General features: G+C 38.5%; 7 protein-coding genes and 2 pseudogenes across 9 annotated transcripts; 5 read left to right on the top strand and 4 right to left on the bottom strand.

Annotated features, from left to right (window-relative positions):
• Positions 1–7581: 7581 nt before the first annotated feature.
• On the top strand, positions 7582–12195 carry LOC145482557 (uncharacterized; the record flags this gene model as incomplete). The annotated part of the gene is made up of 5 exons (XM_081461146.1): positions 7582–7759; positions 8820–8954; positions 9262–9375; positions 9769–9900; positions 11278–12195. Coding segments are annotated over 5 exons (795 nt in total), but the record flags the coding sequence as incomplete, so codon positions are not given.
• Positions 12196–27409: 15214 nt separating this feature from the next.
• On the top strand, positions 27410–48197 carry LOC145482555 (uncharacterized). The gene is made up of 23 exons (XM_081461145.1): positions 27410–27428; positions 27519–27767; positions 28538–28711; positions 28987–29324; positions 31546–31777; positions 31945–32331; positions 33333–33527; positions 33919–34128; positions 34307–34486; positions 34982–35059; positions 35503–35726; positions 35975–36005; positions 36377–36562; positions 36831–36956; positions 37261–37414; positions 38953–39038; positions 43140–43259; positions 44130–44261; positions 45088–45270; positions 45717–45867; positions 46453–46489; positions 46940–47153; positions 47528–48197. The coding sequence occupies exons 1-23, from the start codon at positions 27410–27412 to the stop codon at positions 47743–47745; spliced, it is 3924 nt and encodes a 1307-aa protein (XP_081317271.1). The 3' UTR covers positions 47746–48197.
• A 1280-nt stretch (positions 48198–49477) lies between these two features.
• Positions 49478–53346, top strand: LOC145482554 (uncharacterized; annotated as a pseudogene).
• Positions 53347–54372: 1026 nt separating this feature from the next.
• LOC145482246 (uncharacterized) lies at positions 54373–75083 on the bottom strand. 3 transcript variants are annotated; one of them, XM_081460896.1, is made up of 10 exons: positions 74638–75083; positions 73299–73331; positions 72012–72095; positions 71328–71381; positions 64291–64533; positions 63783–63979; positions 62626–62688; positions 61203–61265; positions 57814–58824; positions 54375–55553 (listed from the first exon to the last, which is right to left on the bottom strand). In XM_081460896.1, the coding sequence occupies exons 4-10, from the start codon at positions 71332–71334 to the stop codon at positions 55353–55355; spliced, it is 1785 nt and encodes a 594-aa protein (XP_081317022.1). In that variant the 5' UTR covers positions 71335–71381; positions 72012–72095; positions 73299–73331; positions 74638–75083; the 3' UTR covers positions 54375–55352. The 3 variants fall into 3 exon arrangements, with proteins under 3 accessions (XP_081317020.1, XP_081317022.1, XP_081317021.1); XM_081460895.1 differs by lacking the exon at positions 74638–75083 and having other exon boundaries at positions 72012–74613; XM_081460894.1 differs by lacking the exons at positions 71328–71381; positions 72012–72095; positions 73299–73331; positions 74638–75083 and having other exon boundaries at positions 54373–55553; positions 64291–68571.
• A 7549-nt stretch (positions 75084–82632) lies between these two features.
• Positions 82633–95110, bottom strand: LOC145482251 (uncharacterized). Its single transcript, XM_081460903.1, has 13 exons — positions 94495–95110; positions 93212–93261; positions 91584–92485; positions 90619–90660; positions 88339–88410; positions 88102–88146; positions 87795–87866; positions 87161–87202; positions 86446–86529; positions 85760–85963; positions 85461–85577; positions 84697–84757; positions 82633–84544 (listed from the first exon to the last, which is right to left on the bottom strand). Exons 2-13 carry the CDS (start codon positions 93216–93218, stop codon positions 84480–84482), a joined length of 1713 nt encoding a protein of 570 aa, XP_081317029.1. The 5' UTR covers positions 93219–93261; positions 94495–95110; the 3' UTR covers positions 82633–84479.
• Positions 95111–96690: 1580 nt separating this feature from the next.
• LOC145482259 (uncharacterized) lies at positions 96691–100079 on the bottom strand. The gene has a single exon (XM_081460919.1). The coding sequence runs from the start codon at positions 99113–99115 to the stop codon at positions 98048–98050; it is 1068 nt and encodes a 355-aa protein (XP_081317045.1). The 5' UTR covers positions 99116–100079; the 3' UTR covers positions 96691–98047.
• Positions 100080–100776: 697 nt separating this feature from the next.
• Positions 100777–101556, bottom strand: LOC145482279 (uncharacterized; annotated as a pseudogene).
• Positions 101557–104767: 3211 nt separating this feature from the next.
• LOC145482257 (uncharacterized) lies at positions 104768–106921 on the top strand. Its single transcript, XM_081460908.1, has 2 exons — positions 104768–104956; positions 105171–106921. Exon 2 carries the CDS (start codon positions 105171–105173, stop codon positions 106287–106289), a length of 1119 nt encoding a protein of 372 aa, XP_081317034.1. The 5' UTR covers positions 104768–104956; the 3' UTR covers positions 106290–106921.
• A 154-nt stretch (positions 106922–107075) lies between these two features.
• Positions 107076–119475, top strand: LOC145482244 (mitofusin-2-like). The gene is made up of 19 exons (XM_081460892.1): positions 107076–107411; positions 108034–108276; positions 110547–110629; positions 110762–110800; positions 111186–111294; positions 111548–111655; positions 111997–112104; positions 112560–112605; positions 112843–112913; positions 113055–113176; positions 113633–113759; positions 114218–114322; positions 114400–114502; positions 114596–114659; positions 114916–115072; positions 115457–115669; positions 115772–115968; positions 116690–116824; positions 117466–119475. The coding sequence occupies exons 1-19, from the start codon at positions 107187–107189 to the stop codon at positions 117539–117541; spliced, it is 2331 nt and encodes a 776-aa protein (XP_081317018.1). The 5' UTR covers positions 107076–107186; the 3' UTR covers positions 117542–119475.
• The last annotated feature ends 5712 nt before the right edge of the window (positions 119476–125187 follow it).

Raw genomic sequence — 125187 nt, 5'->3', positions numbered from 1 at the left:
ACAGCTGTGCTGAACCAATGCTTGGCAAATATGTGTACGTCATAGAGAAGGGAAAAGCAACAGTACTGACTCTCTGTGAAGTAGAAGTCTATGTAAATAGTAAGTTCTTTACACTCGCTTAGTCGAAACAATTGCGAACGAATGGTGATGAGGGAACCACATAAACAGAAAGTACTAAAAGATAACACAAAAAGGATCCGCCTTGCTCTTTTCTTCTAAACATTACGCTTGCCCAATTGATCGCCAACAAAATGTTAGCCAGTACAAACCAGTTACATTATATGAATTAAATTTTTCTTGTTTGCCATAATAAACATCTTATTGACCGAGCTTAGTCGGTCTGTATGGGAAAATCTTGACCCGGTCGTGTGTACAGACCTCACTGCGTTCGGTATGTACTCAAGAAGTCGGTCAGGATTCGCCCATACAGACCTCCTGCTCGGTTAATCAGAGATAAATAATACTTACAATACACTAGAATACAACAAAAGAAAAGAAGAATTCAGTTACATTCACTACTATAACTTGCAAAAAGTTGCGTTATATCCTACAAGGTACAAAGAAAAGTAATATACAGCTCTAAGTTACAAACTTCTTGTCAATTGAAGGTTTTTATTGTAGTAGCGTTCAGTTGAATTAGTCCTTGTTGATATTTGTTTTTCGATTTCGGCCTTGTTCGTCACTATTGTTAGATAACATAAAGCTATAAAGCTTTATGTAGGGCTATTTTATGATCCGATTTCATGACTTTTTATTTTTACTTCAGGTGAGGCAATAGACAAGAACGTCAAGTATCTTGTCCCACGTACAAATGGAAAAGATCTCAAGCTCGAGAAAGCAGCTTATTCTAAATATGCGGGAAATGAACACTTTTACTTCAGTATGACATTGAATCGTCACCCTAAGATTTCTAGAAGCGACATTGTTATAGATCTCTCGCCAAGAATAGGATCAAGCTTGAGGCATAAAGATGATGTATTGATGCCTGTTGAGTACCCTGATGGCAAAGAAGCGAATGCTAAGTGTGGACCGAAAAACCACGATATGTATCTAAATGGAACATTCCAAGATACTCTGGCCAAGTCTTTATGGGTGGTAGATATTTTTTACACACGTACGTACATTCTTTTAAACTTTATCCATCGGCTCCGCGTCTACAAAATTTCCTGTGGGTACAGAACATTAGAACATGAGATGATGGCAGTGAGTTGATACCCCATGTTGGTCAGTGCATTAGGGGGAGGGAAGTTACTGGCGTTGTCGGTGGGGTGTGTTAATCTCGTATGTTGTTGGTAGCTTAATGGCAGCGATTTAACGTTGTTAAAGGAATGAATGCGATTAACTACTTAGGATCAGACTGAATATTATTGACCCGGAGCGAATCTCAGTGAGTTTTATTTCATCAACCTCCCTTCCCTCCCCCCTGTTCCTCCAGGTGATAGCAAATCAATTAATTTGCCGATCAATTCACTCCCATAGCTAATCGTGTTGCCATTATACATTTTACATTTGTTGCCGTTTTTCAAACACGTTCAATGTTCTTCTACGAGAGAATTCACAATTACACACATTTACAGACGCCTTCTGTTCATGAATTCAGGAAGAATTAAGTGACAGTTCACTTACCCTTACCTGTACCTAATTCCTGACCATCCGTGGCCAAACTGTGCCAGCAAAGGCGCCATATTCGAAAACCCTGCTAGCAAGCTAGTAATATATTGCGGAGTATCTTTTTGCTGCTATATACACAGAAAAGTTGTCAAGTTGTGGACATAATCTTTGAATCTAGGAACATAAATCTTGGCATGATTTGACAAAACTGCGAGCAGTGTGATGTGTTACTTTAATGAGCACAATGCGTGAAAGCCTTCCCTTACCGCCAAACAAAGAGGAACTAGTTTACTTATCTAATGCAATCCTCTATGAGGAAATTGGAAAGCTAATTGTTTTTTGTTTTCATACATGATCAGCTTCAGGAGAAAAGAAAGAGAAACCACAACGTTTCTACTGCAGGTGGCAAGATCTTCGAATTAAAGGTGAAGAAATTTTAAATTAGATTCAGTGTTTTAAAAATCCACATGTTACCGTTTTAACCTCAAAATCTGTTTCCAAAAGCATAAGACGAAAAATTTTAACTCAGTGAACGTAATTACTAAACCTATCAATGTAAATTCTAATCTTGGCAAAGAAACATCAGTCGTCTCGCTTTTAAATCTTAAATATTCCCCGCAGTGGAGACCTGTATACAGAACCAATACAGGAACTAAGCAATGGAAAAACATGAAAACTATACAGGAGTAGTGGTTATTTGATAGACCACCATCCCATGTAAGGATAGCTGTGTTCAATCAGCTACATGCTTTAGAAATTAGACGCAGCTGAGCAGCCTAATAGCAGACTTATGTACATTACAATGATGAAATTGTTCCTTTAACAGGTGGTATTTGTCAGCTGGAAAACAAGTGCAGCGCATCGCTGGGAACTCACTGCGATACAAAATACATCAGCTCGTCATTCCCGCCTGGCGCTTATCACTGCGCGTGTGATGTTGGCTTTGTTCCTGATTCAAAACCACTTCCTGGAAATGTTCTATCTCCTGGAGGGAAATGCACTAAGAAGCAACGCCCAGGTAAATTAGGTCACGTGTTTGTTTTCTTGATACCTGCTTGCTTGGTTGTATAATGTGAAATTTTGTCAATTTCCAATATTAAATCTAGAAGAGATATAAAAGTAGGCTAAGTGTCGCCATGTTTTCTTTATTATCCACAAACATGACTTAAAAGTTCTTATCGATTAAACGAAAACAGGGAGATGACGCTCGCTTGCCGTTTCCTCAAGGGAGAGAGTAATATGTTGTTGTGGACTACAGAGTGATTTGGTTTTGTGTATATCACTCTCGAAAACTGTTAACGTATTCTATCCTTCCCTAGCACCGCTAATAAGACACAGCAAGCAGAACGTTGCAACAAATTACACAACCGCGTCCTCAACTGATAACTATGCTGGATGCAAGACAGAGGACTGCAAAGAAGTTATCGCCATTGGACGCTTTGTGGTTGATGGTGATAGCAAAACCTGTTTCCGATCCCTGACTGAATACAAACCATGGCTGATGGTAAAACTTGACGGTTATCATCCTATCTCTTTGGTTCGTATTATGACCTCAAAGATTTCCCTGAAACGAGTCAAGATGTCTGTAGGTAACTATAGCGTACTACAGTAAAGATCGACGCATCTTGTAAATATTGGCTGAAATATTTTTCATGTTTGTTTTTCTGATTATAAGTTTCAATCCTCCTCGCTCGTAGCTATATCATGGTTTATCCTCGAATAATATAATAAAAATTTTAGAGGAAGAGTGATCAGAGTTGATGAACTTGTTGTCCTAAGCTAAACTAACAATAACAACATAAGTATTCTGACAAAAGTTATTCTTAACTGTAGTGTGGCCGTCATAAAGAAACGGCAAATAAAATCGACACACAGCAGCCTTTTAACAACACGGAACTCATTTTATAAAAAGAGGGCCACAAACAAGCGCCCTGGAAGCGTACACACATTATTACATTACTTAGGGCTTTGCATTCTTTTCCTCGAGGAAAGCAATTATTATATAAGTGATTGTCTCCAGAGACTAGTTGAGTGGTTAAGCATGATATTACAGAATATAACACCAACGTTAAGTCTATTTTTATTTTTATTTTTAATAATCAGGCGACATAAATACCCGAGCAAGACGAGAAAATTTTACGTTGTGCGGCTTTAAAGAAAAGATAGAGAAAAACCGCCTGCTGAGCTTCGGTTGCAACGAGCTTTATGTGTATGGAAATGTCGTCAAAATATCGACTGACTCACACGCACACTCCATACTCAGTCTGTGTGAGGTTGAAGTTTACGCCGACGCATACGGTAAGAGTCAAAGAAATAAACCTTTGGTGTCTTACTTTGTCAAGCACAGCACTTAACACTTTATCGCAAATGATCAACGGGGTATCTCAAGGATCCCAAATGGAGTAGGTAATGTTAAGAAATAAACTGCATAATACAGAAGGACATAAAGTTATCCAAAAAGGCTTCTGGAACAGATCGCTGAATTAATTCAATTTTAGCACTGCGCACTTGTCAAAAAATAAAGGAATCAAAGTTTTGGAAACGGCTATTGCTCAAGACATTAATAAGAACTTAATAGGAGTAGCCTTAACGGTTTATGAGCCGTGTCTCAGCGCTAATGGTCCCTACTGCTAGAGGCATTTATGCTACAAAAATATTTATTGTTGAATATTTCGTACCTCGGTAATCAAATTTCCATTAAGTACATATAAATGTGAAGGCGAATTAATGGACATGACACAGGCGTGGAGCAAAGGAAAATTCTGAGTCCCCGACAGGAATCGAACCCATGACCTCCCGAACACCGGGCGGGCGCTCTATCCATTGAGCTACGAGAACTCAGGGAGAGCAAGACCATTTTAACTGAGTTCATATATGACAGGTGTCCTGCATACTGCTAGGATCAACGCTATCGAAGGATCAACGTTATTGACTTCGATAGCGTTGCTCCTAGCAGTGTGCAGGACACCTGTCATATATGATTTCAGTTAAATGGCCTTGCTCTCCATGAGTTCTTGTAGCTCAATGGATAGAGCGCCCGCCCGGTGTTCGGGAGGTCATGGGTTCAATTCCTGTCGGGGACTCAGAATTTTTCTTTGTTCCACGCTCGTGTCATGTTGATTAATTCACCTTCACATTTCATTACCGAGCTTAAAATTCACCATCTTTATTAACTTATCAAAGTACATATATTTATCATGCACACTTTCTTTCATGCAGCAAACATCGCATTGAAACAGTTCTCTAAGGGTAGATCCTCGCAGCCTAGTCGCTGGGCTAATGACGGAGACTTTCACACATGTTTTTTGACAACAGAACAGCATTCATGGTGGCATCTAGAGTTAGGAGCTAACGTGCGCGTATCAATGGTGTTTATGCAACACTACAACTTTGAGAACTTAGAAGGCTATGCCATTTTAGTTGGTGAGTGTGTTCTTTCAAAGGCTTCCTGTATCTTCTGTTTATTTACACTATGGTTCGTTGTTATCATAGATCAGTATCATGTATTTAGGATACATTAGTTCCCGTGTGTTCTTTGAAAATGTTCCATATTGTGTGTTCTATTCACATATGATATCACCTTAGGAATTAATTTCATTTTTATATAGGGAAAGAAGACGACAGGAAGGAGACAGATCTTTGCACAACTATTCCTAAATATTCTTATGAAGCAAATTACTTTGAATGTAAGAAGCCTCTTGTGGGGAGCTTCCTGGAAATAACGTGGGTACGAGGGCCCAAACGCCAGTTGCAATTATGCGAGGTGGAGGTGTTCCAGACAAAGATAGGTGAGCATGTCCTACCATCTTAACCGACTGGTTTTCTGACCAAATGAAAGACTGAATGACTCACCAACCGACTGACTGGCCGCCCGACTCACTGACTACTGAGACAGCTGTCGCGAAGAGAATTTGAACCAGGAACCTCCAGATTTCAACTGACAGACAGACTGGCTGAAGGACTGACGGACTGACGGACTGACTGACTGACTGACTGACTAACCTATGTATAGGGTAATTGAAACCCAATAAAGCTTTTATTGCTCAATTACTGGATGGCTGTGCCACTGACTTGCCGACTTGCCGACTGACTGACTAACTGGCCGTCTGAGTCGTCTGACTGACTGTCGAACTGACTAGCGGACTGACTGACTGACTGACTGGCCATCTGACGGATTGACAAAACAATCAATTGATTTGAAGTTGACTGGATATTTATTTAATTTATTTTGTTGTTAGTAAACCTCGCTGCTCAGCGCAAAACAAGATCCTTAATAAATGAACAGAATTCCTATAAAGGATGTGATCAAAATCTAGGTAAGGAAATATTATCAACAGTGTCAGGTATGTATACTGATATGAAAAGGAAAATAATCAACGACTTGGAAAATACCGAAGCAAACTATTAAGCTTAAGACAACATGAAGAAGAAGAAGACATCAGATTCGCATAAAAGGCTCTCTTTCTACCAAAATTAGATATAATTTTATATAATCCATAATTAGTATTTACTGGACCCTCGATTTTGTCCCGGCAGGAATCATTGCGTTGCGCTCTTGAGCAAAACCCCTGCACACCTGTGTTGCTGCCAACGAATTTCGCGCAGGTGGGGGGGGGGGGGGGGTGACCCAACGATGGACTAGCGTCTCATCCAGAAGTGATTAGAAATAAACCAGTAAGTTACTGAAATCCGGTTGGTAGGGAGTACTTTGAAACGTTTTGTTGAGTTTGTTGTTAGAATGCAATAAAGAGTCGGAGGTCAATTTATATTTCTTCTAGGCTACGGCTTTTCAACAAAGCAATGGTGGCAGGTGGACTTAAAGGCCAGATGTAAAGTTCATCTGGTGCGTGTGGTGACTGATGTGAATTACAAACCAGACGACCTCAAGAATTTGGAGATCAGAGTAGGTGAGGTGACAACACCTGAAACTACTCTGAATTTCATTCCATCCGTGTAGCCTTTGTAAAATGGGCTACTTAACTACAGGTATCAATCTTTGTGAGATGCAGGCCGCGGTCCGTTGGAGCGCTGGCAGGGGTCACTGTGTTGTAAGGCAATACACTTTACCCTCACAGTGCCTCTCTTTAGCCGTGCAAGTATTGTTGGTTTAAAGAAACAATTTTTAACTTTCCCTCGTGTTATTTGATCAAGAGAAGCGTCTTGTCTATTAGTATTGATTGATTTCGTCATGACTTAATTCTAAGTTGTTAATAAGTATTTTGAGGAGGTGTGGAGGCAAGCGTTTGACTCTAGTCAGAGGAGGGTAATTGCTAGTTTTATATAACACGATACATGAATCTGTCGAAAAAGGATGTTATCTTTTATTCTACAGGACTGCCCCTTCCCCTTTCATCTTGTTACAGATCACCGATTATAGTACAGTTCTCCTTCCGCCCTCCCCCCCCCCTCCGACCCCGCCCTGGAAAGTAAAGCCATAATTCATTTGTCACCGGAAACTTAATGAGAACTTAAAAGGCAAACCAGTCTGTTCGCGCATGCTTGCTTAGTTAGCTAAATCTCCGAAAAATTGTATTGAGAGGCTTGAATGTAACTTTTTACATGCTTATCGTTGACAGATGTTTCTAGGAGAGGCTTTGCCAAAGGCGAAACTGTCGGAAGTCTGCATAATCCAACTAAAGACTCTGTTCAAACAATAACGTTACGTAAAGACACCAAAGCCAGATTTGTCACCCTTGACTTGAAAAGGAGAAATGCCATTCTTAAATTTCGCGAAGTAGAAATCTACAATGGACCGTTACTAGGTAACAGTCGAAATTAATGTACTTATTGTATTATTATTATTTTTTTTTTTTTTTGGTCTCTTGTGATATCCATAGGTGTGATAAAATACGGCGTGGTTGTTATATGTTAATATCATGAATTGTTTTAGAGAGAATTTCTTCAAGTAAAAACATAATTTCCTTGAGTTAGCAGAAACAAGAGAAACAACACCCATAAATATGGTGGTGAAAAGAACCGTTGTCAAGAGCTGTTATATTTTCTTTATTTCTGTTTCATGTAGATGTGGATGAATGTAAAAAGCCCGATGTATGTCCCGAAAACTACAGGTGTGAGAATCTTCCTGATTCATATTCCTGTAAGTGTGACGGTGGCTACAAACTGACAGGACCGAGAAAGGAATGCAAAGGTAAATGTATAATGGTGTCACGGAACAGACCTGAAAATTAAGTGTAAAGTTAAGCTGCACTCTTTGTTTGAGTCCTTCATTCACTCAACAATTACAGTTAACTACCCAGCTAGTTAGAGCATGCGCAGTAACATACACTAGCAGAAGCTACCTCAGAAGCGACGTCACTAGTTCAACGACCGCTTTCAGGCGCCATAAGACATGTTACTGTAAAAGCTTGCAGACTCATTTCACACGGTGTGTGCTTTTTCCGCTGTTTTTTAAGGCCGAGTTTTACCATGCAATTTATCGCAGACGTCTACGTCACTAATTACAGTGCAACTAGGCCGCCCGACATAATTTTCTACAAATTTAACGAATAAAAATCGTGGAGGTTAACAATAGTTTTCCAACAAATTATCGATGTAATCAAGCTGTACATTACAAATGCAACAGATTTGTGGTCATTTTGATTAATAGCTATTTTAAAATTTAAAATGCCAGTGCTCAATTGGCAAAGAATTTGCTGAGTGGCTTTGGTCGGAGTAGTCGCACTGTGAGTGCCAGACTTCCACGTTCAATAGTAACGTTAAATGGCTGGGAAGTCAGTCATTTTATTTTTGAACAATGGCTTGTATAAATGCTCAATACGATACAATAAATACAATGCAATGCACTGTAATGCAATACAATACAATGCAATGCAATGTAATGCAATGCAATACAAGTTTATTATGTCATACGCTTAGTTATTCAGGTGTGACATTATACAAAATGGAATGACACACCAGCTAATTTACAGGTATTCCACATACTCGCTAAATTTGTTATGGCTTCATAACAATATTTACAACTTTCAGCTGCGAACTCTGATAAAGTGCAAAAAGATAAGGAATTTGTTCAAAAAAAATAGCCACTACACAAGTAAATCTTGGGAAAACGAAGGCTCTAATTCTACTCGCACCACTAATAACAGTAACCGAGGAGAAACCGTTTCAACGTTTTCCTCTGGGGGCTGTGTAACATAATTAAATGATGACGGGTATTTTAACGACAGATTTCTCGTTATGTTATTCATCAGATATTGATGAATGCTCAAGTAATAGCAAGGCGTGTCACGAGAAAGCCTCTTGCTCCAACACAATTGGTTCTTACAAGTGTGTGTGTAACCATGGATACGGTGGAGATGGTCTGACATTTTGCTTACGTAAGTTAAGTTCACTGTTCTTTAGGAGGTGAATTAGACAAAAGCTACATAGTCAATGCAGTTTATAAAATAGTTTGTGATTGATTCCCCATTTCTTTGTACGCTACTGAGTGGAGCTTTGTATAGATTCCGTTCTCCAGCTTGAGCAAGTAATCTATATATTGCCTTTGGCGTACTTGCTCTTTAATTTGATGATGTATGATTTCTAGTGGAATAAAAGTAAAAAAAGTAAAATTCTCTAGTTAACCTCAAAACGTAAAACGGGTCTGGGCAATATGCTAAAGCTTATTTTTTTCTGGTGTTAAAAAACCTTTAGAGACATGCTCAGATGACAAAGACTGCAAGCGGAACCAATTTTGCAAAAACTTTCAAGGTACACATCTGTGTGACTGTAAGGACGGATATCATTTCCAGGCCAAACAATGTGTCGGTAAGTAGGCTTTGGCTATCTTTATTATATTGATGGAAAAGTTAACGGTAAAATCATGCCTATACAAGCCCAAGAAAAAGCTAGGACTAGAAAATAAATTCCGCTTAAGAGTATAAAATGTCAAATTTGTCAATGTTGTTAAGTATTGACAGATTATTAAGGGGGTTTTCGTATCGCTATGAAAGCGATCGGAAAATTATTATCTACGGAGTGGTAACGTTACACACTGCGAATTCACAGTGTCAATGACGTAATAGCATTCAAAAGCTGCCGTCCTGGAGTAACGTCAGCAAATGGCCACAACTGATTTAATAAGATAAGAAAAATAACACAGGATTTAAAAATTCTCACCATGAATTTATTAACTAAAGCATCGGCTTTGTTTCGATACAGAGAAGGATGTGTGCAAATTAAAGAAAAATATCTGCGGTTTAAACTCTGCGTGCACCAATGAGCTCGGATCATTCAAGTGCAACTGTCGTGATGGTTACGAGAGTAAAGATAAAGATGGAAAGAACTGCTATGGTGAGTGGCTGTGTTGTTGGATTTAGTAGATATTTAACTAAGTTCATGTTTTGTTTTAATTTCTAAAGATTAGACTATGTTGATGTTAATAAACAGTCGCTCAAGCTCCAAACCCTGAGTTGTTACCCTGAGGAGTTTTAAAGTCCAGTTAGTCTTGGTGAAAATGTCTTTGTTCAGTTCCTGGAATAAGACAATCCACAATGCATTTGTAACCATTAGCTTACTTTTGCGAGAGTTATTTTCTTACCTAAAACATTTCTATATATAGTCTCAGCCTCGTAATCCCTGATTGTGCTAGAGATATCCCAGGTACGGACTCCCATACGAAAAGGACGGGGGCGCTCGTCGTTCCTTTTTGGTGGCTAAAAACGCGGCTCTGGTATCTGTTAGTGTGTTCAGCCTCAAAAGATCCACAGCGGGAGCTTTTGCTGTACCTGTCAGGGTATTGAGTCGAAAAAATATGACAGGAGATAATGTGTTGTTTAGAATTGGTACCCCCTAGGGGTGAAAAACATTTCAAGCCGCGCCCACAAAGCTTAGTGTTGGGGCTAGGTACCTCTTAGGAGTTCTTTTCAAAATTTCGCACGAGCACCTCGTCCTTTAATTTTGAAGTGGGAATTCCCACCTCACGTAGGGGCCAAACCACCCCCCAAATGTTTCGTCAGTTCTTGGGCATTTCATATTATTTCGCATTGCTTAAAAATTATTGACTCTTTCTACGCCAAACTTGGCAGATGAGCAGGAGACCTATTACCAATTATATTTACGTGAAAAATGTCAGTAAATGTCAAATTTGTGACGTCGCAGTGATGACGTCATGTTTTTAACCACTTTTGAAGTTTTGAATATGAATATTTTTTACAATGGGCTCGAAAGAGCACATCAAGGGGAGTTGAAACCTGAAAAATTTTTGTCCATATCACAAAAATTAAATGAAATATGGCATTTTTAATCATGAAAAATAACTCTGCAAAATATGGGGGTCCCCCCTTGAGAAAAATCCCCAAATTTGAGCCGTAATTTTGTTCCAGCAAATGCAGCTATGTTACAAATGTGATGTGCCAGATGACTAAAGCAAAAATAAAGAAGAAAATCGGAATAAAAAAATATCCCTCTAGTGTTATTGCCTTAAAATTAGTTTTGTTACGTCATAACCTTTGACGTCAGCCGTGTTTTCACTGTTAATACAATCTTAACAAAGCCGAAAATCAAATTTCTAAAACCATACGATTTTTGACAACATCAAGCTTTCTATATTATATATAGAAAATGCCAACGTATTCAGACCATTCTAGAGTGTTAATGTCATGGAAACAGACACTTTGTCAGCTAACCAATCATAGAGTGTGTTACATTAAGATCAATTTATTTCTACAGATACTGATGAATGCACCACAAAGAGGCAGCGTTGTGGAGACGTGGCAGTGTGTAGAAATACCGTGGGATCGTTCCGGTGCATTTGCCCGAAAGGTTTTAGCTTTGATGCCAAACAAAGCAAATGTTATGGCAAGTGTAACAGTTGTAAAAAACTAGTCTATACAAAATTGTGGAGGTCAAATTCTGAAATTATTACAATCATAGTTAATCGTACTAATTTTTGTACCAAGTCTTAAAATTCTGGATATTTTGTCATATAAAGAGCGCGGTCACATAGCTACAACGTTTCTCGTGTCGATCGCATTTCCGATCAAAGAAAAATGGTCAGCGGAGAAGCGAAATAGAAAGGAACCCATGGAAGTGCCAAAGGAAGGTGGTGCAAGAAAATCTGAGCGCAAAGTTCTTGTAACGAAATGACGCCTCCATGACGGAACTAAAATTGCGGATTATCAGTTATATCGTCTTTACAACAATTTGCAAAGATATACTATTTCAGAATAATCACAGTTGCCAAGGTGTTATCAGCTTCATCCTTCTGCTCCAGCTGCTAACACTAACATCCTTAGTCATCCAAGGCTGATGGTTTCTTATTCTTATCTCTAACATTTCTTTTTTTTTTTTTAATGCAGATATTGACGAGTGTGCGGTCAACGGTTCATGTGACCAGAACATGCTCTGTGTGAACTCAGTGGGATCGTATTCGTGCAGTTGTCGCCAAGGATACCGCGCAAAAAAAAACCAACTGATCTGCATCGGTAATTATAAAGACATTTTCATTATGTGAAAGAAAAAAAGCTAAACTGAGTAGAAAAGTAAGCATCGGAGAGGGCTTATTTCCGTCATTGTTTTTATATTATTGACTCTGTTGTCCTGGATAAATCATGTGACAGTGTTAATTCACTTAAAAAACCTGTCAAACCGGTTAGACTAACCAGGATAAACAACGAACATGATATCATTGACAAACATGTCAAAGTTGTTGTACATTACAATCCACAACATTTCATACGTGAGAACAAAGCCTATGAGTTCTATGACGTCTCCCGTCATCGTATTCCACACAGAAATGATAAAATCCACAATAAATACCTGTGTGAAGCTTATTATAATTGAGCTCCGGCGAGCGAGCGAGGCCCCATAGCTTAGAAAATTTGGTAACCCATCGATCTCAAAAATCTTGGTTGTCACGTGACTGTCCGTACGTACGTCCGTCCGTCCGTGCATCCGCACGCCAAGACCCATACATTAAAAATAAGAGAATACAACCATTACCATAGGTAAGTCTGATAATGGACCTCGATGTTATAATTAATTGACAGCTTTCAAAATAAGGTATCCGCTGACCAGAATCACGTGATCAAAACTGCGGGCTCAGGTCAAGAGCTCATCGAGGTCACGTGTTTCTCGAAGTTGACCGCTGACCAGCTAATGTGTTTTCAATTGGATCGCGAGATCTAGCCAGGTTATTACTTTGGGGAGAGGAAGGGAGTACATGTAAATGCAAAACTTCGGCGCGAATTAAACCCTGCGTGTTGTTGACTTTTCCTCCGAAATATTCCTTGCACAATCTTTTCTTGGAAAGTCCCTGATATATTGCGTGCATAATTTCCGTAATCTTGGGTACACTCATTAGGTATGGTTTGTTAAAATGTAACTGAAAAAAATAGTGAAACCACACACTGAACAATCATTTGCTCACAATTGATTATTATTTGAGTTTCTAATCCAGGGAAAAATATCCTCTTTTCATTTATGGTTAATTATTTAATTACGAGCTTCGCTTTTAGGCTTGGTTAAATCTATAGATTACTACTAAACTGTATTCCAGGTACTTTTCAGCTGCTCCACGTATGTTTTTAAAAACTGTGAAAACGAGACACACCTCGGGAGGAGTCTACTGGCTTGGCATGCAGTAGTAGCTTTTCATTACGGTTTGTGTTGCATTCATGATGTTTTTTTTTCTTTTACCTTAGATATTGACGAATGCGAGGAAGAAACGTATTCCTGTCCGAAGTTCTCAAGGTGTAAAAACAAGAATGGTGGTTATGATTGCCCATGTAAAGATGGATTTGAAAAGACAGCGCAAGGAACATGTTCAGGTAAACATTATACTTCATTTTACTTTGCTTGAACCTAAGCTAAGCCTAAGGAGTTAGACAGAACATTAGTTCCAGTGGCGGCGACCGGCTGGATGGTTTGATGACCAACTGTCTGTTTTATTCCGCTTCGGCAAATAACATGTCAAATGCAACTCGCTTTAATGCGAACCCATTTTCAAATAAAGGCACGGTTGTCGTAATCTAGTTTCAAATCTCAATAGCAATCAGATGGTCTTGGCATAGCTTGTGAATAAGTTGATGGGCTCCAGTCTGAGATGAAAAGAAAAGAGTTTTCTTAACGGTTATGAAATCTTCGTTGGGTCAGTCTACACTATGCATAAATTTCTATAAATTATATTTTCTATTCTCTCTAGAAATTTGCACTCCGGAGTGTGATGAGAACTCTTATTGTGAAAACGGAAAGTGCCTGTGCCGAAGAGGATTCTCTATGGGGTTGGACTATACGTGTCAACCAAGTGAAGGTGAGACAAGCACAGATATAAGAGTTGCTATGAGGGTTCTGTTGCAAAATTTAGCTGTCAAAATAGTCGAATATTATCGAAACAACGAGTGGCAAAAAAGAATGAGATAGAGGAATAGATATCCGTTAAGATTATTGTTTGCTCATGCACAGGATAATTGAGCACTGAGAGCTAGATAGGCTCACTTATCTTAAAGTTATTTTCTGTGTTTTATATATTTATGTATAAATTATACAACGCATAACTGTTATTACATCATTGCAGGTCTCCTAGGATCAGGAATGTCGCTCCAGTCTCCAGCTATACTCCTCACGGCTGCACTGCTTTGGTGCCTGGCCTTGATATAACATGTGACTTGTTTTGTTTTTTTTTTTTTACCTTTCTGTAACTTCCTTATTTGCATTTTTCTGATTCCTTACTTTTATTATGTACGTTTTACAAGGAAAACGCCCCAAATATACTGATCCATTGCTTGGCTGATGTAATTTGTGAGACAATGTTTTGATTTGATATATATTACACTGATTTTTCCGGGATTTGCTCTATAACCAAGGACGGATCGAAAGAAAAGAGTGTTTCAAGCTATTTATTGAGAAAGATTTTGTTTGCTTTACATAACATAACTATCACCTTATCATTAGCTTAACAAAGGAAACCTTTATATATGTAGTCATGTCTATCTGTCATTGGTTACAAGCGAATAATACTAAGGTTTTTTCTGTATAAATCTTGTTTTTTTTTTTCACTTGTCAGTTTATTTTTGCCATGCATGTAATGTTTCCCATTTAGATGATGTGACCATCTTCTTCGGTGCCCAGTTTGTTTAAACTGTCAGTCTGAACTTTATTAAAATTCGGATAGTTTGGATTCATTAAGCTATTTTGATACATGTTTGTCTTTGCCAGTTCCATTATCTCTGTTTTGGTGTGGTAACTTATTAAAAACAAAGGACGTTCAAATTTTTTGATTTTTTTACATCCTAGTCAAGACAATAGACCAATTTCGATATATTAAAATTCAGCCTAAAACGATAGACCTCAGTGCGAGGCTCTGGGGAATAACTACAGAGTTTGTGGGGTTTATTCCCCAGAGCCTCGTGCTGAGGTCTATTGTGCTAGGCTGAATTTTAATACATCGAAATTGGTCTATATTATAACCTGATTCTTAATTAAATATGTTTATTAAAATCTGACCTCGGATATATTTCAGATGCTGAGGAAAGAGATCTTTTTATCAAGGGATACTAAATGTTGAATAGAACAAAACTATAATTTATATATACTTCTTACTAACCGAGTTCGAGGGCCGTACTGTGAGTTACGGACCGAGTTTTTTCCCCGTTTTTTCCCCGTCACAGATTAAGTTTTTTCGTTAGCCCAGCAACAGTACTCAAGTTTCAAGGTCCAATTAGTCTGTATCAGGACGCAACGTTTTCCAATATTCCAAACAGATGGATCCAGCCTTTCAAGCCGAACTCGACCGGCAGCAGTCTAGCATGCTTGAAAAGCTCTCATCAATCATCGACAACAAATTAGACACCATGAAAAGACAGCTGGACGAAGCCTCTACCACCCAAATGAGTGAATTAAAAGAGATCCGCCTTACGGAACCACATACATTCAAAAAGAAAGGACACGAACAACAGTATAAACACAGAGGTGAAGTCCGTAGTCAGTGAAGCCAAAGACGCCGCCACCAGCGGAAAACAGGACGCATGCATCGCTAAGCAGAATGAAGGTATTGAGCTTATTCATCAACGCCAGAAGCTCATTCTAATAGCGGACAAGTGCGAGTATGGCTGGAAAACCGTCGGTAAATACCTAGACAACGAACTCGCTGATAACGACCAGGACGCCAGGAAAATGAAAAAGGCGGAAAAAGAAGGTCAGAGAAAACTTGCCGAAACGCGCGCCTCTAAGGCTGCGAGGGCTCGCTCCTGGTCATTCAAGTCTACGAGAGCAGTGGGAAGTACAAGCGTTTTGCCATTACAAAGCTCGTTCGCTTTCCCATCAGGAAATCACACATCCCGTTTTTCCCCGTCCGTGGGTGGCACAAGAAATATTGGTCCATTTGTAGGCGGTACTCCCCAGAAACGTAGCACGTGTTTCAGCTGTGGTAAACCAGGCCATTGGCAAAATGAATGTCCTTTGTTGGTCGTTGCATAGGCGCAACCAGATGGAAAGAAGTTAAGTAATCATTTTATTGATTTATGTGATAGTGAATCCATATCGGAGAGCAATGATGCCTTTGAGCATGTTTCTGAAATAGATAATAGACCCGTTGAGAAGGGAGATTTTCTAGAGCGAGAATGCCGTCCAGACATTCGAGGCGTTCGAGGGAGGCTTAAAACACATATTTTAGCGTGGAAAGAACAAGAGCCCACTGAAGCGGTTCTGAGTGTAATCAAAGAGGGTTACAAATTACCATTACAAACTATTCCGGAATCCTGCGCGCGTTTTGCGGAATAATAAATCCGCCTTAGATAATAACGACTTCGTCACGGAGGCCTTAAATGATCTCTTAGCCACCCAGTGTATTTCTGTCGTTGAAAGCCAGTCATGGGTAGTGAACCCTCTCACCGTGTCAACCCGGGATGATGGGAAAAGACGTTTGGTACTCGATTTACGGCATGTTAACCCCCATTTTTTCAAGTATAAATTTAAATGTGAAGACATTATTACAGCCCAGTATCTACTAGGGAAGGTTATTACCTGTATACATTTGATATCAAGAGTGCTTATCATCACGTTGAAATTTTCCAAAGCCATCGAACTTCTATTAGGGTAAAGCGACTTCTTTCGTTTTTAACGTGTTACCGTTTGGTTTGTCCACCGCGCCTTACATATTCACCAAAGACCTCTTAAAACCTGTGATAAGTCATTGGAGGGGTTCAGGTAAAAGAATTTGCATGTTTTTAGTCGATGGTTTAAGCGGCAACTCTTCCAAAGAGTCCACTACTGTTGACGCCAAGGCAGTCAAGGAAGATCTCGGTCAACTGGGCTTTGTTCTCAGTGAAAACAGGTGTTTTTGGGAACCATCCCTCACCCAGACCTGGTTGGGTCACGTTTTCAATATGTCAGAAAACTGTTTGTACGTAACTGAAACCAGGTTGTGAAAACTAAAGGAATTTCTTTCATCAGCTCTGGAAAGAACTGACAATGTTTCAGCCAAACTCCTAGCCCAGGTTACCGGTCGCATTATATCCATGTCAAAAGCCTTTGGTTCGGCCGTTTACTTGTACACCAGACACATGTATTTCGCGATAGAAACTAGGCAATCGTGGGACGCCATTATTCCTTGCTTTTCAAAGGTCAGAGAAGAACTACAATTCTGGGATAAAAATGTGGGCCAGTTAAATGGCAAGAAACTGTTCGACTAGCCTCATGTTTTTGATCCGTGGTTTATTCAGATGCATCTGAGCAGGGCTTTGGTGGTTAAGTAGTTTCCGCAAAACACAATCTGGTCTGTCAGGGACAACGGGCAGCTAACGAAAAGGAAAGAGCTCTACTTGGCGAGAGCTTAAAGCCGTACGCAATATGCTATTATCCGTTGGACATAGCCTGAGGGGGCATAAAGTACAATGGCATACTGACAATCAAAACATTGTTCGTGTTATCGACAGAGGGAGCACGAAACCTGATCTTCAATAATTGGTTGAAGACATTGTCTATTTGTGTGCTGAAAATCACGTTGTGGTTGTCCCCGTTTGGGTACCCCGGGAGCAGAACCAGTTGCCTGATTACCTCAGCAAACTTACAGACATTGATGATTGGAGTACAAATCCAGATATTTTTCTGTGGTTCAGCACTCTACGGGACCCTTTTACGGTCGACAGATTCGCAATTTGGTATAACAACAAATGTCTTAGATTTACTTCCCGCTTCTGGAATCCCGGCTGTGAGGGCGTGGACGCTTTCACCCAAAACTGGCAGAAGGAAAACAACTGGCTGGTACCCCCGTCAAGCCAGATAATTAGGGTATGGCGACACCTTAAGCTTTGCAAAGCAAAAGGGACTTTAATAATGCCCCTGTGGAAAGGCGCTCTGTTTTGGCCCTGTGTATGTCCAGATGGAGTTCATTTAGCTAAATGTGTTTTGGACTAGGTTGGAGTCCCAAAATTCAGCTCGGCCGCCACGACAAGGGGCAGGACTTACAATTGCATATTCCATGGTGAACGTCTCGAGTTCAAACTTATAGCTTTGTACATAAACTGGCAGTCTATTTGCCAGGGAAGCAGTGACAGAGGTTTCCGCTTGTCAGCAAAAGGTTTGTGTGAACATTGCATTCGAGGTTAAACAAACCCTTACCTTACGGCATTAGTAAATCGCAGCCCACAGGTGGCAAGAAAACGAGGAACCCGCAGGTGGTTTATTAAGGAACCCACAGGTGGTTTTGAACATCAGGCACTTAAATATTGCTCACTACACTCACAGGTGGTGTTATAATATTCATAGTGGGGAAATGTTTGTAGTCTAATATTAGCATTGGAGATGTCTTTAATCTCATACTTGTCTTTATCACGCACAGTCTCTCTGTCTCTCACAGGTTTAAACCTCTTGGATCAAGGCCCGTGGAAGGAGCTTCAAGACCGAACAAGATCCGGCCACGGAAACAATGATCTCACCCGCTTGTTTGAAGCGTTAGAGCAAACGACCTTTTCTTCAAAAGCTTGTGGAACAGTTTTAACTACACTAGTTCTTTAAACCGTTGGATTAAGTTCGCTCGCGACAATAATTTAGTCGTTTTTCCAGTTACTGTTGTTGATGTCGCTTTGTATTTTAGCTATTTGTCCACTTCTTAAGTTTCTGCCTCCGTGATAGAAAATAATTTTTGCGCTTTAAAATGGATTCACGACATTGTTGGGGTCCACAACCCTATGGTTAGCCCTTTCGTTAGAAATGTAGGAGAGAGGGCTAAACGTCAAAATGCCAGACCTGTGACAAAGAAATCACCTATTTCTCCTGAAGCACTTACAGCATGTTGTGCTGAATACGAGCATTCTAGGAAACTACCAATACGTAGAGATATTTCTATGGCCTTACTGTTGTTCGCAGGGTTCTTCGATTTAATGAACTTGCGGCTCTTGCAATCCAAGACATCAGTATTAGTGAAACCCACTTAACTGTCAAAGTGACCAAGAGTAAGACCGATCAATATAGAAAAGGCAATGAAGTAGTGATCGGCAGATCTGGCAAAGTGTCTTGTCCTTTTCATAATTTGGAAAGATACATGGCTTTAGCAGGCATTAATACATCTCTTAAGACATCAGATTTTTAAGCCCTTAGTTAAGGTCAGTTCTGGATATAAAGTTATTGAGAAAGTGTAACTGCTTAGCTATACTCGTGCAAGAGAATCCATAGTCGGCCTTCTAAGCAAGTTTGTACCCACTACGGATATCATTAGTTTGCATTCATTTAGAGCGGGAGGGGCAATGCAACTTCAGCGGCTAACGCTCAAGTTCCCGATAGATACTGGAAACGACATGGCAGGTGGCAGTCGGAGACCGCTAAGGATGGCTACGTCGATGATTCCCTCGACAATCGTTTACTTGTTTCCCAGTCCCTGGGGATTTGATTTGATTTTACTGACATTCTCATTCCCATTCTTTGTATTTCTATCTAGTGCAGCAGTCAGTTCCCCTGTTTAACAAGAGACAAGTTGTGTTTTATTTGTTGTCGTTTAGAGGGAATATCAAGCTATCACCTCTCTTTATTGATGACACATATTTGTTTTCATGAGGGCGGAACACATACTGGTATATCACACATACTAATATATATAAATAAACGGCACGCAATGCATGCAGAACCGATGACGTTTAAAAATTGTTCCTAGAAGATTGGAACATGAGCAGACAAACTGATTCTTAAACTTTTGGGTTAGAAGTTTTAGGGGTTTACATTTAGGGTAGTCCATTGGTGGTTCATTCAAGTAGTTCATGTACCAGGTCCATCTTGTTAGTCCATGTGCTAGGGGTCAGCGAAATTTACCAACCCAAATAAAAAGCACTCCGCTGAAAAGTTCCTCTCTCTGAAATCAACACCTTATTATCTTTAAAGATATTTGGAAAGCTAATTACCTCACCGGAAATTAATTTGTTGTTTTAATCATATACTTATCCAAGAGAAAACCATTTTCTCTAGACTTGTCATATCGCGTGTGCGACCCGCTTGTCTATCTAAAATTGTATGTATCGAAGATATGTTATTATGAGTTTGCCCGTGAGCGCAAATTTATCCGACACTGTATAAACCAAAATCCACCCCCAAATCCTCGTTTAAAAGCTGAAATTAAAAGCACTCCGCTGATCCTACAAACAGCAAAGGAAAGCCGCAAAGTACACGTTTCTCTCTCTGAAATCGACACCTTATTATCTTTAAAGATATTTGGCAACGCTAATTACCTCACAGAAAATTAAGTTGTTGTTAACCGTATACTTGTCATCAATGAACATTCGTATTGTCTTTACCCTGACAAAACGATTATCGATTGTTTAATCACAACCACTCTTTCGTTGACAGAAAATATAAAACAGCACACTTCCAAAACTTCATAAAAAAACTGAAAACTGCAAATAAATCGTACCCTGACTTCATTATCACCACTGTAAACTGTATATTTTAGTGCTCATACAATGCTCATTCAATTCACTTCAAGACTGGCAAAAGTAAAACGGCGCTACCAATCCGTAAATTTTATGTACACCCTTCAGCTATCGCGTGTGCGACTTGCTTGTCTATCTAAATTTGTATGTACGGACGATATGTTCTTATTACGAGTTTGCCAGTGAGCGCAAAGTTATCCGACACTGTATAAATCAAAATCAACCCCCAAATCTTCGTTTAAAAGCTGAAATTGAAAGGACTCCGCTGATCCTACAAACAGCAAAGAATAGCTGCAAAGGAAACCCGCAAAGGAACGTTACTCTCTCTGAAATCGACACCTTATTATCTTTAAAAATATTTGGCAACACTAATTACCTCACCGGAAATTAATTTGTTGTTTTAACTGTATACTTGTCATATCGATTAAAGGCAGTCTGCTGATCCTACAAACAGCAAAGGAAAGCCGCAAAGCCTTCACCTATCGCCTGTGTGACTTACTTGTCTGTCTAAACTTGTATGTATGGAGGATATGTTCTTATTATGAATTTGCCCGTGAACGCAAATTTATCCGATACTGTTTAAACCAAAATCCACCCCTAAATCTTCTTTCAAAAGCTCCAATTAAAAGCACTCCCCTGAACCTACAAACAGCAAAGGAAAGCAGCAAAGGAACTCCCAGAGTGCATTTTGCTTCCACAGGGGATAAAAAGTGCACGACAAAAGCGCACGGACATAAGCGCGACAAACTATGCGAACTCACTATCCAAAGGAATGCATGCATGCCAGCATAAAGCGATTACGTCATCGCTTAAAAAACATACTTCTGAACTTGGTTTTCACACATTTCACCAGCATGGCATGCGTAATTTTTCAGTTTGTAAAATTCATCTGTGTCAAAAATTGATATGGTGTATCTTGCTAACATATAAATACCACTTACAAAACTCCGTAATTTTTTCCAAAATTTAAGAATAGTTTTTCAATCATAGTATCTGATTCTGAAGAGAGCAATGTTTACTAAATACACAGATATCACGGGCACAGCCTCAATAACCCTCAAATTTCAATTTTTCTAAAGACAATTGTTTTAAAGGAATGCAACTACATTATTTGGGCTCTTCAATAAACTTCTAAATGAAAACTCTTAGATGCCAGCTCTTTCTGAACACGCGATCCTAACAGGGAATGTGCGCTGTGATTGGTTAGGTTGACGTAAATAATCCATTAATTATGACGTAAAGCATATAAGTTAATTTCGCACATTTTTCGGTACAGTGATGGCAATACTTACGGGGACTGTATGAAAGGGAAGACTGGATTCAAAATTTCTCTGAAAATGGAACCTACTACAAGACAGATTCTCATTTGCGTGGTGATCAGTTTCTTCATTGCTGGACTTCACTGTTCTGTTTTGAAAAATGGTAAGTTTTGTAAACATATATGGATTTCCTTCGGGTTTTTTTAGAGACCTTTCGAGTTTTCCCAGACTAGGTTTTGTTTTTGCTGTTCTTGATGCAGCCAAAATACTGCTAAGAAACTTTTCTTACACCGATCTGGTTTTTTTTTTTTAATACTAATTTTTCGGTGGCTTCTCCACCTTTATCACAGCTACCGATCTAAACAAGTTCGTTACTGCTCGCGCACAAGCCCGTGTGCTGTCGTTTTTCAGGATGATAACGCGCAAAATGTGCCCTCAGACAGATTTTGTTAAAGCTTACCATGAAGCAAAGTAAAGATCAACTTTTGCTAAAAGGCCCCAAGAATGGGGGGTCACCGTTCCCGTTTTCGAGATAAGGCGCACTGAAGGTCATCCATCCGTTTTCAGAGATTTCGTTATTTTAAGGCGATGTTAGCTTACAACCATTGGTCATAAAAAAGGTACTTTGTGAAATTTAGATCAGGTAAACGTACTCAATTCAACACAACTAAGTATATTAGGTAACCTTTTGGAGCTGATGTCGTTTCTTCAGGTAGACATAGGCCTAGAAAAGTAACACATATCAGCCTTGCCAATCCACATTCGAAGAAAACTTCGCTCACACGAGAGCACAAAAAGCGAAATATTTGCAACTTCTCAAGGGCAGATATTTCCTATTTTTTGTTAAAATAAATAAAATCGGGACAGTAATTGATCTACGAAAAGAAAAATAGGAGTCACCGAGCAACCATGAGAATAAATTACAGGCGAAGTTAGCGCACCCGATGCCAGCCCTATACTTGTTTATATTTCTTTCTTAGCGCGCGCGCTTGATGTATGACGTGGCGCGACTATGCAACATGAATATCGTGCGCAGAAAGGATGGCCAGTAACAATGGATGTTTTGATGGATTATACAAGCCCAACTTCTAACTCCTTTGAAAAATGTTTCAAGATGTTTTTGCTTTCCCTATTTACTGTTTGGTTAAGTCTTTACCATTTTAGGTGAAACTTGAACAATTTAAACGTCGACAAATGGCCAAAATGAATGACCGAGTACATGTACCTAAGGAGAGACTGGGTACTAGCAGGTTAAATGACGTTTTTCTCAAAATCCACCCGTATGACCACACCTCAAAATTTCAGGAATAAGAAATTTGCTCTAATTTAATATTCATGCGAAGTGAAATAAAATTCTGTAAGACAGATATTTCGCAAATTAAGAAAATGTGAAATCAAAAATAGCTCAAAATCTGTCTTACAGATTTTTTTAAAGAAATTTGGCTTTAAACACAATTCATCCCTAAAAATCAACTGTGAAAATTTCATCATGAGTTGTACGGTAGGTTTTCGAGCAATCCTCGATCAAAGACTGGCTTTCACAGCCTTGGACGAGAATTGAACTGCGCATGCCTTTTATTTATGCGCGCGCTCATGTGACGCCATGTATCGCGTGCGAGAAAGCAAGAGTAAATTAAAGTGCACCTAGCCCCGTGCACCTAAAACGCGTCTACATGTTATTTGAAATAATTCTGCGAAAAAATTTTTGAATTCGGTTAAAACCTCGATTTTCTGTGCCCCGACGAAATCTCGAAAATGGCCCCAAAACACGGCCATTTTGTTACACGACCGAGTTTGAGGAGAATGGGTCCAGCGGCTTTTGTGACGTCTACCCAGGAAGGTCAAATATCTCACGTCCTCTCATTTCCTTCAGGATGGTGCAATACACATTCGAAAAGTGCGCAGAAGTGCCTTCCAGAAGTGCTATCGGCTGTTGCAGCAATGTCCCAGATCTAAAAAATGATATACTGTACAATTTATTGGCCATGAGCGGTCAATGGTACAATAAATAATGGTAATTGAACTAAGTGGAGTGCAATTTGGTCTGAAATCATACGCGTGATTTCAAAATTGAACGAGCGCGCAGCACGAGCTCGATTTGAAATCACAAGTATGATTTCAGACCAAAATTGCACGACACGAAGTTCAATTGCCACTTTATTAAATCCAGTTTGAAATCGCACAATTTTATCGCGTTAAGTTTTAGATTCAGTAGCCAGTGTTAAAATAGCGGAACAGGAAACGGCTTGACATCTCATTTAGTATGCAAAACGATGTCATGTGACGAAAACTCATTCGAGCATAACAAAGAAACGAGCAGTTCTGAAGTCAAAACGAAAACAGTGTACATCATGCATCAAAGTTCAATTATCGTCTCCTTAATCAATGATGGAAGACCTTCCTTTCCTTCTGTGGATGAGGCTGAGACTTCTAGTTGTCTTTAGAGAATGAATTTAAAGGTGCAGCTAGTGTAATTCTGCGATGGATTACTTTTGAGTTGTGAAACTGCCTCGGGTGCACGATGCCCAGTGGATAGTTTTTCTCTTTTAATTACCGTTCAATGGCACTCTGCATGATTTTAAGGGATTCCAGCTCGTTATCATCTCCGTTTCTTTTTGTGACCTCGGCGTAGAACTTAATACTCAAGAACTTTTCAAGTTCTTGCGGCGTCGTTTGTTTCAAGATATTTTCAAGATGGCGGGGCACCAGCTTCGGAAGACGTTCGTTTATCATTCACTGTTTTGTAGAGCGGGGCGTATTTTGACTACGTATGTTTATTCACATCGACAGAGTTGAGCTCTTGTATTGCTTCGTTTAATTTGAAACTACCGGAAACCAGGAAACATCTACCTTCTTGAGATGGCCCCAAATTTGTTGTGTGGTTTTCGTTTGTTTATGTTTTGTTGGACGGATCTTGAGCAGATGCTGAAGAAAAATCGCCAAAATATTCATCAAAATGAACACTGAATGTTAGAAACTTCCTGTAAAGTAGGTCTTCAGCCTGAAGGAGCTCATAATCGTCATTCAGAAACTGTAATTAATTAAATTCGTCAAAAGTTTTGAAAAACAACAACAAAGTTTTAGCGATAATTGTTATCAAATTTGCCACACAATGGCTTTTTGTCTTTTATTTTCCTGAAATTTTATTGCCTACTTTAAACTAACCTTGAAATCTGATTGGTTGTTTTGTTTTACTGTCCCATTCTCATTGGCTGAGAAAAAGATGCGATTTACAGCAAAAAATAGTGCGATTCGTGAAAAAATCGCACTGCTGAAAGCCAGTCAGATTGCAAGGATAACCAGTGATTTCAAAATGGATTTAATAAAGACATAAACGATGGTTGGTTTTGTCGAACCGAAACAAGCGAACTGAGTCTGTGGGAACCATTGAAGAACTCTCGCTGGAATTTGTTCCGCAGACTTTCAAACGCTATTTTCAAAATTTCTGCTCAAAGCCAACCAGCAATTTGTCGAAATACTAACGACAACCTATATTTTCCAGTCCCACAGTATTTATAACATAGCCGGCAAAGTTGTGTGATCAATCAAGAAGCGTTACGAACAAATATACTGATGTGTAAATAGGTCACAACTGTACGCCGCCAACCAGCGCTTATTTCTCTTTCGATTTAAATAAAAGTGGAAGATTAATCCGTTAGAATTACATGATAACAGAATTGTTACACTCTCAGAGTTTTTTTTTCGAAGGTTTGGAAATGAGCAGTGCGACAAACATTTTATACATTAGTGTCGAAAATATGACCGCGTAAACATTATCTGCGGACCGCTTAGGGAACTCATCCTTTTCGCTTATCCGACGAATTTCACTGCAAACTTTGAAAGAAAATTACACTGGTTATTTGGAGTTACGACTTAAAACGTGTGGCAATGTGAAATCGGTAATTGTATGAAATGTTTCCTTCCGCCTTGCTTCCCTTAGCTTCAAAAAATCAGTTCCAATCAATACGATTTTCAATCGATCGAAGCCAGTGTTTTGGAGGTTATCAAGTCTCGAAAACTGTAACACTTACGTCGCTCTTATAAACATGAAGCATTCCAAAAAGTAAAACACAACCTGGTTTTAATAGAACAACCAACCGAATCGAAACCTAACTCTGACTCCAGTGACGAAGACGAAATGATTCTGAAACAAAACTTGGACGTTTTAGTCCCAAAATATATTGGATCGATTAGTTTTGTTTTCCATTTTCTCGAGCAAATACAGAGAGCTGACTGAGGCGCCATTGTGTTTGGTTCCTGCTAGACCGTCCCGCCGCCCCAGACTCCCTGAAATGCGGGGAACGAGGTTGGTCGTGTAACACTTCAGGCGCGACTTTGAAAGGGCATAGAAAATCGAGGATTCAACTAAATTCAAAAATTCTTTCGCCTAAATGCTTCAAATAACAAGTGGATTCGTTTTAGCAAAAAAATTTGGGGGTTAGGTGCACTTTAAAGCTCTTTTACCGGTTGTTTATGGATCTTTCCTGTCATATTTCATTGGCTTTAGGCTTAAACACATGTTTGAAAGCAGTTTCTAGCTATTGCTACGTATACCGAAGTGATTTAACGCCTTTTACGTCCTGAAGTTATTTTCGTTTTTCTTAGGGTTACTTATGTCATTTTTGCACGCGCGACTAATACTAACGTCTGGTAAGTAATCGTAGCGCGCGCTACTGAGTCTCGGAAAAACTGTAGTAAGCCACCTTAATTTTGAATTAAAGGCACGTAAGCGCCAGGGCACGAGGTGAGTGCCACGGCTCCAAGAAAACCCTCTTGCGGCAGTTAATCGCACTCTGTTGGAGGATCCGGGCGTCTCTGAATAAATGAATGAATCAACGAACGAACGAACGAACGAACGAACGAAAGAACGAACGAACGAAAGAACGAACGAACGAACGGACAAACGAACGAACGAACGAACGAACGAACGAACGAATGAATGAATGAATGAATGAATGAATGAAATGAAATGAAATAAATGAAGCTGAATAACAAAACACGTGTAAACATTATGATTGCCATTTGTCAATTACAGTGAAGACACCCGAACCATGAACACTTGACATTTTTTTAAGTGAAGAAAGAATAAAGGCCCTGTATATTATCAGAAGTGTTCGGCTTGTTTACACTGTAAAAGCACTAATCTTGTAGTAAGCGCATCTGACAAAGACTGTTTAAGCGGGCAACTTATAGATACATCATAATGCAGGTGATGCAGCTTACATGAAGTATTAACTGAGAGGAATTTTGAAAATTTTGAATGAATGGATTCGTTTTTGAATTAGCATCGTAAACCAAAACCAGAGTAACTACGCAGACAATCCATTGAGCCAATCAAAACTCCAGAAAAATACATGTAGCTGATGTGAGGCACGGGAAAATACGTGCCAGCGAGGGCGTTTAGAGCCACCTGAAATGTTCGAAAATTTAAGATTGCTCTGAATCCTCTTCACAGACTTTTTTTTAAACTTTACAAAAACGTTTCGTTTTATCATGCTGACTAGAATTCGATAATATAAAAATGGAGGGAACTGGGCTAAGCGCTTAAAGCTAAAATTAAAGGTGTTTTTAGCAGGTCATATTGTTGCAATGATAAACTATCGTGCCACAAAATTGACAGTAACATGTTTATCAATGATTGGGCAGTTTTTTGATTCCATGATTTTAGCATTAACCGACATAGTTATAATGACTCATCGAAATCTAAGTATTGGAAAGTACTGGAAACTGTTTCGAGCCACCTTAAATAACGAGGATTTTTGACTTATATTATCATTATTTTTCTCTTCATTTGCAGACTTGGTGAATGTCGCTCGTAACAGAAATGCATCTCAAATCAGTACATCGGAATTTTTTTCCGCTGAAAATGCAGTAGACGGAAAAAAAAAAAGCTTATTGAGAGAACACAGCTGTGCTCAGACCAAGAAGGAAACGGATCCGTGGTGGAGAGTTGATTTAGGAAAGAGTGTCTGGGTAGAGAGCGTTCTCATTGCAAGCAGAACAGACCCTAAATCTAAACAATTATCAAATGTTGAGATCAGAATAGGTAAGACATCTAACCATTGGTTTAAAATGCTCTGCATTGTATGGTTTACACATGTACCACAGACCTCCAGGAGGAGTGAGGGATGAGGTACAGGAAACAGAACTGTTTTGTCAGCTTTCAATTCCCTCTAAGGATCAAAATTAACTCTTCTCAGATTAGGCACGTGCCGGGAGTGGAATGCGTGAAGCTATCGCATGGAAGAACTTTCCACCATCTGATAGTGCTTACTGCATGTGTATGAATTGAAAATAGTCAGAAACGTTTTTTGCTTTTTTTGTTTGTTTGTTTGTTTGTTTGTTTGTTTGTTTTTTTGGTCTATTTTCCTGGGATGTGCTTAGAATTAACGCATTGACATCCATGCTGATTGAGGTAGCAAGGTACAGAAATGAAAATCGTTTATCCTGGAGGGGGGGTACTCCGCGAGAATTTTTGGCGGGCGTGTACAGGCTGTTTGCCTTATTTCAGACCTGTAAAACAGCTAAAACGTTCTTCCATATGACCTGAATTACCCAGGAAACGCTCCGTTTGCGCACGTATTTCACAGACATCAATTTCACCGCATAAAAGGAAAAAGTTGCCTCTAAGCAGCACTCCTAATTCCTAACCAGGGTGCAAAATATATCATATTTCATAACAGTCTGGTCAAAATCTAAAGCCTGTTTGGGACGAGAATGGTTCAGTAGCCAGACCTTTAACACCGCACATAATAATCCACTGAGTGATATCCCAAGTGATGAACAGTCAACACTCTAATATTTTCTTTACTTAAGGTGATAAGAACAGTCGATTTCCTGAACAAAACCCATTGTGTCGTCAAGGTCTCATTGTTCCCAAGAAACCCTTGTCGTACAAGTGTGCTGAACCAATGCTTGGCAAATATGTGTACGTCATAGAGAAGGGAAAAGCAATGCTCACTCTCTGTGAAGTGGAGGTCTATGTAAATGGTAAGTTCTTTACTCTCGCTCATTCGAAACAGTTGCGAACGAATGGTGATGAGGGAGCCACATGAACAGAAAGTACTAAAAAATGACACAAATAGGATCGCGTCTTTCGCTTTTCCTTTGAACATTACGCTTGCTAGCGTTTCCTTTTCTGTATAATCCCGGATGTACTTCTTCCGTGATCACTGTACTGACTGTTAGGTTTAACCCTCCTATTAAATAGAATGCTCTGTATAAAGTTAAATATTACTCTACTAGCACTTATCGTTTTATTTCAGGTGAGGCAAATGACAAGAGCGTGAAGTACCTTATCCCGCGTGAGCATGGGAAATATCTCGAGAAAGCAATTTCTTCTAACGTAACATTTGAAAAAAAGGATCGCTTTTTCTTCCATCTAACGCTGAATCGTCAAGTTTACATTCCTAGCAAAGAAATTGTTATAGATCTTCCGCCAAGAAAAGGAAGCTTGAAGCCTACTGATGCTGTATGGATACCTGTTGACGACTTTGGTGGCATAAGACAGAATTCTAAGTGTGAACCGAAAAACCGCTATAGGTATCTAAATGGAACATTCCTTGCTACTCAGGACCATGTTAAAGGAGAGGCATTGTGGCTGGTAAAAAGTGCGTACATTCTTTTGTACTTTATCCATCGGCTCTGCGTCTGCAAAATTCCCTGTGGGTACAGAACATTACATGTAGGGGCCAAACCACCCCCCAAATGTTTCGTCAGTTCTTGCATATTTCACATTATTTCGCATTACTTAAAAAGTATTGACTCTTTCTACATCAAACTTGGCAGATGAGTAGGAGACCTATTGCCAATTATATTTACGTGAAAAATGTCAGTAAATGTCAAAGTTGTGATGTCACAGTGATGACGTCATGTTTTTTGCCACTTTTGAAGTTTTTAATATGCATATTTTTTACAATGTGTTGGAAAGAGCACATCAAGGGGAGCCAAAACCTGAAAAAATTTTGTCCATATCACAAAAATTAAATGAAATATGGCATTTTTAAATATCAAAAATAACTCTGCAAAATATGGGGTCCCCCCTTGAGAAAAATCCCCAAATTGGAACCGTAATTTTGTTCCAGCAAATGCAGCTATGTTGCACATGTGATGTGCCAGATGACTAAAGCAAAAATAAAGAAGAAAATCGGAATAAAAAAATATCCCTCTAGTGTTATTGCGTTAAAATTAGTTTTGTTATGTCATAACCTGTGACGTCACCCATTTTTTTACTGTTAATACCATCCTAACAAAGCCCAAAATCAAATTTCTAAAACCATACGATTTTTGACAACATCAAGCTTTCTATTTTTCTAGATTATTAGCCTTCCTAGAAAAAAACTGAAAAAAATAAACCAGAGAGACTGACTTAAGAACGACAGTATGGTTAAGCAAATTCCGGGGTGGACAGCAAAAAAATATTTAACTTACCATATCTCAAAAAATAATCATTATAGCAAAAAACGGTTTTCGGTATTTTACTCCTCAAGTCAAGGCCTTTCCAATGACATAATCTTTACATCAGATTTTACAAAAAATTATAGCACGTTTTGGTGACGTCATCAATTATGACGTCATAATCTGACATTTTGTCCCAACTTCTAAATTAAAATAAACTGGAGAATAAAGAAAGCTCATCTGCCAAACTTGGTTCAGAAATATATAAACCAAGCAAATATAGCCTTCATGAAACATTAGGGGGGTGGTTTGACCCCTACGTGTAGAGGATGGGATGATAGGAGTGAGTTGATACCCCATGCTGGTCAGTGTATCGGGGGGAGGGCTGTTACTGGCTGTGTCAGTGGGGTGTGTTAATCTCGTATGTCATTGGTAGCTTATTGGCAGAGATTTAATGTTGTTTTATTTCCTGAGACCCGCTGTTCCCCAAGGTGATGAGAAATCAGTTAATTTACCGATCAATTCACTCCCATAGTCATGTTGCCATTTTCCGTTTTACATTTGATGTCCTTGTCAAACACGTTCAATGTTCTTTTACGGGAGATTTCACAATTACACACATTTAACGACGTCTTCTGTTCATGAAGTCAGGAAGAATCAAATGACAGTTCACCCACCCTTGCCCGTACCTAATTCCAGACCATCCGTGGCCAAACTGTGCCAGCACAGATGCCATATTCGAAAATCTGCTAGCATTGTAATTTATTTTGGAGTATCTTTCTGCTGCTATATACACAGAAAAGTTGTCAAGTTATGGGCATAATCTTTGAATCTAGGAACATAAATTTTGGCATGATTCGACAAAAATGCGCGCAGGGTAATGTGCTATTTTTATGAGCACAATAGGTAAAAGCCTTCCCTTACCGCCAAACAAAGAGGAACTAGTTTACTTATCTAATGCAATCCTCTATGAGGGAATTGGAAAGCTAATTGTGTTTTGCTTTTATACATGATCACCTTCAGGAGAAAAGAAAGAGAAATCACACCGTTTCAAATGCAGGTGGAAAGATCTTCGAATTAAAGGTGCAGGAATTAATGAAATCCAGTGTTTTAAAAATTCTCATGTTACCGTTTTAACCTCGAAATCTTTCCAAATGCATAATACGCGAAATTTAAACTTGAACGTAATTACTAAACTTATCAGTGTAAGTTCTGGTCTTGATAAAGAAAAGTTAGACCGGGATTCAAATCTTGAATATTCCCTGCAGTGGAGACCTGTGTAAAAAAGCAATCGGCAGGAACTAAGCGATGGGAAAACCTGAAAACTATGCAAGAGTAGTGGTTCTTTGATAGACCATCATCTCATGTCAGGAGAGCATCAGCTTCATGCTTTAAAAATAAGACACAGCTGAGCAGCCTAATAGCAGACTTACGTACATTACAATGATGAAATTGTTCCTTTAACAGGTGATATTTGTCAGCTGGAAAACAAGTGCAATGCATCACTGGGAACACACTGCGATACAAAATACATCAGTTCGTCATTCCTGCCAGGCGCTTATCACTGTGCGTGTAATGATGGCTTTGTTCCTGATTCAAAACTACTTCCTGGAAATGTCTTATCTCCTGGCGGGAAATGCACTAAGAAGCAACGCCCAGGTAAATTAGAGCACATGTCTGTTTTTTTTATATCTGCTTGCTTGGTTGTATAATGTGAAATTCAGTCAATTTCCAACATTGAAATCTAGAACAGAGATAAAAGTAGGCTATCAATCACAAACACCACTTAATAGCTCTTATCGATTAAACGAAAACAGGGAGATAACGTTCGCTTGCCATTTCCTTAAGGGAGGGAGCAATATTTGGTTGTGGGCTACAAATGGAGTTGGTTTTGTGTATATTGCGCTCAAAAATCGATAACGTATTCTGTCCTTCGCTAGCACCGCTAATAAGACACAGTAAACAGAACGTTGCAGCAAAAATGTCCACAACCGCATCCTCAACTGATAACTATGCTGGATGCAAGACAGAGGACTGTAAAGAAGTTATCGCCTTTGGACGCTTTGTGGTTGATGGTGATAGCAACACCTGTTTCCGATCCCTGACTGAATACAAACCATGGCTGATGATAAAACTTGACGATTATCATCCTATCTCTTTGGTTCGTATTAAGACCTCAAAGATTTCCCTGAAGCGAGTCAAGATGTCTGTAGGTAACTATAGTGAACTTCATTGAAAATTAAAGCACCTTTAAAATATTGGTTATTTTTTCCACAATAATGATGGTTTCTTCTCGAATAATATAGTGACATAGCCCTTTTAGGAAAGGACTGATAGCAAACGATGTAAACGTTTTAGGAGAGACTGATTTGAGTTGATAAACTTGTTGTCCTAAGTTAAACTAACAACATAAGTATTCTGAGAAAGGTTATTGTTGACCAATAATAAAATCCACATACAGCTGCCATTTGACAACACGGACCTCTTTTTATAAAAAGAGTGCCACAAACAAGCGCCCTGGAAGCGTCCAAAATTAGTTGCAACCCTCCACACGTTACCGGGCTTTAAGGCCTTTTCCTCGAGGAAAGCAATTATTATATAAGTGATCGCCTACGGAGACAAGTTGAGTGGTTAAGCATGATATTACAGAATAGAACACCACGTTGAGCCTATTTTTATTTTAATCCTAAAAATTACAATTTCCTCGATTGTGATTGGTTTAAAAAACTCCTATTTTCGACTAATCCACTTGCCAAGTTGTTATCAGACAGTTTGTTATTTGACAGTTTGTTATCGGACAGTTTTTATCAGACAGATCAATAAGCCAGTCACATTCAAAGTTGTAGTTTAATTCAACCAATCACATTCAAAGTTGTAGTTTAAATCAACCCATCTCAATTTCAGAGCGACATTAAACAAGTCATGCCAATTTTGTCAGTCTTTTAATGCAAATTTTCCCTTTCTTTCATAACTTGGCTATTCTTCTTTTCTCGGAAATTGTAACTTTTACGATTAATTGATAATCAATTAATCATAAAAGCGAGACTTCGTGTCGCCCAGTTCGGTCTGTAATCATGCTCGTGATAAACAAATCGGACTCCCGCTGAGCGGTCGTCCGATTTTGTCATCATTCGTATAATTAATTACAGACCGAATTGAACTCCACTCAGTCCTTTTTCCATTACTTATTTTTATTTTTATTTTTAATAATCAGGCGACATAAATAGCCGACCAAGCCGAGAAAATTTTACTTTGTGCAGCTGTAAAGAAAAGATAGAGAAATACCGCCTGCTGAGCTTCGGTTGTGACGAGCTTTATGTGTATGGAAATGCCGTCAAAATATCAACTGACTCACACGCACACTCCATACTCAGTCTGTGTGAGGTTGAAGTTTACGCCGACGCATACGGTAAGGGTCAGTTGTCTTACTTTGTCAAGCGCAGCACTAAACACGCAAATGATCAAGTTGTTATTTTAAGGGTCCCAGATGGAGTACGAAATGTTAAGAAATAGACTGGATTATGCAATGACGCTATTCAAAAAGACCTACAGATCTCTGAATTAATTAAATTGAAGTGTTACGCACTTGTAGAAATTAACGGAATCAAAGTTTTGAAAAAAGATGCTCACGACATCAGTAAGAATTTAATAAGAGTAGCCTTTTGCGGTATATGAAACGTGTCCGAGAGCTAAAGGTTCCTAACTTATGGCATATCTGGCTACTAAAATATTAATTGCTGAATATTTCGTACTTCGGTAATCACATTTCCATAAAGTAATGCACGCTTTCTTTGCTGCAGCCAACATCGCATTGAAACAGTACTCTTATTATGAGGATGACTCCTTCTTTAGGCCTCAGCACGCTAATGACGGAAACCCGTCCAGGTGTTTTTGGACAAGAGAAAAAACACCATGGTGGAATCTCGAGTTAGGAGCTAACGTGCGCGTATCTATGGTGTTTATATTAAAGAATCCCCGTGATAACTTCGAAGGCTATGAAATGTTAATTGGTGAGTGTGTTCTTTCAAAGGCTTTCTGTATCTTCTGTTTATTACTCTTTGGTTCGTTGTTATCATCGATCAGTATCATGTATTTAGGAAATATTAGTGCGTTCCCGTGAGTTCCATTGAAAATGTTCCATTGTGTGTTCTATTCACATATGATATCATCGTGGGAATTAATTTCATTTTTTAGGGAAAGACGACAAGGAGACAGATCTTTGCACAACTCTTCCTAAAACTTCTCATGAAGCAAATTACTTTGAATGTGAGAAGCCTCTTGTGGGGAGTTTCCTGAAAATAACGTGGGTACGAGGGCCCAAACGCCAGTTGCAATTATGCGAGGTGGAGGTGTTCCAGACAAAGATAGGTGAGCATGTCCTACCATCTTAACCGACTGGTTTTCTGACCAAATGACAGACTGAATGACTCCAACCGACTGACTGGCCGCCCGACTCACTGACTACCGAGACAGCGATAGGGAAGAGGATTTGAACCAGGAACCTCCAGATTTCAACTGACGGACAGACTGGCTGACGGACTAGCTTACTGACTGACTGACTGACTGACTGACTAACTTATGTATAAGGTAATTGAAACCCAATAAGGCTTTTATTGCTTAATTACTGGGCGGCTGTGCCACTGACTTACCGACTCGCCGACTGACTGTCTAACTGGACGACTGCTCGTCTGACTGACTGTCGAACTGACTGACCGCCTGACTGGCAGACTGACTGATTGACGAACTAACTAGCGGAATGACTGACTGACTGACTGACCGACTGGCTGGCCCTCTGACGGATTTACAAAATAATCAATTGATTTGAAATTGACTGGACATTTATTTAATTTATTTTGTTGTTAGTAAACCTCGCTGCTCAGCGCGAAACAACATCCCCAATAAATGCACATTATTCCTATAGAGGATGTGATCAAAATATAGGTAAGGAAATATTGTCAACAGTGTCAAGTATGTATACTGATATGAAAAGGAAAATAATCAACGACTTGGAAAATACCGAAGCAAACTACGAAGCTTAAGACAACATGAAGAAGAAGAAGACATCAGATTCGCATAAAAGGCTCTCTTTCTACCAAAATTATATATAACTTTATATAATCCATAATTAGTATTTACTGGACCCTCGATTTTGCTCCGGCAGGAATCATTGCGTTGCGCTCTTGAGCAAAACCCCTGCACACCTGTGTTGTTGCCAACGAATTTCGCGCAGGTGGGAGGGGGGGGGGGGTTTGACTCAACGATGGACTAGCATCTCATTCAGAAGTGAGTAGAAATGAACTAGTAGGTTACTGAAATCCGGTTGGTAGGGCGTACTTCGAAACGTTTTATTGAGTTTGTTGTCAGAATGCAATAAAGAATCGGAGTTCTGTTTGAGATTCCTTTTCCCGAAAGAGCTCAATTTATATTTCTTCTAGCCGACGCCTTTTCAACAAAACAATGGTGGTCGGTGGACTTACTAGCCATATGTAAAGTTCATCTGGTGCGCGTGGTGACTGACGTGAATTACAAACCAGACGACCTCAAGAATTTGGTGATAAGAGTAGGTGAGGTGACATCACCTGAAACTACTCTGAATTTCATTCCATCCGTGTAGCCTTTGTAAAATGGGCTATTACAGGTATCAATCTTTGTGAGATGCAGGCCGCGGTCCGTTGGAGCGCTGGCAGGGGTCACTGTGTTGTAAGGCAATACACTTTACTCTCACAGTGCCTCTCTTTAGTCATGCAAGTATTGTTGGTTTAAAGAAACATTTTTTAACTTTCCCTCGTGTTGTTTGATCAAGAGAAGCGTCTTGTCTATTAGTATTGATTGATTTCGTCATGATTTAATTCTAAGTTGTTAATCAGTATTTTGAGGAGGTGTGGAGGCAAGCGTTTGACTCTAGTCAAAGGATTGTAATTGCTAGTTTTATATAACATCACATGAATCTGTCGAAATAGGAGGGGAGGGGGAGAGGAGTGTATATTTTATTATGCTGCCCCTCCCCTTTTCATCTTTGTTACAGATCACCGATTATAGTAGAGTCCCCCCCCTCCCCCGCTTCGCCCCCGCCCTGGCAAGTGAAGCCATATTTAATTTGTCACCTGAAATTTAATGAGAACTTAGAAGGCAAACCACTCTGTTCGCGCATCATTTTTCGTTGCTTTGACTCCGTTTTTCTTTGCTTAGTTAGCTAAATCTCTGCAGAATTCTAATAAGAGGCTTGAATGTAACTTTTTGCATGCTTATTGTTGACAGATGTTTTAAAGAACAGACTTGACAAAGGCAAATGTGTCGCCAGACTGGATAATCCAACTAAAGAATCTGTTCAGACAATAACGCTACGTAAAGACACCAAAGCAAGATTTGTCACCCTTGACTTGAAAAGGAGAAATGCCATTCTTAAATTTCGCGAAGTAGAAATCTACAATGGACCGTTACTAGGTAACAGTCGAAATTCATGTGTTTATTGTATCATATTTTTATTTTTTATTTTTTTTTTGGTCTCTTGTGATATCCAAAGGTGTAGTAAAATACAGCGTGGTTTTTATATGTTAATAACATGAATTGTTTTAGAGAGAATTTCTTCAAGTAAAAACATAATTTCCTTGAGTTAGGAGAAACAAGAGAGACAACGCCCATAAATATATGGTGGTAAAAACAAAATCGCTGTCAAGAGCTGTTATATTTTCTTTATTTCTGTTTCATATAGATGTGGATGAATGTAAAAACCCCAATGTATGTCCCGAAAACTACAGGTGTGAGAACCTTCCTGATTCATATTCCTGTAAGTGTGATGGTGGCTACAAACTGACAGGACCAAGAAACAAATGCGAAGGTAAATGTATAATGGTGTCAGCAGAATCCTTGTCATAATATGCGACAAGAAACCCAATCGGTTTACAATCATAGAACAGGAAGGGCAGGAACATATATTTGGGCATTCCACCACATTTTTCTATGCTCTCCTCTCTTATGGATTATAAAAGTAAAGACATGAAATGTTCAAAACGCAAAGAGAACACCAAGGCGTAGGCGAGTGGTTTTACCGCAAAGTTGCAGATATATTTTATGGCGTTGTTTGTAAGGCCTTTAAAGGTATTATTTTGTTTTCCAGTCTTTGTAATAATCTTTCCTCTTTACATTTGTAGATGTCGATGAATGTGCCAACAAGACTCTATGTCCGATAAAGGAATCTTTCTGTAAAAATACCGACGGCGCATTTAAATGTTTATGCAACAAAGGATATAAGCCTGTTCGTGATTCCAAAGGCCATCTTCAACGATGTGAAGGTAAGTCATGGGTCCCCCTTTGAACATTGTTTCACTGATGGGAGATTGGGGGATTTTGATCTTATTTCTACTAACTTTGCCCTTTACTACCTTCTCTCACACCCGGAGCTCTCCTCTTCCACATATTAAACAAAAATACGCAACGGAACCGTCTTCGTTCCCGAGATCACGAAAACTGACAAAACTTTCATGACTTATGCTTGATTTTCTCAGGATATCGAGAATCGGAAGACAGTCGCGAAAAATCGATTTTTCTTTTATTTCGCCAAAACAAACCTTTGGGTGAACTTATTCAAGGAAAAATAGTTTAAAGTTCCCACGATTTATTTTACCGCCAAAATTTAAGAAAGTTCGAAATTTGCATATAATGGTGGTTTCAGGGCGGCTTGAAATGTTAAAAATTTTACTCTTCTTTACGAAAACAGCTGGGACGTTAACATAATCCTATGAAAACGAAACTCCGCACAAATATTATTTCATTCTTATACTTTAAAATCGTGCAATAAGTTTCTTAAAGTTTCGTTTGTAGCTTTTTAACGAAGGGTATTTGCACAGTCGCCATTTGTGTCTCTTGCCAAGGAACAAATAAAGGCTAACTTTCACTAGTATAAATGGCCTCTGTTATATATCATTTGGTCAAAATATCTACATTTTAGGAAACCTTGGTTATTGTTTTTTTTTTTTTTTCATCAGAAAATTTATAGCTCTGAGAATTCATTTGTTCCCCGTCAGTAAAATAAAATGTTACGGGCATGTAAGCGAGTTCAATTTTATGCAAATCACAAGGTTATTCTTTGCAAGTCAACGGTTTAAAACAGGAAACAACGACTCACCATTACTTACGTTCCTTCTGCTGCTATAGAAATGATTTTAACTTCCCAATGTCCTTTTGAGTTGTTCTGTAAAATATTTCCAGTAGAAGAGCGAGCATAAACGGCTATACTGAAATTTCGACGAGGTCGACAATGTTTATATTTGCGATGAGACACTGAGTGGCACACACAGTTGTGGCTGTTTTCATTGTCTTGCTCAGTCGAGAGTCCTTTAAAAATATGATAGAAAATACGCTTCAAACCGTAGCAAATCAGTTTCTCATGTCCATATACTCCATGTCTACTCATGAGTAAATAAATCAGTTCCCGTACGCTGAATAAACAACTCGAATGACTTCGGAGGTTAGGAGGTCACCTGTTTTGTCGTTACGTTACTTTTCCCAGGTTTTGCATTACACGCGTAACGCCGTATTTAACACGGTATTTGTTATATTTATTCAAAATGTTTTTAAAGAAATTTTAACTAAGAAACAAATTAAAAACAACAAATGATTAAATTACGAAATTATGGCGGCTCAGCACAAGTTTTTTTTTTCTGTCACAAGATGAACAAATCTGCTGTATTGGGGCATTTTCACTACTAATCAAATTAAAGTTTATGAACATAAATAAAAAAGCGCTGTTTGCTGGCAGTAAGAGTTCGTTTCTCCGAGTTGCTGTTGTGTTGATGCAAGTAAGAAGTGACTTTTAGGGCATCACCATCCTGCAGTTTTTCCACTCTACTGGATAGCATCACTGCCTGTGGAGTAATGTCCTTGGCAGTGAATGCAAATTCAGTGCTGTTAGTCAGAGCAGGTAAGGCTCCAGCTTGTCTTGATATAATTTCAAAAATTCTCATTCTGTCTCCCGTTTAGCTCGAATATCGGTGAGAGTTCTTGCGTGATTCAGAGCCGGGCACAAAAGGAGCGAGCTAAAAACGCGAATCTCACGCGAAAAAATACGCTTTGCTCTCGCTGCTTATATATCACCAGCCTTTGCTAACTAAAACGGCACAGCCTGTGTTTCTGTGTTTTAATCATTTCAGTCACTTAGAGCGGTTTTCATTTGAGTGTCGAAAGTAATTAGACAATTACTTTGGTTTTGGTTTTGGTTTTACTACGGTTTGAGATTGGCTGAGTAGTCTAATTGGTAAGTTAATGGTTTGGTTTTGGTTTTATGACACTCAATTGAAAACCGCTCTATGACGCTCAATTTTGCTGTTATGATTAGGTTTTGGAAGTAGTTATGATCCACCCCCACCCCAGTCCCAAGAAAAGTAATTTCAAAGGTCGTGACGGCTAATACTCCCGAAAGTAGCATGCAATCTGCCTTTATATTGCATTGAGAGGTACTAGCCTGCGAAGAGACAGAGGGAATAGAAGAGAAAGAGGGAATTAGAGGTGCCACCCAAGTCTGTCCACCGTAAAAGAATCTACCTGGACATACTTGAAAACACCATATTAGTATTAAAACGGATTAACTCTGTGCTGCTGTAACTGAGGATCATGTATTGAATGTTTGTTTAATTTTTCACACAAAATTTCACAATTTACTGTTACAGCATATTTTGTCATGCTGCTCTCTACAGATATTGCAATAACGTTATGAGGAAGTGAACATGTTTAATTTGTAACTAGCTTATCAGAAAGCTATTCAGAGTGCAACTTCAACAAGTAAAAATAAATGTCTAACACTTTTTTGACGCCGTCAACGACACTGGGAAATATTGAACTCAGGATATGTGATTGCAAAGTTTTAGAGTAATTAAATAAAAAATTCGAACTACAAAACTATTGATCTTCCTGAAATTTTACTGAAATGATGTATAAGAGCAGCTGGAAACTAATATTCATACAAATTTTCGCTCCGAATGGGTTCTTGGTTTTGTGATACACTACGCTTGAATTTCTAAGCTTTTGCGTGACGCGGCATTTACATGACGGCCAAGAGAGCTGTCGTGATGGTTAAAAAGGTGACTTATTTCGGGGATCTTGGCTATCTGAACAGTTCATGGCTTAGAAAAAGTGTTATTTTAATGTTTTAGTGTTCCTCGAGGGATAAATTCACACTTTTGTACCAAAACTCAGTGGCAGATGTTTCTGTTGGTTTCCAGCCGCCATGTTAGTGCCCATACGATGGGCACCAGCATGGCGTCTCCATACAAATCTCTATAAATTTGGGTAAAAAATTTCTCCACCTATCTCGCATAAGAAAAATTGCTGTGACCAGAATTTTGGCGGGAGTCTTTGCATATTTGCCTTCTTTCATTCTGGACTTTATTTATTGACCGGGTTTGATTTTTATTTTGATCTATTTTGAATTGCATGACACTGAAAACCAGCAATTGGACGGTAAATTTCGAAAGAAAATCTAAAGCCTATAGCTACAAATTTCAGATTAGACAAATAAAAAAATGAAACAAATGTAACTAAGCCTTTATTTACACAGAGTAAGTTTGTCACTTAATTTACAATTAATAGAAGAAATTTCCTTACTAAGCGACACGAAGCGTTACTGGAAGCAGGTAACTTGCGTTACATTACTATCTTCGGCGGTCCAGCTTTTCCTGCATGTTGAGTATTTACCTTTGCGCACGTTTAGTTGTGCGCCAAATGTTACTAAGCGCAAAACACCATGAATCACGTCGACATCGAAGAGATTCCTCAATCCTGCATCTAATGTTGAAAATAGGCCGGGGTATCATGCAGCTATGAACGATACCTTAGAAGCTAACAATTACGGCAAAATGTTGCTTTTTTAATTTTCTTGTTAAATCGAAATGTCTTCAAAGAGATTTTGAGTAAAATGCCAGGATGTTCAATACGGCGTTACGCGTGTAATTTGAAACCGGGGAAAAGTAGCATAACGACTTAAAGGGTGGCCTCCTAACCTCAGAGGTCATTCGGGTTGTTTATACAGTAAACCGGGACTGATTTGGTAACTCATGAAACGACATGATGTATATGGATATGAGAAACTGATTTGCTACGGTTTGAAGTGTATGTTCTATCACATTTTTAAAGGACTCTCTGAAACATACTAGCAAAAGTATGGCTTGGTGACATAACAACACAAGTTCACGAGGCTTGCTCAACACAACAACTTTATTCTCTAAGCTTCTTGGGTAATACAACAGCTTAACACAACTTCCGGTTACGAATATATTACACTCTCGACTGAGCAAGACGATGAAAACAGCCACAACGGTGTGTGCCACTCCGTGTCTCATCGCAAATGTAAGCATTGTCGACCTTGTCGAAATTTATAGCCGTTTATGTTCGCTCTTCTACTGGAAATATTTTACAGAACAACTCAAAAGGACACTGGAAGTTAAAATCATTTCTATAGCAGCAGAAGGAACGTAAGTAATGGTGAGTCGTTGTTTCCTGTTTTAAACCGTTGACTTGCAAAGAATAGCCTTGTGATTTGCATAAAATTGAACTCGCTTACATGCCCGTAACATTTTATTTTACTGACGGGGAACAACTGAATTCCCAGAGCTATAACTTTTCTGGTAAAAAAAAAAAAACAAACAATAACCAAGGTTTCCTAAAATGTAGATATTTTGACCAAATGATATATACCAGAAGCCATTTATACTAGTGAAAGTTAGCCTTTATTTGTTCCTTGCCAAGAGACACAAATGGCGACTGTGCAAATACCCTTCGTTAAAAAGCTACAAACAAAACTCCAAGAAACTTATTACACGATTATAAAGTATAAGAATGAAATAATATTTGTGACGAGTTTTGTTTTCATAGGATTGTTTTTACGCCCCAGCTGTTTTCGTAAAGAAGACTGAAATTTTGAACATTTTAAGCTGGGAAAACCCCCATTACATGCAAATTTCGAACTTTCTTAAATTTTGGCGGTAAAATAAATCGTGGGAACTTTAAACTATTTTTCCTTGAATAAGTTCACCCAAAGGTACGTTTTGGCGAAATAAAAGAAAAATCGATTTTTCGCGACTGTCTTCCGATTCGCGACATTCTGAGAAAATCACTCTTAAAATACATTTTCAAGGCATTTATTTCTTATCATTTGAAGTAATTTCATTAAAGCAGTGTTCAACTGTTGGCTTATCTACTATGGGCATGTGGTACTTCCAGGAACACAGGAACATCAAGGAACATTCCGGAACACGCAAAATACCCCGAACAACCCCCCGCCCCCCGCCTCCCCTCCCAAAAACGTCAAGCACTATCGAAAGAGGAAGCCACTTTAAAATCATGGGTTGATCCCAAGATGATTATACAAAAAAGTGTCTCAACTTATTAGTGTTTAAATAAAAAACGATGTCAAACAAATTAATTACAGCGTACAAGCGTTACACGAAAAGATTTGCAAGTTATGTTGGAATTCATTTTTATCTTTAGTTAACTTTTATTTTTCACTTTTAACTTATTACCATGCAAAACGTATCTAAAACAAAATATAATAAAGCGAAAGCAGATATAAAATTGAACTTCAACAGCTATATAAACCGGTCAAACAAAGCACAGAAACATGAAAAAACAAAACAAACAAAACAAAACAAAACAATGACATGGATTAAATCTAACAGGTTCTCAGACCGAACTATTTTGTAATGTAGTTTTTGTAGCACTTTGTGAGAGGCAGTCCGTCGGGGATGACCTGCGTATACGTCACAAATGACGGCTAAGCTGCTTATAAAATATTTTGTGATTGATTCCCTCTTTCTTTGTACGCTGCTGAATGGAGTTTTGTATAGATTCCGTTCTCCAGCTTGAGCATGTAATCTATATATTACCTTTGGCGTACTTGCTCTTTGATTTGATGATGTATGATTTCTAGTGGAATAAAAGTAAAAAAAGTAAAATTCTCTAGTTAACCTCAAAACGTAAAACGGGTCTGGGCAATATGCTAAAGTTTTTTTTTTCCTGGTGTTAAAAAAAGACTTAGAACCATGCTCAGATGACAAAGACTGCAAGCGGAACCAATTTTGCAAAAACTTTGAAGGTACACATCTGTGTGACTGTAAGGACGGATATCATTTCAAGGCCAAACAATGTGTCGGTAAGTAGGCTTTAGCTATCTTTATTATATTGATGGAAAAGTTAACGGTAAAATCATGCCTATACAAGGCCGAGAAAAAGCTAGGACTTGAAAATACATTCCGCTTAAGTGTATAAAATGTCAAATTTTTCGATGCTGTTTAGTATTGACAGATTATTATATGGCTGTGTTTCACAAGGACTGGGAACTACCGAATTCACGAATTTGATTGACTGAAATCGATATTGACCGCGGTCTAGATTTTCCCATCTAGGCCGGCATCTAGACCGGTTTCATTTTGCGTTGAAAAAGTGAAACTAAAACTAAAAGACAAAAATGTTCACTATTTTCATTTATTCTCTCGGCTCAATCATTTATGGAAGTGCCAAAATGCCTAATGACAAAAAAAAAAATAATAAATAAAGAGGACGAGTAATTTCGGCAGGTTTAAATTAAGCTCATCGCCGTTCGCAAGCAAAATGTCAGCAAACCAGTTACGAATTAAAGCTTTCTTCTTTTCCATATAATAAACATCTTATTAACCGAACTAAGTCGGTCGGTCTGTATGGGAGAATCTTGACCTCGGTCTGTACTCACGACCTCGGTCAAGATTCTCCCGTATGGCCCTCCTGCTCGGTTAATAAGAGCTAATTATTAAGGGGGATTTCGTATCGCTATGAAAACGATTGGAAAATTATTATCTACGGACTGGTAACGTTGCACACTGCGAATTCACAGTGTCAATGACGTAATAGCATTCAAAAGCTGCCGTCCTGGAATAACGTCAGCAAATGGCCACAACTGATTTAATAAGATAAGAAAAATAGCATAGGATTTAAAAATTCTCACCATGAATTGACTAACTAAAGCATCGGCTTTGTTTCGATACAGAGAAGAAGGTGTGCGAATTAAACAAAAATATCTGCGGTTTATACTCTGCGTGCACCAATACGATCGGATCATTCAAGTGCAACTGTCGTGATGGTTACGAGAGTAAAGATAAAGATGGAAAGAACTGCTATGGTGAGTGTCTGTGTTGTCGGATTTAGTGGATATTTAACTAAGTTCATGTTTTATTTTAATTTCTAAAGATTAGACTATGTTGATGTTAATAAATAGTCGCTAAAGCTCCAAACCCTGAGTTGTTACCCTGAGGTGTTTTAAAGTCCAGTTAGTCTTGGTGAAAATGTCTTTGTTCAGTTCCTGGCATAAGACAATCCACAATGCATTTGTAACCATTAACTTCCTTTTGCGAGAGTTATTTTCTTACCTAAAACATTTCTATATATAGTCTCAGCCTCGTAATCCCTGATTGTGCTAGAGATATCACAGGCACGGACTCCCATATGAAAAGGACGGGGGCGCTCGTCGTTCCTTTTTGGGGACTAAAAACGCGGCTCTGGTATCTGTTAGTGTGTTCAGCGGTGTTCAGCCTCAGAAGATCCACAGCAGGAGCTTTTGCGGTACCTGTCAGGGTATTGAGTCAAAAAAATATGACAGGAGATAATGTGTTGTTTAGAATTGGTACCCCCTAGGGGTGAAAAACATTTCAAGCCGCGCACACAAAGCTTAGGGTTGGGGCTAGGTACCTCTTAGGAGTTCTTTTCAAAATTTCGCCCGAGCACCTCGTCCTTTAATTTTTATATGGGAATTCCCCCCCGCCCCCCAACCCCTATGGGGGAGATTTTCAAGGAGCAGGTACAACAAAAGTAGCTAACTTCTTTCCTTAAGGTCGTGGAAAATGCCAGCGTTTTCAGACTATTCTAGTGTGTTAATGTCATGGAAACAGACACTTTGTCAGCTAACCAATCATGGAGTGTGTTACATTAAGATCAATTTATTTCTACAGATACTGATGAATGCACCACAAAGAGGCAGCGTTGTGGAGACGTGGCAGTGTGTAGAAATACCGTGGGATCATACCGGTGCATTTGCCCGAAAGGTTTTAGCTTTGATGCCAAACAAAGCAAATGTTATGGCAAGTGTAACAGTTGTAACACACTAGTCCATACAAAATGGTGGATATCAAATTCTTAGATTATTACAATCATAGCTAATCGTGCTAATTTTTGTACCAAGTCTTAAAATTCTGGATATTTTGTCATATAAAGAGCGCGGTCACATAGCTACAACGTTTCTCGTGGCGATCGCATTTCCGATCAAAGAAAAATGGTCAGCGGAGAAGCGAAATAGAAAGGAACCCATGGAAGTGCCAAAGGAAGGTGGTGCAAGAAAATCTGAGCGCAAAGTTCTTGTAACGAAATGACGCCTCCATGACGGAACTAAAATTGCGGATTATCAGTTATATCGTCTTTACAACAATTTGCAAAGATATACTATTTCAGAATAATCACAGTCGCCAAGGTGTTATCAGCGTCATCCTTCTACTCCAGCTGATAACACTAACATCCTTAGTTATCCAAGGCTGATGGTTTCTTATTCTTATCTCTAACATTTCTTTTTTTTTTTTTAATGCAGATACTGACGAGTGTGCGGTCAACGGCTCATGTGACCAGAACATGCTCTGTGTGAACTCAGTGGGATCGTATTCGTGCAGTTGTCGCCAAGGATACCGCGCAAAACAAAACCAACTGATCTGCATCGGTAATTATCAAGAGATTTTCATTATGTGAAAGAAAAAAAGCTAAACTGAGTAGAAAAGTAAGCACCAGAGAGGGCTTATTTCCGTCATTGTTTTTATATAATTGACTCTGTTGTCGTGGATAATTCATGTGATAGTGATAATTCACTTGAAAAACCTGTCAAACCGGTTAGACTAACCAGGATAAACAAAGAACATGACATCATTGACAAATATGTCAAACTTGTTGTACACTACAATCCACAGCATTTTATACATGAGAACAAAGCAAAAGCCTATGAGTTGTGAGACGTCTCCCGTACACGTATTCCACACAAAAATGGTAAAATCCACAATAAATGCCTGAGTGATGCTTATCATAGCGGAGCTCCGGCGTGCGTGCGAAGCCCCATAGCTTAGAAAATTTGGTAACCCATTGATCTCAAAAATTTTGGTTGTCACGTGACTGTCTTTACGTATGTCCGTAAGCCAAGCCCCATACCTTAAAAATAAGAGAGTGCCACCATTACCATAGGTAAATCTTTGATAATGGCCTCCACGTTATAATTAACTGACGGCTGTCAAAGTAAGGTATCCGCTGACCAGTATCACGTGATCAAATTGTGGGTTCAGGTCAAGAGCTCATCTTTTTGAGTTAACCGCTGACCAGGTAATGTGTTTTCAATTTGATCGCGGGCTCTAGCCAGGTTATTACTCTGTGGAGAGGAAGGGAGTACATGCAAATGCAAAATTTCAGGGTAAATTAAACCCTGACGTGTTGCTGACTTTTCCTCCGACATATTCCTTGCACAATCGTCTCTTGGAAAGTCCCTGACATATCGCGTGCATAATTTCTATCTTGGGTACACTCATTAGGTATGGTGTTTGTTAAAATATAATTAGAAAATATAGTGAAACCACATACTGAACAATCATTTGGTCACAATTGATTATTTTTTGAGTTTCTAACCCAGGGAAAAATATCCTCTTTTCATTTACGGTTAATTATTTAATCACGAGCTTCGCTTTTAGGCTTAGCTAAATCTATATATTACTACTAAGCTGTTTTCTAGGTACTTTTCAGGGGCTCCACGTATGTTTTTAAAAATTGTGAAAATAGGACACACCTCGGGAGGAGTCTACTGGCTTGGCATGCAGTAGTAGCCCTTCATTACGGTTTCTGTCGCATTTATGTTTTTTTGCCTTAGATATTGACGAATGCAAAGAAGAAACTCATTTCTGTCCGAAGTTCTCAAAGTGTAAAAACAAGAATGGTGGTTATGATTGCCCTTGTAAAGATGGATTTGAAAAGACAGCGAAAGGAACATGTTCAGGTAACACATTATACTTCATTTTACTTTGCTTGAACCTAAGTTAAACTAAGCATTTAGACAGAACATTAGTTGCAGTGGCGGCGGCCGACTGGATGGTTTGATGACCAACTGTCTGTTTTATTCTGCTTCAGCAACTAACATGTCAAATGCAACTCACTTTAATATCAACTCATTTTCAAACGGAGGCGCGGTTGTCGTAATCTAGTTTCAAATTTCAAATCCTAATCAGGTGGTCTTGGCATAGCTTATGAAGAAGTTGATTGGGTCCCGTCTGAGATGAAAAGAAAAGAGTTTTCTTAAAGGTTATGAAAACCTCGTTGGTCACTCTACACTATGCACAAATTCGCATAAATTATATTTTCTATTCTCTCTAGAAATTTGCACTCCGAAGTGCGATGAGAACTCTTATTGTGAAAACGGAAAGTGCCTGTGCCGAAGAGGATTCTCTCTGGGGTTGGACTATGCGTGTCAACCAAGTAAAGGTGAGACAAACACGGATATGAGAGTTGCTATGAGGGGTCTGTTGCAAAAATTAGCTGTCAAAATAGTCGAATATTATGGAAACGACGAATGCCAAAAAAGATTAAGATAGAGGAATAGATATCCGTTAAGATTATTGTTTGCTCATGCAGAGGATAATTGAGCACTGAGAGCTAGATAGGCTCACTTATCTTAAAGTTATTTTCTGCGTTTTATATATTTATTTACTAGATTATACAACGCCTAACAGTTACATCATTGCAGGTCTCCTAGGATCAGGAATGTCGCTCCAGGCTCCAGCTATACTCCTCACGTCTGCTCTGCTATGGTGCCTGGCCTTGATATAACATCTGGATTGTTTTTTCTTACCTTTCTGTAACTTCCTTATTTGCATTTTTGTAACTCCTTACTTTTATTATGTACGTTTTGCAAGGAAAACGCCCCAAATAAACTGATCCATTGGTCTGCTGATTTAATTTGTGAGACAATGTTTTGATTTGATATATACTACACTGAGTTTTCCGGGATTTGCTCTATAACCAAGCACGGATCGAAAAAAAAGAGTGTTTGAAGCCATTTTATGAGAAAGATTTTGTTTGCTTTACATAACATAACTATCACCTTATCATTAGCTTAACAAAGAAAAGCTATATATCTGTAATCATGCCTATCTGTCACTGGTTACAAGCGAACAATACCAAGGTTTTTTCTGTATAAATCTTGTTTTTTTTTTTTTTTTCACTTGTTAGTTTATTTTTACCATGCATGCAATGTTTCCCATTTAGATGATGTGACCATCTTCTTGAGTGCCCAGTTTGTCAGTCTCAACTTTATTGAAACCCGGATAGTCTGGATTCATTAAGCTATTTTGAAACATGTTTGTCTTTGCTAGTTCCATTATCTCTGTTTTGGTGTGATAACTTATTAAAAACAAAGGACGTTCAAATTTTTTGATATTTTTACATCATAGTCAAGACAATTATAAGCTGATTTTTAGTTAAAAATCTTTATTAGAATCTGACCTCGGATATATTTCAGATGTTGAGGAAAGAGATCTTTTTTAATAAGGGATACTAAATATTGAATAGAACAAAACTGTAATTTATATTGTAGAATATCAAAATATGGAAGAAGGTCTATTACATAAAAGAACTTTTGTTTACATTTACTGCTTTCATTCTCCTTGGGAAACATCGACTCTATTCAGCAAATAGAGCTTTTCTAAAAATAATTTAATAACCTTCTCTAGCATCAACACACCAGTTATATTTTGTGAGGTTCTTGCATTTTCAAGAACATTTTTTGAGCCTTTAAACAACTTAAACAGAAGTAAGGCGATTTACTCGACTTGTTACAGATGTTCAAAGATACATTAAGCCCGCCATAGAAACTGGGCAACGTTTCTGTATAATAAAGACAGCGCGGCTTATTTCCTAGCGCTAAAGCGAAACATGGTCAGTTCTGAGAAAACTTTAAGGTATGTCTCTAAGACTTACTTTAATGTTACTGCATTTACGACCACATTTTAGTTTAAACAAACCATTCTCGGTGTTACTTGGACATTTAGGTTTCATTAAGGCTTTCTTCGTATATTATATCCAAGAATGACCGCAATTGAGAATGTCAAAACTCTGCCGAGAGAAAAACTGAAAGGTGATCATTAAATATTCAGCTTGGCTATTTGTTATTTTTACCGAAGTTAAACGCTTGTGCTTTTGTCTTCATGGAAACAACAAACATTTAATTTTTTTTTTCAGTTTCTAACAGTAAATGTCTGTGTAGGATACGCATTCTTTTATGACTGAGGGCTACAAAATTTCTAATTCAACGGTATCAATGAATGAGGTCCGAAAAAAGCCAGTATGAGTGAAACAAATATCTCGAGAAATACAAACGATATCGGCAGTCGATACAGCACTGGGTTCTTGTTTATTTCACCAATCATCTTCGCGATCATTTTGATTGGAAATGTGCTTTTTCTCGTTGCAATCAAGTTGTTTCGAGTCCTGCGTGTTCCTGATCTACCCGTTGGTTCGTTGGCCTGTATAGATCTTCTCAAGGATATATGACCTGTGTTAATGTCCATAATCGTCTTTCAAATCGATCAGAATGGCTTTAAAAGTCTCAACATCATTTACGCCTTCTCTCACTTTTACAATTGGATGTCCTCATTTCTACGCTTGTCATCTTTCTTTGTAGCTACTCTAATGGCTCCTGATTGCGTTTGTGCTACGCTGCATCCAATTTATTATCGGACGAAAGTCACTTGTGTTAGTGTAGCTTAAGTTATCGTTTACGTCATTTTCTCGGCGGGAATCATCATCATTTGTTCCTTTGATTTCGGGGGAAGCTTTGCTCTTCTTATTGCCATATTAGGATATATTCAGCTTGTGGTGGTGCTGACCAGTTTTATCGCTGTGTCGCGGAAAATAAACGAATGTGAAAAAAGATTTGGTCAGCTGCGACGAGGCAGAACGCTGACGTTAGAGAATGGCAAACTTCAGGCTATCGAAATCAAACCAACGTAGGAAATGCGAATGAGAGGTGAAAACGGTAGCAATGACATAAACATGCAGTGCAAGAGGTACAAGTACATTGGTAGAGGAAAAGCAAGGCAATAACCAGTCTAATAACAACAGTTTTACTAGACAAACAACACATCCCAGAAACCATCACTGACCGAGAGTCAGCAGGGATGTAAAGGAAAGGCGTCAGTTTATTAAGATTCTTCGGTCAGCGGTGTTCCTTTTCTATGTAAGCTGGTTGCCAATCATTGTAAGTGTCGTTCAGACCAGTTTGTCTTAAGATAGCAATGTAGGTGTTTATATAAAGTAGTGCAAATGCTAAAGAGACCGAAAAAAAAAAAAAAAAAGAAAAGAAAATAGAAAACCTCTAGCATAAGAGCACTCCAGATTGGGGAAGACTCTTTTCAAGGTTGGTGTTTCCATTTATCTTTTTTTTTTTTTTTTTTTTTTGTTACGCTTTACTAAATATTGAAAGCGATCAAGATATATCTGATTTTTACTGATATCGAGTTCAGATGTACAAAGTAAGTATTAACAAGACGGTGTTATGTTATACTAACAGTCAGTATTACACTGGAGTTAGTAACAAAACAGCATCGTGAGATTCTTCAGTCACTGTCAGCACAGATGTCCATACTAAACACTCAATCCCTGTGTATACTGTGGTCTCTCTCGTCCATACAGGAGAGCGTATATCTCCGTCCTGAGGAGGGTAGGGAGAGTTTGTGGCGTTCCTCAAGCCAGTCATGAAGACACTCTGCATATTGGGGACGTAAGCAGTCGGGTTAGGACTTCCGGTAAGTGCTATAATAGACACATGGTCTTATCCCAAATAACGTGCAATTTAAGTCATTTGGTAATGCCAAGGCTTTTTATGCCAGAGGATGAAGGGGGAAAAGGAGACTGCTCATGCCACCCTTTTGAGGCTGAAAATCATGTCTTCGTAATGCTTAGGACGTTCCATTTTACACCTTTAACTATCCATGCCGTACATGATGTTTCTTTGGACTATTCAAGTCTGGGTTGTTGCTGGTGATCACGCAATGCAATTCATATCCATTATCATTCTATATTGCTACCTCTTCCCCCAGAAATGCACGTTTATGTCTTAAATTGTTTTCTTGCTTCCTTCTTTTCCTAAGGATTGTCCAAGCCATGACTATATGGGGGTTATTTTTATTTTAGTCCCGAGATCAGAATGCTTCACTACTTGTCACAAGTTCGGTGATTTGAATGTTTGAACAATAGCAGATTTGCACGTTTTCGTCATTTGGCTACAACTACCAGAATTCCTTTGGTTTTTTCCTTGTTATTTAAATTTTGAATTCCCAGTGGGGTTTAAATAACAATTGGCCTAATTAACATAAGAAGCATAAACGTGAAGGATTCTGGTAGTTGTAGTCAAATGACGCCACCATGCAAATCGCCTATTATTGAAAAGGCTATCGTTTCCCTGATTGTACTTCATTGTAGTATCATTGTAAGGACTCGTAGGTACTTTTGGAGAATATTTATTCGGTGTAATTACTCTTTATCTCCAATAGCACGTCAGATTTTTCCAGATGCAAGATAAGAGAATCGCAAAGTATCCAAGGATGCTCATTTGCATGAAGCACAAGAGAGTGAAATGAAATACTTGAAATGAGTAAATTTATTATGACTGTCAAAAATTACTTCATTGGGAGTTCGTTGAGAACAGGCAAATTTATTATAATTTTCAATTTGCACTGCAGTGCAAATTAACGCGCCTGCTTTCCTGTTTTCTCAGTCATATGTAATTGTAATTGGACCGATTGGATTACAGTTTGTATAGGTAATCATACGGTTTCGAGTTCAATTTGGAGTTAATTTGCACGAGTGAGTTTTTCAAAAAGTTGAAATTGCATGAGCCGCTTCGGCGAGTGCAATTTCAGCTTTTTGAAAAACTCACATGTGCAAATTAATTCCAAATTGAACTCGAAACCGTATGATTACTTAATAATATAAACATGAAAAAAATTTGCGCGGAGCAAGTGCCGGAAGACCTTTCTTGAAGCCATTTTTTCGCATTCGAGAAATCTTTTTTCAAAGTTTCCACACAAAATTTTAGTCATCATTTTACGCAATATCACTGGCTTGGAAAATTTCCTATTGTCTTTCAGCCAATCATAATCCAGAATTACGATGGGTAATTTGCACTAATGTTACACTTTTGCACTTTGTTACACTTGAACTGCACTGCTCTCAGCCAATCAGAATCGAGTAATTTTTTCATGTATATTATTAAGTGAGTAATCGAGCGAGTAATTTCAAAATCGGACGAGCGCGCAGCGCGAGGCCGATAACGATTACTCTCTGAATTGTACTGTACTTGGTCTGATTACTTATTAATCGTATAAATAACAAATTTCGAGTTTAAGAAGTTTTTAACTGGACTGAAAAGAAAGTAGCGTTTTCCATACGTTTTACAAACACTAGGGAAACCCTAAGGAATTGCCATTCAAGCACGTAATTCATGCGCGAATGGCATAAATGGCACAGGTGACAAATAGGCGCGCACAGGATCAACGACAATCGAGAATCTTGTTATAGACAGGATTTATAATGGTAACAGGACTGAGTGGAGTCCAATTCGGTCTGTAATCATACGAGTGATTGACAAAATCGGACGACCGCGAGGCGGGAGTCTGATTTGTTAATCACGACTATGATTACAGACTGAATTGGACGACACGAAGCCCTGTTACCAATTAATCAAAACTATGACAAAATTCGAGAAACGAAGAAACCATCGATCGAGCACTGAACGATTAAACGTCGTTATGAATGCTGAAAAACACAGCAGTTTATTACTCAACAAAGTGCACTGCAACAGCGCGCGCAAAATGACGCGTACCGTCCAATTAGCCAATCACGTTCGAGAATTTTGTCATAGTTTTGATTAAATGAGCAATCGCATCATTGAGTAATTCGATATTTCAAGTCAACCATAGCTGATGTCGTTAAAAAGTTTAAATTAAATCGAAAACTTCCGACAAAAGGTTCAGATGGTTCTTGATATTCAAAAATTCTTTCAAATTACACTCGTCTAAACGCTCGCGTAACTTTGAGAGACTTTTTAAATACCGCTCGTAGTTATAACCCTAACCCTAAGACAGCACCACAAGGTTATACTGTCGTGTAACTAGTTTACAGATCCCCTCACACCAATACAAGTTCATTCACAAACAAATAACTCAATAAAACTGCAAAAAGCTAGGAAAGATAGACATGTAGTTTAATGTTTTCAACAAAACATACAAAATAACAGCCATCTTTATTGTCTAGCTAGGACAAGTGCAGTTACAAAACAAAAAATATAACCTTATTAAAAATTTCTGATTGGAGTAGGCTTTTACAAAACAAAATCACAATATTTACAGCTGAGTATTCACCAATACCTATTTCATGTAATTTATCATCATGTAATTTATCATTTATAATGAATTAAAGTCAATAAACGATAGAATCAGTGAATCAGTGTTGACTATGTTACGATAACCCCAGTCTTAATCAGCTAAAAAGCGACTGGACTATTTTAAAACTGACTTTAAAAAAAAGCTACCTCAGTGGTCTCTCAACTTCTTATTTTTAATATAACTTTTAAGTTTTATTAAAATAATTTTACCTGACGCATGTATAATTCTACAACGCCCTGTCAACAATTTAACTCTCTGGCTATAGGAATATCTAACATGAAAATAAAATTCATAGCTGGTTTCCATCTGTCTGGCTAAGTCACCAAAACATGGAAATACAAGTAGGGCTATTCTTCTTCACGCACCATGTTGCACGACGATATGACACATTCCGCGACGACTTTACGAGACTTAAGTACTGAAGCCATGCTCCGAATAATCGCCAGCGGTCATATGGAAACTAAGCCAGTCTGATGGCAATATTGCTTATAATTCACTAACTATGTCGCTACTCTACAACAAATTCCTAAATTGAGAAAAGCTACAATTTAAACAATGGCTTTACATGAAACCAGATTGTAAATACAATGGTAATTTAGCAATTACAAGGAGGTATAGTTTAGCATCCAGTGACCAAACAATTACTCATTTGTTCTCTCACTGGCTCTTCAAACCGAGTATGAAAGTGGCGAAAATGAACTATATATCTAATATATATTGATTAAAAGTTAATTCATTATTAAAATGTTTTATGAAGACATACAGTCTTGCAAGATCAAAAAATGCAACAAGCATAACCTGCAAAAAAGCCATGAATTTTACAAGCCAACCTCTATCTTTAAAAATTTCGAACACCCCAAGAATCAAAATGAAGCACACAATTAGAGTAATTTTACATATTTTGCAAATTTTGTAAGACTTTTCTTAACAAACCCACAATTTTCACATGTATTATCTAAAAGGGCAAATTCCCATTTTGATACATATTTTAAAATTTTGTACAGCTGTAAATCTACACATCTTCAAATAGTCTACCTACCAATAATACTACCAGCCGCGTTAAACCCAGAAACTTTTACCCTAAATATACTGATTTAGCAGAAATTCAGAATTTATCAAGAATATCTTATACCAAGAAAGTGACCTACAAATATCTGAAATTGCACCTTTCTCTTGTTTTTAAACCCATATGATTCGCTTTCAACTACTGTTTTGAAGTGTCAAGCAGCTGTTCCACTGTTTGAAATCACGTCGATATATACGAGTAATTTATCTTTCCTTTTTATAACCCAACTCAAATACGTTTTTCAATTGGACGAGAACGTGTCACGTGCAATGGGTCAAAACTCACAAACTCCCTATAGAAACAATAACTTGAACTTTCGACTCGCACGTGATCACGTCGTGCACCTTGAAACCGCAGCAAACTTGTGTGCCAGCCGGCGTCACGAAAGTCATTTTTCACAGTTATTCTACTTTTGAGTTAGGAAGTACAACAAAACACTTACTGAGTGGCCCCACAGGAAACAGTTTTTTTTCTGCACCTTTATAATCTTCATCATACTAATTGACCGCTTCTAAGTAGTTACCGTTTGATATCAACCTAATTAAGTATCTTACAAAGATGAGTGTAAATTGTACTTTTCTATTTCTTTTGTTGTGTCCCCATTGGAGACATTGGTCCTAAATGCACCCCTTATTCCCTTGACAATCAATTGAATGACCTACAATGCGAATAGAAGTGAAAAGTAACATTTTTACTTCATCAGTTGTGTTAAGACCTGGATCACCTCACCCATTCTTGGGCGTCTTTCAGGGACTTGCTCCACACAACGACCTATGAGCCCTTGAAGTCTCGGACAAGGTACGTGTTTTATCTGGTCAGCTATCTGGCCACGTACTGGATACTCTCGGATACACATTTCCAAAACCAGTAAGCCAAAACTGTACACGTCCACCTGGAAAAAAATTATGAAGCAGGACAGCTGAATGTGTCCATACAGTTCATATTTTATTATATGGCGAGTTTCTTCAGTGTCAGGGTGAGTCTAGAATGTAATTTGTGATAATCGGTATTAACATGAATTAATATTTTGCCGACACGGAACAGAGAAGTGGGTGCTAGCGTAGTATGCAAAGGCCCATAATTAGTACGTTTGTAAAAAGAGAAGGTCGAGAAACTTATGGCATTCTACGGTCAGCCTCGCCACTAAAACTTTTGCATAAGGTTTATTTTTATTGTAAAAAAATAACGTTATCTGTTCTCTCTTTCATTCTGTTGTTTATATATCAACCTTAAAACCCCAAAGGTGGTGCCACTGCATTTGGTCTGCCGGGGTACACGGTCCCTATTTTTCCTAATAAGAGGTTTTTGGGGTTTACGTGTCCGGCTTTGCCGCATGTAGGATGTTATTTGATCTCATCCACTTTGTTTTAAGTTTATTGCCACAATTAAAACATATCTTGGGCCTGGCAGACCAACGCGCCCATGCCTCAACCCCCTGACATTTGAGTGTGTTTGGTTGTGTAGTGAAGGCAAAATACGTTTTTTTCCACCACCCCTAGAAAAATCTGGAACACTGAGTACAGGTAATCGTATGAGTTGCAGTTGAGTATTGACACTGATATTTGAAAATTCCCTCATATTTTCACGAGCCTTAAGGTAAATGCTATTTGATAGAATTTTCAAATATTACGAGAGGTGTAAATTCAAATTGCTCGAGCTTTCATATGGTTACTTATTAAACATATGACTAAGAAAATTTCGAAACGAAACACGACGTACTACCGTTTCAATTTGGTCAGGGATTTCTGCCCACCTAAAGACTTAAGATGTTGATGAAACTGAAAGAAGTTCACTAGAATTTCAGTGGGCAGAAAAATTCCTTCATCCAGTAAGATGTAAAGGCAAACAATGAAAAAGATAATGATTTCGAGAGGTTTTATTAAATTTAAGAGAGAATTTGGTTTAGATGGTCTAACTTTATCATCTGAAACTTCAACTGAAATGTCGATAGCCGGCATAAATATATAGTTTTTGGAAAAGATTACATTTCAGACTAAAAGACAATTAAATATATATTTAATACCAGGCCAGAAGTTAATACAATCGAACCTCCACTAGCCGCGCAACTCGCAACAAGTCGGCCACTTTGTTTAGTCACAGCGAACGGTCCATACATTCACTCTTACTTTAACCTCTCTACAACGGCCATTAAAACGCGTCCCAACGACTGACGAACAGTGTATAAAAAAAAACCCATTTCTTTTATTGGAAAAGGTTACAAAACTTGATCTATACGGTGCGTCGTTGGTCTCTGTTTCTGTTTAGTTTCTGTTTTATTGATATATTTTAATTGTGTTACGTATTTACAAGCTACATTAAGCGGCATTTTTTTTAAACATAGAAATGTTGAGCCCCAAGAAAAAAACCGGTGTCATATTACACCCCTACCTCCCCATAACGGCCACCTCTCTACAGCGGCCACTTCCTCTGTCCCCAAGGTGGCCGTTGTGGAGAGGTTCGACTGTGTTAATCTTACAGTTACACCAACAATTTCAATCCCTTCTCCCGCCCCCAGAGTAAGGAAGTACCATTGTTTTCAAGGAGAGTGGCTGTCACTGAACTCCAGTTTTTGTAGTTGTGGCTAACAGGACTTTGGAACTCCTCCATGATGGGATATTCGTCCTTCGCAGATTGTTAGGATGTCCCAATTTGTAATTGCTACATGTGTCGAGTGAGTCACTACGGGGGTAAAAAAGTCTCTCCCAAGAATGCATCAATTGCAACTCAACAACCTGACCTTAAACCATGCATGGACCTCAGGAACTGCTGTCCAATGCTTAAGCAATAGAGCACTTTCCCGTGTTTACATAGCCTCACCTAAACACGAGGAGGGTTGGGAAACTCGAGACAGTTATGCAAACCCGAGACGTAGTCGAGAGTTTGCATAACTTTCGAGAATTCTCCCAACCCTCCGAGTGTTTAGAGGAGGCTATGTAAACACGGAAAAAGTGCTCTATTGCTGTTATAAAATAATTCTCAAAAATACGCGCGAATCTAAAACGTCACAACCGTGTTTACATACTCTCATTTAAACACACCTATCGACCAATGAGAGCGTACGTAGTAGCTCAGTTATTTTATAATTTAAATCTCAGGATAGCTATACCTCCTTACCCAAAAAGAGCATAAAATCTGTAAACGAAAGCACTTACCAGCTCTGAGTATTCTCTAGTGCCTGCTTCTGGAGCAGCGTATAATGGTGTTCCCTGACTAGGAGTCATAACAAGACGACGAAAATTGGCTGCTCCTAAGTCAGACACTTTGGCTATCCACGAATTATCCCACCTCTTAAGAAGTACATTGTCACTTTTAACATCACGATGCACGATGGGAGGTTGATTGCAATGCATATAGTTTAAGCCTCGGGCCACATCTACAGCGAGAGAGACTACCGGTATTTCTTCTCTGTTCAATTGCCTTTGCTTCAGGAGTTGTGTCAAATTACAGTCTAGTAGTTCTGTCACAAGTAAAGGATTTTGATCATCCAATGTTGCGCCCATGAATTGAACAATATTGAAGTGGCGACAGCGGGATGAAATTTCCATTTCACGTTCAAAGAGACTACGATTATGAGATGACAGAATCACCCTGTGAAGCACTTTAACAGCAACTGGGCTACCACGAAATGTTCCTTTTCGAACAATTCCCCAGGACCCCTCACCCAAAACATCGTTGCTTAGGCCAACTTCATTGCGTTGAATGATCCAGGTTCGTGTTTCAGGCTGCTGGAGACGAGCATGGCGCCGCCCCTCTGCTACCCTTTCTACGTGCTGTAAATGTTGCTCAAGATGTTGGAGATGTGCGCTTTGCTGCTGTAATAGTTGTTGAAACTCTCCTCTATCCCGCTGTAATTGTCGTTGAAACTCTTCTCCACACAGTTGTAATTGTTGTTGAAACTCTCCTCTATCCCGCTCTCGGTGGGACCTTTCCAAATCCAGTTGTTGCTCCAGGCTCGTCACTCTATCCAGCAGACGTTTATTCTCCCGTAACTGATTTTTCAATTCTTGACAATTTTTGTCATAACGTTTTTCTTGAGACTCCATTTGTTCTGCAACCCCCTGCAATTTCGCCTCCAACATTCCTCGGGCTTGCTGTGATTCTCTCAACTGCTCAACAACAACACGCATGACCTCGACCTGATTCCGTAATTCACAATCTTTTGCCTTGAAAAAAATAAATATCAGGCCCATATATTAGTAGAGCAGGAAGATACAAAGTAAACACTGATGTCTTTTCTACCAGAAAACTATTTGCAAACAGTTATAACAAGCAATTTCTCACTACATCAGTAAGCTTCACCGGTTAGATTTTTGTCAGACTGATTTATTAGTATTATAAGCACTCCTACTGCGCATACCAAAAAATGTCCAATAAATGAACGAAAAATAAAGAAAGAAAATGCATACTTCATTGACAACGCCTCCAGTGTAGCATCAGTTATATACATATAACTACACCTATGACTATTACTTAGAATTCAAGTTGAAAATTTGGTGCTACTGTCTTGTTTTTCTACTCGGTGTAACAATTCTGCCTTTTCGTGATGCTATGGGTATTTTTACTTAACATTTTTGTAGGTACAAGTGCAGTGCATATTTTTTTTGCCTCACTGGGGCTTACAAATGTAAATTGAAAAGGAGAAACACCAAACGAATTAAAGTTTTAAGTAGTTCCATAACGGATGTTCACGAAGTACAGAAAGAAATCCTTGCCAATGGAAAGAATTTCAAACAAAGCATGAAGTCCTTTCAAATAAACTGTTAAATACGAATCTAGAAATGTAAACAATAACTTTGCACGGATGAACTCAGACTGATTGTTCAAAGTTGGCTTTAGTTCTTTTAGTTTAAACATGCAGCGCTGTAAATGGGCTTTCTGAAGACTGTTGGAAACAAATTTCTTATGCAGTCTTTTTTCCTTTCAATGTGGAAGTCAACGTTTTTGGATGTAGTATTTTACATTCAGAGTTCTTTGTTTACACGTACTTCGTTGCTTTGTCCCAATTGTAGTCTAGGATGACAATGACTAATGTAATGACTTAAGAAAGCTCTTTCTTAGGATACATTTACCTCGACTCAAAAACTTGCCAAACTTGCCAAAGTCTTCGCTTTGCCAAAGTGAAACCGGTTTTATTTGCATGCGGTTATGCAGTAATCAATTTACTCTTTCTTTAAATTGGAATTGGATATTTCAAACTCCTCGCTATCTCAAACTGCTATTTTTTTTACCCCTTCGATACAGTAATATACAATTTTCCTCGTCCTCGACTATTCTGGATTTACTAGATCAGGACATCCGGTCATTACAATGTAATTTTTCAGTGATACAGCGGCCATTTTGAGTTCTACTGTTTCAAATAGCCATAGCTAGCTATTATGGGATGCGTAGAGGGTTACTTAGTATGTATTTGCCCCCTAAGCATCCCATAATAGCTATCTGAAACAACAAAACTCAAAATGGCCGCCGTATCGCCCAAAATATCCATTAAGACATGATTTTGCGGGTCGTGTTGGGTTTGCATTGAAGTCAGGGTTACATGGCAGTTACAATTGGGCATGTATAATTTTTCGATCTGTAGTATGTAATTTAGAGAAGTGCTAGCTGAAGACCATGTGACCAAATAGTGCCCCACTGTGATCACTAGGACTCAAACTAGTGATTTCTACACAGCAGTCAAACGCAAAAATTCAACACACTTTCGGTTTTGTAAGAGTTTGAAGCAAAATTATGCAAGACTTCGAAAAGAAAATGAGGCGATAAACTCTGTGAACAAACATTATTGTTTTTTCTATACATTTGGGGCATACAGACTTAACGTTCTCAGTCATGGCTTGAAAATGTAAGATATTAGACGTTTACATAAGCAGCGGAGGAGTGTGGAGGAGCCAGCGTGGCCGGTGTTGTAATCCGGAGGTCCCAGGCCTCCACACTGCCAATAGCGGGATTTGTTTCTCGGTAGTCCCGAATTCAAATCCCCGGTCACGCTTTGTAAATAGCCAACTGGTCTGCCTCCTGTCAGTTGGGACTTTTAACTATGTTGCGTTTATTTGAAATATTTTGTTCCTTTGTTTCAGTGGCATGCCTGCAAACTAGCTAAGCTTAGTGCTTCTATAGCTAAGTGCATACACCTTATTCCAAAATGGTAGCCAGTTTATTATTCTTTTGTTTACATGGTAATTAGCCCTCTTTGCCTCGTCAACATGTACAAAATACAAAAGAATTTTGAAGTGAAAATGAGGCAAAGAGGGCTAATTAACATGCAAACAAAAGAATAATAAATTGGCCGCCATTTTGGAATAAGGTGTATGAGCACTATAAAAAAGATCTACATTTACATTAGCAGTTTTGGTGGTAAATACGTGCACCCAGTGCGTTTCTATGGAGGTAATTCTTTGATAGTCGATCGTGAGGTTTTTCATAAAATCTCTTTGGATAAAATTTGATGCTTCAAACTCCTGCTCCGTTTCTTGACGTGCTTGAAACAGAATGAGTCTTACGTAAAGTTAAGGTGTTTCTGATTTTACTACTGTAAATTGCATACCACTACTTCTTGTTGCAGAGAGCGAACTTGGCTTTGACAATGAATGTTTACTTCCCTCTCTCGCTGCAAATAAAAGGTAAACTAATGTTTACAACATGTAACATTGGGTGACTTAACACTGGATACTAAAGGCTGGTTTCCATACGATCGCTGCAATCACTACAGAAATGTTGAGCCATCCCTACCACCGCCGGTGTCTAAATGATCCTTACGATAGTCGAGATAGAGCTGAAGTCTATCTCCGCGATCGTTGTCGCAACGATCACTACATACAGACAGACGGACAGACAGACAGACAGACAGACCGACCGATAGACAGATAGACAGATAGACATAAACTTTATTAAATGCGATCGCTACGATATTCTCTGGTTGAAAGAAGCCACCGTGATCGACACAGTTTCTCCACCAGAAGAACTGATATCCATGTTTTTTAAATGGGCCGAACCATCGGACAGCCTCTTACGAGATTAATTCGTAACAACGAAAATCGAGTGGGCAGCAAGCCAGTAAAAACCCATCAGCAGGAATTTCTGTTTCCAAAGTTCAGATCTCCAGTGTAAAGTAGTCTTCCCTGGGGCGGATCCAAGTCTTTAGAGAAGGGGATTCGAGGTACGGTCCGCCAAAGCGGCTCCCCTGAAGGGGATCCAGGCGCATCGTTCCCCGGCAAATTTGTAAAATTAAGCTCCTTGGAAATGGGATTACCGGCATTCTGAGGCCAAATCAGCGTGTTATAATGTCTTATTTTCCTTAAGTTAGGGGGTTGACCCACCCCGCCCCCCCCCCCCCCACCCCCCACCTAGATCCGCTTCAGCTTCCTAGTCTACAGGATCCCGTGCTCAGACTGTTCATGGAGCAGGTAGGAGAAATTGGAAGATGTTTCCAAGCGCAAAAAAGAAACATCAAAGCAGCCTGAAAAACTATACGAAGGGCTCGAACGCTGCCAGCCATGCGTGGCAAGATGATCACTCAACTGATTTTAATAATGCTGGTGTAATCGACAAAGCCAATACCGCGTCCGAAAAACCTTAAAATCCTAGCATACTGCCAAAACTGTCAGCAGGGATAACAGCTCAAAACCGTTGCCCAGGCAATATTCCATCTCATTGTAATTTAGATGCAATTTACATTCTTTTGAGCTTTTTTCACACTTCTGTTGTATTTTAGCTTTTACATTTTTTCGTACTCTTTTCGTATATATTTCCATTCGCGTACAAACATTTCTTATTCACCAAAGGCTATGGACTGATGGCCGAAAGCTCATGTTTTTAATCTTTCAACCAGAGAACGTTTTTACTTCTTAATATTATGTCTTATCCTAGTTACAGCTCCATTTTTACTAATAATACTTTTACCCTAAAATTTATACTCGGTGGTTATTAGATACCTACAAATACCATATACAAGCGTGCATGTAAAGTACCTCTAATGCCTCCTCTAACTGGCGTACTATGATTTTAAGTCGTTCATTTTTTTCCCTCGTATTCTGCAGGAAGAAAGGCATAAGAGTTAAACTGAGAACAAAAACTGCAGATTATAAAATAAGCAAGGTTCTTGTCAAGAGGTAAAGCGAAATTGGTGTAGAGAAACTTAATAGTGACACAGACAGACAACAGGCATCACTTTTTAAAATTCCCTGCCTTTTCCCTGATAAAAAGAAGATTTCCCTGGCCAAATAAATACAAAATGTCATGTCTAGTAGTCCTTTCTACTTTGTTCATTAACACTAATAAGTTTTCAACAAATGGGACTGGTCAAAACGCATAAGGGGGGAGGGGAGGGGGAGAGAGAGGCCGGAGCATTTGAAAATGTGGTAGATAGAAAACACAAGACCCACCCCTTCCATTTGGCACAAAATTGAGTGACCCACCCCTAAATGAAGTTTGAAAATCACATGACCCACCCCCTACTAGACAAGTATAAAACATGACATTTTTGGTTACATAATCCAACAAAATCACATTTTGTTTATGAACTTGTGGCGTTATTTACGTCAAAAGATTTATTTCTCAACAATAACACAAAAGCATCTAAAACACAATATTTCCTTTTCTCTGGCAACTTTCAAGTCTTATCTGTAAACTATATAAAAAAAATGACGTTAACCTTGCACACTCGAGAACCAGGCCCTGGGAAGTGATTCCCAGACCCATGAACATTAGTTCCGTACCCTTGTGTACAAATAGCATGTAGACAGAAGTTTGCCATTTGGTGTTCTTAGATACCAACATGTGGAAAATTTCTCCACTGGGACTCCTTGCTTATTCCGTTTGACTTTTTAGCTTTCGTGTAGGTTCGCATATAATTTGTAAGTTATGTTTTATATAAAGATACAAAAGAGGACTGATAACTTTTTGTTTTTATCTAAAAGTAATTTCGGCTTGACTACAAAACATTTAAAAATGTGTGGCTAACTGTGTTCTATATCTATAGTTGCTGCAGTAAATAAGCATGCCAGAATTTGTTGTTATAATTCAACATCAGTTCAGTTCTTTATGAATACAAAATTTAATCTCTAAATGACTGTGCCACCCTTAAGTAAGAGTCAAAAGTACTTAACAGTCAACAACGATTAGGTACCTGCAACGCCTCTTCCATTGTTCCAGATGTCTTTTCGGGACACCAGTCATGGCTTACCGGCTTGGACGGTAACTTTACTCTCGATCGGTCTAGTCCTGTCACCAGGACCCTTGAGTCAGATGACTGAAAACCTGTTGTGGAAGCCTTAAAGCTTGACCCGTCCAAGGCATTAGCTACACCTTTTCCAAATGTCAAGCCTACAAAGAATAAAGTCAAATCAACTTTTGCCTTAGTCTCCTTAGTAGCCACACCACTGTGTACACCTAACTCCATCACTGCACACAAACACATACCTTTGAAATTTTAGTTACAGTTATAACGAGTCATTAGAAGATTCCTCTTCAAAGCAATATTCACAGGATGGGCTGTCAGATGAAGGTTACTTTGCATCAAAAACATTCTTTTAAAAACAATTAGTTTAAAACACTGCAAAAAATATTTCAAAAGATTGCCAAATGAATAATACTATGCAGTGTGTACATATATACGTGTTTATTTCAAAACTTGCCTGAATTACTGGTAGTAAGGTTCTGAGGAAATACATGGCATGTTATATGCACATATGCTAGATCTCTGAGAAGATCCTTTAATTCATCTGTAGATAGAGGTCCGTGCACAGTTTCATATCTTTCAAAAAGCTTCCTCACTGTTGTTATTCCTGTGGTATCTATTTTGTCCCTCCATAAATCATCAAGTCTTTCAAAGGCATCTTCTTCCTTTTCAAGCGAGTTCAAAACTTTTTCTTTTATCTCTGTAAGATATGCAAAGCTCATCACTTTTGCTCCATTAAGATCGACATTATTCAGGACTGGCTCACAAGTGACGGACCATTAAAGTGCCTATGAAGTAAAAAATTAATTGCTGCTTATTTGAAAGGCTTTTCAAAGTAAAGAAGAATGGCGTTTTCCTTTTTGGAATATCTTTTTTCGTTTTAGAGATATTTACGTTTTCGTACGGAAAGTGATGACGTCATAAGTGGTTCCACAAAAACAGCACAACACTCAATCAAGAATAACTCATTTCATTTTCATTTCATTTTATTTATTTATTCCATTCTAAAATTACAAAGATAAATATAAAGTAGACTAGTAAGAGGAGAAATGGAAAAGGGCAAAAATATAGCAAGCTAATTAGATGCCCTTGTTTAATTGACAAAAATAATTAGGGTAAAAAGTTAACTTAACATAGGAGAGGAAGAGGTATGAATTAATTAATACTGAGCAAAATAATACTAGAAGAGTGCTTTTTTAATACATTTTCTAGTCATTAAGTTACATATAGATACAGGAAGGTCATTCAAATAGTAACATCCAATAACAGTGGGGCAAAATTTCCTTATATTTATTCTGGAGAAACCGGAATTTAAGTGTTGTAGGGATGCACTTAATAACTCTAGAAATATTGAAGCAGTGTTCTTTAAACTTGGCACCAGAAATGTACATCACAAAAGAAACATAATGACATCCATCATGCCATTGCCATGACAACAGTTATGCTGCCAGTTCTGTTTCAATTAAGACTAAAATTCGCAGATTTTATCTTAAACAAGGATCATCCACTCCCACCAATCTAATGGGGAGAGTTAAGACAATATGGGAACCATGTGTGTTCCGAGGAAGACCTTCTGTCCCACTTTAAAAGGTTGCAAATGGGGATATTTGGTTTTTCACAGAAAGAGACTTGAGCTAAGAGTGTTGCCTTGGCAACAACATAGTAGGTGCCATTCTGTTTCTTTTGTGATGTACATTGCTGGTGCCAAGTTTTAAGAACACTGTTTTAATATTTCTAGAGTTATTCTCGATTGATTCTTAAACTTTGTAAATTTTTAAATCTTTAATACTGTAATTAATTTTAGACTCCTTTCCCATTTTGTTTATTCATTTTAATTGACATATTTTTTATCTTTTTTATTCCTTTTGTAACTGAAAAGCCCCTTTGGGGAGTTGCAAATAAAGTATGTATGTATGTATGTATTGAGTGTTGTGCTGTTTTAGAGGAACCACCTATGACCCCATCACTTTCCTGATTTGCATGATACAAAAACGTGAATATCTCTAAAACGAAAAAAGATATCCAAAAAGGAAAACGCCATTCTTCTTTACCTTGAAAAGCCTTTCAAATAAGCAGGAATTATTTTTTACTTCATAGGCACTTTAAGACAACAGTTATCCATCACCAGTTTCGAGCCAGAATTTTTACAAAGAGTGTCTATCAGATGACCAGGAAGGAGGTGATACAGCTCAAATCATAAACAAATTTTGCGCAAACTTGGCTTAAATGTTGGGCTTGGTGAGTGAATAACTATGGCAAAAACAGTAGGTCAAGTTAGGGACACCCTGGCCTGTTGACACATATGGCCTTTTGTATGCATATACAGCCTTACTGTATATGCATACTGTATGCATGTTATTATTTAATTAGTTTTCTCTGTTTTCATACTTCTACAACAAGAAAGAGCCACTGGATTATGCTCTTATCTGGTGCACTTATCAGATTCAAAGTACATGTACTGTAATTCATAACTTCGCCTTACAAAAGGAGCATGTTTAAAAAAATTTAGGTGGCTGAAAACAGTTTCCAGCAGTAAGATTTTGATGGGTCATTATTACCACTCTGTATCACGTGATGCTACAATCATGGTATCAAAAAACTGTCCACTCATCGATGAACACATTCATTTATCATTTTCATGACACAGTAGGTTACCATTATAGCAACAGTATGACCTGCTAAAACCACCCTTAATCAGTGTTTCCGCCAGACTGTGCCATTGCGGGAATCCTGCATTGAAATCAGAGATGGCCCCCAGAAAAACAAGAAAAGGGCCGATTTGGCCCTTTCCTTTCACAAGACTGCAGGCTTAACACTGGCATAGTATTTTAAAAGCCATCCCCTGCTTGATATTGCGGCTGATACAGTTGCCAAAGCAATTACTAAAATTTCATCCTTGGTGACCAAAAATTTGGATTTCTTTGTGTTGATGATCAATAATGGTTATTTCTCACACATCATGTTGTTCTAGAAAATCATATTGAAAGATCTTTGCTTCTAAAACTTTCAACATAAGAAAAGAAGTCAATCTATCCTTTTGCTTTGCTGTATTGATTCTCTCACATTGGAAAATTTCCAAATGGCTGACCGTGTTTGAAATCGCTCTATAATGCATTGCAAACCCTTGATCATTGACTGCATTGTCATGTATGCCTGTGGATTGTTCTCTTGTAATGCACAGATCCTTGGTCCGTGGGTCATTCATCCATTCAATTTTTGTTTAAATTCAGAAATTGAAAATTGCTGTCAATTTTTGATTTTCATGATTTTTTATCATTAAAAATAGGAAAGTGCCAGATCGAAAATATTTTATATTTTTTCTTTCGGTAGAACATTGAAACAAAACTTATATTTTTACTTTAATCCTATCAATAATGAAGAGAAAAATGAAACTGAGCAGCTATTTTGTTTCTCTGACAATGTTGCCGTCAGCTGTGGCATGGCTTAGTTTTTCTGTTTTCGACAGAAGTCTAAAAGTTGAAAATGAAAATTGCAATCAATTTTCAATTTTTGTTTTTGGCCAAAACCTTTCAAGTCGATGACAGAACGACCCCAGAGGGAAGGAGAGGGGTCCATTGCCCATTCCAAAAATGTGAGAGGACTGGGAAAGAGTATGGTTGTTTTCCGTTTGTTTGAAAAACTAAGATACATGTATTCAAATGAAAGATCAACTAAATTTGAGAGTCTTAGGCAAGAATAGAAGTATTTAGAGGAGGAAAATGGCAAAATGATAGCTCTTAAAATATCATCTAAAATAGAGAGTTTGTATGGATTGGGTAGACAGGCCACAAAATTTTAAGGGTTTGTACGGAATTTTGCAACTTTTGCAAGGCTCCCATTTGGACAACTTTCTGCTGAAAACTCTCAAACTTGACTGGGCAGCTTTTCATTCAGTAACATTTCAGATGAAATGTTTAGATTTTCAATCTAATCAATATAAGAAACCCGTCCCAGTCCTCTCACATTTTTGCAATGGGTTATTCGGAAGGTAATTTTTTTACCCCCAACCCCTCCCACAGCCCCACTTCCTTCCCTGCTTAAGTCGCGCTCTCTTTGACTGTCACTTAGTTTTCATAACTTGAGTGGCTGATGTAACCATATCGAGACTTCCTCCTACAGCTTTTTCAGGCATGGCGCCATATTGTAAAACATTGATTGGACTGGACTGGATTTGTTTAAGGAGGGATTGGGCTCGTAAAAGCGAAGACGTGCTTAAAGTTTTAAGAATTTACCTGGGTCTTGGTACATATTAAAGACAAGCTTGGGAGCAGGAAGTTTGGGTCTGTTTATTGGGCAGATTTCAAATTAATGGATGTGCAGTAGACGTGTTGTTTTCAAGAAGTCGAGAAATGAGTGAAACTATACCTAATCCAAGCGACACTTTGAGAAGGGAAATGGAATTCTGAGCAGTGTTAATTAGGCCACAGAGATATCACTGGGTTTCAGAGATTTTGTCTGTTGCCTTATGCCTTCGTGATGGAGTACTCATGTTTTGACTTTTGATGTTTGACTGGTTGGTTTCTCTCTAAAGAGAGACTCTAAAAAGAGATTGAGATGTCCTTTCTCTTGATACCAGTTAATACATCACTTTTCCCGCACTCCCGTGGGCTAAGTATAGACGAAATTCCTACTAGGCTGCCCATCCCTTCAATAATTTAACTGTCATCTCCCAGATTCTGGGAGACAAGTGACCAGACCCAACCAGGGTCTCTCCTCGCTCGCTCCAGGGGGGGGGGGGGGGGGGGTAAGATGAGAGACCCTGGGAACAAGGATGCCCATCCAGTTTAGAGCCAAGGGCTATGCCAGGGCGGGCTTCCTTCTGTACTGTGTTCAGACTCCATGGATAAAGTACACTTTCATTTTCATATCAACTACTTGTATTTCAATAATCACAGACTATTAGCTGAATGTTAACCTTGCGTGTAGTCATACAGCTAAACAAATGCTAGCACAATCACTGAAACACAAATTTTACAGAAGGTGTCAATGGGTTGACCCAGAAAATGTCGGATTTAGTATTGTACATCAAATGTATTATTTTTCCTGATGGTTTTATCCTGGACCTGAATCATGTGTTATCTACTCGAATATCTGATGGTTTATAACCAATGAAATTGGGTGGAATTTAGCTCAGCTCAACAAATTTTATTTCAAGGATATTGTAGAGTTTTCATTCTTCCCTGAATTTTGTTCTCTAATACGTGTTTTGCAAATCCATGCGTTTCATGTACAAATCCAATCCAATCCAACCTAATCCAATATTACAATATGGTGCCGAAAAAGCCTGAGAAAGTCTCGATATGGTTACATCAGCTGCTCCAGTTATGAAAACTAAGACTTTTTTCCTTCTTGGCTTATGTTGAAAGTCTTGCTGCTTGCCATAATGGACACAACTTAGCAACTAAAAGACACAAAATTCACAAAACGTTTCCAAACATCGCGAAAGACCGCGAAGTGACAGTCGAAGAGAGCGTGACTTACTTAAGCAGGGAAGGAAGCGGGGCTGTGGGGAGGGGGCCTGGGGGCAACAAAAACTACCATGTGAATAGACACCTCCCCCTCCCTCTGGGACAGTTTTGTCAATGATTTGGAATGTTTTGGTCGAAAAACAAAAATTGAAAACTGATCACAATTTTCAATTTTTAGACTTCTGTCAAAAACAGAAAAACTAAGCCATGCCACAGACTGCAACATTGTCGGAGAAACCAAATAGCTGCTCAGTTTCATTTTTCTCTTCATGGTTCACAGGATTTAAGTAAAAATATAAGTTCTGTTCCAGTGTTTTACCGAAAGGAAAAAAGTAAAATATTTTCGATTTGGCACTTTCTTATTTTATCATAAAAAATCATGAAAATCAAAAATTGACATCAATTTTCAATTTTTAATTTTCAACAAAAATTGAATTGGCAAATGACCCACAGACCATCCTTCATACTAGTATCTGATTCAAAAGAAACTTCATTGAGTAGAAACACTTCAAAAAGTACTTACTATTAAATTTTATCATAGATCCTAATAACCGCCTTATTTTCCTTGGTACACTGATGCATTTTTCCTTCCGTAGCTTTCAATTTATTGGCCCCTTTCCTAAAAAAAGGGCCTCTTATTGGCCTCTAAAAGAGGTTTTCAGGGGCTACTTTGGCCCTCAAGTAAAATTTCCTGGCTGAAACACTGCTTAATTACAGCTTTATGGGCTTATAATTAAAAAACGGCAAGGTGAAATCCTTTTTATATCATCAAATTTTAATAAGCATGATGGGACGCAACTTTTGGGTAAGTTTTAAAAGAATCTGTATATAAGGTTCAGAGCCACCTTAACGTTTTCCTTATCAAGAGTAGCTAGAACTTTGGAATTGATTTGATTTCTATCAATCTACTCGATGGGAAGGTCTTTCCCACATTAAGTACATGCGTTAAAGCGAGGACTGCGCTGGTATCGCAGAGGTCACGAGTTCAAATCCCATGCTATTCAAGCCTGAATATTTTTAGGCTTAATTTCACAACTGCTTAAGTTGTCTGTAATCCAGCTGTGCCAATGGCCATTCCGAATACAGAATGTTTTGTTCCTTGCACTTCGTTATTGAGGAACGAAATAGATCCAAATTGCAAACTTAGAGTGGATCAAGCATTTATAAATATATAAGGAAAGTGAAACAAACGATTAAGATTCAATTAGAACTGTACATGTAGCTACTGACAGAGACCGTCGTGCTGAAAGAAGAATGCACTTGTCAGTCAGCTGAAATACAAATATGTCGAGATGTAGGAGATTTCAGTCTATACTCCTACCATCATTTAGTAGCCTTCTCTTCAAAGTTCTTGGCTTGATAAAAATCCCACGGTATTCAGACTTCCAGAAAGTGAACAATGTTTTTCCAATTTCAAAAATATTTTTCTGAATTTAACGACAATTCTTGGATTTGCAAACTAGTTTTGGATTTGTAAAAAAATATATCTGTGGATCCAATAGTTTTATTGGTAGATTTGGAACTGCAGTTTTTTTATTTTACCAACTCTTTAAGAAAGATATGCAAACAAAAATGTGATTTAACCTATTTTTTTTTGGATTTGAAAAATATTTTGGGATTGTCCCCAGTATTAGCTCCTATACATTAAAAGGAAGTATGACTCATTGTTCAAATTCAACTGAATCAAAACAGTTAATACACATGAGTATCAGTCAGTCAGGTATATAATATCACATGTTTTGTGGAGTATAGCTTAAGCCAGCAATTCTGCTTGGTAAATTGGTGCTACGTTGTAGGCCTGCAGGGGGGAGAAATGTTCATGTAAGGCAATTCAGTGTAAAAAGAAAAGATGTAAGTAATCTTCACTATACTCAATCAGCCCATTTTTACAGGGCTGAATTATGTGCCTGTATGTCACTCTGACTTATACCCATTGTCATTGCGAACAGACTTAAGAATCAATTCTCTTAAGATCACTTTAAGGCAGTTATATTAAACATAATTCATCAGTGAGTTTACTACTTACCACCCATATCCTTCAAAGGCAGCTTTAGTTTGTCATTTTCCACAAGAGAAAAATCTATAAAAGGCAAAACCATTTATTTAAAATAAGAAGACAAAAAATTGTACTATGCAGGACTAAAAAAGGTTCCTGAACCCTTCCTTAATCCTAGCCTAGTAATATTCTGTTAAGCTGGCTACAAATATGACTGTGCAATAGGCTGGGGTAGTAATTAATCACTTTTGAAAGTTATCACTTAATTAAACAAAAGTCCTCTAGGAGGACATGTGGTTACTGGATATGTGAATAACCTCAACAATTATTATGGTGCAAATAGAGTTGCAACTTAGGAAGTTTTAGTTTTATTGCAAAGTATTGCTTTTTTGCGTGCTTGACATTAAATGTCCTCCATCACTGTGGGCAGGATAATGGGGAACTTTGGACCTTTCTTATTATTATTATTGAAGCAAACACTTCTGATCTGCCAGTATTTTAATAAAGAATCCAGAATTGACCAGTTTAGATACATAAAAACTTAGCCTAAAACAAAAGACCTCAGTACAAGGCTCTGGGGTATAACTACAGAGTTGGTCAGGTTTATTCCCCAGAGCCTCATGCTGAGGTCTATTGTTTTAGGCTGAATTTTAATACATTAAAATTGGTCTATTTCCATATTCATGAAGAAATTATGCAAATGATCATATTGACCTGGTTCAGATGGCTTTTTGCAAAAAGAGTGTTTTAGAATCTTGTCAAGGAATCCTGACTTTGGGTGAACATTTCAATTTCCATCTGCAATTGAAACATTAGTATTTGTAACAAAACAAACTTCACATCAAGATTCCGGGTAGTATGAAAAAATGAAAAAAACATTGATTTTCAAAATATGCACAATATTTGCTCAATAGATGATTTCAAGGTACATAACAATAATTGTATTTCTGATCAAAAGCTTTCGGAAACCACAAGAAGACCTGCAAGATTCTTTGAGAACAATATTTTGACACACTTGGTGAAAGCTGTGCCTGGTTGTAATGATCAAGAAAGAAAGATCCAAAACTAAGTAAACATTGCCTACTCACCAAGATATCCCAAAATTATGTATGTCACTAATAATGTCCTACATTTCAACTCAGCGACTGGTCAGATATTGTAGACATTCATAGCTCCAACCGTAGGAAGGTATCCATATACATGGACTTGCTACAAGCAATTTAGAAGGATCATGTGTACTTAAGGCATCTGTCGGCCGAGTATCGGTCGATACTATTCGCCAATATGTCGACCGACACTCGGCCAACATATCGACCGACATCAACAGACACGCATGTTGGCTGACACTCGACTGATACTTCCCCAACACTCAGCCAACACTTGGCCAATACTTCACCGACACTCGGCCAACACCACACGCTCATTTGGTCAGCTCTTGTTGCTGGTCGACTTCTATCTTCTCTACTCAAATATTAAATAATCTTCTCTAGTCTTTTGAGAGGGTCTTTAGGAGGCCCTCATCCATTTTTGACTCTTCATACCGGCAACGTTCTTCTATCTCAATGACTGTTTTTTCCAGCTATGATTGTCGAGACCTCAAGTTGCATTAGATATGTATTCGAAATGACGGCAGTTTGAGCTGCATCCTCACTCCATCAACACATGAGCATAGACGATGGAGCTTCTTGTTTCGCGTCTCCTGTGGGTAAGGAGACGGCTGCTATTTCAGCAAAACAACAGTTAGCAATACACCAATACCACCAACAGTCCACCGATGCACCACCAACTGTTGATCGCAACACATCAGTCGAGGTGTCAGCCGAGTGTCGACCGACACTCGGCCCACTCTCAGTCGAAATGTCGACCACGTATTGGCCAATATCTCACCCGACTGTCAGTCGATATATCGGCCAACAGCATCGGCTGATACTCAAGCGACAGATGCCTTAAGTACACATGATCCATTTAGAGTTGTCATGCTCATAATCTCAAATCACTCACCCTAATTACATGATTTTGGAACTGAGTGGTCACCTGAGGTGAAACAATCACAAAATAATAATATTTCTGTTATTGATATGATTTGATGATGGTTAGTACATACACCAACAGAAAAAGCACTGGCAGAAAAACATTTGCAAACTAAACTTGACTTGGATATTTTGACTGATAGTTATGGTAGTAATTGCACTTCACATGCTTTTTTCATGTATTTCATCTTATATATATTTTATGCAGTTTTATCTTGTTTTTATAATAGCTTTTAATATAAATCTACCAGCGTTCTATCACGAATGCCATTGTCTAATTGGCTACACTACTACTATCTATTCTGTGATAGATAGTGAGTAGCTAGTGTAGCAGTGTGCGCTTGTTAACAAAATGACAGCCGCTTCTTTGCATTTTCAAGGTGTCTGTGAAGAGTAATTAGATAAAGTTTTGATCGACTAGTAGATTTATTCAAAAACAATTAGATTATTCGCAGCCCGAGTAAACTATCACGTGATAGAAATCTCAAGCTCATAATCTAATTGTTTAATAGATCTTGCTATTTTAATCCTTTATGTTAAAGTGTCCACATTTAGTGGTTTTGTTACTGCTATTTTAGCCCAAGACTTAAATAAAGTTACTTACTTACTTTTACTTTACTGCCATAAGTAATGATGAAATGGCCTGCCTAACTAGTATAAAAAGTCCAAATTTATGCTTCTGAGGGTTTTTAAAGTTTAAAATCCAACAAAAAAGCCGTGCCAAATATTCCAGTAAACACCAGCTGATTATCTAAAGCTTGTAAGTCAACTCAAAGGGCAAATGATTTGAGAACAAAACAACTGTAAAAGCTTCAATCTCAACAACCTATCCTGTCAGAGTGAGACTATAATTATAATTTGTAAAAGTACCAGAGCCCAAGTGAATTTCACAAGCCTAAACGTATGGTTTTAATAGCACCCTGAGAATTCTCTTATCTCTATCACAAAAAAACTATACTAAAAGCTCATTAAGCAACTTTTGCGTCTATTACAAATGGGTCGGCATGTACAGGAACGCTTAGGAAGCTAATACGTAGTTTGTGTTTAGATACGTTTAGTATTAAATCGCCAATACATCAAATTCACTTATATTGATCTCCATCGACCATGAAATATCGTTATATAGGGACGTCTTAAAAGGTTCAATGGTTTCTAAACAGTTTACACTTAAACACGACCATGAGCTGACTATGACTGGCCAACACGTTATTAACTTGAAATCGGTACTTCAGTCGAATGTTAGCTTAAGTTCTTACAAGTTATGTCAGACTATCATGAGTCATGACTTCTTCAGATATAACTTAGCTTACCTCAGGCTCAGTCCTAACGAAAATTCCGATTGGAGACGGAGCAAACCAGGACATAAAGAAATGAACCCACAACAACAACAGTCACAAGAGCTAACTAATTCTCCAACCGACAAATTTCGTCTCTGTCAGTGGAAGATCGGTATATACTTCATGCTAGCATGCATATAGAGCACTTTATGTTTATACCATATATGGTATATCGTAATATGGCAGAAAGATTAACTCACCTACACTTCCACACATTTGTATTCATTGACCCTCACCTTTATGCATTCGTCTTCACATTTATTCACTCTCCTTAACTTTTATTCACATGTATTCACTCATCCTCACTTGTACGCACTTTCTTTCACTTGTATGCACCCTCCTTCACTTGTATGCACTCACCTACACCTGTACGCACTTTCCTTCACTTGTATGCGCTCACCTTCACTTGTATGCACTCACCTACACCTGTACGCACTTTCCTTCACTTGTATGCACTCTCCTTCACTTTTATGCACTCACCTACATCTTTACGCACTTTCCTTCACTTGCATGCGCTCACCTTCACTTGTACACACTCACTTTCACTTGTATATGCACTCACCTTCACTTGTATGCACTCACCTTCACTTGTATTCACTCACCTTCACTTGTATGCACTAACCTTCACTTATAAAAAATTCCCTTTGAGTCAGCCACATTTTTATTATTGCTGCCCAGTTTGGGGTGGTATGAATAATCCATTAATTGAAAAACTTCACAAAATCGTGCTGCTAAGGTTATAACAAAATCTAATTATAAAGTCAGTTTTTCTCCTCATCTGGATTCACTTAGCTGGGAAAATTTGACAAAGCAGGGGAGTAGTGAACGCGAGTGCATACAAGTGAAGGCGAGTGCATACAAGTAAAGGTGAGTGCATACAAGGGAAGGCGAGTGCACACAAGGGAAGGTGAGTGCATACAAGTGAAGGCAAGTGCATACAAGTAAAGGCGAGTGCATACAAGTAAAGATGAGTGCATACAAGTGAAGGTGAGTGCATACAAGTGAAGGCGAGTGCCTACAAGTAAAGGCGAGTGCATACAAGTGAAGGCGAGTGCATAAAAGTGAAGGCGAGTGCATACATGTGAAGGTGAGTGAATACAAGTGAAGGTGATTGCATACAAGTGAAGGTGAGTGAATGCAAGTAAAGGCGAGTGAATACAAGTGAAGGCGAGTGCATATACAAGTGAAGGTGAGTGCATACAAGTGAAGGTGAGTGCGTACAAGTGAAGGTGAGTAAATACAAGTGAATTTTGGTGCATACAAGTGAAGGCGAGTGCATGCAAGTGAAGTCGAGTGCATACAAGTGAAGGTGAGTAAATACTAGTGAAGGTGAGTGTGTACAAGTGAAGGTGAGTGCATACAAATGAAGGTGAGTGAATACAAGTAAAAGCGAGTGAATACAAGTGAAGGCGAGTGCATACACAAGTGAAGGTGAGTGCATACAAGTGAAGGTGAGTGCGTACAAGTGAAGGTGATTGCATACAAGTGAAGGTGAGTGCATGCAAGTAAAGGCGAGTGCATACAAGTGAAGGTGAGTACATGCAAGTGAAGGTGGGTGCATACAAGTGAGCGTGAGTGCGCACAAGTGAAGGTGAGTGAATACAAGTGAAGGTTGGTGCATACAAGTGAAGGCGAGTGCTTACAAGGGAAGTCGAGTGCATACAAGTGAAAGTGAGTGAATACTAGTGAAGGTGAGTGCGTACAAGTGAAGGCGAGTGCATACAAGTAAAGGCGAGTGCGTACAAGTGAAGGCGAGTGCATACAAGTGAAGGCGAGTGCATACAAGTGAAGGCGAATGCATACAAGTAAAGGTGAGTGCATACAAGTGAAGGCGAGTGCATACAAGTGAAGGCGAATGCATACAAGTAAAGGTGAGTGCATACAAGTGAAGGCGAGTGCATACAAGTAAAGGCGAGTGCGTACAAGTGAAGGTGAGTGCATACAAGTGGAGGTGAGTGAATACAAGTGAAGTTGAGTGCATACAAGTGAAGGTGAGTGCATAAAAGTGAAGGCGAGTTCATACAAGTGAAGGCGAGTGCATACAAGTGAAGGTGAATGAATACTAGTGAAGGTGAGTGCGTACAAGTGAAGGCGACTGCATACAAGTCAACGTGAGTGCGTACAAGTGAAGGTGAGTGAATACAAGTGAAGGTGAGTGCGTACAGGTGTAGGTGAGTGCATACAAGTGAAGGTGAGTGAATACAAGTGAACGTGAGTGCGTACAAGTGAACGTGAGTGCATACAAGTGAACGTGAGTGCGTACAAGTGAACGTGAGTGCATACAAGTGAAGGTGAGTGCGTACAAGTGAAGGCGCGCGTGTACAATTTAAAGTGAGTGAATACAAGTGAAGGTGAATGCGTACAAGTGAGGGTGAGTGCATACAAGCGAAGGCGAGTGAATACAAATGAAGGCGAGTGAATAGAAGTGAAGGTGAGTGAATACAAGTGAAGGTGAATGCGTACAAGTGAAGGTGAGTGCATACAAGTGAAGGCGAGTGAATAGAAATGAACGCGAGTGAATAGAAGTGAAGGTGACTGAATACAAGTGAAGGTGGGTGCGTACAAGTAAAGGTGAGTTAATACAAGTGAAGGTGAGTGCATACAAGTGAAGGCGAGTGAATAGAAATGAACGTGAGTGAATAGAAGTGAAGGTGAGTGAATACAAGTGAAGGTGGGTGCGTACAAGTGAAGGTGAGTGAATAGAAGTGAAGGTGAGTGCATACAAGTGAAGGTGAGTGAATACAAGTGAAAATGAGTGCTTACAAGTGAAGTTGAGTGCATACACGTGAAGGTGAATGCGTACAAGTGAAGGTGAATGCATTAAGGTGAATGTCAGGGAATACAAGAATCATTTTCAACTTGCCCAAGGACATGTCGACAAATGACGTGCTCAAATATGATCGGTGGTCTACCTTTTCCCTGTATTATAAGCTCGACATCCTAAGACTATTTTATAAGGCAAACAACGACAGCCTGCCCGAGCCCCTGATGAAATCGATACTTGAAAACTCCAGCCACGGCTATTCGCTCCGAGGGAAAGTACTTTCTTCTATACCACGATTTAACTCGCGATTTATGAAAGACTCACTTAGATATAAAGGATCTGTCCTTTGGAACATAGTTTTATACCACGAACAACATAAAAGTTTTTCAAGCTTTTTCGACCTTAGAAAGCAGGTTGTAAATAGAGCCTATTTTAAAGATTTCAACTTCAACGCCCTGTCGGCTTCGACAACCCGCCACAGACATAGTGACTTTATATACAATCAGTTTTAGTTAGTTTGTTGTAATCATATAGTAGATTAACTTAGTAATAGTTCTAGTTAGCAATTAATTAAATAATTAATTTTATTGTAAATCTAGGAATTGTAATCTAAACATTTCAATCGTAATTTTAAATTTTTAGCAAAGTTAAATTTAAATACACGACCTCACAAGCTTTCAGCTTTAATTATTATCGTGTTTAAATAAAGTTTATCTATCTGTCTATCTACAAATGTATGGAAGTATGAGTTGATCTTTTTGCCATATTAGGATATACCATACATGGTATAAACATTAAGTGCTCTACATGCATGCTAGCGTGAAGTTCTTGCCGGAAGATCGATCCAATAAAATTGACGACAGTTTTTTACGCGTCTGTGCTCTTATTGATGATAAATTGCGTCATAACCTTGTGGAAGTGGCTGTGGAACCACGGGATTCGAACCCATGACCTGTGCGACCAACTGAGCTATAAAGCCAACTGGGAGCTGGTCAACCATATCTTCATTCCACGAGCGCGTTGGACATGAGTTGGCTTTAATCATCTCATATCCAACAAGCGCGAGTGGAATAATTGTTTTAAAACGCACCCAAAATGTAGAAAACTGTAATAAAATAATCAATTAATGTTGTAGTTAGGGTAACCCGAAAACACTGACCCCCGGTCCGCGGACCCCCACTACGGACCGGGTCCGCGGACCACCTATGGACCGGCCCACGGACTACCCCTACGGACCCCTCTACGGACCACCCCCCAAAATATAATAAAAATGATAAATAGATATTTCAGTTGCGGGTTGTCCAATAGATTACTCGTGACGGCGAAATTTCGAACGTTACATTGTGCAAATGGGCAGACCTGGATTCAGGCTCGGGTGCAATTTATATAATTACACATTGTCATTTCCTTTGCAGTGGCCATAAAGTATACGTAAGACGCGTACGGGGAAGCCTCCGGGAAGCCTCGAAATTTGTGTTCTTTCCCCTCTGCCATTTTGTTCAGCCCATCCTCCCGTGGGCTCGTGAACTCGTTCCACGCTTCACAATTTACTCAGCGGAATAACAGATACAAACAAGAATAAACGGCCTAAAAATATATCTTCCATAGCCAGATTGAGCCATGAATGGAAGGTAAGAACTTTCCTTCTTACCATCGGCATCTCCTTACGCTGAAAACGGCTTTTAGGTAATTTTTTTTGGGGGGGGGGGGGGAGGAGGGGTGGGGTGTTAAAAACCCAAGTCTGTTACATTTGCACAGTGTAACACTCGAAAAATCACCGACACGAGTTTTAATCTACTAGACAACCCATAAGTGAAATCTTTGTTTATTTTTACACTATTTTAGGGTGGTCCGTAGAGGGGGTCTGTAGGGGTAGTCCATGGACCGGTCCGTAGGGTAGTCCGCGGACCCGGTCCGTTGTGGGGGTCCGCGGACCGGGGATCAGTGTTTTCGGGTTACCCTTGTAATTACTTCTGAACAAAGTAAATTGAACCTAGAATTCTCATGTTTACTACTAGATTAAAAGAGGCTAAAACCCACGTAAGTTAATCGGTATTGCATTTAGTTTTGGAAAAGACCGGCCTTTATCGGTAATGTCGTACTTTTTAATAGCATAAATTATATACTGTAGAATTCCGAAAATAACGGCTCCCCAAAAGTAACGTGGCATTGACGTGGCATTACCTTCCTATTGAACCCCGAAAGTAACATCCCGCCCGAATGTCACTAGTGCCGGCTCTTTAATTGAAGAAGTCACTGAAAAAGAGCAACTCTCTAATGGCAAGCGCAGTAAATGTGGGTGGAACAGTCTGACTGTAGGATGGAATAATTTGATGAGTTATTTGTGATTTTATTACGAACTTAACTGAATGTTTCTTAAACTATGATTTTATAGCCTGTATTTATCTAGCAACAGAGTCAAATGCAGTGTAATTAGCCGTGCACTGCGTTACAATTTTACCGTCGCCTAATTACAGTACCAACAGTTGGAGCACTATTTGTTTATACAGTCTGCTTTGTTTATGTGGGTAGTTAGTAACATACATGAACGGAACTTTTAGTTTCACGAGAAGCGTCTGCTTGGTATGAAACGATTGTGAACTACCGTACAAACGTTTTTTAACCATCCGAAAGTAACAGCTACCGGAAAGTAACGGCTTTCCGAAAGTAGCAGCCCCTTTTGCCTGCTAAATCCAAAAGTAACGGTGGCCATCACTTTCGGAATTCTACTGCACCTCACAAGTGAACAGTGCTTTCCGCGCAGTCTGATTGGCTGGCTCAGAGATGAATAGCAAGTACTATTCACCTCTGAGCAAACGGCTGGAGAAAAACAAAATGGCTTCCCGTTTCGCTTCGGTTACCGAGGAGCAGGTTCTATCGATAAACCGAAACGAGATCTTTACCGAACCACGAAGCGGTGAGATACTGAGGTGAATGTAATTGTTTGAGTACATACCACACAAGTTGAATAATGGCTTCCGGTCGTTTAGCCCCCTAGTCGATTAGCCCCTAGCCGGTTAGCCCCCAACCAGAAGTCGATTAGCCCTAGAACGCTTAACCCTTTGAATACCAAACATTAGCCAAAAAATGCCGTTTTTAACCGTTTAGTCAGGTTTTTTAGCTGCCATGACGCTAAATTAGACTAAGTTTGCTAAGAAAGCTTTGTTTTACTAAAAGGAGAGATTTTTCGAGGATTAGGTACAAAATTGAGCAAAACTTCAATTACGGGCATGCGCATAAGCCAAAATTTGGACTTTTTTTTTTTTTTTTTGCCATTAACCGTTCTCAATTTTGTTTGTTGGCCCTTTCCTTTCTGTTTTTCTCGGCCCTGTTACACTGGCTACCTTTTGCGTTGTATGCTCTTTCTGGCTGCCGTGAAAAGTTGGATGTTAATCACGGGCGAAGCCTAGAAATGGACCTTGATCAATCATAGGCGTAGTGGACCATTTTACCACCGTTTTTGCACTAAAACTGATAACCTTGTTTTTCGATTTGCGACGTCGGAATGTCGTCGATATCTAAACCTGACCATTGTGCGGAAAGGCCTAGCCTAGTACTACTATCTGCTTATCAAGAATATCTGATGACATTTAACCGTCAGATTTTTCCAGATGCAAGATCAGAAAGACTCACAAAGTATACGAGGATGTTCAGTTGTAAAAAGGACAAGACCGAAAGGCAATGCATGAAATAAATAAATCTTTTATATGAGAAAATTAATTCACATTGTGATTGGCTGTGAGGAGACAAATTTTACATAAATTTTTCATTTGTACTACAGTGTTGATTATGCATGCACGTTTGTAACTTTCGTTTTTGAACATTTTTACATGCTTTTTAACTTCTATTAATAAATTTTGACAATTTTCAAATTCTGACTAGCAGGGTAACTAATTTATTGCTCTCACATTCATACGTTATAGCAAGCAAAAAATAAAATCGTGATGCGACCGCTAATTTCGGCTGGTCGTGGAACTTAAACCGGGTTTACGGTTACCATGGAAATTAATTGATGAACAATAGATTTTTTAACCGGGTTAGGTTAATTTTAAACCACCTTTTTCCGTGCTTTAACCCAGGTTAGTGGTCTCTTATCAGGAGTCTGATCAGCGCTGCACGGAAGCGAGTGTTTCTTTTTGCCATAAATGGCGACAGAATATGACAAAGGGCGTGAAAAGAGTCGAAGCTCATTCGAAAGTGCTCTCTAAAAAAGTCATGCATGGCAGGATTCCTGTGGATTTCCCTAAACCATCGCTGGTCTCTCGGATATACCCAGACTCGAGGACGATTCGACGGCGATGGAGAATATTCTGACGTCTACGCGAAATTAACATCATGTTTGAAAGAACTGCCTTAGAAATTTGCGTAGTGCGCATTAGAAGGAAGAGGGACTGCCTTTGCCGTGAGTGGAGAGAAAGGAAACGAAAACAAAGAAAAAGAATCGAGATAACATGGTCCTCGAAGTCTGCCATTTCGTTGGTTTATCTCATGACGTCAATTGAGTTTAATCCACTTCATAACCCATTTCAGTACGGCCGCTCATAAAATACAACCCCGTTATTTTATTATAACCAACCTTTAACCGAGTTAAGTTGTTTAGAATTTTTAACCAGGTTTCTAAAAAATAAACCTAGTTAACTCTCTTAGTGCGGCCGCAGCCAATATTTTGTCTGTTTTGAATTTTAGGCTTTTCACATGTTAATTTGGGAGCTCAAAATTTCCTGTGCGTCGCCATGTTTATGTTTGCAAGTTATGACACCATTGTGCGATTGGATGCTTTTAGACTACAGAGAAATAAAAGTGCTTCTAATCGTTTATAATTCATATTCCGCATGAACATGTACAGTTCCATCAGGAATTCTCCTTCTCTAGACTCAATATTGAGATCTCTGACCGCAGAAAGACGTCTTCAATGACAAAAGACGTGATGATGCTCAGGTAATTTAAACGAAGGAGATCAGAAGTAAAGACTCCTCTCCTCGTCTTCCTTCCCATGATCCTATCCACGTCCCTAAGGAGTTTCATCCAGGTTCCCTCGGCTGTCGCCGCTGACCTCAAAAGACGACTGGGGATGTGATAGAAGATGAAGAGTAAATTAGATTCCGCGCAGCCAATCAGAATGAAGCAATTTTTAGACTAGTTTGTAGATTTCCTTAAGCCAATCCTTGGTCATCAACAAACGTCTCAATAAAACCGCAAAAAGCTAGGAAAGATACACATGTAGTTTAATGTTTAAAACAAAACATACAAAATAACAGCCATCTTTAAAGTCTAGCTAGGACAAGCACAGTTACAGATAGCAAGTAAGTAAGTAACAACTTTATTTACAGAGGGTAACACATGACAGTAAAAAAACTGACGAACCAGTGGCCCTCTATCCTAAGTTAAAAATATATCCTTATTATTACTATAAATATCTGTTTAGACTTAAGTTTTACAAAAAAAAAATCATTTACAGTTACTGTTTTAAATAACAAAAAAGAGTATAGTTGAGAGTTCACCAATTCCTTTTTCATGTAATACAGTTGGGTCGGCTCCATACATCCGATTTCCCGGCGATACTGTTCGTGCGGATTATGATGACAATTCGAATTTAATAATAGTTAAAACTGGATAAACGAGAGAGGAGAGATACGTGTTGACTTGGATACGATGATCCCAGTCATTATCGGTTTACTGCGAATAGATTACTTTAAAACTAACTTTCAAAAGGTACTTGGTCTCTCAACTTCGTAATTTTTTTTATTATAAATTAATAAATTCACCTAATGCATATATAATACTTACACACTCTGTCAATAATATACCTCTTTGTCTGTATAAATAATCAATATAAATGAGATAATACAGAATCTCATACTATAAACAGCTGGTTTCCATCTGTCCGGCTAAGTCACCGAAAGAACGAAAGGAGGTGCAAGTAGGCCTTGGCTTCTTCTGGGCTTCTTCACGTACGGCACTGCATGACGATACAGCGCGTCTCGGAACGACCATAATGACAGCTGATTACGAGACTAAAGTACGCCATGCTCCGAATAATCGCCAGCGATCACACGGAAATCAAGCCAGCCAGATGGAAACACTGCTAATATATGTAATTCCAAAAACTGATATTCACTCCATATACACTAAAATTCGAGAATTGAGAAAAGCTATAATTTAAAGAATGGCCATATATGAATTCTATGTACAGAAATTGCAAATATAGTGAAGAATTCATTGACCCAAAGAATAATCTCGTTTTATTCTATATATCACTTACTCTTCAAACTGACGATAAAAGTGACATTGATAAAATACAATTACGCGTATCCTCACCAAAATTGATTATCAATAAATTACGAGATCTCTAAATTGTTTCTCTGACTTAAAAAAAGCAATTCAGGAATTAAAATATTGTAAAAACATGCATTCTTGTCTGTGACATTCGTTGTTTTTTCACTTTCCTTCGTTAAATAAGAAGGATGAACGCAAACATTCAACCAACATGGTCTGCATATGAGATCATTCATTAACTTTGCAATCTAAGCATTCCATGTGTCTTAAAAAATTGTAAATACTCAGGAGAATAAGTACAAAGATTAATTATACAAACCCAGTAATACATTACAATAAAAATCGACAACTTTCACCTGTATAACTCTTAATTAATTATATACATGTTTAAAATTTGCACAGCTTTAAATTGAATTCTTTATATAAACTACCTATAAAAAGTACTAGCAGTTGCATTAGCACAGCTACATGAACCCTAAATGCATTTAAGAATTCAAAATCAAAAAACTACATGCTACATGTATACCAATAAAATTACCCACAATCAAATATTGCAGCTACCACTTGTTTCAAAATCCTTATGATATATCGTTGCTGATTCACTTGAATCAGCAACGATATATTACATTTTGATTTACAATACATTTACAGTACAAACAAGTACCAAAACTCGAAATCACAAAGGTATATATTACACTTCATTTTTCTCTTGGTGTTCTGATTATCGTTAACCACTGATTACGAAAAAGAGAACATTAGGTCTTTCATTCCATCTTTAACTTGCAGTAGCATCTGTAGATGCGTCCTCTAAACGGTCATCTTCACTGGAACTATCAGAATCTACCAAAACGGATAGAAAAAAACCCATTTTAATCTCTACCGTCAATGTATTTTTGAATTGAATTTTCTTTCAAAACATGCACCTGATCTACTTCAGTGATAAGTAAAGTACTACAACATTACTGGCGCTATTGATGTCAAGTAGACTTTACCTGATTGTTGGGTGTGGTTTGATGATCCTGATTGTTCATCATCCTCTACTTCACTTGAAGCCTAAAAATTAGACCAGGGGAAATACAGTCACTACGATATGGCTAGCTCAGGAAGCGGAGAAGACTTAACCCTTACGAGCCAGGGGTTATCTTGCCTGTCTTGTCCCACAAGAAACACAGAGTTCTTTTACTATGTCATTATAATCCTTCAAAGGCCAACTTTGTTGGATCAAGATCTGACGGCTGGATACTGGCCTGGGGCCCGTTTCTCGAAGGTCCCGAAAAGTTTTCGCACCGGAAAAGCCGTAGCAAAATCTCAAACCTTTTGACTACCGAGCTGTTTTATTCATATATTCTTAATACGAACAGAGGTTCCCTTCATACAAGAAGTTTCAGGCGTATACACCTCTGTCTTTAAATACCGATTAACTAAAAATGGCTTTTCGGGCCCCGGAAAGATTCCGGGGCTTTCGAGAAACGGGTCCTACTTCTTTATTATCTATAGACCTTAACACATCAACACACAATTCAACACACAAACATACCTGTAATTAGTAACTAAATATTTGCTTTTGGAACAAAACTGTATTGGAATCAAATATTCTGACAACAGCTATCGCCAGAAAAATCCACGTACAGGTAAGTCTTGCGATTTGGCAGCTTCTCTCTGCCATACTGTGGGATAAGCAAGATCCGCCAAAAGAGGTACAAGTACATGTTCACCCTTATGATGCTCTTATAAACAAAACAAGATTATCACTTACAGTGGTGCTGGGTTCGGGATTGTCTCCCGCGTCATCTTCACCTGAGCCACCAGAAGGAAAATGACCCTCCTCCTTGGATCTCAACTCTTTAACCAATGCGGTTAGCCGATGGTTTTCCTAAATGATTGATCACACAAGCAATTATAAGTAACATTCATTTTAGTTACAGAACTATAAGATTAAAAGATTATACTGTTTGATCAAGGCAGTAAAGAGTTGTCCTGTACCATTCTGGTAAGCTTTTTGTAGACATGAAACAACAAAACAGATTAAAGTTGACAGCAAGTCTAACATCTCACCTCAAGAAGGGTTTTTCTTCTACTTTTCTCCTGAGCTAACTTCTGCTTCAGCCTTTTGACTTTATCTGTCTCAACATTGTTAAAAGCTCGAGCTGCTTCAGCCACTCTCTCTTCATATTGTAATCGTAACCGCTCGTGTTCCCTTTCCAAATTGTGGTCACGTCCTTGCAAATCCCGCATCTGATTAAAGGCTAACCGTAGTTCCTGAAAGAATCGCATTCTATAAGCTTAATTTTGAGCCAACACGATAATCTCGCCGCATGACGTTTTGTTGTGTCTTAAAGACTTTATTACAATTTGCTTCTTCTTTCAGCACCATATATTAGTATTGTGATAACATTTTGAACACAAGCGAAGGTACTCAGTCATAAGTTTAACACTGTATTGACCACCAGATGTTACTTTTCAAAATTCCCTGACTTTTCCCTGATAAAAATAAAATTCCCCTGACCAAATAAATACAAATTGTCAGATACAAGTTCATGTACCAGCTTCTACCAGCCCCTTACAAACAGTTTTAGCCTTCGTCATTTAAAGGAAAAACACCGTTGAGATCACCCGAAATGCTTCTTCCAGCCTTCAATGGTATTATAATCGCCAGCGTTACAATTTCAATTTTCACTGACGTTTCTTCAGATTTTCAGTTTAAGGTTAATTAAGCAATCACATCTGATATCATCACAAACCTCAGACAACTCCTGATTTTCTCTCCTTAGATCTTCCATGAAGCGGTTAGCATTGTCATGTCTTTCATCCAGCTGCCGGATGTGCTAAACAGAGATATTACATGTGACTTATTAGGACCTTGTAAATAATAATAATAATCTTCATCATCATCATCATCATCATCATCATCAATAGCTGTGCGAATCTTTAATAATAATAATAATAATAATAATAATAATAATAATAACAATAATAATAATAACAAGAAGAAACAGAATGCCATGACCAATAAGGAAATATACATGCCAGTTATTGCTATCAGAACTCAGCTCATCACATACTTCACCAATCATGCATGAATGAAGAACATCAAGCAATTTTCAATTCAGTTAGCCTAGAAGATCAAGTATTTGATATGCATTGGCGAATGTCTACACCCAGACCTCCGCTGTTTCAGCACTCTCAAAACACTGGACACCACCTGCTTTGGAATGAAGTAAAGTCTTTTGATCACAGTCCTCATTACTTACTACAAACGCTGGTTTAATGTTCAGCTCCTGTTAAGTAGTGTACAGCCTCTTCTTGTCACATGACAAGTGGCATGATCAGTTTGTGCAAGCAGTGTTAGTTTTTTGCACGCTTGTGTTTTTGCATACAATAATATTGTATTTTATTCTAACTCAATTTATTTTATTAGCTAAAAATGTCTACTTAATTACAAATCAATGAATCTACCTCTTCCAGCCTGTTATTCTCCTGTTCTCTCCAAATGCAGACCTGCAAAGTTCACACATACAACAAGAAAAAGGAAAAAACATTATTACATCTCATTGCCTGTACAGCCATTCTGTTCTTTTTACTAGAAACCAAGGATCAAGTAAGCAGTACAACTGCATTTTTCACTGGACAAGAGATTGCCAAATAAATTAATTGATAGTGCTTTCACATATTTGTAAACTCTTGAGTGGGGAACTAATAATAGAATTTCAAATCAAGGAAAAAATAGGCATTCTTTTTTCTAATTACAAGTATTTTATGTGAGCAATGATGCATTAGTGTTATATACAGTACCGCTCAGAAGAAACCTAACAGGGAACGCGTTTGCGAACGGATACGGAACGGATACAGAACGGGTACGGGAACGCGTGTGGAACGGAAACAGAATGCATTCGGTCAAGTGTTCCCTGTTAGGGTTCTTCTGATCGGTACTGTATTATGAGTGAATTCACAGTGACATACTTTTCAACTTCTTCAGAAAAGTTGACCTGTTTAAGTTAGTTTCAGATTATATACAGTCATGTAGTTTAACTTAAAATCCCATCAAACCACTGATTTTAAACTGATAATTATTATAAAGGACAATCCTCACCTGTTGAGTCATTCTGATCAATCGTTGACTTTCAATTTCCAATTCCCCACTTTCTTCTAAACGTCTTTTGAACTAAACATATCAATACTTAATCATTTAAGGAACTTTTCAAATCAAGTCATGACATATAAGGGGGAAGGGGTGGGGTTAAATCAAGACAAAAAGAGATAAAGGCTGCTTAAATCAAGTAATGATTTAACACTGAAAAATATCAAAATTAATTGTGCTACAACTGTATAAAACAACATGAAAGATGTTACATATTACATGTTACCAACTAAACTCTCTTCTTCTTATAGATCTTTACCCCTTCATTGATGATCTGTAGTTGAGTACATTGACCTCTACATTCCTGAAAAAGGATGGATCAGAACTTTAGTTTAAACCAAATCCAATGATCATGGTCGTGTCTATTGTGTGGGATTTAGACTCATATATCTATGCAATGATTGATAATGTAAAATCCTCGAGACTAACTTTAAGCTATGATGTATAATTTTGTAAACTCAAGACTTGTTTACAGCTTACAATGACATACATGTACCTCTAATTGTTGTTGCAGACTGTTGCACTCGTTCTGTCGCCAAGCACAGACTAAATCCTTCTTTCGTAATTCCTGAAAAAAAAAGAAATTTATTCTAACTTTATTTAAATAACAAAGTATGAACTTTCTATGTACAATCACATTAAAGAGCCACCAGGATGAATGATTTGCAAGTTAATTTACATTAACTTACAATGATCAATAACCCAGTTTGGCTTTGAACATTCTAAGGTTGACTAACTCTTAAAAATGGCTTGACCCTGCTTTAATTTAATTGTACACAAGTACACAAGGATTGACAAGAGCACAAAAGAGGACTCCAGTTAAAGTGAAACATAAGCTGCAGGTGAGCATTTCTCCGTACTTCTTTAGTGTTCTGGTCACTTTGGTGTAAAGAGTACTTTTAGTTATGAAAAAAAAAAAAAACAAGCCAACAAAGCAGGTCAAGTCTAGCTTATTTGTTTCATAACAGAGCTCAACAGTTGTACAGAAATACACTGTAGCCTTCAAACAAGTTTTACTCTTAATTTACACACACAGTATGACATCACAGATCGCATGTGATTTAAGGTGACTCAAAACAGTTTCCATTACTTTCTAAGACTTAGATTTTAATTGGTCATTATAACCACTCTTTATCAATTGATGCCACAATCTTGGTGTCATAAAGCTGCCCAATCATTGGTGAAAACATTGTTATCATTTTCCTAACACAATAGGTTACTATAGCAACAGTATGACCTACTAAAAACACCCTTAATTATAGCTTTAAGGGCTTATTATTCAAAAACGGCCCAGTGAAATATTTTAATATTATCAAATTTTGATTAGCAGGATAAGACGCAGCTTTGGTAAAGTTTCAAAAAATATGAACATGGAGTTCAGAGCCACCTTAAGGTTTTGAAAATTTAAGGTGGCTCAGAACCCTACATACAGAATTGTTTTAAACTTTGCCGAAGGTTGTGTCTTATTCTGCTGATCAAAAATTGATAAAATAAAAAAGTTTCACCATGCCATTTTTGAAATAATTCTAATTCATAAAACAAGCGATTTCCTTTCCGGCACTTTTCTGAAGCATGCTAAACTATCCCGAGCTATCACTACAATAACAATAAAATATACGTCTTGTTTACGTTTATGTTAAATGTAAACAAGACATCCAGCATAGCGATTTCCTGCTTGCACTCACCGCTTACCCTTGGCGTGGCAGCATTAATGCAAGATGAGTGAAAGTGTGACATATATTTTTTAGCACACTTCAGGAAAATGGCCGGAAAGCAATCGCATGTTTTACAGATTCATTCATGGTATACAGAAATGTACAATAGAATGGTGATTCGAGACAAAAGAGCATTATAATGAAGACTACAAACAACATGAGTGAAAATCAGAGGAATATTTTCCTGGGTTGACACTGAAAAATAGCAGCCTTAAAATATTTCATTTCATTTGAAACTCTGGGATTACATTGAATATGAATTAATCTCATTGAGTGCAAAGTTTAAAAGAAATTCATCAACCGCTTTTTTTAATATTCACTTCAGTGTAAAAACATAGCCAAGTTTTGGCAAAAAAAAACAAAATAGCCACCTTATTCAAGTTCATACTTTTCAAAATCAAATGAAGCAATTTTGTTCCACTTTTCAGGAAATGTGGTTCATGTGTATAAAAATGCATGTAACATGCACTCCAAATGTGCTTTCCATAAGCCCGGCAAACATATACTAGAGTGACTCCATTAGATTTGTTTCATGTTAACAGTCGAAAACTTCAGCAAAAGATTTCTCGAAATGGCTCTCATAGAATTTGTTTAAACTTGCTACACATCAGGCACACTATCTAAACTGCAAGTACAGTAGACAGTTTAGAAGAAAACCTCTAGATTTCAAGAAAATCAACCATGGGTAAAAACAGCAATGACATCATTGCGTTGCTATGGTAACTCTGGTATCTCGATAAAATACACCGCACCCAAAACTTTGGTCTATCCTTAGCAAGAGTGTGGATATCAATCTCCTGTATTATGTTTTAGTGTGTTGTGATTTATATTTAAAGTTGGAAGGTGTCACTATTGAAAAATCCAATCGAGCCACCTTAAACAGATGTTTTATTAGGCAGATTTAAACCAACAGGAGCCCTCCAACATGTATATAATTGGCACTTTCTCATAAATTAACATGACCAACTGTTACAACTGTTATCATATTTCTTGATCTTTGACCATCATTTAATTAGAGTTATTGTCAGATCAACAAATTATACAAAATTGTCTTCACTTACCTCAACCAAGTAGGAAACACTTAGCTGTAAAGACTCATTTGCCTGCATGGCAAAACAAGACATGTACCAATTAATAGATACTGAACTGTACCTATATATGTTTTAATGCTGCAGATTGGTCATTGACAACTTCCCCCAGAGGGGGGGGGGGGGGGGGAGAGATCTCCCATATAAAAAGGACAGAGGGGCTCGTTGGAAAATTTTAAAAGAATGCCTAAGAGGTACCAAGATCCTGTTTTGTGGGCATGGCTTGAAATGAATTTCACCTCTAAGAGGCTCCAATTCTAAAACAACACATTATCTCATGTCATATTTTTTTCAGCTCAATACTCTAAAAGGTACTGCAAAAGGTCCTGCCGTGGACCTTTTGAGGCTGAACACGCCAAGAGGTACCAACACTGCATTTTTCACCTCTAACAGGTATGACGAAAACCCTTGTCCTTTTCATAAGGGACCCACTGGGGAAAAATTCAGCAACCATACAGGTTCAAATACATTTAGCTCTAGATCTGGGACACTTTCAAAAGAAAACTATTAATCAACATTGCCAGGTTATACATACATGTAATAAACTGGGCCAGACCAGGCACACAATAATTGGGCACTTGCATCTATCCCAACTCTCCCAGATTATGCGGGAGTCTCCAGGGTATGGACCGAATCTCTCAGTCTCCCATACGGATCACCAAATCTCCTGGATTCAAAGGAAAGCACTTATTTTGGCTGAATTTTTGGCCTTTTTCACAGGAGCATTTTGGAATACTGTGGCTGAATCAGAAGATCTCACAACTACGTTAATTTATTTACAGCGCTTTTTAGGGTTGAGAAAGTAAAATTGGTAATCTCCCAGATTTCAGTATTTTTTAGGTTGGATTCTCTTTTTTGGGTTATATTCTTCTTTGTCCTTTATACAATGTATGTCACTAATTATGCAATTTAAAATGTTCACATTACATATTAACTACCTTTTGTAATTCAGCATAGAGACCATTGTTGTTCTCTGTCCAATCATTTTCAGCTATACAATCATTTTCCGTAGGAGTCTTGTAAGGGTTGCCACTTTCTTGATTATTGCACTCCAAATCTCGTTCACCATTCCCTAGAGGATGAGCCTCAGCAGCAGCATTATTCTGGTGTGATCTTTTTTGACCTGTCACAACTGGGTCATGTGTGGAACGTGCTGCTTCTGGCGTAGTCGGTCTTGAAGGTGTTGCTGTTTTATCAATTGCCTGCTGCTTGTAGTCTGCTTGTACACTTGATGCTTCAAGGTTTTCTTCTCTTCCCTCTATCACAGCCAGAGCAGAATTCTCATGCTGACTTCTTCCATTCTCAGCTACAGGAACAAGACCAAGTGTTGAGCTATTCCCTTGAGACAATGACTGGACAGTTGATGAAAGTGTATTGTTCTCAAGTGAGGGGCCTTTTTCTGCAGCTGCCTGCATGGAAGAATCCTGATCATCCTCACCTTTAGCAGCATCCTCCACTATATTTTCCTTTAACAAGCTTTCATCTGGAGGAGGCAAGCTCCATTCTGGCCAATCCCTTGGAATGCTCTGTGCACCACAGTTATTCCCTTCTAAGTCATCTATGCAGCCTACTATATCTGTGGTATCAGCTATCATCTGATCAGCAAGCATAAGTTGCTGAAAATGTTCTTTAGAGTATCCAAGCTGTTGAAGAACATACTTCCATGTATCTAAAGACACTTGTCCATGGCATTCTTCATAACTGCTTACAAGCTCGTGAACTGGGTCGATCTGCAGCACGTTTGCAAGAACTTTCACAGACCTCTTGTTAGACACTAAAAGAGCCAAGATTTTCTCTTTTAAGGTACCAGATGGAATGCTGGCGCCACATTCTACAAACTCTGAAACAAAAATTCATACATTGGTTATGTTAACTAATTTATATTTGTGGTAGTTCTCAAACTAAAGATTCAATTAAAAGTACTTAAAGTTGTTATTTTAGTACATAAATTATTTACTTTGAAATTCTAACAATAAATAAGCTCTGCCTTTAATTTTGTCCACACAAGTTTATTGGTGGGCTTTTCTTTACTCTGTGGCTCACTTGGTTGGCATAAATTATGACATGAAATAAAAATCATGTATTAAAGAATACCCTTTGTATAAGGCTAAATATTATTCAATTAAACAAGGTTCTTTCTTTGTCCAAGATCTAACTCTATGTAAATAAATTCATGTATTGTATCAGCCCATATAATCAACAAAAGCAAAGATTTCTGTGTGAGAAATTGCAAGACGTAAGGGATAAACAAAAGAAGCGAAATATGACTCCACGGATGAGATCAGTTGCCGCAAAAATTGTCACTGCTCAACTAAAGGGTTGACACATTTTAATTGGCTTATCATTGTTTGAGGTTTATTGAATCGTTTTAAAAATTTACTCTTTTGTGGATAACTTGTTCACATTGTAAGTTTTTAAAATACTTTTTTTTGGAAAATTCAGATAAGTCTTGAATTTGGTGTGAAATAATAATTTTGGACCCTTGAAGGTCTACCGTAAGGTGACTTAAGGCAAGACGGGTAAATTACTCATTACTTTGCTTATCATCATGCAGTTTATTACTTACCATCCATGCCAAGAGTAACTTCAGTCAGTTACCTTCCTCAAGACAAAAATCTGTAAATGAAACATGGTTCCATTTTTATTTAACAACACAACAACAAATGAATATATGAAGATCACATTAAAAAGTTGTGTACATAAATGTGATGATCATACGTGTTTCAGTTACAAAAATCTTATTGTACAGGGCTAAAAACTATTCCTGCGACCTTTCTCGCCATGAACTAAGAAGACATGACATAGTTAAATTCTGCTAAGCTGGCCACTAACCTGACCATGCAAAAGGCTTAAGGGCAGTAATATTACATGCAAAGCAAACTCATCACTTTATTAAAAAAGTAAAGGTTTATGTTTATTTTCAAACCACAATAATTTGTTGACAAGACTGTATAAACAGTTGTATTACATCATGTTCAGCTCTTAGCTTTGTTATTTGTTATGGGAGTACACTAGCATGCTTCCAAAAGGACTGAATGAGTGTGGTTGTAATCACTTGCCCCAGTTACATGATTTCTGAACTGAGTGGTCAGTTCATATTTGTATAAAACACCTGAGGTGAAACAATCACAAAATAATTTCTGTCATTGATATGATTTGATGATGGTGAATTACACCGACTGAAAAAGCACCAGTTGACATAAATGTATGATGGAATGGCCTGCCTAACGAGTCCACAACAAGTCCAAAGTTATGCTTCTGAGGGTTTTTAAAGATTAAAATCCTACAAAAAGCCGTGCCAAACACTCCAGTGTACACCAGCTGATTATCTAAAGCTTGTACAATAAGTCACCTCAAAGGGCAAATAATTTAGGAAGAAAACAACTGTAAGCTTAAATCTCAACACCTGACACTGTTCATATCATTTGTACATGTACAAGCTTCACAAGCTGTGCATTTTAATTAACACCCTCTCACTTCTATCACAACAAACTGTACTATACGTCCTATTAATTACAAATGGGTAGGATTGTACAAGAAAGCTTAGGAAGCCAATACGTAGTTTGTGTTTGATTACGTTGTAATAATTTAAGCGTAAGCTTATATAAACTACATCGTCAATACATCAAAGCGTGCTTGATACAAATCATTATGTTGATCTCTATTTAGATCTGTTCTCGAACAATCGACCATGAAATATCGTTAGGGACGTCTTGAAAAGTTCAATGGCTTCTAAAGAGTTTACTCTCATCAAAACACCACCATGAGCTGGCTATGAATGGCCAACACGTAATTCTTCAGTCGAATGTAGGCTAAGATGCTATCATGAACTCTTCAGACATAACTTACCTCAGACTTCAATACCTTGATAACAATCCTGTTAGCGACAATTCCGAACGGAAACGGAACAAACCAGGATTTAAAATGCGATAAACCCACCACTAATACAGTTACAACAGCTAACGGATTTTTCAACTAAGAGTATTTTCGTCACTGTCAGTGTAGTTTGTTGCGGATCCAATGAAAAACAAAGACGAGAGCTGCCGATCCTAAACTCCGTTCTCGGAAGCCCGATAAAAATGGCGGGAAACGGTCGGAAAACAGCGGGACTACGTCTCGACCCAGTTTTTGTCGGTTAAGGCACATCACGTGGGTTGCATTGCACTAAGCTCGAGCGGCATCACCGATAAAGGATCATAAAAGCCTTTTCCAAAATTATATAAAGACAATACCAATGAATTTACGTGGGCTTTGACCTCTTCTGATCCAGTAGTTAACAACAGAATTCTAGGTTTAATTTCTTTTGTCCACCATCAATCGACGCCAAGAAATCGTTGTCGCGCCATGGGACATATAAGGCTTTCACAGTTTCTCTCCAGGCTCCAGCGAGAGCGGTCTTGTGCCAGTTTCAAATTTCATTCCAGGTCCGACCATCTCCAAGTTACTCCTGCCCTTCTCCGTAGTCTCTTCCCCTCTGGTGTACCATGGACAGGTGTTTAACTATTATCCCCGTGGGGGGGGGGGGGGGGGGGACTCCTATATTAAAGTGACGGGGGTGCTCCTCGTACCTTTTAGAGGTTAAAGAGTGGTTTTGGTGCCTCGTGGGGTGTTCAACCTCAAACAATCCACAGCGGGGGTTTTTGCCATGCCCTTTAAGGTATTAAGCCGATATTATTTTATGACTAGCTCCATGAGCAGGCAAGATGAATCAAATCCTGCGCTGTGATTGGCTACCCGAGCGGGCAAGATGGAGCTATCTTGCCCACTCGGGACTACTCACCGTGTCCCGCAAGAAAAATTTCCCCGAAAGCCATATAATAAATCCTTTATTGACCAAGCTTGTTCAGTCAAGATGGCTGGATATTGGCCTCGTTCTTTTTTTGCGAATTCATGGACCTCGACTCCATCTCGGTCCATAAACACGCAAAAAAAGAACTTGGCCAATATCCAGCCATCTTCACCTCACACTTGGTCAATAATCCATACATATGACAGGAGATAATGTGATGTTTTAGAATATTGGTAGCACTTGGGGGTGAAAAAAAATTTCAAGCCACGCCTTCAAAACAGGATCTCTTAGAGGTTCTTTTCAAGGGGCTCCCACAGGCTATTATCCTCCCGGGCAACATTTGGGGAGCTTCTTGCCGGGTGCACGTCACCCAGTTTAAATGCAAGGTTGTTTTATATTTTTCATTTGTTAGAATCTGTCACCTGATGGTTTCTGTCAATTTAAATCCTCTAATTCTTGGGAATATTCAATGCAGTCTCCAGTGAAAAAAGTGGCTGATTCCAAAGCTTTTCCTGTTAAAATACATGTGATGTCGACAGGACAGTCTCTTCAGCCTGCTGAATGCTGATTGGTTAATTCAAATTTTGGAAGCAACGGCCCTATGAAAGACGGACTCATCCGCCTGGGTTCCATAGCAACCCAAGCATGATGGTCTGGGTTCACTAAGTAATCAGCTAACATTTTGGTCATTTCACAGTATATAGGAACTGATCATGGCCCATCTGATTAAAGTGCACATGTTTTTTGTTATTATTGACTGATTTACTTATTTATGAATTTCTTGATTTGTTTACAGTGGAACATGGTCATGGTCAGCAATGAGACATGAGTTATTTTCAGGTGCCCATATTCACTGACAAGAGACGAATTGTCCAAAGTAAAATTTAGAGGGTATGCTAATCTGCAACTATTTACCTCTCTTAGATGGGGGATGATTCATCCAGATATAAACTGTCCCTGTTTAGACATAGAATGGGGAAAAATTCGTCTGGGGCAGATACAGGACTTTTGGGAAGCTGGTTTGAGACATGGACTGCCGAAGGCGGTCCCCTGTATGGGGGTCCTGGGACATCCTCCGCTAAAAAATTTAAAAATTGAAGTTTCCGTAAATGGGATTTCTGTCATTGTGGCCTAGTCAGTGTGTTAGAACCCACCTAATACCCCTAGATCTGCCCCAAATTCGTCTTTGTGTGATCTGTCTGTCAGCACATCTTGAAGTTGTTACATAGCAAACAACTAAGAATACAATACAATGCAACAACAGTATAAATCAAGTTTATTCACAGCATTCTTATTTCACCCAAACTTCCCATGCAAACATTGCAAATGAGACTGTTACCCAGAAACCACTTATGGGCAAGAGTTAGGGTGAAAACAACTCTTGCTGCCTGAGGAATAACAGGAGTTATAATCCATCCAATATTTTAGTTCGCACTGGATTGATCTAAATGCGCCATGTGACTGAATATGCTCTAGCTAACACTAGGGAATATCTGAGTGATATTCCCCAATATCCAAAACTATGCGTACCATGAAAAATATTTGAAGGATAACAAACACAATAGCAGCCATTTAGCATGAAAATATGCTTGGATATTTGTCCTTGGACATTGTCCGTTTTTAAGAGCTCACAGTTTTGGTCAAGCCCACGGAAAACTGTTTGCTTCTCAGAACAGATAATGTCCACAGACAAATATCTGAGCATATTTTTGTGCCAAATAGAGGCTATTGTTTATATATAATGGGCCCTGTGCATCTAGAAGGGTAGTGGTAATACACAAGTTATAAGGTAGGGGTGTGCCATCGGAACGTGGAAAGACGCACCCTGTAGCAGACCATGTGCAGCTGCATTTCACATTCTTATTCTAGAGTACAACTAATCATAGTCTATGAATTTTAAGTCTTAAAAGACTTGTTTTCAATCTTGTTAAGTATGAGCATTGTTTAATTAATAATGGATTCTGTGCTGTGGGTCAAATGTTAAAAAGTTAAATGTAAATGAATAACAAGCCCAACCAAACCACCCACGTCCATATAATTCTTTCCCATAATGTTTCTTTTTTTTTAACAAAGGTATCATTTTAGTGGTAAGCTGGCAATTCAGTGGCAAATCTAATAAAGTTGAGAAAAAAAACCCAGAAAAGTGGAAGAGTAGACAGTTTCTTGGTCTAAGAAAGTAAAAATATAAGAAAATCACAGGGCAGTGCACTGAAGGTGCCAGGTTCCACAGGCAACTAATATTTGCCTTTGGGCGACTGCAAAAATTTACTTTTTCTCATAGTAACTTAAGTGCTTGGCACCCAGGATTTAATGGTTAGGAACCTTTGGGCTCCTTGTAATTTTCCCTTAACATCAATTTACATTAACATTTGTAGTCAGTGTCTTCAATAAGTGCAAAAAACACTTGAACATGAAACTTCAAAGGTTCTTACCTAGTTCTTACTTACTTGTAAAACATAAGAAAATAAGCGGTTACTAGTGTAACTAAACCACATGTACATAAGCTAACAAGCAGTCATATCAGTTTTCCTTTGGCTGTAAGTTTTCACACTTTGTCTTTGAGTAGGTCACTTGTCAGCAAACTGGTTAAATAAACTAAGTACCATATTGTCATTAAGACAAAGTGTGTGATAAATTTCCTTTCTTTAGTTCACGCATTTTCTTGGCTAGTTCAATCCCCTTACTCAAACCACCTGGAAAAACTAGGTTTGTATTTAACACACGCTTGCCTACTTCCTTTAACTTGCTGCCGATGTTGCCAGATGCATCTGTTTCACAAGAATACATCTTTTCATGAGGTTCAAACTTGGGTGGTAGCTCTTCAAGTCCATCCTTTGCCCTTGAAAATCTCACCTTCTTGTGAATAAAAACTGCAGTATAGCACTCGTCAATTTGTGTATGGGCACCAAAAAGATCTTTTTCCTTAATATAATAAATCACGGCAATGTCAGTTCTATTCTTCAGGCATGTCTCTGACCAATAACAGCCTGGAAGAGCTACATTAGCATATTTATCAAGTACACGACATTCTTTTTCTTCGATATTATGACCAAGATACAAGGAGCCTCCTGGCATTAAAATACGTAGCAGCTCTCTGACTAGATTGCATTGTACATTTTTATCACCCAAGTCTCGTAGCCCTCCATAGTTGATGGCATGCGCGAATTTCGGTTTGTCTCCAAGGAAATGAAGTTTTCCATCTGAGCTTATTGTTCCAAAGCTACTTGGCGTGTCATTGAATAGTTTTTTTGCATACTCCACAGCGTATTGATCGACATGAGCACCACCAATACCTATTTTCGGGTATTTCTTTCTGAGTAGAGTTAACCATTCATTACAGCCAGTGTTGCTGTCGAACACCGATGTCTCATCATTCAAATTCAGCTGTTTTGCCAATTCAGGAATCCAGCTTTCCTCTACCGTCGTTTCATTAGCGTGTTTGCGTCGACAGTGAATATCTTCCCAGTTGTGTTTAAACACCGTTTTCTGAAACCAGTGATGAAAATGTTGCTTGGCTCGATCTAAAATCCCTTTTCCACCAGTAGCTCGAAGACTGAATTGTGCCAATAGGAACATGAATAGGATCAAAATGGTCGCCACTGCCATGAATACAATGCGGCCATAACGAACGTTAGTGATCCTCATACTGCGTTTCCAGCAAGTCGGATACATAAATGCCATCCACGATTACATTACTACCTTCCTATATCCATGGTCGTGTAGTTTCTACATGAAATTGCTTAAAATATTAATAATTCCAAACATCGAGTGGATCAACGATAGTGCAGTAAAATACACGTCGAACATGAAACTGAGGCTACCCTCAACCCCAGGGTCTTCTCCGTCTCACTTTCCGCGGTAGCCAAACCAAGCAATAAAGTTACGCACCAAGGTACCCTGGTATGCACCCTGCAGCCATTTCCTAGTTACCTTGCTTTCAGTTTGTTTTTTCTTTTCTCTTTTTTCATGTGATTTTTCTCCTGATCTCCCCGGGTGGTTCCTGGGCAATCATGTAGTATAAAATGTTTAAGCAAGCAACCGGTAAGATGATCCTGCTGGTATACGTTGGATCAATAGTGATCTAATCGGCTTTGCATATAAAATGAAGAATACAAAAGCAAAAACCGACACAACGTAGAATGATTTTTTGAAGGTGTACTATATTTCGGCTGGCCAAACCAGCCTTCTTCAGGTACAATGGAAGATTTTACATTGGTGCGTGTTTTTATGTAGCCGATATTTACGTAATACCGGAAATACGCAAAAGTAATTGATAGTGTAAATTGAAGATAAGCATACGGTAAAATAAAATAACATCATAAAAGAACATAATAAAAGAAAACAAATGGAAACAATTAATATGTTTCTTCGCGGATGTTCAGACCATTAGGATCAATTGTTCTGCCTTTTTGAATTAAAAAAGCTTCCCTGGCCTTACGGATAGAGTCTCGGTTAGAAACGATTTTTTCGATGGGGATTAATTGCATGTCGTTAGCAGTGTAGTCAATTATTCCCTTCCATCCATCTGTGGCCTGTGGTGGGTTATGCCTCCACATTTATTTTTTAATTAATTAGATTTTCTCCCAATTTTTTCTTCCTTTTTCTTCTATAAAGATCTCCTTGCTCCCACCCATGCATTTATGTCACCTCCATCCAAAGAACTTTGTTGCAATTAAAATAATCAGTACTCCACGGAAAAAAACACTACTGTTGTTGCGAATTATCCGCTCATTTCAGTTTAAAAGAGCCATATATATCTTCCCTTGCTCGGTGGCTGGAGGTCTAATTTTTTTTTCTGTTTAATATGATCTCAAAAATGTCACGTCTTTATCCTTGTAGCCATCGTGATTTCAAACCCAATTTTTGCGCGGCCAACATGTGCAAAAATCTGTATTTGTACGTAAACGCCTTGGTATGTAAGGCTCACCAAGAACATATGTACGCCAGCAACAAAAACAGCAATAATGAAACCCTTATTTACATTTATGTACAAAGACAGGGTCAATCCAGCACACGACAATGTTCATTGGGTGCCTGGAGGCTCTTGTCAAAGCTGTATTGTGGCACGCATGAATATCTTCCGCAGTCCACTCCACGTTTCCACTCCAAGCCAACTTGTGTTTTTACATTTAAGCTCGTCAGCAGATCCGCCGTCTCGACTAGGACTACCAGGAGCTCTCCACTTTTGAACATACCACTCTTCCGCACTGCTAGCGTCCAAAAGACTTTTCAATATCGCGCGACCTCTCTGTGGAATGAGTTGCGGCCTGCGCTCAAACTTAGCCCATGCGTGACGGATTTCAAGCGCCTACTCAGGCGAAAGAATCTTAATGACTGTTCTGTTTAATTTTATTCTACCTTTGACTTCTTTTTACGTTATCATTGTCATGTGTTTAGCTTTGCGTTTTTTAAAATTTTGTGATGTAAACAAAGTATCCATTTATGAATGTATGTAAAATAAGCCACGAAAACTACAGATGCGAAAAGCCTAATTTAATTAAGCTAGCCTGAATCTGAGATATCGTCCCAGTCGCTCGCTCCGTCACAGCCTCTGCCAGGAAACAAAAGCGGGTGAAACTTAGACTGCCCGAGAATAAGGATAAACTAGAAGCAAAACACGTATTTTTAACTGCTTTAAGGTTACAGTGCTATACATTGTAACTCCTTATTGATTTATATATATTTAGCATACACATCAACACAGGTGGTTCCACCATTATCTCCCTCGTGTGCGTTTATCAAATCCTCTCCGTACCAGATTCGCAGCTGTTGCCCAGAAGATAGAAAAAGCGGAGTTGAGATATCCGAGAAGACAATCTCCGGGGAATCTGGGTGATAGCCCGGCAAGGTATACCGTAAGCCTTCACCCTCCGGTAGCAGGATGTCGTCATTTGCGGTCGTGATAAATGAAGCTCGGCCTGCGATTTACGGCAACCAAACTTAGACCATGCATTATTACCGTCACTCCAAATACAAGTGACTTCACCCGCTACGTGAACAAGCTTCACAGAGTTAACAGAGCCACCAATTTCAACCTCAAAGCTGCCAAAGTTGTCGCCTTTCGCCCCAAAACACACTGGGGCAGTGTTCAGCTTTTGCCAAGGGGTTTCTGTAATATTCATAAAATTATAAAACTCTTATTATTGTTTACATTATATCTTAAAAATTTTGAAGGAAAACGCACGTTAAACTGATGCTTTGTTTCTCTGACTATATAGCAACACGGAAAATGAGGGGTCTTAGTTTGCTCCTTTGAATATTAACAAGGTCATCAGAAAAAAAGTAAATTTTCCTGTTATTAATAATGTATTTCTAAAGGATAAGAAAACTTACTCTTCGTACGTTTGTCACGAAAACTGAACAAAATAATACTGACCACTGCAGTAAAATCAGATAGCCGAAACAAGCTTTTATTTTGCAGGCCGAAACGATTTTTTCAAACGGACTGTTAAAAGTAGTGAAAATAGGTATTTATAGTAGGAAACTGAAAAATATACCAAAAGCATTCTAATTTAAAACATCTGGAAACTAACTTGAAGCTAGGCTATAGAAGTTAAAGAACAGCTTACCCGAGTCAGGATTATCAGCATAAACTGAATTCGCTCTCTTCACAAAATACTTGGAACGAAAATACTTTGTGTTGTTGTTAAACTGGCAGATTTTGTAGGCAAGGTTGTAATTAACGCTTTGACAAGCTGGTTGCATGCTACAAGCGATGTAACAAGCAAACAGGTGATCTGTACTGAATGAGTTATAGACGTGATCAACAAGGGCGAAACCATGTTCTGAGTGGTGATCTGTACACGATCTACCAGCTAGTTCCCGGCGAAAAAAAGTGAACAAAACTATGAGACTGAAAAACACCATCATGTGTGTTTAGAACCTCTGCGGAGTACTTCAGCCAACTGTGTGTTCTGAAAGCTGCTGATTGAAAAACTTTTTGTCGTCCCAGATGTCCATTATAAATATTTTATTGGTCAAAAGTTTGCCGGGGTTATTGTTATTAGTGTTGTATATATAGAGATCTCTTCAGTGTAGTCTTCTTGTTCTTTACTGATTTTAACAGCATGTATTTGTAACATCTAACGTGAATATATAGAAAAGGTACCACGGGGGAGCAGGGCCGGGATGGCGCAGTGGTGAGAGCGCTCGCCTCCCACCAATGTGGCCTGGGTTCGATTCCGGCCTGGGGCCTGTTTCTCGAAGGTCCCGAAAAGTTTTGGCACCCGACAAGTCGTAGCAAAATATCAAACCTTATGATTACAGAGCTGTTTTGTTCACATGTACTAAATATGAACAGAGGCTCCCTTCATGCAAGAAGTTTTAGGCGTATACACCTCTCTGTTTCTTGATGCAGATTAATTAAAAATTGCTTTGCGGGCCCGGAAGGTTTCCGGGGCTTTCGGGAAACGGGACCCAGGTGCCATAGATACGTTGAGTTTGTTGTTGGTTCTTGTCTTGCTCCGAGGATTTTTCTCCCCGTTCTCCGGTTTTCCTTCCTCCACAAAACTAACCTCTCCAAATTCCAATTCGACCAGGATAGAAGACCCGCATGAAACCAACTACTGCTGCTGTGGCGTCCTCTCTAACTATTGGTTTTTTTTTTTGTAATTTACTGAGAAAACTTTGTTGTAGTTTGCTCTCTCAGTTATTTTGTACTGTCGACCAGAGAACAACAATCTATAAAGTAATTTTTGTTTTCATCTAGTCAAGTGAAAAACAGTAAGGGCTGTTAATAATTTATTTGCTTTTACTGCATGTTTTATCTTGTTTTCAAGTCAGGACATAGACCAAACATCAGTGATTTCGGCAGTTTTTAGTACTGAATTGTATTTTTACCTTCCTTTTTATGTCCATGTTAGTTCGGAAAAAAGTTGTGTTCGCTAGCTTGGCTCAATTTATATAGATTTATTATATGGCTAGCTCCGTGAGCGGGCAAGATGACTCAAATCCTGCACTGTGATTGGCTACCCGAGCGGGCAAGTTGGAGCTATCTTGCCCGCTCGGGACTACTCGCTGTGTCCCGGAAGAAAAATTTCCCCGAAAGCCATATAATAAATCCTTTATTGACCAAGCTTATTCGGTCAAGATGGCTGGATATTGGCCTCGTTCTTTTTTTGCGAGTTTATGAACCTCGACTCCGTCTCGGTCCATAAACACGCAAAAAAGAGCTTGGCCAACTCCGTCTCGGTCCATAAACACGCAAAAAAGAACGAGGCCAATATCCAGCCATCTTGACCTCACACTTGGCCAATAACCCATATATATAGCTGAGATCGTTTTAGGCTAATAATCATAATGCCGATACTGAGTGGTTGTGTGCTGAACTAAAATATTTTTACTCGGCCATGGTATTTCCAACCGTGAGAGAGGAAGGAACCGAGATGATCTCCCTAATAAAAGAATAAAATATAGATTAAACCCAGTTCACCCGTTGACCCTATGTATAACAGTTTGCCATTTCTGGTTTTCGTCTCGAGCGATAAAAGTTAATCTATCACAATAAAATATTTTTCTGTACGTAAAACCAACAGTTTCTCTCCACACTGAACCAGTTCATTTTATTTTTTGCTGGACACACACACCGGTGCGGAATGATGAACGAGATACCACTAGTTACATTGTGTCAGTGGGTTTCCTTCATTTTTTGCGATTAATCTCGTCAAATTTTTCGCTCACTCTTTTGCGCTTTCGTTGGCCTTTCTACTTGTTAGAAAAATTTCCATCCTCACCTCCAGGAAAATGAAAATTTTGAAGGAAAAGAGTCCATGGTGGGGACGATCACGATTTTCTCCCATGTTAAGAGAATAAATTCGAGGGTTTATTTCCGGTGTCTCTGGTCCAATTCATTCCATGGTGCTCTTTCAGACAAGCTTGGCAAGATCTTCTTAAGTCATTTCGTATATAAATCTCTCCATATCAATAGAAAATGACAGAAGGTTATGCAATACGGTAAAGGACAGTAAACTGCGTAGTTATTTGTCATAATGTAAAGGGTAACTGTAGAATTCACACATAGCCAGACTTGTTCACCTGAATGGCACGTGAGAGTTTGGGCTCAGGCATGTACGCAGCGCGGACCTATTTTTGAAATTGGGCGATCGATAGCGTGCGCCCTGGCGGTGAGGAACTGAGGATTGAATGAACCAAGGATTGAAGTGATAATAAATGGAAAAGACCCGGGAAAAGATCCAGGTCACGCACAACGATAAAAATAAATGGCACTCTTCTACTCTTTAATATTGAGAACCAATATTGGCTTTTTAGCTTTAATCACAAATGATCATTAGCATTTTGTTTTTGTTACAGAATCTGTTTTCCCACATTGTTTGGACTACGGCAAAACTTTGATGTATTTTTATGGAAATATAGCCTAATCGAAGTCTTAATTACACGTCAGACTTGAACAACGACGCCAGGCAAATACATCTGTTGACTGCACCTATTTTGGGGTAGTTACACCTCACTTCCGATAAACAAAGACCTGCTTGTTTAAACAAATTGTCAGAGCTCGTTAACGAAGTAAGTGGACTGTAATGAATCTTATTCATGGGATCGGTATCCGGAGTATTTGTTGTCTCGAGTTTCTAGGCACGCATAATTTTCGAATCCACTTGAATTGTGGGCTGTTAGATAGATTTCGTCATGTCCTAGATAAACATGTATTTTACAGAGCTAGTTTGCTCACAAGTTTTACTGCCTTAAGTGTTTTCCTAATTAAGTCTTAAATTTTAAGATGGCCAAGGCAACAAGACAGTTGCGACACAATGAAGAACATTACGTTGCCAAGATGAACTTCCGAAGTGAGAAGATTCTACGAAGTCAAATCGACCGATTGAACAAGGAGAAACTGTTGCAGGTGAAAAGCCTAAACGCTCAAATGAGGACGTATGAGAGAAAGTTGCAGAGGATAAACGACAGAGTCGCTGAAGTGGAAAAACTTTCACGAACTGACTTAGACCCGTCTCAGCGTCTTCCAACTCGAGAGCACTTCAACAAGCTAAACAGTGATGCCGTGCGACAGCGACATCTCGCCACTGGAGTCGGTTACTCGTATATAGATCAGCTGTTAGGAGTATCAAAACCACTCGTGAACAGACCGCTAAGGTGGGGAATAAACCCGTCTTTACCAAGTCTTCAACAGCACACTTCTAAACCGATTACTCTGGTAACAGACGCTGCCTCGTCGAATGCATTCATGACGGAGATTAAAGGTCACCCTATCTATCTTCGACCGAGAGAAGTAGTTTATATCAAGAGGCAAAGACCTGCTCCGGGTGCTTTGATTTTGCCTCCAATCGCATTGAAAACCAGTGAAAAACAAGCCATGGAACGGCAGTCAGTGTTTCATGCCGAGAACAATACAATGTCATATGATTCTTTGCCCGAAAAAGACGAAGTTAATCCCGTAATAACTCTCCAGGATGTAAGTTCGCAGCTCTCTCCGATTACTGAAAGCGGAACTGAACAAGCAACAGAAATCTCTAAAACGGACGGTGAAAGTGATATCGCCATACATACAACGGGAATGTTAAAGAAAAAAGAACATATCAAGGTTAAACTGAATGAAACAGAACCGTCTAACATTATGGAAAAACCTGACATAGTTGTAGAAAACGAAGAGGCTTCGCGTATGAACAAGGAAATATTCAGGAGTGCTAGTAGTTCGCCCTCATCATCATTGCGAGGGCATTTTATTACAGAATATGAGTTTCCATCACACGGTGCGAAACGTTTTACTCGAAGCACCGAAATGTTAAGTGTTGAAACGAGCGAGACTCGGACCGAAAAATACAATGAAAACGAACCAAACTCATTTCGGTATCAACTTCATGCTAGAAGATTTTCTTTGTAAATTAATCCGACAAGAATGACCTTTCAAAATGGTATCACAATTTCTCTATTAATAGCAAAAAATTGAATATTTTACATATGTATGACAAAACTATAGTTTCGTTATTCTTTTTAAGATAGCAAAGTTAAAAATCAATTATTATATAAACAGATTATTTGTCTTGTGGCAACTTCATGAATGACACGAATTTGTCTTGGCTGGCAAAGACAATAAATAGATAAATGAGAATTATTATATTTTTGCAGCATATTTTCTTCATAAATACACTTACTATCAAGGTAATTAAAGTTTATTGTTATAGGAACGGTTTTGTTGTTTTAACTGAGTAGGCATTCCGGCGAATTAACAAGGTCCATGGATTAGCGCACAGTGGAGGTTAGTTAGGTGCAGTGATCTAAACAAGAAGCGCTGCTTATTCTTCAAAAAGGATCTTTTTTGCGCATCTCTGCTCTCCAGTAATCAGTACCTTCCACCTCCCAGTCAAGTCGGTGGCGGTTTTAGTCCACGCGTGCTATCCGCGTGCAATTATTCACGCGCGACTACCATCAAGAAACTATTCGATGGTGGTCTGTATTTCAAAGCTTATAGATACCCGGGATGGATACGATCAAAAGTCAAAACTGAAGTAAGAAGTTGTACCAACTGTGGTTTGCGCGCGGGGTAACACGTCTTGCGCGCGCGCTTAATGGCTTTTCTCGGTCGAAACCACGCGCCTTTCTAATTGGACAGCGGTTTCAAGTGGAAAAATATGCCTAATTAATAAAATTCACGTGCGTATATCGAGAAGTGATATGAAGTCCTGTGAAAATCCGTTTAGTTATAGCTAAATAACCTTTTATTCTTCCATCGACAACAAATCAGTCCCTTAGTTGGGTATCAAGTCTACTCTTTGTTGTCATGAGGAACTCATCGTCTCAATTTAAACGAGCTTATTCGCTAAAAGACGGCGAAATGAACGGTATTCATGGCGAGTCTCCTCTTCACAATTTTGTGAAAGCCAAGCAGAAGATTAACTCCACTTTTGGTGACATTGGGAAGTATCTTGAGAACTGTAATAACTTTCTGGCGGATTGCAAAATATCTGATGATAATAACGAAGAAATCAAAAAGTTTTCTACTGAGGTATGTGTGTTTGACATAAAACATGTTATAAACCTTGTCAGCTTATGTAAGACATGTAACTTGTACGTAAGCTTAATTATGCTTAAGTTTATTACGTGTATACATGTACTGGTTAAAGTTTGCTGCCTTTAGCCTTATGTTTCGTATCATTACTGATCGGTGGTTTTTATACAGTCAAAGTAATTATCCATGTGTCTTAAATTTGTAGAAACATTCATTATGATTGGAATAAAAACAATGGAACACGAGCTTTTTCTGATCTGTGCATCATGTACAATATAGACTTGTTAATTAAGATTCAGTGTCTAAAATGTGCTGTTAGGATGTTTAAATTTTTAACGTTACTTCCTTTCCTAAACCTACAATCTGAGGGCCTGTTTTGGATAGTTTGATTTTTAGAATATGATTGGCACATGGTACCAGTTGAGTCCCATTTTGAGCTGGTTGACAATAATGTGAGATTTGTGAGCCAATAGTGACCTTATTATGAGATATTTAGGGAGCCTTTTACAAACTTGACGTTAGAAGACATACAGATCATAAATTCTTGAAAAATGTTTTGCAATTAAAAACTTGATTTGTGTCATGAGTAAACGGTCTGTTTTCTCTGGCTTATAAACAGGTTTCAGGCTATTTAGCACAGGTTTCAGGTATCTCTGAGGTGCTAGCAAGAGACCAGATGAAAGTTGCTTTCTTTGGGCGTACAAGTAATGGAAAGAGTACTGCAGTGAATGCTATGCTACAAGACAAGATCTTACCAATGGGCATTGGTCATACAACAAACTGTTTTCTGAGTGTTCATGGCTCTGATTTACCAGACCCTTATATTTTAATTCCAGAGAGTAATGAGAAAAAGAATGTCAAGGTTTGGCTTCATTTTACTTTGCTATATAATATATTTAATATGTAACTCTTCATGGTATACTATGACATAGGTTAATCAGCACATGTGACATTTAAATGGCTTGGTATACAAGTGTTTGAAATTTACTTACAACTGCAGACTTACAATAAGACTAAATGAGATTGATACATACAGGCACAGTGGTTGGCAAGTGGCAAAGCCTCTTGTTCACCCAGCAAAGTTAATAGAAATCAAATGCAAACAGTGTAATAGTGTTATCACAATCCAGTCCCTAGTCTATTAAACTTAAGGTTACTTCCCACCTTCGCAGGTGCCCTTCGGGAAAAAAATCGTACGCGCACCAGTTTCAATAAAACCCCAACAAACTATATATCATAAGAAACCTTAATAAATGTCCTTTAAGAAAAAAATACAATTTCAGCAATGTTTTCTTTTAGGAAATGTCAGGAGGCGGTAAGGCCTGAAACGACCAAGGCTTCTTCTATTGAATTTATCGGGTATCAGATTCCGCAGTACGTGCAAAATGGCTGCACAGTCTTATTCACAAGGCATCAATCAACGAAAGTGTGTCAGGCTTTTTCGATATTCTGATTGGTTGTCTAGATATCCACTTCTAAAGTTGGAGTAGCTAAAAATATGCGAGACGTGTTGCGTAAATGGACGCCACGGGAAAAATGTGTTAAATATCAAAATTTCCCGACACACTTTGGTTTGTCATTATCTCTGGAATGTTCTGGCAAAATTTCAAGAAAATCCGTCAAATGTGCATACCCTATAAATTCGCTCAAAGTGGATGTATTCCTCCAAAAATCAAATGCGAGATTTTAGCTTGTAAAGGTTCGTAAACAACTCGCGCCACGCCCGGAGATTATCACGCCTAATAAAACCACAAACCAATCGAACAACAGGACCTCCTAGTGCCTATGACAATAGATGAAGATTTCCCGGGAAAAGCATCGCATTGCAACATGTTTTTTTTATCTCGCTCAGTGGAGTTCAATTTAGGACGGCGACGTAATATAATGGGCAAAGACGCCAAAGGCAAAGGCAAAGGTAAAACCCGCGTTAAAAAGGTTAAAGGCGGAAAATGTGCCGCTGAAAAACAAGACGTTAAGGAATCGACGGACAGCTTAAGAAATACCCTTATTGCTGAAATGAGTTCCCTTGGGTAGGTTTCATTTTCTTTATCGCTTCCGCCAGATTCCGACGAAGAATCTTGTTCGCAGCCTGCACTGACGTTAACTTTGATTTTTAAGCTACTTGCTCCAAGGATATTCAAACGCTCCGGATCTTCAGCAGACGCTGAGATTGTCGAAGGTGTTTGGCCAAACCAAGGGCCTTTGTCGCTTTCAGCAAGGTTTTTTTTTTTCTTTCCTTGATAATATGGAGGCTTTTCTTTCTTCTGTGAGCTGGGTTTTTTCGTTTTCTTTACCCAAGGCCTTTTTTCTGCTTTTGATTTTTCCATAGGAGTTAGCGTAAAGAGCTTCCACGTGGGAATTTTTGTCAAGTGCGTGATGCAAATAAAAATATGCAAATGACATGAAATATGAGCAATGAGCGTTTGCCGCGAAAATTTCCCCAGGGTTCTCTCCCGTTGACAAGATTGTGACACCTTCCTGGTTTATTAACTTTATTTGAAAATACGTTTTTTCTAAATAACTCGGCCGCTTTTTGAGATTTTTAATGTTTTTCTTTTGGAAACACTAGATAAAATGACGAACTTAAATTTTGTCAAATAAAAGAAAAAACGATTTTTTGGGCCTCTGAAGGTGGGAAGTAACCTTAAAATGTAGAACACTGATTAGTTGAAGAAAATACTACTGGTTTTGTTTGATACATAAAATCCTTATCTCTGCTATGATGCAATAGCAAAACTGTGCACACTCTCAGTGGGCCTTCTGTCGATTGATAGTAACTGTCTCTGCAGTAGACAATCAGATTGTAGATTTGCCAATAGTCAGCAACTGGGACATGAGTATAACTACTAGGCTAAATCGGTGACTGACTATATACAACTGCATTATCACCATATGAAAGATGCAGACGTCTTGATTGAATTACAAAATAATGCAGCATAGGAGTGTACACAGCCTCTCTTTTTACGTTCATGAAAGGTAGCTTTTTGAGTAAGTTAAGCATCAGTAAATCTTAACTTACAAAATTAAAGAGAACTTTGTACACCTGTCTAAAGGTTTTAATGGCCAATATAGTAATCATAATATAGCAACATGTAATTTTCAGTATTAACCCTGCTTCTGTTATCAAAACAGTCTTTATCTCAACTTGCTCATGCTCTGTGTGATGAAAAGCTTGACCACAGCAGTCTTGTTCAAGTCTTCTGGCCAAAATCAAGGTTTGTTTGTTAGTTATAATTAAAAATAATTATTATTTACTGATCTATCTATATGGACAGTCAAGTAAGGTAGACAGTTATCATATAAATAATTATAATGGTATAATTATTTTATAATTTCCAATTTTTCAGATGCAAAATGCTGTCTGAAGATGTTGTTCTGGTTGACAGGTAAGAAGCAAAGAGATTAATCTGAAAATTGCAGTGTTCTGTCACTGTCTAAGTCATAGATCCCATATTTGCTACATGAGCTAACCATTTACAAGTCCATTAGTATATGTATACCAGTTATATGTGTAACTTAAAGGGTGTGATACAAACCTGTGCCTAAATTCCCTAGAATGAAAAAGAGGAACATGTCAAATTTTCATCATTATTATCAGTTTTAAAATTTTGAATTTACCATATGGACAAGTAGATCTCAACTGGAAATGCCATTGCTTTACAGACTTTTGCTACAATGAACTTGTATCTTTAACCACCTGGTGTAAATAACAAAAATAATGTTAAGTCAGTACTTTATGTGTGATTTTCTTTTTATTATTAACAATTATAGTCCTGGTATTGATGTCAGTCCAGATCTTGATTTGTGGATTGACAAACATTGCTTAGATGCTGATGTGTTTGTATTGGTTGCTAATGCCGAGTCTACACTCATGGTCACGGTATGTAAATTGTGTTTATTTACACTACGTGTACGTAAATAACATACAGTAGTTGTGAGAAATGAAGTATTAACCAGGCTATAGCTCTATACATGTAAGAGTACTTCCAAAGAGGTTTTGTATGGTGTATTCTAGAATTATGGTAATAAAAGTTGTCTTGATCATTTATTGAAGTATACTGTATTCACTGAATGAATTATATTGCGTTCATCTCTAGGCATCACTTAGACCTTCATCTCTTTCTTTCCTACAGGAGAAGAATTTCTTCCACAAAGTCAACCAACGTCTTTCACGACCAAACATCTTCATCCTGAACAACAGATGGGATGCGTCTGCCTCAGAACCTGACACAATGGAGCTAGTAAGTGATTTCTGAAAAGAACTGATGCTAGTGGAAGGTTATGATTTTGTCACCAAAACTGGTAAACCCTGATCACTAAAACAGGTTTGGTCTACATATGGGAATTACAGTGTCAATGTTTAACTGTGGTTTCCACAAAAGTATGATGTGCAGGTGTATCACAGAATACTTCCCAACATTTTTTCAGGTTGCCTCAATAGTACACATTTACTGTGACAAAACCAGTTTTAACCTGGGACCCATTGGAGTCAGGGGAAACTGGTGTTTTAGTCACTGCTAATCCAATCCTTGAACCATGACACGAACTGCAGTGAATGTTTCCCTTTTTCCTCTACACTCAGGTCAAAAATCAGCACCTGAGTAGGAACATCAGCTTCCTTGCTGATGAGCTTAAGTGTGTGGACAGAGCTCAAGCCGAGGACAGAGTGTTTTTCGTGTCTGCCAAAGAAGTAAGTCACAGTACTGTGTGGTAGGTTGTGTGGAACTTACAGCAATTATCCACACATTGTACTGACATCAGGAAAGATCACTGGAAATTTTGAGGCATTGTGATTTAGGAAGCCAAAGAATGGAGTTAAACTGGGTTATTTAGAGGATCAGTGGAGGGGGAGAGGGGAGACTCATGCCATTAAAAGGATATGAATGTTTCTTGGAGCAAGATGTTTGGAAGATTGATTAAAGATTATGTTAAAAAATGCCAGCACCTACATGTATGGCTTATGAGAGTCATACTTGAATGAAATGAACTCTGTACGGGTTCCACAAATCTTTGTGTTATATACAAGTGAAGAGGTCAATTAAAGATGGTGGATATTTTATTATTATTATTATCATTATCATTATCATTATCATTATCATTATCATCATCATCATTATTATTAATTTCTGTTTTGTTTTTCTCCAGACTCTAATGACAAGAATGCAGAAACACCAGGGAATGCCTCAAGGAGGTATATGAACTCATTTCTTGTTATTCAATTTACCTTTCCTTCCAACTGTTTAATTTCGAGGCAAAGTAATTTGTTGCCACGGTGTTTAAAAGCTTATTATTCTGAGCAGAAACAAACCAACCAACAAACAATGAAACAAAGAACACAGCATTAGTTTTTATCATATCTTTTTTTTTTTTTTTACATAGGCTTAAATAAGTAAATACTATTATTTACATTGCAGTTCTTAATTTGTAGGTGGTGCCATTCATGTTGAAGGATTCCCTGCTCGTCAGTTGGAGTTTGAGAACTTTGAGCGTAAATTTGAGGTAAAGATGATGTGGACAATTTATTTGTCGCTAAATCTTTCCACAAGAAGAAATTGTTGGCTGAAGCATTTGATCAGAGATAAATGTGTTAATATTTGCTATTGCATGTACAACTGTAAAGTAATGTGTTTATGTTCACAGGAGTGTATTTCTAAGTCAGCCATCCAGACCAAGTTTGAATCTCATGCAGTCAGTGGGATGAAAATCACTAACATGGTGAAAGTCCTTATGGAGCAGATTGTTGGCTGTGCCTTTCAGCAAAGGTTAGTCAGAGTGTCTGTAGTAGAGAGGTGTCCGTCTTGGAGAGGTAACTATGATGACGTCACTTTGAAGTCTCCACTGACAGTTTAGAGTGTTTAGACCCAGAAGTGAGTGTCGTGTGAATTTCTGAATCTAAATTGATCGCTGAATGATAATGGTACATACCGCAAATTGTCGACACCTGGTCCCTGAAGTGTTCGTAATAAAGAGGTTAAATTTGTATGGATTGACTCCCTAGCGCTGAGATGTAGTGTATGTTGTCCGTTTTAGGGAGGGTCTGTATTATAGAGGGTTTTTTTAGAGGAAATGTATGAAAATTTTGTCGGTACATACATGTGGGAAACTGTCCATATTAGAGAGGTGTCAGTATGGAGAGTCTTTTTGTTACCCACAGTGTCAGGTGTGAAATTTCATCTCTCAAGCTACCATCATTATTGAATTTTTTTCTTCTTTTGCAGAACAAAACTGGAGAAGGCTAAGAAAGAACAGGAAAACCGACTGGAGTATGTGAAGGAACAACTGGAGATCTGCAGTCATGATTCCAAGAGACAGATCAAGGAAATTACAGCTAAAGTGGAAGCACAGGTAAAGAATTTTGCAACAGATCACTTCACTTTTAGATCAGTTATTTATAGAGCTTACTCAATAATTGATGGAAAAAAATGATCCAAAGAACAGTCAGACCAGTTCTAAGAATTCAACACTTTCACTTCACAAGAGAGTTCAAGGCAGGATGACTGGAACCTCATGTCATCTCCTCTTAGGGCCAGCATTTCTGTTCAACTTAAGGTAGAAATAATAGCATCTAGATTTTTGTGCATTCTTGTAGACATTGTTTCATGTTGATAGAACCCAGATGCCATTTACCCCACATTTGTTGCTGGGTGTGACCTTCAGCAGGCTGTCCGTGGAAGACTAAATTTACAATGTTGATATAAATTTATCAATTTTTTTAGTACAAACTTGGTTGTAAACTTCTGTGGGACCCTGGGTCGATAGTATGTTATTTATAATAATTATAAAGTATGTTTTTTTGTCTCCAGGTAACTGAAGCCATGACAGAAGAGATTGGTCGATTGGGATTACTAGTGAATGAATTTGATCATCCTTTTCACCCTCATCCTGGTTTCCTTAGAACATACAAAAAGGTAACAACTACATAGAGTGGTACAACTACACTGTATTATTATCTGTAAGGGTTAAATGCATGATTGTTGCTTAACAGGAGCTTTACAGTCACCTGGAGAGAGGCCTGGGAAGGAATATGACAGCTCGTTGCTCTAATTCTCAAACTCAAGTCATTTGTGATGCACAGAGGGACATGGCAGGTCAGTTGTTTACAAATCATTGAGTTTCTAGTATTATTATGTGACTAACCGTCAGATCTTTCCTTCTAATTGTAAAGTTACATCAAATTTCAGATCGTCTCCGTGGTCTTCTCCCACCAGAATCACCTGAGATATCACTTGAACCAGGAACCCCAGCGTGAGTATAATGCACAGTAAACTTTTCATTTTGGTAATGTGTGAAATATTCTAAGGTGGGAGGAAGAAAAGGGGGGAGGGGGGGTGAGAAGGGCATGGAGGGAGGGAGAGAGGGAGGGAGGGGTGAGTGATAAGGATATGGAGAGGAAAGGAAAAAGAGAGAGATGAGATAGAGAGGAAGGGGTCATTTATAGCTGTTGTCTGACATGATTGTATTATCATTCCACTTATTTTCTTGTGTTTTTAATTCATTTTAGTCTTGATTTCCAAGCAAGCTACAAATTGGATGTCCCAAGTTTGTGCACTGACTTCCAGGAAGACATAGAGTTTCATTTCACACTGGGCTGGCAGGCGATTTTAAGGAAGTTTTTGGCACCTCATAATGCTGGTCTGGCCATTGCTTTGGGAGCTAATGTAAGATTAGAACACACACATTTAAACAGAATGGTCATAAAACGTGTACTTCGTTATATTTGATGTTAGGCAAACGGTTTGTTATTTATTACATTTTTTCAATAACTTATTGCTCAAAAAAGTACCCTTAATGACAACTGACTTCACTTCAAGTCTTTTTAAATTACGTTGAGAAAATGGATTGTTGTATTTCCAGGTCCAGTGAAGTGCAGAAATTTAGTTTTGTTGTTGTTTACTGAAAGTCACGCGTACTGTGACACTGTTGTTTAAACACGATCGTAAGAAATGTATAAAGGACTACAAAGTTTAAGTTTCATTCTGGTACATGTATCAGAACCAAATCTTAAGCGTAGATACTTATGCCGCTGCTCTTATTATTTTCAGATTCAGAGAAACGTCCAGAGTCTAGTGCCAACTGCCCAGCACAATGCTCAATCGTATTCTACAGAGGGAAGGCCCAGGGCGAGTACCCAAACCAGTTCGTCACGTGACGTTATGACACGTTATGAGGGTGATGACGTCACTTTAGCCGTCATACAAGGGCTTGCTTCACTGACGTCACGCACGGGTACACTGGTGGTCATAGTCGGTGGATTGGTGAGGGTTTAGTTGCATTTGTTCAATATGTGAACCAACTTAAAATTAAAATTAAATTAGGTTTATCATGGTCTAAAATGTGTGGATGGTTTTTGTTAACAGATCTGGAAGACCGTGGGCTGGAAGTTTATCGCCCTGTGTGGCGGTCTGTACAGTGGTGTGTATGTGATCGAGAGACTGCGCTGGACCAACAATGCTAAAGAGAAAACCTTCAAGCGTCAGTTTGTGGAATATGCCACTGAAAAGCTTCAGTTGGTGGTCAGCTTTACAAGTGCCAACTGCAGTATACAAGTACAACAGTGAGTTGAAGTGACATAGATCATTTATAAATCAGCGTTAAAATGACTCTTGAAATAAATGTAATGCGTCTTTGGTTTCATTTACCATGCCTTGTGATTGGTTCATAAAAGATCGTGCCATAAGTACAGAGCAAAAGTGTTGTTTGTCGACCGAGAGTTATTCACACATGTTGGCTGAGCTTTCAGGTTGTCACGTGTTCTTTTGGTGTCTGTCCTTTATGGCTATAATGTCACGTGTTTCGTACAAGTCCTTCACTTGTAAGGAGATTATGAATGTTGAATTCATGATCATGCCATTTGGCAAAATGTTGGCACGCAGATTGGATAAGGATTATCCAGACCTGTCTATGAACTAGCATACGATTACGAGTAATGGTATCGGTATGATATATGTAGTAGTACGTTTAAACAAGTTTACTTTACTGCTGAGTAGTTTCTCTATCACTCTTGCAAGGAGACAAATATTCGTTGAATGTCGCGAATTTTCTTATGTTCAAAAACTTTTGGATCAACCTTTTTTCAGTAGAAACACTGTTTACTTAACATGCTTAGTTTTAATCCGTGTCCTCCGTGTGGGTTTCGCTTGATGTGCCTTGATCCAGTGTTGTTAATTTCTTGTTTGTTTGCCGAAATCTCTAAACGTTACTCTCGTTAATCTTGTTTATGCAGCGTTATTTCTGTTGTAGATGACAAACTGATGATTGTGTTAATTTAATGTCAGAGAATTAACGTCGACCTTCGTGAAGCTTAAGTCGCTGGTACAGAGAGCAAAAGAGACTCTTGAAGAAAATATCATTGAACTGTACAAAGAAATCACTAGACTTGAAAAGATCGAAAACGATGCCAAAATATTAAGGTAAGGCAATGGTTTAACTTTTAATCATAAGTATAATTAAGTTAGGAAGCCATGCGCGGTGGCCTCATGGTTAGTGCGCTCGACTCCGGATCGAGCGGTCTGGGTTCGGGACATTGTGTTGTGTTCTTGGGCAAGACACTTTACTCTCACAGTGCCTCTCTCCACCCAGGTGTACAAAAGGTTACTGGCGAATTTAATGCTTGGGGTAACCCTGCAACGGACTAACATCTCATCCAGGGAGAGTAGAAATACTCCTAGTCGCTTCATGCTACAGAAAGCGGAACAAGCTCAAGCCTTATGGGCCACTTGGCTCGTATGCAGACTTTACCTTTACCTTTTACCGTACAAGAGGGTATCCGTGGAAGACGTGATAACTTAGTGACCTCCTGTTGTGATTTTGGGCAAGACGTTAACTCACAATGCCTCTCTCTTCACCCGGTTGTGTGTGTGTGTGGGAGGGAGGGTGGGGAGTGGGATGGGAGGGGGAGGTAGTCAGTTGTTAGCATCCCATAAGCGTGAGACTGAGTGGTATTACTCCTAGTCACTTCATGCTACAAAATTCTTAGTCATCCAGTTTTGAACGAGTGATTTTGTAAGTTGAAGCAGTTGAATGTCTAATTTAGTATGCCTCCCTTGTGTAGGAACAAAGCAAGTTGGTTTGAAAGCGAGTTGACTCAGTTTGTGGCGGAGTTTGGTTTGGAAAAGAGCAAGATGTGAAGTACTGTTGTGGTGAAAACTGCACCAACATCTCGTCATCTCTGACTTCTAGACACAGCTGAACGGTAAACGGGAAGTGTTTGGCTTGCAAAACGACAATTCAAGACATCTTTGATTCCCGTTAAAGTGATGTTAATCGCTGCGGCCAGCTACACGGATGATAATGCAGAGTGGATGTAGACAAAGACGATGATGCTGTCGTGCTAACACTTCTGTTGAAGTGGCTCAGTTGTTTTGTTTCTTCTGCAAAAAGACGGGTTGTATATAACATATTTGTAATACAAAAAGAGCTATAAATACACCACTGTTAGCAAACTGCAATTTCCACGAGGTGAACGACATTTCCACAACCTAATGAAATCCCTGCGAGAAAAAAATGTATCTAATTATAAAAATAAAACGAAGGCTATATACCTGATCGAGGAATGTAAGGAGAAGTTTTATTCTTGTTATTTTGAGCTATTGTTTGCAACTTGAAATATGTTTTTATCGTCTTTGAAGTATGTGAGATTTAGGTTTGAATTACCTGAAAGTACTAGTTATTTAAGGTTGTTACGGGGACAAGGGTATTTATTGACAACTGTAAGTTCGGTGAGATCTCCCCGCCAGACACGACCTATGTAAGAAAATTATCCGTGGGTACTTTAATATCTCTGCCTTCAAGACTTACTGTAATCCGTGTGGGAAAGTTCGCTAATGTATTGCACAGTGTAGATAGTATACTAGGAAATTGAGTGTCTTATGGCTATTCAAGCTCGGAATAGACCATATTCATTTCCAAGCTCATTGAAAGTTTTACTATTTCAGTACATTACCGAGAAAACAGGAGAAGAGAATAAAGGAAACTATCGAAGATGAGCCTTATAATGGTTCTCAGAATTAATGTGGAAAGAATGTAGCTTGGACACTTAACACTGAGAAGTTGAAAACTTTGGATTAAAATTAAGAGTCTTAATCGTACTTCGAAGTCGTTTGTTGTTACTGGTGAAGGGGCTGCGTTACTTTCAACAGCGATATACATCTTGTAACCCAGCCAAATGTGTGCGTAAACAATATTCCCTTGGTAGAAAGAGTTGTGAATGGCACTTTTGTCTCTTACGTAAATAAAGAATAATGTTCAAATTATGTTTCTTGCTTTTACCATGAGCAGCGTGTGATAACGGTGATTCTGTCTGTTGAGGTGTAGCTTGTGTTGAGGAGGGGGCGGATGTATACAGGCTATTGGGGTATCATGTTGGGTGGCGAAAGATATGCTTCGAACAGGCGTTTTGTGGTAGAGAACGTGAACCACGTCGGGAGTATTTCCAACTTTATTTTAATTGGAATGTTCCAAACAGCCTGACTAGCTAAAGGCAACCTAAAACAGCATGGTTTTAAACACATTCTTTGACATCTCGGCCTTGGCTGCATCTCTTGTCACGCCAAATAAACTACAAGACGTCACATGACACTCATTTTCCCTATTTGGCTTGAGTTATCCTGTGTTCTTCGGATGTGTGATTTAAATCGGTTTTATCTTTGGATAATCCTTTATTGCCTTCGATCGTTTGACCCCCAAAAATATTTCGTAAAAAATAAGTTTCTAAAAATAAGTTAAATATTCCTTCTCTAATAGGATGATCTCAAAGTTGTCTTTGTAACTCTCTAATACTCTCAAAACCTCTCCGCATTTGCGGGGCGCGTTGACATTTTCTCTCCAGTTGGTTTTCCTTTTGTCGAACCTTACAAGTAGAACAAAATTATGTAGACGGATTTTGCCGCAGCATTTGGACACATTATTTGGAACAAATAGAAGATAACCAATTCTGGCAACATCGGTGAATGCTATCACGATTTACGGTAATGTTTTGGACATTTTTCAAGATAAAAAAAAACTAACCGACGACTCTCAAAGAACGCATTCCTTCACGTAGTGTCTCAATGTGCTTGTTTACTTTGCGTGCGTAAGTTTGTTTTCCTTGTGGTTTCACTTCACACTGTTCACCCCTTAATTAACTGAAGGTTAAATGAAATCCTGTTCTTCGAATCTTCTCCGATTCTGTTATGTGATAGGGTTCAAAGACAACGAGCTTCCGGGAGCCCGTTTCTGTGATGTTTACAAAATGCATCTAGTTATAGCCGCAAACACAGGAAGATGCTAAGTTTAAAAAAATATGTTATAGCAAATCTATGAGGAACAAGGATCGACATATAATGGTAAACTGACGGTCAGGGGGATGGAAGGGCGAAGGTGCTGGTCAGAAAGTTTGAATTGAAGCCCATAGAGACAATTTGGGCGTGGGTTGATCTCTATGGTAAGCGATGAAGGCAATGTCACCAAATAAAACCAAACTTCATCTATAGAGGTATTTTAAAGATTACTTTTGTCGGAACCCGCTTATAAGCCAGTGGCAGTTCAGTATCAGGGCCGGCGTTTATCGACATTGACCTTCCCAGCGTGAACAAAAAACCCTGTTAGGGATTTCAAGAGATTATCCCTCAGAAGATGCTCTCCTATACTCTCATAATTTATTTGCTTTACAATGAATGCGCATTGAAAGGAGAAAATAGATCTTGATGACTGTTGCAAGAGCGGTAATTACCCTATGCATTGTTTTTAGAGCGGTCAATTCACAGTTAATTGGGAGGTTTGAATAACCGCACGCAACCTGGTAGCAAATCACTTGCAAATGAAATGAAAACTGGAGACATTTTCTTTTTAAAGTCCTTTGTTTTTATACGACTGCTTAGAAATCTATAGTTTGAATAGCAATCTTGACCACGGCTAGTGAAGTCTCTTTAAAATCCTGTGTTTCCTCTTTCCTACTCATCGTACGAATTATACTAATCTAATTATGGGGAAAAAAGTACCATCAACTGCAAGACTTTTTTTGGAAAAAAAAACCTTATCAAAAAGGTTTTAGCTTAGTGACTGTGCAATCTAATCAGAACTACAATCTGCATAAACGGTAATTACTTGAAATCTAACTGAAGCACACCTTCATTGCTAAAACTTCAATTCAAGATTGCAAAGAAATCAACTGAAGTTATTTTCCTACCCATTGGCGGCACGCCTTTACGTCAAAATTTGACATGCCTTGTAACGCTGTTTTGTGGTTGTCATCACACCATTTTAAATAAAAACAAGATCTTCTTGTAATTACTTTTATGCAATTAAAGGTTTAAATTTAGCTTTACAGTAAAGGCTGGTTATTTTCGTCTTTTATCACGCGATAAAAGTTGAAGGTCCCGGCCCGTGTATATTAATTAAGATCGAATTGGTCGCATTGACAACTACATTTCCTTGTAGTAAATTCAGTTAGTCCTTATAGGGCAACTGTTTGAAACTTTTGGCAATGCCCCAAGCTTTTATAGTTATTGCATTCTGCCACCATGCTATTAAGATAGATTTCGTCTTCCAAAGTAAAAAAAGTAAGTTCTTCTTAATTTTTTCAGATGAAAGTTCTCTTCACTGCTTTGAATACAGTTTGACTGATTTTTCTTTCGAGGAATCCAGAGAAACTAAGGCAGCACGGAAAACAGACTGAAAAAGGCGGAGAGCCGGCGGAACTTGCACAGTGTAGAAATCGCGTGAGCTCACAGAGATCGCGTGAGAGATGGTGATTCGTTGTTTATCTTCTGGAATATTCAGTGCCATATTTCCATAGAACTAATTTGAGATGGCGTCTTGCATGGTTTGATTAACCTACTCTCCGCAGATAAAGCTGATAACCTGGTTTCTCGCTGTGTTATGTTAAATGATTTTTTTTTCAGACTTTTTATCTTCAGTACGATCATTCATTTAACTAATTAAAAGAGTCTAAGATCACTAAATAGGTTTTGGATTCGCGGGAAGCTTTGTTGTGAAAGAGATATTCTTGTTTAACTAAAAAGACATAAAAAAAACTACAGTCATTCAGTTAAAGACAAGCAAATCGTTATTTATGAGTGTGAACACTTGGGAACCGAAAGTCCTCACTTTGGATTCAGAGCGTTGCCGCCATGTTGGATTATCTTGGCCCGGCCAGCAGCCTGGGACCTAGTGTTTGGTCACGAAAGCTGTCCCAAGTACCCTTTGCGCATGCGTGCGAATCTAGTTTAAACAGGAGTAGGCGAAGAAACTTGTTGACACACACTGTCTAAGTGCGCAACGATGTAATTTGACCACACATCATCTGCAAAATAATCATAACAGCCTGGAGTAGTTGAACAAAATGAATGAAATCAGTGAGTGATTCATTTGCTGGAAGATTTCAGTTTACAAGTTAATGTTTGCTTCTCCATTGCATTTCAGGAAAGTCTGTCTAAAATGATATTCTGCAGTTGAGTTAAACACAAGTTTTCCATATAAAATTTAAACACGATGACTACCTTTTGAATATCAGTTTTATTCACACGTTTTTGTATAGCTTGTTTCTGAACAAGATGGAATAAAGTTCTTTTGCAAATTGGAACACTTCCAGAAGAATGTAAATCTCGTACTTCAAATGCAGAAACATCTTTCATAGCTCAGTTTTAGCGTGGGTTGTAATCAACGTTATTGAAATACCGAGAACCCTGGCCAAGTTAAGCTGTTATACTTTAATCTATGATCGCTTGTTTCTTGGAAAGAACTAAATAGTCAGTTCTATTCAGTTGCGATGATCCTATCGTGAAAATAGAATTTTTGTTCATGTTCGGATAGTCAGCTCTTGAAAGGGAATTTACTCTTAGCCACCTACGCTAATGAGGCTCATATTGGGATTTTTTCGCCTGTGGTCGTGATATTTTCTAACTATATTGTAATACCGTTATCTTATTAAGGTAAATGGCACACTATCCTGACCATAAAAATATTGACCGATTGGCTTTAGGACCAGGAAAATGCAAAAAATGTCGGTAATCTATAACACTCCCTTTTTAATGCTGTTATGTCAAATTTGATGAGTTCGAGATGTTCTGGCCTGGTTGAATCCTTTTGAAAACTGTCTAACAATTTTAGATTAAAAAGATTTTGTTGTCAATAATTGGTTCCAAAGATTACAATTTGCCGGGAAAATGCTATCCTTGTTATCTTTGAGGAGGTCTGAATTGAATGAAAGTGATATCTTTCAGGCATATTAAAACTGAGTGTCTCCTCTTTGCGAAAAAACAAAAATGTAAGGGTTTTGATTGAAGATAACAATCACCTTGTGTGATGAGTCAAAGTTTCTGTGCAGGGAAGTGCCTGTCATTCAAAACAGTTTAGGTTAGCAGCCTTTATACGTAAATACTTTTTGACTTACAATCCCTGTTACATTGAATGTTTATGTTTTCTCCCGGGCTCACTGCATCTGATTGTGGATTATAAAAAATGACTGATTATTTTGTACGAATAAAATCCAGAGATTGTTGTCCGAAAAAAAGTTAAGAGCATATGTTCAATCTTGAATCAAGCCCACGCAGGAAGGCTGGAAATGTCGTGGTTATCGGAAAGACAAATTATTTCACATCACACTTCTGAATGTCAGATTAAGCTGATCTGGGACCAAGGCTGCCAGACTCATTTTCGGGCAATTCTTTTAAAAATACCACACAGGAAAGGGGTACATAGTGCGAACGTTTACCCTGCCACAGTTTGTTGTTTTTAGACCATAAACTGCTTATGTTTATCCTCAAATATAACTCAGTTCATTTTCGCAATTGTGGTTCGAGGTTAAATAGATCCGGAAATGCCAAAACTTTACTCAGATCAGTGGTGTGTTATGTACAAACTGAAGCTTGTGTGAACGTGAGATTACTCAAAAGAAATTGTATGAGAGTTGCTTTCACTTGAGGCCATTTTTAACGGAAAAAGGGATTTCAAGTGCCAAACATAGAATTGAAGGTATTTTTTAAGTTTTCATGAATGCAGGCTTGCATAAATTAGCATCAGTTAAAGCCTTCAACTAAACCACTGAAGGACGATTTGTTGAAGCTAAAAAGGAAATCGAGAACTGTGAGTTATTTCCTTTTAGTTGCATTGCAATGTTACAAAGTAGCAAATGCTCGTTCTTGTTGCCTTAAACGGACTTGGAACTACATTGTGGTTACCAGCTTAGCACAACGGAAGGTCTCAAAGTTATGTGAAGGGCAAATCACAATAAAAATAGCGAACGAAGCTGGAAACAAACTAAAACCCGTGAAACGGTTCAAGGAGCTTTTGTTACTTTGTTACAACGTATTCTGGACCAAAATGTTGTGTTTCTTTCATAACACCCTTGCTTGCTATAAACGGTTACGGAAGTGAGTGAAAAGCTCTATCTGGGCAGATCGATGTTGTGTAGCCCAGTCACTAGCAATTGTTCTGTGTTTTAAGTGATTCGAAAACTATGATAAATACGTAAAAACAAAGAATGACCAAAAATATTTATGGTCCAGTTTCCCAGTCTTACTCGTTGTTTTCGTATGACTCGGTACGTGTATTACCTTGTAATGGCTAACATATTGTCTTCACTAAAGGAAGTTTGGTGAATCAGAAAAATGGCTGTAACATAACTTTTTTAAAGGAACCTATGGAAGTCTCCTAAAGTACTTTCAAAGTTTTTTTCAAGCACGTCATAAAATGATGGATATGACCTGTCGGTTTCGCAATTCACCAGGCAGTGTCTGCATTCCACGTGAAGGGCGTGTACCAACAAAAAAGTAGTTAAATGAGTATTCTACATAATCCTCTAACCCCAACGATGAATATTTGTATTGCTGTCGCAGAAAATCGTGCGGTCGACCACAAATTTGCTAAAAATTATTTCAGGTAAATTATCAGCAAGTGTTTCTTTGTGGAGCGGCAACCACCGATGTATATTTCGTTTCTTTTCTTTTCTGGACAAAAGGGTAGTGCAGTAAAGAAATGAAGCATGTTTAAAATACGTTTAAGTAATCTAAACAATCGCAGAGCAGGGAAAAATTTAATCTTATAATGGCAAGTTATTAACGATCGCTAAGAACCTTAAGTACCTCATTATTGCTCATTATCACCCCGTTGGCCAGAATCTAGAGTCTTCCTTCGGCGTATGTTTTTCTGAGTTTCAGTGAGAGCCTTTGGTGATAATGGTTATTTTTTGGTACATTCACAGCTTGAAGTAGTTTTTGGAATAGATATGTGTTTGTATTATGTCGCGACAAAATTGTCCTCAAAAACTGCGCGTTCTGGCTCCTTCAGATTAAGGAAATACAATAGTTACAAATGAGTGACGATAGCCGAGAGGTTATTGACGTTATTGCGATTAACTGCTGCCTAGACAAACAGAAGTCAACTATCACAAAACACAGAAATTACAGAAGTGATTTTATTGCGTTATGCTACTGTTTCGTCCTCCTCCATCAATAACCCTTTTACTAATATTATTTACGTTGAAACTCGTTTAAAATTCGTTTGCAGTCGTTTCATGCATGAAAATAAATCGACGCAGGTAAGCAGTCGACGCCTATAACGGCGCAAACCGGATATGACGTCACTGCGATAACTCAAGGAGGAGCTAATGCCAGTGGAGCCACTGAAATCATGTCGTTTTGATTTTCCAGAGAACGTTATGTAACAATCTCATTATTGCCTCCCAGAAAACTTGGAGTGTATCGCTTGAAGGGAAGTAGCTTGTGCTTGCTTCCGTTATAGTTCGGCCAGGTTTCCATTCAGAAACAGCGTGCTTTTTAGTTTGTTTCCTGTAGTT

This window comes from Orbicella franksi, chromosome 3 (assembly GCF_964199315.1).
Source record: "Orbicella franksi chromosome 3, jaOrbFran1.1, whole genome shotgun sequence".
Taxonomy (NCBI): domain Eukaryota; kingdom Metazoa; phylum Cnidaria; class Anthozoa; order Scleractinia; family Merulinidae; genus Orbicella; species Orbicella franksi.
The sequence above is the reverse complement of the archived record's forward strand: the minus strand, read 5'-3'. Positions and strand labels throughout refer to the sequence as shown.

What these genes read in the sequence shown, in the direction of transcription:
- LOC145482244 (XM_081460892.1), top strand. Translation starts at nt 107,187, where the DNA reads ATGAGGAACTCATCGTCTCAATTTAAACGAGCTTATTCGCTAAAAGAC. An exon ending in AACCTGACACAATGGAGCTA is followed by an intron (nt 111,656 to 111,996) that starts GTAAGTGATTTC and finishes CTCTACACTCAG; the next exon opens with GTCAAAAATCAGCACCTGAG. An exon ending in TTTTCGTGTCTGCCAAAGAA is followed by an intron (nt 112,105 to 112,559) that starts GTAAGTCACAGT and finishes GTTTTTCTCCAG; the next exon opens with ACTCTAATGACAAGAATGCA.
- LOC145482251 (XM_081460903.1), bottom strand. An exon ending in GTGTTTCCTACTTGGTTGAG is followed by an intron (nt 88,411 to 90,618) that starts GTAAGTGAAGAC and finishes TTTTTTTTTCAG; the next exon opens with GAATTACGAAAGAAGGATTT. An exon ending in ATCCCGAACCCAGCACCACT is followed by an intron (nt 84,758 to 85,460) that starts GTAAGTGATAAT and finishes TCTAATTTTTAG; the next exon opens with GCTTCAAGTGAAGTAGAGGA.
- LOC145482246 (XM_081460894.1), bottom strand. Translation starts at nt 64,555, where the DNA reads ATGAGCTTTGCATATCTTACAGAGATAAAAGAAAAAGTTTTGAACTCG. An exon ending in CTCTGCAACAAGAAGTAGTG is followed by an intron (nt 58,825 to 61,202) that starts GTATGCAATTTA and finishes ATTTTTTTCAAG; the next exon opens with GCAAAAGATTGTGAATTACG. An exon ending in CTAGAGAATACTCAGAGCTG is followed by an intron (nt 55,554 to 57,813) that starts GTAAGTGCTTTC and finishes ATTTTTTTCCAG; the next exon opens with GTGGACGTGTACAGTTTTGG.
- LOC145482555 (XM_081461145.1), top strand. An exon ending in AGTTTACGCCGACGCATACG is followed by an intron (nt 33,528 to 33,918) that starts GTAAGGGTCAGT and finishes TCTTTGCTGCAG; the next exon opens with CCAACATCGCATTGAAACAG. An exon ending in AGCGAAAGGAACATGTTCAG is followed by an intron (nt 47,154 to 47,527) that starts GTAACACATTAT and finishes TATTCTCTCTAG; the next exon opens with AAATTTGCACTCCGAAGTGC.
- LOC145482257 (XM_081460908.1), top strand. Translation starts at nt 105,171, where the DNA reads ATGGCCAAGGCAACAAGACAGTTGCGACACAATGAAGAACATTACGTT.
- LOC145482259 (XM_081460919.1), bottom strand. Translation starts at nt 99,115, where the DNA reads ATGGCATTTATGTATCCGACTTGCTGGAAACGCAGTATGAGGATCACT.